At 47.0% G+C, this 114,299-nt stretch overlaps 2 protein-coding genes across 2 annotated transcripts; one reads left to right on the top strand and one right to left on the bottom strand.

Annotated features, from left to right (window-relative positions):
- Positions 1–26,840: 26,840 nt before the first annotated feature.
- LOC143775233 (MOB kinase activator 1A) lies at positions 26,841–92,140 on the bottom strand. The gene is made up of 6 exons (XM_077263113.1): positions 91,936–92,140; positions 90,909–91,075; positions 81,795–81,888; positions 53,714–53,847; positions 30,547–30,710; positions 26,841–27,757 (listed from the first exon to the last, which is right to left on the bottom strand). Exons 1-6 carry the CDS (start codon positions 91,947–91,949, stop codon positions 27,680–27,682), a joined length of 651 nt encoding a protein of 216 aa, XP_077119228.1. The 5' UTR covers positions 91,950–92,140; the 3' UTR covers positions 26,841–27,679.
- Positions 92,141–99,614: 7,474 nt separating this feature from the next.
- On the top strand, positions 99,615–108,364 carry LOC143774878 (uncharacterized). Its single transcript, XM_077262655.1, has 4 exons — positions 99,615–100,274; positions 100,352–100,508; positions 100,619–100,796; positions 108,251–108,364. The coding sequence occupies exons 1-4, from the start codon at positions 100,160–100,162 to the stop codon at positions 108,362–108,364; spliced, it is 564 nt and encodes a 187-aa protein (XP_077118770.1). The 5' UTR covers positions 99,615–100,159.
- Positions 108,365–114,299: the final 5,935 nt, after the last annotated feature.

Below are 114,299 nucleotides of genomic sequence, written 5' to 3'. Positions count from 1 at the left end.
AGTTTTACAGTACCGTTTCTCACACCAAAGCCGGATGGTTCACTAAGAACTATCTTCAACTTAAAATCCCTAAATCAATATATCCAAGTAGAAAAATTCAAAATGGAGACGTTAAAAACTACAGTAAAACTACTATATCCAGGCTGTTACATGGCAGTCATAGGCCTCACAGATGCCTACTATCATGTTCCCATTTGTGTAGAACATCAACAATTTTTAAGGTTGGTAGTAGAAATAAATCAAGTTCACACTCATCTACAGTACCAGTGTCTCCCTTTTGGGGTATCGGTAGCCCCCCGAATTTTTACAAAAATTATCTCAGAGATAGCATCGTTGGTTAGGAAGGAAAACATCTTATTAGTACCCTATCTAGACAATTTTCTCCTTATAGCAGACAGCCAGGAAGACTGCATAGAGGCAGTCACAAATGTATGGAACCTACTGTCCAAACTAGGATGGTTAATAAATTTAAAAAAATAAAAATGATTCCAGTCCAGATACAGGAATTCAGCTGAACTCAATCAAACAAGTTTGTGTCCTTCCGAACAGGAAAATCGAAGCCACAAAACAAAAAATAAAACAAACTCAATCGGCCCGGTCCATCTCGATAAGAGAAGCCATGTCCCTTCTAGGGATGTTGACAGCCACAATTCCAGCGGTTCAATGGGCTCAACTGCATTCAAGAGAGTTACAATGGCAAATCCTGACCGAACAGGCAAAGAACCCCTACAATTTAAATGGGAAAATCGCCCTATGGCCACAAGTTCAGGACTCTTTAAATTGGTGGCTAAAATTAGAGAATTTAAAAAAGGGGGTGCCATGGTCGATCCCCAATCCGGTTTATATATATATAAACTGATGGGGATATGTAACTATATCAAGTGACAGCCTATAAGAATAGATGTAATGTGCATAAAAATTGAACTAATGAAGCGGTTACCTTGCACACTCTGTAAACAAACTGAGGAGAGAGGTGCCGCCCCCATCTTTTATCTCCTCTGCAGGTTTCCTGTTCCTGGGGCTGGAACCATCTCTCATGTATAGGTGCTGTCATAGATCTGGAAAATCAAATTACCGGTAAGTAATTATCATTTTTCCTGTGCATCCGCCCTACTCTGGAACTTTCTAGTCCCACAAAGACTCTCACGTATCGTGGAAACCTTCAAAAGAAACATGAAGCCCTACCTCTTCCAACAAGCATAAAACCTGCAGTAACCCTCGTTCCACCATACCGCTGCACGACCAGCTCTATCCTCACCTACTGTATCCTCACCCATCCCTTGTAGATTGTGAGCCTTCGCGGACAGGGTCCTCTCTCCTCCTGTACCAGTCGGTGTCTTGTTTTGTTCAAGATTATTGAACTTGTTTTTTGTTATGTATACCCATCCTCACATGTAAAGCGCCATGGAATAAATGGCGCTTTAATAATAAGTAATAATACAGCCCAGAGAAAGTCTCAATAATTTCTGGTGCAGAGTTTACAGGACCCCAAAGCATTATGTAGGATAGGCCTTAGAGGAGATGATGTTTGTCCAAGATGCAGGGAGGTAGGATTGGACCTAATGGATATGTTTTGATCTTGTCCCAAATTGATTGAGCTGTGGGAAAATTTAGTAGGTAGGTAGGTCAGGATCCAATTCAGTTGTCCTTAACTAAAACATTTTACCATGCCAGGAAAAACATAGTCAAACACTGGTTAGCAAATGATCCTCCCTTGATAGATGAAATAATATGATGAATATATGAAATAATATGACTAAAATATGATATGATGACTAATATGATGACTAAATAATATGATGATGACTAAACAATGCTGATGGAAAAGAAGGAACTGTATATATGAAAAGGGGAGCAATGGATACATTTGGTAAACAATGATGTAACTTGATTAGATGTCCTGGGTGGTTTCCGAGGAGTTGGTGAAGGATGCATTGTTTAACTTACTAATACTATAATAACTGAATTAGTGTTGGGTTGCATACCAGAAAGTTAGGGATGAATTGTTGGAATTTGGGTGTGGAGAATAGTGGTGTGGTCTCAGTTTAAGATTTTTTTTTTAATGGGAAAATGTAAAGGTTTGTTTGTAATGCACATGTATATAATGTAATATAACAGTTTCGTGTTTGTTTTTTTTTCCAAATGAATGCCGTTAACCTTGATGAACAGTTTAAATAAAACGTAAAATGATGTATCAAGCCCATTGTGTTGAATTTCGTGAAACCGCTTGTTATATTTCAACCAGAGGTCCAACCGAAATTGGCACGCTATGTAAAATGTAAAGAGAACAAGAATCCAATGATTTGGAAATCCCTTCCTTAGTTATTTTATTCACATGCGAACATAGATCACAGATCAGAAGATGAACGTTGGATATTTCTCCATTGCATTTGAAAATATAAACTATTTTAGAAATTACTGGCAGAAACACATCAAAAAAATAAGTTGTACCCGGGCCATGTCTACCAGTGTGCAGCATCTCCTCCTCTTTTACAAGTCTATAAATGTCCGGAAAGCGAGGAGACAATTTCTGGAGTTTGGGAGAAATGCTGTCCCATTCTTGTCTGATGTAGGGTCCCAGCTGCTCATCAGTCTTGGGTCTTAGCCGGATTTTCTGTTTCATAATGTACTAAATGTAATTGGTGAAAGGTCTGGACTACAGACGGCCAGCTCATCACCCAAACGCTTCTTCTGCGGAGCCAGTCTGTCGTGATAGATGCAGTATGTGGTTTAGCATTGTCTTGCTGAAATATGGAAAGTCTGGCCTTCTCTGAAATTGCCGTTGTCTGGATGGGAACATAGGTTGTTCTAACACCTCTATATAATGCTTAGCATTGAAAGAGCCTTTCAAGATGTGGAGGCTACCAGAGATGCTATCCTCAAGGCTGCACGTAATAAATATCCTGTAACAGTCCAAAAATATCCTTTTTCCCAGATTATGCCATTAATGTCTCAAAACGGAGGGCTCAATTTCTGGACATAAACCGTTGCCTATGCAACTTACAAATCCCCTTCTCCATGGTCTATCCGGCAAGGCTCAGAGTGGTAGCTCTGGGTGAGTCTTTGATCATGTGAAAGATGCACTTCACTGGCTAGATGTGAATGAGCATAGACTACGCCGCAGCTCGCAACGTAATCTGGGAACGTAATCGGGGAATTTACAACTCCAAATTGTTTCCAGTAAAGCTCAAACGTGTGTAAGCTGCTCATGCCATAGGCAATAATGCAGCCCCGTATCATCAGACATGTAGGCAACTAAACTGTGTGCTGACAAGCTGGATGGTTCCTCTGCTCGTAAGTCTGCCAGACATTGCGTCCGTGCGTTCCATAAAGAATTGCACACTTTACTTTATTTGCAACAGAACCGTTTCAATTTTGCCTTAATCCGTTACAAATGAGAAATGGCTCAGAGAAGACGGCAGCATTTCTGGATTAGGTGGATATATGGCTTCTTTTTTGTATGATAGAGTTTTAACTTGCATTTATGGATTGCATGGTAAACTGTGTTCACAATCAGTGATTGCTGAAAGTATCCCTGAGGCCATGCTGTGATTTGCAGAACCAAATCATGTCTGTTTTTAATGCAGTTCCGCCTGAGGGTCCATGGATCACAAGCATCCAATATTGACCATTTGCCTTGTCCCGTGTGCACATGGATTCCTCCAGAATCTCTGAACCTTTTGATGATATTATGTCTTGTACATGGTGAGTTATTCAAAGTATTCACAATTTCACATTGAGAAACATTTTTCTGACATTGTTCCACAATTTTTAAATTCCACTTGTTCACATGTTGGTGAACCTCTGACCATCTTTGCTTCTGAGAGGCTCCGCCTCTCTAACTTGCTCCTTTTATAGTCATGTGACTTAGTTGAAAGTTGACCCGCTGTAACAACTCTGCTGGCATCACGGCATGGCCTCGCATTTCTCACACTATCTTACCCACTGCTCCAGGCCATGATGTGGTTTCTGTTTCTTGTCAGCTCCATGTTCTGTGTCTCTGCTCTCTGCATGCTTCATGGTTCTGTGTATAGAGGGGCGGCGCCTGAACTCTCTGGTTCTTATAGGAATCAGGTGCATCTGTCCAATCTGTTCCTGACCAATTGCCAGGAGACCTCCAGTATTTAGTTCAGCTCCACCCAGTGGTCTGGGCCTGTGCAATGTGTTAGCTCAGTTAGTGTCTTGCTTCTGAGTTTGCCTGGCCTTTCTCTGAGTTACTCCCTCTCTGGAGGATTTTCTGTGTTATTTCCTTGGTCTTGTTGTCCGCCCACCAGGAGGCAGTATATCCTGGTCCCAGTGTCTTTGTCCTTGTGTCTTGTTCCATTGCCTTGTCTTCACTTAGTCTTACCTCGGTCTCCTAGTCTTTGGCTTCCTTCCCTGTTATCTTTCCTTGTATTCTCAGTCTGCTTATGCAGCGCCCCAGAGTCCTGGTCGTTGCAGTAGCATGGTTCAGCCACTAAGGGGGGCCATGCTGCGTTCGATGGCACGGAAGGAGTTCTCTGAGCAGGTATCACAGTCACCAATACATTTCACAGCTGGGCCTCCGGGGGGAGCTAAGGGTGCTATTCATTAGGCCACTCCCCACCATAGTGGGTAAACTGGGGGTCAGGCAGGAAGTTAGAGAGAACGCTGACGGGATTGAACGGAGCAACACCTGGTGGCAGAGGGTGTTGTGAAGGGAGAGACTGTAGGGTCTCTGCCAGGGGTGGGATCCTGGCAGAGGCTTGGCATGGAAAGAACGTAAAGGGACCGTGCCTGCTCAGCATAGCGGCGGTGCCCAAGGAAGGACTAAGAAGCGAGATAGATTGTGCTGAGTGAGAAACGAAATCAAGCGAAAGGAGATACCAGTGAGGGTTGTGCTGAAAGAGGCAGCACCTTACTGAGGCGCACTACCGGTGGCCGGAACGCCGAGGAGGTAAAGAGTTTCAAGCCATACCTCAGACCTACGGCAGGGCAGTTAGCTTGAGGCGGACTGTCTCACGCATCACCCAGGAAGGCAAAGGGGGGTACCAACAGGAGAGGGGCGCAGATAGAGTCCCGGAAGATCTCCGAGCCTCCCCGTCATACGGGTGCGTTCCTACCATAGTATCTGGAGGGACGAGGAAGATCATTGCGAATTAAGTTGTTGTGAGGGAACACGAGAAACAGACACAACAGTTGTGGGGTACTTTCCGTAAGCACAGCAGGGAAGGACTGCAACACATAGCGCTAGAAGGAAGGCACCGATTTCCACCTGCAAGGAGAGCTCTGGAAGTGCCATTGGACCGGCCGGACTTGCGCAGCCTGGTGAGCCGTATTCCGGACTGAGGACCCAGAGAGCTTCAGTAAAGAGGTAAAGAGACTGCAACCTGGTGTCCTCGTTATTTACCGCGACCTGCACCCCACAACTGCACCGCTACAACATCACTTATTGCACCGGACGTCCCCCACTGACGGACAGGGCCACGGACCGGGTCTAGCCACCGTGACAACCCCAGGACTGAGACCTAGAGGCCCGGCTCCGGGTACCCCTCGGCCCTGCGGCGGTGTGGGGGCGCTCCAACTTGGCGTCACGAACAGGATCTACTTAAGCCTGAAGAATCAGGTCATGTGTGCCTAGAGACTGCGATTTACTGTACTTGAACCGTACTTTATTGAAAAGACTGTGTTGTGCCATTTGCCGCCAAAATCCGCCGCCATTGCAGCGCTGAGGAGAGCGCAGGAGAAGAAGAAGGGCGTGGAAGTGGGCGTGAACAAGCTGAAGAGCGCGAAAGACAATGGCCGCCCAGTCTAAATATCTCAGCCCCTTGAGGACGTGTCCGTCAGCAGCCGAGATCCGCCTCTTGATCCTCAATGGTGGGCAGAGACAGAGAAAACGAAACCGCCCACGAAGGAGAGAGCGGGAAAAGGACCAGGAAGAAGAAGTGAGCGACATGGAGGACGCCATGGCGAGCCGCCCGGAGCCGGAGCGTGGGGTCGGAGCAGAGGACTCCCCCAGCCACCCGGAGGGGCACCGCAACCAGGCCTCCACCGCTGATGCTGAATTCCTGCAGGCCGGAGTGGACGAGCTCAGCGACCGACCCCGGCGGACGCAGCTGAGCACTGAGGCCGGGTGGAAGAAGGCCATCATCAGGAGCCTCACCAGACATCCGTCGGCAGCCTCATCTGGCCCGGAGCAGGGAAGAAGTTCCAGCGCTTTGAAGCCGGAAAGCGGGACACTGCAAGCAGAGATGACAACGCCGCAGCGTGAGGCCCTGCAGCCAGCGTTCCAGACCCCAGCGGAGGCAGAGCAGACCAGCACCGGAGGAACCGCATCTGAAGCAGGTATGAAGGACGACCCTGCCCTGATGACTGACACCACTCCCGTGACTGCTGGTGCCACAGCTGCTGACCCCGTTCCAGTGACTGATCTTGCAGCAGCCTCTACCTCTGCTGCAACAAATGCCCCTACTCAAGCTGCGCAGACCTCCATCGCTGCGCATGATTTAACCATACATGAAAGACGGATTAACGGCGTTTGTCCAGCACTGGGTGTAACCCTGGACCTCACTTTTCCCAGGCCGAGAAGGGTTAAGTGCCAGGTGCAGCCCTGGAAGCCGTCCAACTAAGCCTCGGAAACCTGAAACTGTAAATAGTTAACTGTTTATTTCCTTGCTGTTTTGCTGCTAAAACCCGTCCTGGGTTAACTCTTAAAGGGATCCCTTTGTTTACCCGGGATCCCTATTGCTTTTTATTTTTTGCTTTCACTTTCATTTTTGCTTTTTGTTCCACAATGTTATAAAAACTGCTGAATCATGAACAGTGCATGATTTGAACTTTCTTGTAAATAGTTTGCACCTTCTTAAAGGTGCTTCCTACTGGTTTTGTTTAAAGACATTTTGCGAAGATACCATTCCGGAGCCTTTGCATGGACTGGTAGGCTGAGAAGAAGAGCTACCTCAGAAAGACTTGATCTCCTCTTAAAGGGGAGGTTAGAATTGAACTTGAAAGTGATACTGTTTTAGAACAGTAATGTCGAGATAATGCTTTGAAGAAAATGTAACTGTTTTTCATGGAAAAGTTATGTGTGTTTAATTTGTTTAAAATGTGAAACCTAGATAATGTTCTTTGAAGAGAAAGATGCAGAAAGCCCGTAGGGGTAGATGTAGAGTTCCGTTTAACTGAAAGTAAAGAAGTAATAACGAAGGTGAGGATAGAAGGTAAACCCTGCGTCCCCATAGAAAGTTAGTTCGTTACTAAGGACAGAAAGTAGACCCGTAGGGGTTAGTGAGTGAGTCCTTATAGGAGCCAAGCAGAGTGTGCTCCATGCTCTCAAATTGAAAGGAATGTTATGTCTATACCATGTATAGTAGAGAAAGGCAGTAGGCCCTGGCTGAACAGGGCGGTCCTGTAAAAGAAAGGAGAGGCAGTAGGTCTGGTGCCATAGGGACAGGCGGTCCTGCAGGTTCAAAGTAGGAGAATGTGAAGTTACCTTGCCCTGTAATGTGATTATAGGAAGGCCTTTGATAAACTAAGAGTGTATGTTTCTTAAAGGCAATGTTAATTTATTGTTCCAGCATTTGCACTTAGTAGAATACCCGGTTGGGTAATGAGAGTTAATTGTAGCCTGTTGCTATGATATTTGATTATGTTTTGTAACGTTAAAAGTGTCCTCACCTCTCATAAAGGGAAGCACCTCTCATAAAGGGAAGCCTACTTAAGTATACTTATTGTTATTTGCACTCAACAAAATTGTATGTCTTTTTGCTAACCTGTATTGTTGTTTTTCTTCCCAGTCCCGGAGTACTGTGTTTAACCAGGGGGGAGTGCAGCGCCCCAGAGTCCTGGTCGTTGCAGTAGCATGGTTCAGCCACTAAGGGGGGCCATGCTGCGTTCGATGGCACGGAAGGAGTTCTCTGAGCAGGTATCACAGTCACCAATACATTTCACAGCTGGGCCTCCGGGGGGAGCTAAGGGTGCTATTCATTAGGCCACTCCCCACCATAGTGGGTAAACTGGGGGTCAGGCAGGAAGTTAGAGAGAACGCTGACGGGATTGAACGGAGCAACACCTGGTGGCAGAGGGTGTTGTGAAGGGAGAGACTGTAGGGTCTCTGCCAGGGGTGGGATCCTGGCAGAGGCTTGGCATGGAAAGAACGTAAAGGGACCGTGCCTGCTCAGCATAGCGGCGGTGCCCAAGGAAGGACTAAGAAGCGAGATAGATTGTGCTGAGTGAGAAACGAAATCAAGCGAAAGGAGATACCAGTGAGGGTTGTGCTGAAAGAGGCAGCACCTTACTGAGGCGCACTACCGGTGGCCGGAACGCCGAGGAGGTAAAGAGTTTCAAGCCATACCTCAGACCTACGGCAGGGCAGTTAGCTTGAGGCGGACTGTCTCACGCATCACCCAGGAAGGCAAAGGGGGGTACCAACAGGAGAGGGGCGCAGATAGAGTCCCGGAAGATCTCCGAGCCTCCCCGTCATACGGGTGCGTTCCTACCATAGTATCTGGAGGGACGAGGAAGATCATTGCGAATTAAGTTGTTGTGAGGGAACACGAGAAACAGACACAACAGTTGTGGGGTACTTTCCGTAAGCACAGCAGGGAAGGACTGCAACACATAGCGCTAGAAGGAAGGCACCGATTTCCACCTGCAAGGAGAGCTCTGGAAGTGCCATTGGACCGGCCGGACTTGCGCAGCCTGGTGAGCCGTATTCCGGACTGAGGACCCAGAGAGCTTCAGTAAAGAGGTAAAGAGACTGCAACCTGGTGTCCTCGTTATTTACCGCGACCTGCACCCCACAACTGCACCGCTACAACATCACTTATTGCACCGGACGTCCCCCACTGACGGACAGGGCCACGGACCGGGTCTAGCCACCGTGACAACCCCAGGACTGAGACCTAGAGGCCCGGCTCCGGGTACCCCTCGGCCCTGCGGCGGTGTGGGGGCGCTCCACTTACACTCCGCACTCTTGCAGCTCTGCCTGCTCTGAACCTTTGTGACTTTACCTCTGCTCAGCTTTGCTGCAGAAACCTCTCCCGCAGCTCCTCTCCGCTCTTTGCGGTTCTACCTGGCTCCGCTCTTTGCGGTTCTACCTGGCTCCGCTCTTTGCGGTTCTACCTGGCTCCGCTCTTTGCGGTTCTACCTGGCTCCGCTCCTTGCGGTTCTACCTGGCTCCGCTCCTTGCGGTTCTACCTGGCTCCGCTCCTTGCGGTTCTACCTGGCTCCGCTCTTTGCGGTTCTACTTCTCCTGCACTTGGCTCCGCCGCCAGCTCTTGGCTCCACCTCCTGCCTGTCTGCACTTGGCTCCGCCTCCAGCTCTTGGCTCCGCCTCCTGCCTGTTTGCACTTGGCTCCGCCTCCAGCTCTTGGCTCCGCCTCCTGCGGTTTTGCACTTGGCTCCGCCTCCTGCTCTTGGCTCCGCCTCCTGCACTTCTGTTCTTGCCTCTAGCTCCTGTGCTTTCGCTCTGCATCCGCTCTTGCGGTCTTTTTCTACTTATTCCTAAGTCCTCGTGTCTGAACAGGTTCTTACCCGTTCTACATACCTGCCTGCAGACCGGTCCCTACCGGTTCTTCCAGTGTGCCAGTCTTGTCCACTAGTCCTGCCAGAGAGCCAGCCGTGCCTGCCTACCTGAGAGCCAGCCGTGCCCGCCTGCCTGACAGTGTTCCTGTTGTACCCGTCTGCCTGCCTATGTGCCAGCCGTGCCCGCTTGCTTGTCTATGTTCCGTTCCCCGGTGGGATCAGCAGCCACAACCAGACTCCACCCTGGAGTGGTACCTGGTAGCTCCCTATTGCACAAGTCTGAACTTACCATTAGAGGCTCCAGCGAACACCTAGGAAGCTACTTAGTTACGCCCCTTCCAGGGAAGTTTGGTCTGTGGTCCAGTGGGGCCACTCCCCCGCACGCCCGCGCCAACCAGTCTGGGCGCGAGCATGACAGTTTGCACAGGCCATGGCCTCCGCTGTATCCCATGTCCTACCGCTCGCAGAGCATGATGAACTTTTTTCCTGCCCGTATGAGCAACCTGATAAATTTGTTCCACCAAGGGTGGTTCAGATTGAAGAGACCTCTGACCCAATTATAGTCTCTAATGCTCTCTTCAAGCAACTTCAGGCCTATGAGGAGGAGCACTACCCAGCTGACCCACCTAGGTTCTATGGGAATCCTGAAGAATGCCAGGGGTTCCTGAAACAGTGCTTACGCTACATCCTGCAGAATGCAGCCTGTTTTCCCTCTGACTGGGTCAAGGTGGGTTACATCATGTCTTACCTGGCCGAAGATGCTCTAATATGGATAACTCCCCTCTGGGAAGCAGGGGATCCTATTGTCATGAACCTAGGGGCCTTCCTGGTGGCCTTCCGTAGAGTCTTTGACAAGCCTTGTCCTGCTACTCCTGTGAAGTCTTCCCCATCTAGATCCGAGAGGCGCTCCAGACGACCGAAACCCGTGAAGAAACCCCCACGTCAAGCCATGACCGTCTGTGACCCTCGAGTTCCTCTACCCGTTAATGCAGCTACCCGTGTGAAGCCTAAGAAGGTTGATGAGAGTGGGCTGGCGAAGCAGCAGCCTGAAATCAGCCATAAGAAGGGCATACAATGTCGCTGCTGTTGTGAGGAACACCTGGATGGCCTCTGTCCAGGGGATCTAAAGCTAAAAAACCTCGGGCCAGTAAGAGAGACTGCCCTTGGTGAGAATAACTCCCTTCCGCTAAAGTCTGTGTCTGTTCCAGTGCCATCTGGGAGCTTTGGTGTGTTTAATCCGCCTGTCATACAGAGTCGGTGTATGGTCTCCGTTCTATAGCTCCAGAACCCGGTGTGGCCGTTGCCTGATAATGGCCGAGCCCTGCTAAAGAGCAGTCTAGTCCTGCAAGGACAACTACAGCTCCAAGTTGGAGCTTTATACACGAAGAAGTTTGTTTTCCGTATGCTGTCTGTTATGCCCATGGGTCATTCTGAGCCAAGGACTCTACCACCCATTCTGGTCAAGGGTTCCAGTAAAGTGCTTCGTTTGAACTTACCCAGTCTTGAGAACTGTCTGGTTCCCATGCGTCAAAAACACTCAGCAGTGTCATCTTCTTCAGCTGGTCTGCTAGTCGACGAGTCAAGGTGTGCTGACGTCACCGAAGATGGGGAAACGGTGACGATGTCTCCACACATCTCCAGCGACTATACCAGTAAACACTTAGTCGACGAGTCAAGGTGTGCTGACGTCACCGAAGATGGGGAAACGGTGACAATGTCTCCACACATCTCCAGCGACTATACCAGTAAACACTTAGTAGTCGAGTCAAGGTGTGCTAATGTCACCGAACATGGGGAGGCGGTGACTATCTCTCCACACATCTCCAACGACTATACCTGTAATCCGTTCCTAGGAACATCCCCGCCGCTTGGACGATTTCTTCTGGATAACGGGCACAAGATGGTTCCTATGTTTTTACCTTTTGCGTCCTTGTGGCCGGCTGGTGAAGATTTCAAAACAGAAGTTTGTTCACCTCAATTTTTCTCTGACCCGGTGGAGCTGATGCTCTCCACACTCATCTCTAATGACTTTTCCTATGTTCAGTATCCAGGAACTTCTCTGCTACCTGTTGGGCTAAAGTTGAACCCCGTGGGAGGGTTTCCAGTTTCCAAGTGTCTGGCTGGTGAAGATGTTAAGTCGGTAGCTTTCAAGTCCCTGCTTCTTGTCTACCCTGAGGAAATGGTCCAGTTCATTGAGAAAGCTAACCCCATTGGGTACAATGAGACTTTGCTATCCAAGCTTTCTGATGAAGCTAACCCTGCAGAGCACAAAGAGACTTTGCTTTCTGAGATTCCTGGTGGCCCGCCTGCCGCCTTCTACCCTGAAGATGTCATGTTGGCCTGGACTATGTGTGCTCCCATCCTTCTTCTACAAGTTATTCTGGCGGGCTTGAAGAAGAGGGGCCGTAAAGGGGGGGGGGGTACTGTAACAACTCTGCTGGCATCACGGCATGGCCTCGCATTTCTCACACTATCTTACCCACTGCTCCAGGCCATGATGTGGTTTCTGTTTCTTGCCAGCTCCATGTTCTGTGTCTCTGCTCTCTGCATGCTTCATGGTTCTGTGTATAGAAGGGCGGCACCTGAACTCTCTGGTTCTTATAGGAATCAGGTGCATCTGTCCAATCTGTTCCTGACCAATTGCCAGGAGACATCCAGTATTTAGTTCAGCTCCACCCAGTGGTCTGGGCCTGTGCAATGTGTTAGCTCAGTTAGTGTCTTGCTTCTGAGTTTGCCTGGCCTTTCTCTGAGTTACTCCCTCTCTGGAGGATTTTCTGTGTTATTTCCTTGGTCTTGTTGTCCGCCCACCAGGAGGCAGTATATCCTGGTCCCAGTGTCTTTGTCCTTGTGTCTTGTTCCATTGCCTTGTCTGCACTTAGTCTTACCTCGGTCTCCTAGTCTTTGGCTTCCTTCCCTGTTATCTTTCCTTGTATTCTCAGTCTGCTTACACTCCGCACTCTTGCAGCTCTGCCTGCTCTGAACCTTTGTGACTTTACCTCTGTTCAGCTTTGCTGCAGAAACCTCTCCCGCAGCTCCTCTCCGCTCTTTGCGGTTCTACCTAGCTCCGCTCTTTGCGGTTCTACCTGGCTCCGCTCCTTGCGGTTCTACCTGGCTCCGCTCCTTGCGGTTCTACCTGGCTCCGCTCCTTGCGGTTCTACCTGGCTCCGCTCCTTGCGGTTCTACCTGGCTCCGCTCCTTGCGGTTCTACCTGGCTCCGCTCCTTGCGGTTCTACCTGGCTCCGCTCCTTGCAGTTCTACCTGGCTCCGCTCCTTGCGGTTCTACCTGGCTCCGCTCCTTGCGGTTCTACCTGGCTCCGCTCCTTGCGGTTCTACCTGGCTCCGCTCCTTGCGGTTCTACCTGGCTCCGCTCCTTGCGGTTCTACTTCTCCTGCACTTGGCTCCGCCGCCAGCTCTTGGCTCCGCCTCCTGCCTGTCTGCACTTGGCTCCGCCTCCAGCTCTTGGCTCCGCCTCCTGCGGTTTTGCACTTGGCTCCGCCTCCTGCTCTTGGCTCCACCTCCTGCACTTCTGTTCTTGCCTCTAGCTCCTGTGCTTTCGCTCTGCATCCGCTCTTGCGGTCTTTTTCTACTTATTCCTAAGTCCTCGTGTCTGAACAGGTTCTTACCCGTTCTACATACCTGCCTGCAGACCGGTCCCTACCGGTTCTTCCAGTGTGCCAGTCTTGTCCACCAGTCCTGCCAGAGAGCCAGCCGTGCCCGCCTGCCTGACAGTGTTCCTGTTGTACCCGTCTGCCTGCCTATGTGCCAGCCGTGCCCGCTTGCTTGTCTATGTTCCGTTCCCCGGTGGGATCAGCAGCCACAACCAGACTCCACCCTGGAGTGGTACCTGGTAGCTCCCTATTGCACAAGTCTGAACTTACCATTAGAGGCTCCAGCGAACACCTAGGAAGCTACTTAGTTACGCCCCTTCCAAGGAAGTTTGGTCTGTGGTCCAGTGGGGCCACTCCCCCGCACGCCCGCGCCAACCAGTCTGGGCGCGAGCATGACACCCGCCAGTAGTTCTTCATTAGTACCATTTACTTTTCCAGCCTTTTATTAACCCCGTGTCCCAACTTGTTGCTGACATCAATTTCTAAATGAGTTGGATATTTTTTAGTTTCATTTGAAAAAAACAAACAACAACTTATCATTTACCTTCCAATTTGTGTTCTATGTTCTGTTGTGAATAACATAGGGCTATAGATTTGGAAAATCAGTGCATTCTTGCCTTTTTTTACATTTTAGACAGCGTACACACTTAAATGGAACTGGGCTTGTATTATAGCCTGCATGTAGGCACTGACAGGATACATTATATGTGAGGTACGGTAATTTATTATTCACAAATGAGCTCTGTAAAGTTTACCATGTTCTTCAGTAGAGCTGAATTGCTGAGGTAGCCACGTGTATATGCAGGATCAAGCATAGTGGCAGCAGAACCTTACATATGTACCTTGTAATAGAAGTCAGCCAGCTTGTCATACCCGTGACTGACCACCAGATGGACCCATTTGCTGTTTGCACATTCTGCTCCCTGGTGCTGTCTCCCTGTGCCCGCTGTGATTACTGGGGGGAGTGGTGTTTCACATTAGCTGGGTCATATCACTGTGCACTGTTGGGTAATAGCACAATGTGAAGCGTGTTCCAGAACATGAATTTTATGGAAAATGCATTTATTTACTAGGACAGACATGGCAGAGTTATCACACAGCGGATATTTATCACCTATGCACTTGGGTCTGTACTGCTAAGACCCACATTGACTACCAGAAAAGCAGTCCCGAGACCTTTGTTTTTCCTCCCTGTGAAAATGGATGGAGCAGTGGTGAATCATGTGCGATGGTCACCCATGATTGATGGGTCCTGTTCTGACAAGTGCATGATTCCTGCCAATCATCCTTGTTGGTATATCACAGGGGTGGACATATAATTGGTGCCGCATGTGAAGCCACACAGAGGTCAATTTCCACCTCTAAAGTAGCTTCAGCCCCAGACACATAAAGGGATGCACCATAATGAGCTATTGGACTACAAAGGGCCCATAAACTGTCCTTGCACGTTGGCCCTCTTCTGTGTCCGCCACTGGGGATTTGCACACACCTGATGTGGAAGCGAGTGGTTCTGCACAACCCCATAAGTTACCGATCACTATAGTACTTGCCTAATGTTGAATAATGCAGAGAGAATTATTTTTTTATTGCAATGCTCAATGTAGAAAATATATCTGTAACAGGGTTAACTTGTACCTGCTGTCGCCAAGCAAAGCCAGTACCTAAGTTACAACCCAACTGAGGCGTCATTACCAGGACATTCCATCTCTGCCTTCCACGGCTGCTCCTAGGTCCCGGCCACCAGGGATGGGTCACGGAAACAGCAGAGCTCAACTGCAGCACACCTCCTGTAATTCCCAGAGACATGAATGGGAGTCACACCAACAGCACAGCGCACTACGCTGTTTCCATAACTCCCATTTATTTCTAACCATAGTATGGCAGTTTTTTTTGTTTTTTAACCCCACTTCTGGTAACCATAACCTTGGAGCTGGAATTCCAATCTCGGCCATTGAAAGCAGAAATGGGAATAACCCTCTGAGGCCATGGGCCCACATTGTGGATTAGTGTGCAGATTTTTCCGCACCGTTTTTGCAAAATCCGCAGGTTAAACGCACTGCCTTTTACCCGCGGATTTCCTGTGTTTTTTGTGCGTATTCCACCTGCGGATTCCTATTGAGGGGCAGGTGTTAATTACTGCGAAATCTGCACAAAGAATTGACATGCTGCGGAAAATACAACGCTGCGTTTCCGCGTGATATTTTCCGCTGCATGTGCACTGCAGAATTGGTTTTCCATAGGTTTACATGGTACTGTACAACGCATGGAAAACAGCTGCAGATCCGCAGCCAAATCCGCAACATGTGCATATACCCTAAAGGGAATCGGTCACCTTTTGAGTTATTAATACATCTGAAATTAGTCCTACCTGTATGCCTCCTGGATGATGCTGCGTTCAGTAAAAATAATCTTTTATAGCTTCGATCTTCCAGGCTATGGGACGTACGCTGCCCAGAAGATAAGACTGCCTCCATTCTTCATCATACAAGACCTCTCCTCCCCTTCTCTTCAGTTTCCTTGTATGCCATGTGAGCAGCAGGAAATCCCTCGCCTGCGCATTACGCCTGCCGTCACTCCTCTGCACTGTTCCGCCCATCTGTGGGCACTGTATTCAACTTTGATGTGCTCTGGCGCCAGAGAGTTTATGTAACTTCAGGTCCCAGTAATCTCCGGAAAGGTGAATTGCCCACAATGCATAGGAGTGACGGTAGACAGAATGCATTGGAGACGTTGCTCACAGATTCTCTGGGGGAGTGGTACTCAGATTCCCTGGGGGAGTGGTACTCAGATTCTCTGGGGCCGTGGTACTCAGATTCTCTGGGGCCGTGGTACTCAGATTCTCTGGGGCCGTGGTACTCAGATTCTCTGGGGGTGCTTATGGACTGCCCATCATTATTATCCAGCAAGTAACTCCCCCTTAATAAAGATCATAAAATTTAGCCCCAAACAAAAGGGACAGTATCTCTGAAACCATATACTATATAAAAATGAAAAAAAAAAGTTTCAGGGGGGATAAAATAAAGAGTAATAGCGGGCCACTTTTTATCTGCTGACAGGTCCTCTCAAAATCACCTCTTTTTGGTAGTTTTCCGAGTGTCTGCTTTGTTGTTTTTAACCACTGTTGGGTTTTGGTGCTATTTCCATTGTTTTTCTACTGCATTGAACAATGAAGAAACTATTCTGAAGGGAAACCACTCAGATGTCCAGGCGTCCGAAGTCTTCCCATTGAGGCTATGTGCACACGTTGCGGATTTTGCTGCGGATCCGCAGCGGATTTGACGCTGCGGATCCGCAGCAGTTTTCCATGCGGTGTACACTACAATGTTAACCAATGGAAAACAAAATCCGCAGTGCACACGCTGCGGAAAATCCCGCGCGGAAACGCTGCGGAAAAAAAGAAGTAGCACGTCACTTCTTTCTGCGGATTCCGCAGCAGTTTTCAACCTGCACCAATAGGAAAGTGCAGTTGAAAACCCGCAGAGGAATCCGCAGAAGAAACTGCGTGAAAACCGCAGCAAAATCCGCAACGTGTGCACATACCCTGACTTGTAAAGTATAGAGTGTCTTCTGAGCGCAAGATGCTTGAAGATTGGTCACTTCTTTTAACCACTTGATGTCTTTGGAATCCTGAAGCAGTTAAAAGATGATCAAAAAGCATGAATAGAAGATTTCTATGGAAAAAAAAAAAAAAACTCACTGATCTTATGATCATTATTTTAAGCCAATTATGAGATTTTTTTTCAGGCACGAATCCAACTGAGGAAAAGACTTCAAGGCAAAAAAAACCAACTCCAGCAACACCTCAGTAAGGGAATGCCAATGGGTTTTCCTTTTAGAAGGTAGATCCAGAAGACGTGTTACTTTCCTCAGTGCACGTGATAAGATGAATCAGAAGTCACTTGGAAGACATTGCCACACAAATGCCTAATCACTAGTTACACCTAACATATCAAACACAGGTAAAAACTAATCCCCATCTAGGCACAATAGTATTGGACAGGACGTTCACTGTGGATTAGGATGACATCAGTTTATGACCTGTGCTGCATTGTTAGAATTGATCAAATACAGTTTCAGAATAAGGAAATCCCAAAAATAAAACCTTCAATAACTAAACTGCCTTGGGTGCACTCCCTGACCTCTGTTATTGAAGACACACAGTTGGGCAGCCATCAGCTTCCTCTCCTAAATACGCCATCTCTGGCCGAGCGTGCATGTGTTATCTATAGGGAGAGTGGTGCAACCACTGCCAGGAAGCTTATACCTCGAGCAATGACATTTAACAAGTCTGATTACACTGGTCAACACACAAAAAAATCATCAGCAAAGGTAATAGGTCTGTTTTATGGAGTTTGATGTGCCGATTCCAAAAATATGCCTAGTTTTACTCTATCACATAAAGTTTCTGAGATAGAAGTATTTTTGTTATTATGTTATTTCTGCATTTTCATTGTCTGTGGTTTTTCCTATATTATTCCCATTTCTTTGCTTGTCTTAGTTAATTGTGAATTTTCTTACAGGGACAACATCAGTAAGGCTATGTGCACACGTAAGAAAAGAGGTGCAGAATTTTCTGCACAAAATCAGCAGCTCCTGGCAGAATCCGCAGCCGCGGAATTGCTGCGGATTTTGTGCGGTTCTTATGCGGAATTGCTGCGGATTTTGTGCAGATTTTTAACATGGAGGGGTGCAGAAACGCTGCAGATCCACACAAAAGTAGTGACATGCACTTCTTTGAAATCCGCAGCAATTCCGCACAACTTTTTTTCCCCATTAACTAACATTGTACTGTACATCACAGTGCGGATCTGCAGCGTTTCTGCGCGGTAAAATCCGCTGCAGATCCGCAGCAAAACCGCACCGTGTGCACATACCCTAAAAGTTTTATGGGAAGGAGTATTGACAGCGCAGTCAGCCAATGACTACTTCTCGGAAAGTCACATGTTATGGGGACGAGCTAACTGATGAGGCGGTAAGATTTGAGTCAGTCAGAAAGAGATGGTGATGGCAGCAAGGACTGGTATGTGAGACTCTGACAGGAGACAGGCCTCTACAGGGATCTGAGCTCTGCCACAGGGAGATAGAATGGAAGGCAGCGGACAGCCACCATTTTGAGAGGATTTTCACTGCATTTCTGGGAGGACAAGTTGCCTCAGAGGGAAGAAAACAGTTCAGCCACTGAGGTGTAACTGAGTGAGGGTCTCCACAGAGAGAGAACATGACAGCAGCCAATATCATACTGAGAAACTGCCTGTCTGCAAATGTTCATCTGTAAGGAATAGGCTGACCCATTTACCTCACAACTGTATATACTGTGGTTATCTACCAGATTACCTCCAGTAAAATCAGTTCTAAATACAAGCTGCCTCTGTCATCTCTGGGGAAATATCTACATATAGTTGGTCGGCTCATCACAATTTTTTTTTTATAGTTTGTCACCACCATTGAACTGAACTTACTCTACTGTTTGATCTGATTTAAAGGAGAAAAATGCCCTGACAGTGTATCAATCATCCAAACAGATTCTGCTATGTGTGTGGTTATTTTACACCAAAAGGCCAAGTACCTTCAATCACTCATGATAATAAAAAGACGTACCAGATGTGTCCACATGGTGATCAAGACAAAAGCTGGGCCCCTCATGTGATATGCTCAAGTTGTTCAAATGGTGTTTGTGACTGGTTGAATATGAGGAAAGTGGTTATGTCATTTGCTGTTTCCATGATTTGGAGAGAACCCAAAAATCATAGTGATGACTGCTACTTTTGTTTTGTCAAACTGAAAAGCTTTTCTACAAAGGACAAGCATAAGATTAATTACCCTGAACTTGAATCTGCGATTAGGACAGTTCCACATGACGGTACCTTGCCAGTTCATGTACCACCATTGTCTGGATTGGATGAAAGTGAAGTAGAATATGAAGACTGTGGAGCTGAAGCTACTGGCGAAGACATGGAGACCTCAAGTCAAGATGAGTATGTACCTGATGGAGCAGCCAGAACGCTTTACTCAATATGAATTAAAGGATCTCATCAGAGACCTTTCATTGTCAAAACAAAGCTAAACTTCTTGCATCTAGGTTGAAACAAAAGTGTGTTATTACCGAAATAGAAGTAACACTAACATTATTTCACCTATCAGCTGAGCGGTGAGCAGGAGCAGCAAATTAATACTCCACTTAAGCAGCGACAAACATGGTTTCCTCAGCGCTGAGCGCTGGATTCCTGCAGCAGCTGGGGATATCTGTGTGTCTGGGGCAGGAGGCAGCAGCAGGGACCAGGGGAGAGGAGATCGCTGCATACCTGCCTGGGCTGGACGCTGAGTGCTGTGCACAAGGAGGACCTGTGTGATGTCAGAAGTGGGCGGGCTGGAGCATCACATGGCAGCTCAGAGCCCTCCCTCTTCTTGACATCATCACAGGTCCTTCAGACTCCCCACTAGAATCTGCAGGCTTCCTCTTATAACCTGTGCTGTGGAAAAGCAACAAGAGGGAGGGCTCTGTGTGCAGTCATGGGATGCTTTTACCTTACCACAGTGGCTGGCTGCCACAATTAAGAGGTTAGTCTTTACAAAACACAATAAAGCACTCTGCCACTACTTTGGTGAACTATAACTCCCAGCATGTCATAGGATCTGCAGGACATGCTGGGAGTTATAGTTCTCCCATGGGATTTTAAAGCAGCACTCCAGTGTTATATTGAAAGCACCACTCAGCACTGCAAGATAAGCCCTGTGCCCCCATTCTTATACTCGCCCTCCAGCGTCTTCATATAGTCCTTTACAGACACCACGCTGGTCCTGCAGCTTCCAACATAATAACATACTATTATATATAACACCACATATAATAGTATGTTATTTATGTTATTAAATATTTTACCACATTTTTTTTTGCTTCAAATATTTTTTTCCCTATTTTCCACCTCTAAAACCTGGGTGCGCCTTATAGTCCGGTGCGTCTTATAGTCCGAAAAATACGGTAAGTGATGAACAAGGCGAGCTGTTTCACCATGACATTAAACTAATGGAACACCGCTACCAGGGTTTTTGGAATGACTCAATGATGGCAGATTACTGCTGGATGTTATATAGGGACAACACTGAAAAAGCGCATCAATGACAGTCTAATGTCAAGCACTTATTTCTGCTCATATTTTGGTTTCTATTTTGCATGTGAAATTATTTTGGTTCAATTAAAACTGTTTTGTAAGGTGAATCATTTTTTTCTGATATGTAGATTACGGTTTTCTTAATGTCGCCAGCATATTTCCTATACCTTATAATAATGATGCTGCTCCATGGAAACTACCGTATACGTGCTGCAGAAACACCAAGGTTACTTACTGGTAGCCGTTTTTTCCGGAACCCATGACGGCACACCTGAGAGAGGGGATCCGCCTAGTCAGGACAGGAAACCCTACTGAAAATAAAAGGGCGGTACCTCTCTGTCGCTTCAGTTGGTTTTCAGAGCATGAGAGGCCCCCCTGGTTAGTACACATGGCAATCCAACACCACATTATATTAACTAAACACACCCAAAACAATAGTGCACACCGAAGGGGTGATAAAGGGGGGGAATATACGGGTGCCGTCATGGGTTCCGGAAAAACCGGCTACCAGTAAGTAACCTTGGTGTTTTCCCTTCCCCCATGACGGCACACCTGAGAGAATTTTGTAGAATGAAACCTTAGGGAGGGACCACCGCTTGTAGCACCCTTCTACCAAAGGTTAGGTCAGCAGAGGAAGAAAGATCTAGCCGGTAGTGTTTGAAAAAAGTTGAGGGTGAGGACCAGGTAACGGCCTTGCAAATTTGATCAATTGATACCTCAGCCTTTTCTGCCCAGGAGGTAGCCACGGCTCTGGTGGAGTGAGCCTTGATGCCTTCAGGAACCGGAGTGCCACCCGCAGAGTAGGATAAACTAATGGCCTCCCTGATCCATCTAGCAATGGTACTTTTAGCTACCCCGCACCCTCTTTTGCTACCCTGAAAGGCTACGAATAGGGTTTGGTCTTTCCTCCACTGACTAGTCATAGATATGTATTGTAACATAGATCTTCTCACATCTAACATGTGGAACTTTTGTTCCCCTGGATTCTTAGGATTATTACAGAATGATGGTAAAGTAATCTCTTGACTCTTATGGAACTTTTGAACCACCTTGGGGAGATAAGCCGGGTCTGGTCTTAGAACAATCATGTCATCAAAAACCTGAGTATAAGGAGGGCATATTGACAAGGCCTGTAAGTCACTTACCCTACGTGCCGATGTTAAGGCTACTAGTAGAACTGTTAAGGGTAAGTAACTTAGGTGACAACTCCAGCAAAGGCTCAAAGGGCTGTTTAGTCAGGGCTTCTAAGACCAAGTTTAGTTCCCAAGGAGGGATTTTTGGAATAATGACCGGCCGAGATCTACTACAAGATTTTATGAATCGTGAAACCCATCTATTTGAGGCAAGATTACAGTTATACAGGGCCCCCAAGGCTGAAACCTGAACTTTAAGGGTGCTGGTTGCTAACCCAAGATGTAATCCTGCTTGCAGAAACTCTAGGATAGGACCTACTGGAGCCACCTCCCCCAAAGGTTCACCCAGGAATTCAAGACATTTTTTCCAATGTCCTACCATAGATCCTAGAGGTTATGGGTTTTCTGCTTTTCAACAGGGTGGAGATTAACCCTGGTGAGAATCCTTGGCGACTTAGTAATGCCCTCTCAAATTCCAGGCTGCGAGATGGAAGCCCTTCATCTGAGAGTGGGTTACTGGGCCCTGGGTTAGCAGGTCCGGAACCTCTGGCAGAATCCATGGGTCTGTTACCGACATCTGCCTTAGAAGGGAGAACCATGGTCTCCTTGGCCAAAAAGGAGCTATGAAGATGACTTTTGCCTGATCCTCTCTGATCTTCCGGATCACAGCTGGAATCATCACTATCGGGGGGAACGCGCAGGCCAGAGAAAACTTCCAGGGTATCAGTAGGGCATCTACTGCGAAGGGATGTTCTCCTGGATTCAAGGAGCAGAACTTTCTGACTTTTCTGTTGTGAGAGTTGGCAAACAAGTCTATCTCTGGTGTGCCCCAGGCTTGGACTATTTGTTGAAATATCTGGGGGTTTAAGGACCATTCCCCCTGCCTTAAGCCTCTGCGACTCAGGAAGTCCGCTTGAGTGTTTTCTATGCCTTTGATGTGCAACGCCGACAGAGATGACAGGTGTTGTTCTACTAGTTGAAAGAGAAGATTTGATGCATTCATGAGGCCTTTGGATCTCGTCCCCCCCTGATGATTGACATACGCCACCACTGCTCGATTGTCCGTCAGGATTCGAGTATGGCAACCCCGAAGTAAAGGAAGAAAGTGTCTTAGGGATTTCTCCACTGCCCATAGCTCTTTTTCGTTTGACCCATAGTTTTTCTCTCGTATGGACCAGGTTCCTTGTACAGAGTGAGACCTCAGGTGAGCCCCCCAACCTGTACCGCTTGCGTCGGTCGTGATGATGTCTATGACCGGATTTTTCCACCGGACCCCCATTGTCAGGTGGTTTTTCACCGTCCACCAAACTAGGGAATCCCTTACGCCCAGAGAGAGACATAGATTTCCTTCTAAATGCCCTCTTAACAGTTTTTGAGCTGAGAGAACTTCCCACTGTAGTTGTCTTAAGTGGAATTGTGCCCATCCTACCGCCGGAATACACGATGTTAACAAGCCTAGTAGGGACATCGCCTTTCTCAGAGTCATTGTTGGCTGGCGTATTGCTGTACTGGCCAGGTTTATTATTTTGTCTACTTTGTTCTCTGGAAGGAGGCAGAGCTGACGTTCGGAGTCCAGTATTAACCCCAGGAAGGACTGTAATTTTACTGGCAGTAGTCTTGACTTGGGGATATTTATTAACCAGCCCAACTCCACTAGAGTTGATGTTACTACTGATACTTGATGAGAGCAGTGGGACTCTGACCTTCCTATTATAAGGAAATCGTCCAGATATGGGACGATGACTACATCCCGGGACCGGAGGTACGACATTACTTCCACCATTACCTTGATTGAAAACCCTGGGAGCTGTAGACAGACCGAACGGAAGGGCTGTGTATTGATAATGTTTTACCTGATTCTGAACATAGAGAGCTACATTCAAGTATTTCTGATATTCCGGATGTATTGGTATATGGCAATATGCATCCTTCAAGTCTATTACTGCCATGAAGCAGTGTTGGAAAAGAAGTTTTATGGTCGTATTTATAGACTCCATCTTGAAAGAATAGTTCTCTATAGATTGGTTGAGTTTTCTTAGGTTTATAATAGTTCTCCAAGAACCATCCGGTTTTTGGATTAAGAAGAGGGGGGAGTAAAACCCGTCTCCTTCCTCCCGAACCGGGACCTCCTGAAGAACCTTTTTGTGGATAAGTCCCAAGACTTCGGTTTCTAGGGCAGATTGTTCCTGCTGGGACTTTCTTCGGGGAGTTATTATAAAGTTTCGTCTGGGTGGACAGATGAATTTTATTTTGAGGCCGTCTCTGATAATATTTATGACCCAGGTACTGGGGGAGATATTTACCCAGGCCGGAAAGAGGGAGAGTCTTCCTCCCACTTCTGGCATAGTGTCATTGGGGGGATTTTTTTGCCGATGTAGAGGGCCCTTTAAACATATAGCCCGATCCTCTCTTATCCCTAAAGTCCCAGTTTTTTCTCTCCCCTGGGGGGCGACCTCTATTATATCTTCTCCTCCGAAAAAAAGGTTTTTTGGAATCTTTAGGGATATTGGGAAAGACTTTCTTTTTATCTCCTGCATGTTCCAGGATCTCTTCAAGTTTTTTCCCAAAGAGAAGTTGGCTGTCACATGGAATGGAGCACAGCTTGTGTTTAGATGGCAAATCCCCCGGACAACCTTTGAGCCAAAGGGCTCATCTTGCCGCATTAGACAAGCTCGCTGCTCTGGCGGTTAGTCTTGCGGAATCCGCAGAAGAGTCTGCTAAAAAGGCCGCTGCTCCTTGCACTAAGGATATATTGGCAAGGATGTCGGTTCTGGGTACTTTGTCCCTTAGCTGATCCTCTATCTGCTGTAGCCAGACCATTAGAGCACGAGCCGTACATGTTCCAGCAATCGCTGGCTTCAGGCCCCCCGCTGAGGCTTCCCAGATATGCCTCAGAAAACCATCTGCTTTTTTATCAAGCGGGTCTCTAAGAACACCCGAGTCTTCTAATGGAAGGGATGATCTTTTTAGACATTTGGCTACTGCTCCGTCAATTTTTGGGACCTTTTCCCAGGGTTCAGAGTCTTTATCCTCAAAGGGATATCTCCTTTTGGATGAAGAGGGTAAAGAACCCATCTTTTCAGGTCTTTTCCACTCTCTCAATTAATGTTTTTATTTTTGTATTAACCGGAAACGTGCGTTTCCTCCTCTCTTCTAAGCCACCAAACATGACATCTTCTAGTGACCTAGGTGTCTTCTCCTCTTTAAGACCCATTGCAGACCTAACTGCTTTGACTAATTTGTCCATGTCCTCAGTTGGAAAGCATGGACGACCTCCCGAATCACTGTCCGAGGAGGAACCTGAAGAGTGGACCGAGGCCGGGGAAGTAGAGGGAGATCGGGATGTTTTATGACTCCCCTGTCTCTGAGAGGCATCCGACTCTGTAGACGCCTTACGGGTTCTCCCTCTCGGTTCGTTAAGGGCCAATTTCAAGGAGTCTTTTATTTCAGCCTGTATTATGGCTTTAAGGCTAGTGGCGAAATTAGGGGTCTCCTCTTGTATCGTCTTACTAATGCAGTTAGCACAGAGATCCTTCTTATACTGAACTGCAAGCGGGTCTTTACAAAGGGCACACTCTCGGTTCTTTGTTTTACCGCTAGCTTTCCTGGACCCCTAGTGATCAAAACAGAGAAAATGGACCCTGTTACCATAAGGGATACATTCACGTAAGATCACTCACCACCGCCGACAATCAAGGGTACCGATTTTGGAGGCTGGACAGATGCACGTGAAGCGTCCCTCCTGGACGTCGACGAATCTTGCCGGACGGAACGGCCACTGTTCCTACCACTTGAGCGGCTGCTCCTGGTATGCTGGTGGCTCGGCAAGGCATCTGGTGAGAGCTCCTGCTGCTGTGAAGGCGGCTGCTGCTGCTGCTCCTGTTGTCCCACTTCCATCGTGAAGTTTAGAACATGAGCGCGTCTTCTGTGGTCCAGCACCCTTTTATGGGGGGACCACTGCACTCCCCGCCTCCTCCGGTGCACAATGGTGGCCCTCCCCTCTGGCGCGCCGCCGGAGTCCTTTTCCCACCGGCCGGCGTTTCTTCATGGGCGCCGCCATCTTGGATCCGGCGTCTGCTCCTGACGTCACATGGGCACGCCCATTCCCAGCGTGCCTGGCGTGTGACGTCAGACGAGCGACCCGGAAGCGGCCGCCGCGCCTGGACGCCGGCAGAGAGGGGAGAGCGGCGTGGCAGCCATGGAAGCAACCCAGTTCTGCAACCATGCTGCACAACGCCCGCAGCGACCCGGGGGACCTGCGGACGGCGCATCCAGGACCCGAACCTCCGACGCACAGGCGCTGCCTGTTCTTCCACGCCGGGACGGGACCTGGGTAAGTCGAACCGCCGTGTTCAGCACAAGGGTCCCTGTCAGGACAGGAAACCCAACTGAAGCGACAGAGGTACCGCCCTTTTATTTTCAGTAGGGTTTCCTGTCCTGACTGGGCGGATCCCCTCTCTCAGGTGTGCCGTCATGGGGGAAGGGAAAAAACTATACATATTTTTAAAATCCGGACAAAGATCATTCAGAAAAAGTACAAAGTCACCTGCAATGATTACAAAAAATATTTTTTGCAGACCTGTGTAATGAAAAAACTTCTTTAAAATGAGCCTTAGACTGACCACGACTAATCGATCTATAGACCGTGGATATCTCCACACACTGATGTATAGACTTTCTACTGAGCCCGCACTCAGTGTGCACTTACCCAGGCGTTACAGGGAAGCCATCAATAGAATATTAACTACTGTTTAAATCCGATTTTTGTTTTAAATGTTTTTTCAAAAAATATTTGCAATTTTTTTATATCAAAATCTCAATTAAAAAAATAGTAATCTTGCAATTTTCACAGTGGCCACTGGAGCTTTTTTAGGCTCATATTTCCTGTCTCTTTCAGGAGGAATCTTTAGCAGGTTCATTATCCGCAGAGGTAGGATTACAAATGAAAGGTAACCCTTATAGATGGCTGGTAGCACAGGATCCACCAATCACAACAGGTGATGCTGCCACTCCCTTCACAATCAACCTTTGCACACGCTCATTAGATGCTTCAATACAAGAGCGGGTACGAGTCTATTGTATTGTGGCTAATGTTTGTGAAACAGGAGTCTAAAAAATATATCCATAGTGCAGTTATAAATGTAAATCCTGAATTCTGATTAAAAAAAAACTGTGACAAGTAAAAAAAACAAAAAAAAACAAAAACACATTTAATACAAAAACCTAAGTTATTTTCTGATTATATATGCCCCAAACCAGACCTGCAGGGTCTTTTGTCCGATCAGTGAGGAGATATATATATATATATATATATATAACAAAAACAAACTAAATGAAAGTTACACTTTAAGATATGTCACTACTTAAATACTCATTTATGTGAAAGGTTGACACAATTTGCATTTATGGGATAAAGCCTGAGCTGTATTGTTAGATGTGACGCTCCTCCTGAAAACGTTACTGCCTCAAGGGCTATGAAAAATGCAAATTCATACCGTGTGCCACACTCCTTGCATTGATCGGACTTTTATTTTTCATTTCATAAAACAGAAGACAAGTTACGGTAACTTCATTTCAGAAAACCAACGCTGTCATTTTAAAAAAATAGATTTCATTGTAGGAAGTTAAAACTTGTTCCAAAATTAGGAATATTAGACTTGTATTCAATACAACGTCCGCTCATCACATCTAAATCTTATAAAAATGCAAGTCAGATAAAAAACAAATCAAGTGGCAGAAAGACAAAAAAAAAAAAAAAAAGTAGACCCCCACCTCCCCCTTCTATATAATCCTTGGGACTTTACTGCCCAAGTCTGAATCTATTGTGGGATCCACTCAAAAGCAGTAACCTATTCATGACTAAAAGACAAAAAAATATATATATAAAAAAAAAAAAAGTTTGTTGTACATGAAAAGCCTCCGACAGAGTATAAATTGTACATAGAGCGACAGCAGAATAGTAACGCGGAAAGTATACAGTGGTATAGAAAGGCCACGTCTGTTGGATGACTTGCAGCAACAGACCATAAAATTTAAAAAAACATGGTGGGGATTAAGATCTCCTCGCACCCTAACAGAAAACCAGCAGATGTGCGGAGACGCTGCCGTCTACTTCACATCTAGTGGAGTGTTCCTTTAAAGAATCTTTATAAAAGTTCATATAAAAATAACGCAAGGCAATCTCTATGTAAAAGACGACTTCCAGTGGCGATGGCGGCCTCCTCTGGGAATTCAGTGGTAATCGGTTTCCTTCAGGTAGCTAATGGTTATATGAAAGGCTTACAGCTGCTATGTACTGTGCGCAGAGGAGACCAAGTCTCACAGGAAGACCACCCTTCTCTGAGATTTATCTGTCTTTGGACCCCAGTTTTTCAATCAGTTCCTGGAGGGGGGCCAGCTCTCGGCGGTCAATCAGGTTGAATTCCTGCATGAGAAAAATGACAAGAAACAAATGAGCAACAAGCATCCACCAACCGGACACTGGTAATCTGACATGGGGACATTTTATCCCCACACAGGTGGCCTCGCTCGCTCCCATTTAGCCCACATCCCCACACAGGTGGCTGCGCCCACTCCCATTTAGTCCATATCCCCACACAGGTGGCCTCACTCGCTCCCATTTAGTCCACATCCCCACACAGGTGGCCTCACTCGCTCCCATTTAGTCCACATGCCCACGCGGGTGGCTGCGCCCACTCCCATTTAGTCCACATCCCCACACAGGTGGCCTCGCTCGTTCCCATTTAGTCCATATCCCCACACAGGTGGCCTCGCTCGCTCCCATTTAGTCCACATGCCCACGCGGGTGGCTGCGCCCGCTCCCATTTAGTCCATATCCCCACACAGGTGGCCTCGCTCGCTCCCATTTAGTCCACATGCCCACGCGGGTGGCTGCGCCCGCTCCCATTTAGTCCATATCCCCACACAGGTGGCCTCGCTCGCTCCCATTTAGTCCACATGCCCACGCGGGTGGCTGCGCCCGCTCCCATTTAGTCCATATCCCCACGCAGGTGGCCTCGCTCGCTCCCATTTAGTCCACATGCCCACGCGGGTGGCTGCGCCCGCTCCCATTTAGTTCATATCCCCACACAGGTGGCCTCACTCGCTCCCATTTAGCCCACATCCCCAAGCGGGTGGTCTCGCTCGCCTCATGACTCCTTACTACCAAGAGATAAATCTCTCCTGATGAACCCGGTTGGGGGAAACACGTTGACAGTTTGCTTCCTTCATCTAAGGAGTTTTATTATCATGAATTCCAGCCGCCTGCATGCAGTGCCACATTGCAGCAGATAAGTACAGCTTATTTTTGGGGACTTAAGGCCCCGTCTCACATAGCGAGATCGCTAGCGAGATCGCTGCTGAGTCACAAGTTTTGTGACGCAACAGCGACCTCCATAGCGATCTCGCTATGTGTGACACGTACCAGCGATCAGGCCCCTGCTGCGAGATCGCTGGTCGTGTCGGAATGGCCTGGACCTTTTTTTGGTCGTTGAGGTCCCGCTGACATTGCTGAATCGGTGTGTGTGACACCGATCCAGCGATGTCTTCACTGGTAACCAGGGTAAACATCGGGTTACTAAGCGCAGGGCCGCGCTTAGTAACCCGATGTTTACCCTGGTTACCAGCGTAAATGTAAAAAAAAAACAAACAGTACATACTCGCCTTCTGATGTCCGTCAGGTCCCTTGCCGTCTGCTTCCTGCTCTCACTGACTGCCGGCCGTACAGTGAGAAGTGAGAGCACAGCAGTGACGTCACCGCTGCGCTCTGCTCTCAGTGTACGGCGGCTCAGTCAGAGCAGGAAGCAGACGGCAAGGGACCTGACGGACATCAGAAGGCGAGTATGTACTGTTTGTTTTTTTTTTACATTTACGCTGGTAACCAGGGTAAACATCGGGTTACTAAGCGCGGCCCTGCGCTTAGTAACCCGATGTTTACCCTGGTTACCCGGGTGCTGCAGGGGTACTTCGGCATCGTTGAAGACAGTTTCAACGATGCCGAAGTCGTTCCCCTGATCGTTGGTCGCTGGGGAGAGCTGTCTGTGTGACAGCTCCCCAGCGACCACACAGCGACTTACCAACGATCACGGCCAGGTCATATCGCTGGTCGTGATCGTTGGTAAATCGCTTAGTGAGACGGGGCCCTTACTCTTTTTGTGCCCTTAGTATATTATCTAACACTCTGCAGGACTGTGGTGTGCAATCACATGTGTAGCAACATTAATTTATCAGTGCCATGCAGTGTGGTATTATATATATCTGCTGAATACTTACGAGAGTCATTTTGTGTCAGCACCCATTTAATCCTTGTTTAATACAGTAGGTGGGGATTTCTAAGTGCTGCCATGGTACCTAGATACCTTTAAACCCTGAATGTATTTGTTATGAGTGGCTAAGGGTGATTGGACTGTCTCTTGTTTACATACATATATCCTACCTTTTGTTAATTATAATATATATTTTGTATGCTTGTAACAAATCAGCAATATATCATATAGTCATCACAGGCCATCTGTTTCTGACTTTCAGTCCTATAGGGTTTCATAGGAGCTAAGGGGCAGCCATCGCACGAGTGGGGGCGCCAACCTCTGCACCCTGGTAGGCGCTCAGATAGAGGTGGTATCTAGGGACAGGTCACTCATTTCTACACATCGGCTGAGTGAGTTTGTTGTTATCTCTCAGCCTAGTTTCATTGAGGCATTCCCAGCGAGGGGGACCAATTTTTGGGATTTTTTTACCTGTGTGTATAATATTAAAATTTAACCATTAATAGGGGTTTACAACATGTGAACATTCCCGAATTAGAGGTGAAGGTGTTGGGAAAGTCTATTGCATGATTTTTACAAAGGCATTGGCAATCATATGGGATAAACAATGAAGTCATCAGCTGCTCTCTGGGGGCCTAAATTACCTGGGCAAATACGGAGATGTCAGCATGGGGTGTAGACTTTATACAGTAATGCATGACATTAGGATTCACCCCAACCACTGATAACACTGCCAGAGGGGATATGCTGGTGAGAATATACTTCTGTGGGAGTGTGCATGCAAGGAATATATTTTTTTTTAACCAGGAATAGTCATCATGGTCGCCCTCATAGTGAAGGATTGGAGGTGCCCTTCAGAAAACCCTCACATAACACAATACACCACATTTCCACAGCAATCTATGAGCGACCATAAAGGAGGTTCTCACAGGAACACCTGAGCTCTCACCTGTACGAAGAAGATGAAATGTTTAAATGAAGTGTTGAGATGTGCTTCCTCCTGTAGCTGCATAACAGAGTCAAAGTGCTGGTGGTAGATGTGGGCGTACACCCGGAACAGACGCTTCAGTATGGTCTTGGCCACAGACATGAAGTTCTTGGGAAAAGGGACACCTGAGGAATCAGAAAGACTTTAGCATAACTGCATGACATGGTCGTAAAACACATGAAAGGATAGATTTTATCTGGCACCGCACACTCCCTGTGAACATGCAGACTGTAATATGGCAGGTGCGGTGCGTTCTACAGACTTTTTTTTCTGTATTTCCAGTCACATCTGAACTCGGCGATATCGGAGAGTTCCGCCAACTTTAGTCTACTGTGTATGGGGGACTTCATTGTACTTGATCTTTCATTATAAGGGATACACAAGTATTGTTTTGGCCACATAGATGATGTGATCAGCCAACAAACGTACCTTTGCTCATCCACTTAATCGCAGCCCTGATTACAGGGGCCAACGACTGCTTGGCTGATAAATGGCCCGTGTAAAACAGGCCTTACCGTCACAATGTTATTACATTCAATTTACTAATACATGGAGCCCTATCAGCTAATTGGGCTAGAGAGGGACTTTGGCTGACAGGGCTAGCCTGCGACCCAACAAGAACTGTACATTTCTTACCAAACACTGGACTCAGCAGGAAAGTGGAGAAGGGCTGCGGTTACCTAAAAGGAGCTGTCCAGAATGGTCTTATCAAATAGCAGAAAATGTGATAAAATAATTAGGCGCGGTTCAGATGGGTATTGAAAAATGTGTATAGCACTCTGTATTTCCATTTTTTCAGACCATATATCAGAGTGATCTGTTTTTGACTTTTTTTTTTATATTCACAGCTATTAAAAAAAAAAAATGTAAAAAAAGCACAATTCAATTTATGGTAATCTTTACAATAGATCCGATAGAAACACATGGAATATGTACAGTCTTACATTCAGTCCATGTGCAAACAATAGTGCTGACCTGACAGAGGTTGTTCACTACCAAGACAACCCCTTTTCATATCCCACACTTGGCCCTGATAAACTAAAAAACAGCTTCTTCTCGCATCCCGCGCCGGCACTGTTCCCGCGGTGCTGACACTTCTCCTCCCCGGGGCTCTTGTGCGGTTGTATAACGTGACTCCGGCACCCCAATCAGCGCTGGAGTCATGGTCTCCGCCTTCTGACAAACTGAAGAGGAAGTGAGATCAGCTGCAGCCCGGACTTCCTCTTCATGGTCAATTTGTCCGAAGGCGGAGACCATGACGCCAGCGCTGATTGGGAACTGCAGTCACACGTCACAACCACCCGGGAGTAGAGTATAAGCTTTTTTATTTTATCGGGGCCAAGCTAGGGGTATGACAAGGAGTGGTCCAAGTAGTGACAACTTCTTGAACCAACATTGGTCACTGTTGTCTGTTTTGAATGCACAGAATCCCCTAAAAAATGGTCATCTGACTGCGGCCATATTTGCTTGGTAAATCCCCGAATACTCAAGTAGTCCCCTGGTATTTGTCAATGGTCCTCATGACATGTGGACCACCCAGCGATCGGCTGCTTTCTTCTTCTGCACCTTAGTGACAATGCCAGGCTTTGCGAACTGTTCCGCAGTGTTTTTACATGCCAACTGAGTGGAAGCGCTGTTGAGGTTGGTGGGTAGTCGTTCTGGTCATTTTATTGCATCCCCGCTTTATCATTTTTTTTTTTTTGCACTAATACTGACCATAAAATATAGTAATTGAGGTTCCCAATGTCCATGGTAATCTATTACACAGGAGTACAGCACGCCGTCCACAACCATTCAATATAGTGTCATAGGTTAAAAAAAAAGGTCTTGGAACATCAAGTTCAACCTTCGTCCAATTATATATATTTTTTGTCACTAAATTATCTATAGCAATTAGATCAAATCTCTCCATTCTTTTGCTTAAATCGATCTGCGATCAATCCTGTGGATGATGGGGCTGATTTTACGTAATGTGCACAGTTGATCACCTTTCAGCTATGTACTAATCCATCAGTACAATCCTGGAGTTCACTTCTGATGGACAGTAATCCGGGATCTTGTGTGAAGTCTTGAGTGTCGAGTTTAGCCATTATATACAGAAAAATTACCTAGGAGGGAAGACAATTCCTGTACTCATAAGTGATCATAAGTAGCGAGGGTAGAGATAACTTCTTCTTGGCACAAACTTTTGTCCTCATGAAAGTTTTGCATGGTTCAGCTATTGGTGAAAGTCAAAGAGGAACAAGCAGTCCGCTGAGTAGTGGGCCCCTTCAGCTGTGTTTTTGGCCCTGCTCATCTTCCAGAGAGGCTGGGTTAGAGGCCTATGGATCTACAGAACCTATACAAGCCGGTAGACCACACTGCTCACGCCTCAGAGGAGAGTGGAGAAAAGCTGATCACAGCTGAAAGGACACAGCGCTTAGCGGCGTTCTTAACTTTTGTTCTAGTGACTGCGAATGTCTAAAGACCAGGGACTCCCAATTAAGATTTTGGACATATCACTAGAGATTTTCTGGTTTTACGTATATACAGCTTAGTGACCATGCCCAATTTTTCTAATCTGATGGTTCACTGTACGTGGTAATAAGTGGAAGGTTTCAACACATTCCAATGATTCGAGTGTTTTACCGTGACACATTGTACTTTATGTTAATGGAACATTTACTTATTTTTTGTGTGAAAATATCTGAAATTGGACATAATTCAATGTTGAATGTTTTCACCCTTTAAGGTCACAGCCAATTTTTGATTGTGAGTTTTTATTTTTTCCTCTCCTTTTTCAAATAACCATAACCTTTCAATGAGGCCTTATTTTGTATGGGACGGGTTGTAGTTTTGAATGACACCATTCATTTTATCATATAGAGTAGAGGAAAATGGCATTAAAATGTCAAGTGTCGGGATATGGTAAATGTACAGTAATTTCACCATTGTTTTTTTTTTTTTTTCTTTTTTTTTGGAGGGGGGTGTTATTTTTAGGACATTAAATTGTGCATTCAAAATTACCAGAAAACATTTGGACTGTGTGTACAAGTTGCGTTTTTTTTCACTATAAAAATGCTATAAAAACACGCATACATATGCATTCCATCATTTAGAATGCATTCTGCAATTTTTGTGCACATGATGCGTTTTTTTTTTCCCGCGAAAAAAAAACGCATCGCGGTAAAAAAAACCAGCATGTTCATTAATTTTGCGTTTTTTTCCGTTATTCATGCTATATAATGCATTGGGAAAGCTCCGGAAAAAAACGCGCAAAAAATGCATGCGGTTTTCTTGCAGAAAATGTGCTGTTTTCTTCAGGAATTTTCGGCAATAAATTCTTAAGTGTGCACATACCCTACATACATACATAAGCTACTGGACAATACTCTGTACTCCTCCTTCTAGACCTGTCCTCTGCTTTCGACACAGTTGACCACTGCCTCCTACTACAGATCCTCTCCTCCTTTGGCATCAAAGACCTCGCCCTATCCTGGATCGCCTCGTACCTTTCCAACCGCACATTCAGCGTCTCCCACTCCCACACTACCTCCTCATCCCACCCTCTCTGTTGGAGTCCCCCAAGGCTCTGTTCTAGGACCCCTACTCTTCTCAATCTATACACTTGGCTTAGGACAACTCAAAGTCCCATGGATTCCAGTACCACCTCTATGCTGATGACACTCAGATCTACCTCTCTGGCCCAGACGTCACCGCTCTGCTGTCCAGAATACCAGAGTGCCTATCAGCCATATCTTCCTTCTCCTCTCGCTTCCTCAAACTCAATGTGGACAAATCTGAACTCATCTTTCCTCCATCCCACAAATCTTCCTTACCTGACCTATCTATCGCAATCAATGACATCATGCTTTCCCCCGTACCCGAAGTCCGCTGCCTCGGAGTAACCTTCGACTCCGCCCTGTCCTTCAAACCGCACATCCAAGCTCTTTCCACCTCCTGTCGCCTCCAGCTCAAAAATCTCTCCAGAATCCGTCCCTTCCTCAACCCTCAATCTACTAAAATGCTTGTGCATGCCCTCATCTCCCGCCTTGACTACTGCAACATCCTTTTCTGCTGCCTCCCTGCTAACACCCTTGCACCTCTCCAGTCCATCCTTAACTCTGCTGCCCGACTAATCCATCTCTCTCCTCGATACTCCTCCGCTTCCCCCCTCTGCAAATCTCTTCACTGGCTCCCATTCCCTCAGCGTATCCAGTACAAATTACTAATACTGACCTACAAAGCCATCCAGAACCTGTCTCCTCCATATATCTCTGAACTAATCTCCCGATATCTTCCCTCACGTAATCTCCGGTCCTCCCAAGACCTCCTTCTCTCCTCCACACTTATCCGCTCCTCATCCAATCGCCTCCAAGACTTCTCCCGAATATCCCCCATCCTCTGGAACTCTCTGCCCCAACATGTCCGACTATCAACCACAGTCGGATCCTTCAGACGGAACCTGAAAACTCATCTCTTCAGGAAAGCCTACAGCCTGCACTGACACCGCTGCCGCCTATGCTGGACACATAGCAAGAGAGCAATCACTGGAGAAGGACATCATGGTCAGAAGAATAGAAGGAACAAGGCAAAGACAGAAGATCAGCAACTGGATGGCTTGATACTATCAAGATAACAGCGGAGAAGACCCTGGTGGACCTATCTAGGCTGCACAAGATCAATCTTCCTACAGAGCACTCAAGCACCAAGTTGCCATGGCTTGAGAGCAAAGTGGTTAATAATTATAGTAATCTACTCTATTTTCAAGGGACAATATGACGTACCCCAAATTTTGGGAAGGAAAATAGGGGGAAAAAAGTTTTGTTTTTTTTATGAAACTGGGTGGTGGGTCTTATAGTCCATTTTTACGGTAGCTTACCACGGGTGGGGTGTGACTGCAAAGTTATGAATCTCCCCAGTGCACGCGCTGTGGGGATTAGCCAGTTTCAGACCTGTGACCAGAGGGTATGCATGAGTTATACATACCATCTGGCCAGTGGGCGCAGCCTCGCTCTCCATACATTTGTATGGAGGAAAGCTATTCTCACTAGTCGGCCACATCCACTGGCCGTCTGAGTCACTGGTCAGGCGCAGTCTTGGCTCAATACAAGTGTATGAAGTGGGGCCGCACCCACTGGTCGGGGGTATGGATAACTCATACATACCCTCCGTTCCATGGTCTGAAACTGGTTAAACCGTGCAGCGCACAGTGCATGCGCTGGGGGATTCACAAGTCTGCAAGGGGTTAAAAATAAACTTCTAAAAAAAATGTCTATTTTTTAAAGCATTCTTTCTTTGCAGAATTTTTCTTTCACACATGACATAGGATAGCAGTAATCTCACACTGCAGGGTTCTAGTCTATTGTGTTACACAGCTTTAGCCAATTTATCCTGCCTCTTAATTGCGACAACAGGGAGAAACTTATTACAAGCAGGAGGCAGAAGAGAAACTAAAGCAGCATCTCACTGAATACACTGGAGGATCTGGATCAACATGTTAGGGCATGTTAGGTTAGGCTATGGGTTGAACTAGATGGACAAAGTCTTTCTTCAACCTTAATAACTATGTTACTATCTGCACACATACAGAACTATAGAAATGCAGAATGACCCAGGGGACCTGTGACTAATCATTGTAAGCATTAAGAACATCACTGCTCCATTATAAGAAGCAGAAATTACATTTTCAGCACAACTATGTTTAGAGAACATATGGAGGAAAAACATCACAGGAAGTTAAGAGATTGACCTCCTGTCTACACAAAACTGGGCTCTCAATGTCTAACATTGTTATAATAAAAATTGTTTTAAGGTTGCTATATGTGGGATCGCTTCTTTTTTCCACATTGACAGTTATGTGGGAATGGTAGTATTACAAAACTGGGCTCGTCATACTGGACATCACATCACAGCTGCCCATAATAAAGCGAGTCGGGATGAAACCGATTACTCACCTACAATATTGCAGGTAGATTGGAATTACTCAAGATTACCTATAGCACTTTATTCATGACCCCATGTCCCCAAAAAAGTGGCAGCAGTGTACTGTGAAAGCACAGACATACCAGAAAACACAGTGAATGAGCAAAACTAGTATAAAAGTAATTTGACTTTATCTAGAGACTAGGCTGCATCTTTAGTTTCATGTACACACTGGTGTGACTCAACTTCCTATTGGGAACCACAAGCAAATTACGAAATTAGACATTTTTATAAGAAAACACGGGTTTAGCTTCTGCCGCTGTCAGCTGGCGCTGGAAAACTAATTTAACATGAAGTTCCAGTTTAGAGTAACTTTAAATAACACTAGGAAATTGGTTGTAACGCAAGCCCCCAAGTGTCAGAACCACTCCCCTATGAGCAGCATAGTAAATCATAGCCCATATATACAAGTCTGAATGATTACACGTGGAGGCACAGACCTCAGGAGAAATAACCAATGTATATTTACCTGGAATACAGAATTTATAAAACAACATTATCTAAATTGGCTTTTTATGATATTTTTGGGTATTTAATTTTTTGTATGTGACCAACTACCCCTTTAAAAATAAGTTCTCATTAGCCACCAGAGAATGCAGAATAGCAGCTCATTTGTTCACTTTGCTGTTTAGACTTTAGCAGGATCACCAGAGGATATATGCAAAAGATTAATGTTGAAAGATAACTATTGATAACCTTTTTTTGTATTGCTGTGTTCCAGGTCTTCATTGTTACAAGAATCATTGTCTTTAAGCCATGGATGGAGATTACCCTCACCCAGCTTGTTGCTACTTGCACAAGAATGAAGACAAGGAGTAGGGCAGACTTTTACATCATCTGCAGTCTACACCTAGGAAACTTTCAGGTCGGGCAAACCTGAGTCATCCATGTACGAGAAGAATGAGGTACTGAAGCAGCTGGAGAAGGGCTGAGGCTACGTCATACCCTTATACCCATGTAAGAACACATGGCAAACATTAGCCTAGAGGGTCCATCAGTCAGAGGCCAATGGTGTCCTACAGAAGATAAAGGTCATGGAATGGCGCACTAGACTATGCCAAGTCCATAAGTAGGAAACCGACATCTGTCGATTAGATACCACATCAGCCCATGGGTGGTGGGTCACAGTCCGGCACCCGGTCAGTCACAGCAGTTGTAAAAAAAACGACCATGGCATCAAAATAGGGTCCCACCTTGAAGTACGATATCAAAAGATTTGGTACTCAAAGGACTTGTTGATTATCGCCAGTTAAATGGATTGCTGATGGAGAGAATAGGACGAGGAAAAGACAGAGGCGCCAGTGGATCAGCGAATACAAGCCTACAGCCTGCAGTGATCCTGAACCTACTGAACCGCCGCACAACCAGCTCTGCCCTCTCCTAGTGTATCATCACCCATCCCCTGCAGACTGAGCCCTCGCGGGCAGGGTCCTCCCTCCTTATGTACCCGTATGCCTTGTTTTTTGCTCATGTTTAATGTATTTGTCTATATTTGCCCCGTATTTCACATGTAAAGCGCCATGGAATAAATGGCGCTATAAAAATGAATAATAATAATAATAATAATAATAATAATCCCTGATACGGAGACAAGGGACTTACAGATGTGCTTCCTCCATAACAGATTTCCACTGATCCACTAGCAAAACTGATCCAAAAGATAAAGGGAATCTGACAACAGGTTTTTACTACTCCACCTGAGAGCAGCATGATATAATTATTTTACTCACTTATGGAGCGCCATTAATGCCACAGCGCTTTACACACATCATCATCACTGTCCCCGATGGGGCTCACAATCTAAATTCCCTACCAGTATGTCTTCGGAGTGTGGGAGGAAACCGGAGAACCTGGAGGAAACCCACGCAAACACGGAGAGAACATACAAACTCCTTGCAGATGTTGTCCTTTGTGGGATTTGAACCCAGGACTCCAGCGCTGCAAGGCTGCACTGCTAATCCCCCGATTCCAGCATGGTATCACTTAGGCTACTTTCACACTAGCGTCGTGCACTGCACGTCGCTATGCATCGTTTTGTAGAAAAAACGCATCCTGCAAAAGTGCTTGCAGGATGCGTTTTTTCTCCATTGACTAGCATTAGCGACGCATTGCCACACGTTGCATGTAACGTTTTTTGGTGCGTCGTGTCCAGCATTTCCGACCGCGCATGCGCTGCCGGTACTCCGCCTCCCCGCATCTCACAATGGGGCAGCAGATGTGTTGAAAAACAGCATCCGCTGCCCCCGTTGTGCGGCGCTTCCACAGTATGCGTCGGTGCGCCGTAACGTCGCATTGCAATGTGCAGTGCACAACGCTAATGTGAAAGTAGCCTAACTGGGCTGATTGCTGCAGTTTTCATACAATAACTTCTCTGCTGCAAAGAAAGTCTTAGTTACTCACCGGTTAACGGTGTTTTTCGGAGTCCATGACAGCACTACGGAGAGAGGGGATCCGCCCTTCAGGAACAGGAAACCTACAGATACATAAGGGCGGCACCTCTCCCACGCATCAGTTGGTTTACAGAGCACAAGAGGACCACCAAGGTTAATAGCATACATAATAAACAATGATACAAATAACTAACTATTCACTACCCGTGAATTATATAAATAAAGGAAGAGGTGCACACCCAGAACTTAAGAAGACGGGAGGGTATGTACAGGTGCTGTCATGGACTCCGAAAAACACCGTTAACCGGTGAGTAACTAAGACTTTATCGGTCGTCCATGACAGCACTACGGAGAGAATTACAGAGAGTAACTAACTAGGGAGGGACTACAGCTTGCAGCACCCTTACACCAAACGAAAGGTAAGAAGAGGCACCCAAGTTCAATCTATAATGGTTATAGAATGTGTGTGGAGAAGACCAAGTAGTAGCCTTACAAATTTGGTCGATCGACACCTCCAATCTTTCCGCCCACGAAGCCGCCATAGCTCTAGTGGAATGCGCTTTCAGACCTTCAGGCGCCGGCTTGCCCTTTGAGATGTATGCCAGCGAGATAGCCTCCCTGATCCATCTAGCTAAAGTAGATTTTGATGCCCTGTGACCCTTCCTACTACCCTGATAGGACACGAATAGGGCGTTATCTATCTTCCAGGGATCAGTTACTGCCTGCCAGATATTCCAGGATACATCTTTTTACATCTAAAGTGTGTAGCTTCCTTTCCTTATCGTTAGTAGGATTGGGGAGGAAGGATGGAAGAACTATTTCCTGTGTTCTGTGGAACCTGGACACTACTTTAGGAAGATATGCTGGATCAGGGGATAGTATCACTCTATCATCCCTAAGCTGCATGTAAGGGGGAACCCTGGATAATGCTTGGATGTCGCCTATCCTACGCGCCGATGTTAGGGCCACCAGGAAGGCTACTTTAAGTGATACATTTTTAATAGAGGCTGATGCAATTAGCTCAAATGGGGCCTCTGTCATGGCTGAGAGGACTAGGTTCAGGTCCCATGGCATGACCCTATTCTTCACCATTGGCCTGGACCGTTTTGTCGCTCTGATTAATCTGCTGACCCAGTGATTCTCAGCAATGTTGCAGCCAAAGAGGGCCCCTAAGGCTGATACCTGCACTTTAAGTGTATTTGGGGATAACCCCATATCTAACCCTTTCTGTAAGAATTCTAAAATCTGGTCTATTGGTATTGACTGACCAGCTATTACCCCCGAGTTTTGAAGGAACCTCTTCCAGATCCTAACATAAATCTTTGTGGTGATTATTTTTCTGCTCTTCAGTAGAGTGTTAATGAGGCCCGGAGAGAACCCCCTATCCTTTAACAGCGCCCGCTCAAAATCCACGCCGTCAGATGAAGGCCAACCGCCCGAGGATGGTAGACTGGGCCCTGGGACAGGAGATCCGGGATGTCTGGCAAGACCCATGGGTCGGATATCGACATAGCCCTCAGGCATGGAAACCACGTCCTTCTGGGCCAGAAGGGGGCAATTATTATCACTGTGGCTTTGTCCTTCCTGATTTTCCTCACCACCAGAGGAAGTAGAGACAGGGGAGGAAAGGCGTAGGCTAGCCTGAAGTTCCAGTCTATGAGGAGGGCGTCTACTGACAGAGGATTTTCTCTGGGGTTGAGAGAGCAGAATTGTGCCACTTTCCTGTTTTCTTTTGTGGCAAACAGGTCTATTTCTGGTTGACCCCATCTTTCCACGATGAGGTTGAAGATGGAGTCGTTCAGGGACCACTCCCCCTGCCTCAATGTGTTGCGGCTTAAGAAATCCGCTGTAGTGTTTTCTGCCCCTCTTATGTGAAGAGCCGTCAATGAGAGAAGATGTTGCTCTGCTAGATGGAATAGACGATCTGCTACGCACATTAGGGATTTGGAACGAGTCCCGCCTTGGTGATTTATGTATGCCACGGCGACCCGATTGTCCGAGAATACCCGCACGTGGTGGCCCTGTAGATAGACAAGGAGTGATTTAACTGCCTGTTCCACAGCCGTTAACTCCTTTAGGTTGGAAGACATTTCTATCTGATCCTGATCCCAAAGCCCCTGGATCAATGTATCCCCCATGTGAGCCCCCCATCCAGAAGGGCTAGCGTCCGAGGTGACTATACGAGTTACATTATATTCCCAGGGGACCCCTGTGGACAGGTTCTCTTGGACTAGCCACCGTCCGAGGGATATAATAGCGTCTTGGGATAGGGTCATCAGGCTCTCCAGACATCCCCCCAACCTTTTTTGTTGTAACAGCACCTCGCCCTGAAGTATCCTCGTATGATACTGGGCCCATCGGACCGCTGGAATACAGGACGAGAGAGAGCCCAACAGAGACATGGCTCTTCTAAGGGACATGGTGGGGTTTTTAGAGGCATTCAGCACCTGAAGGTGCAGGCGATCAATTTTCTCTTGAGGCAAACGGCATTCCTGAACCTGGGAATCCAGGGTCAGGCCTAAAATTCGCTGCACCGTCATGGGCTGTAAGCGTGATTTTTTGACATTTAGCATCCACCCCAGACGCTCCAGAGCAGACATCACTTTATGTAACTGTTCCAGACAGTGATCCGCCGTTTTACCTACGATAAGGAGATCGTCCAGGTAGGGGATTATTAGAATGTTGGACTCATGCAAGTGAGCCATAACCTCCGCCATAACTTTGGTAAACACTCGAGGGGCGACCGATATACCAAAGGGGAGGGCCCTATACTGGAAGTGTCTGATTACCCCATCCAACCTTACCGCCACCCTCAGGTATCGTTGATGACCTGCATAAATGGGGATATGGTAATAGGCGTCCTTCAAATCCAATACTACCATAAAGCAGTTTTTAAACAGCAGCTTTATTGCGGTGTTAATAGTTTCCATCTTAAATGATTGGACGGTCAGGAAATTATTAAGAGCCCTAAGGTTAATAATTGTTCTGAAGGAGCCATCAGGTTTACTTATTAGAAATAGAGGAGAGTAGAATCCTCTACCCTGTTCTCCTTCCGGAACCTCTGACAGGACATTCTTACTGAGCAGGTCGTGAACTTCTGCTTCCAGGGCCGCCTGTTCTGCTGGAGAGGACCTGAGTGGGGTAACTCTGAAGAAGTTCTGAGGGATGGAGGAGAACTCTAGCCGCAGACCCGTAGCTATTAACCCCAAAATCCAATCACTACTGGAGATTTTGGACCAGGCCGGGTAGAAGGCAGATAGTCTACCTCCCACCGGGGCGACTAGTCATTGGGGTGGTTTTTTGACCTCACGGGATGGCTCCTGACGTCCTCCACCTCCAAACATAAATCCAGTACCTTTCTTCTTTTTCTCATCCCATCTGCTCTGGTCTCTGGCTGGTCTCCTCCGAAAGAATCTTTTCCCTGTGAAGGGACGCCTGTAAGAGGTAGCTGGTAGATTGGGAAACTTTTTCTTCTCGTCTCCAGCTTTCTCCAGCAGTTCGTCTAGGACTGGACCAAACAGGTATTCCCCTTCGCATGGGATAGAGCACAGACGGGATCTGGATTGAAGGTCACCTGGCCAACATTTCAGCCATAGGGCCCTGCGTGCTGCGTTTGATAGTCCGGCCGCCCTAGCCGCCATTCTTGCCGAATCCGCAGATGCGTCCGCGAGAAAGGCAGCGGCATTCTGAATTGTTGGCAGGAATTTCAACATAGAGTCTCTGGAAACACCGCCTTCCAACTTAGACCCTAGCTGATCCAGCCAGACCATCATCGATCTGGCTGCACATGTCGCCGCTACAGCAGGTCTCAGGGCACCCGCCGACATCTCCCATGTCCCTTTAAGGAATGAGTCAGCCTTCTTATCGAGAGGGTCCTTTAGGGAAGCCATGTCGTCGAAGGGGATAGATGATTTTTTAGACGCCTTAGACACCGCTGCGTCCAATTTCGGCGCCTTATCCCATGTATTCACCATGGGGTCCTCAAAGGGATATCTGCGTTTAAAGGCAGGTGGAAAAGAGCCTTTCTTCTCCGTTTTTTTCCATTCCCTTTTGATGAGGTTCTGGACCTTGTCATTGAGCGGAAAAGACCTACGTTTTTTAGGGTCTAGACCGCCAAACATTAGGTCCTGTGTAGAGAGTTCTGGCCTTTCATCAGCCACCCCCATGGTGGATCTAACTGACTTAATAAGTTTGTCCATTTGGTCCAATGGGAAACAGAACTAGTTAGACTCCTCTTCCGAAGAGGACGCTGAGGAGACAGAGGCGTCTGACTCATTCTCCCTACTAGGGCCAGCGGACAACTCCGACTCTGAGGCGCTAGGCTCCCTTCTTCTTTTTGAAGACTCCCCCCCGGGACAGGGATTTCAGGGAATCTTTCACCTCCTTCCTGATAATCTCCCTAAGGCTTGATGTGAAATCAGGAGACTCTTCCGCCACCTATGGGAGCGGAGAAAAAGGCTATGTAATTTATCTGGCGCTACCGCTATCAGTGTTCCCATCAATTTATTTCCTACCGTCTGCCGTACACACGACTGACAAAGTCTCTTAGGGTAGGCGTCTGGCAAAGGGCAAGCGCATAGCGCGCACTCCTTGTTTTTTGATTTACCAGCGCTTTTTTTCCCCTACGGAAATAAACATAGGAAAAGACTGCATCAGGGTACATTCACGAAGATCTCTTACCCAGGCAGTAGCGGTAGGTACCGGATTACTGGGGGGTCGGTCCAGATCCTTCTGTTTAGATCTGCGACTGGTCTGGTTACTGCGTCCGCGGGTCTTCAGCTGGGGGTTCGCATGGGACTTCTCCGAGGATCCATCCTGCTCCTGCAGACCGACGGCAGCTTCCGGCTCATCCATAGCTGCAGATGGGCTCACAAGCAGTGCTGCAGCATTCTGTTTGGCTATAAATAGCCCTCCCCCGGATCCGGAATCAGTGCAGGTGTGTGGCCAAATCCACCCCCCCGACTTGCAGGTGACTGCTCCACCCCCCCCTGCACCCAAACGCCCCCCCCCCCCGCCCCCGCCGCATGCAGGACAGCGGCGTTTTTAGAAAAAAACCGGCCGGCGTTTGACTTCCGGTTTTGGCCCCGCCCCTGCGTGTCACTTCCGGTTTCGGGCAGAACGCTCAGAAACGTGCCCGGAAGCCGGGGAACGGTGCCGCCGGACCATCCAGCCGCCCCCCCGCTACGCCACCGCCGCTTCCACGGCCGCAGCCCAGCGGTGACCGCGGCAGAGGCCGGCGTCCGACCCCCAGCTCCGGTCCCGAATCAAAAGGAGCACACAGGACGCCGCGCTGCACCGCACCGACGGGGATCAGAGTGGGGAAGACCGAGGCCCAGGGGGGAGAGCGGACCCCGGGGGGGGGGACATACTCACCTGCTGACCACTGGGGATGGACCTCCTCCGGATGTCGCTCCACACTGCACCGCTCACTGTCGTGGAGCCCTACCCGGACCCACCGTGGCGCTTCCAGGGACCCGCACTGCCCGAGGTAGGAGACCCCCTCGCTACCTGGGTCGGACAGCCGGCCTGGGTATTGATAGGAGAAACGAAGTCGTATCTGCAGGGAATCCTGTCCTCCAGGAACAGGAAACCAACTGATGCGTGGCAGAGGTGCCGCCCTTATGTATCTGTAGGTTTCCTGTTCCTGAAGGGCGGATCCCCTCTCTCCGTAGTGCTGTCATGGACGACCGATAAACAAATTCTCTCAATGCTGAACTCTGTATAACCCCACCCACAGCACTGATTAGCAGCTGTGTACACTGTGCATAGGCAGAAAGCCAATTATCAGTAGTGGGCAGCAGTTGGGCTACCTGGTAGCAAGTCATGTAGCCCTAATGACAATTTCCTGCTGATGAAACTGATTACATAAAGCCTACAATAAGCAGCTCATTAAGGGACATCGCTGCAACCAGGGTATCTACACCTACTGTGTGCCGCTCTCAGATTGTGTGTTAACAACCTGGTGATAGATTCCCTTTAATAGGGAGTGTGTATATAAAATGTGTGGATTGCAGTGAAAAATAAACCACCACATGTATCATTTACTTGCCAAGTTTCCTCTCATATAGCCTTGGTTGTAAGGACCTTTACTTGGTACATACAGTAATAGGTTAGTAAAGCAATGTGAACAAAGCCTAACATGTTACATAAAATGCATCTGATCCTGACTTAGAGAGATTGTCCACTACTAGGACTACCCTTCTTAAACTAAATGTTCTGCCCCAATAAAATAATAAAGCCTGTACTCACCTCCCATGCCAGCATCATTCCAGGGGTGTCGGCACTCTCGGTCCCGGGGCTGTGATGCGGTGGAATGACATGTGATGTCCGGCGCCCAATCAGCGCTGGCGTCACTGTCTCCACCTTTGGACAAACTGAACATGGAGAGGAAGTCCGGGCTGCAGCTGACCCCTGGCTACTTCATGTTCAGTTTGTAGGAAGGCGGAGACAGTGACGCCAGCGCTGATTGGGCGCCGGACATCACGTCATTCCACCGCATCACAGCCCCAGGGAGAGTGGGAGCGGCACAGACACCGGGGGAGCGGCACAGACACCGGGGGAGCGGCACAGACACCGGGGGAGCGGCACAGACACCGGAGGTTGGGTATAGCCTATATTATTTTATCAGCTCTGAACATTTAGTTTAAGAATCACATGTTCTGTCAGAAGTACAGAAGTGACTGAGGAGAGGGGAGTGGTGACCACATTGTCATGGGAGTGATCCTGTGCCACAGTTTTAGGCTGCTATCACACTAGCAGTATTTTACATCAGTATTTCTCAGCCAAAACCAGGAGTGGGTGATAAATGCAGAAGTGGTGCATATGTTTCTATTATACTTTTGCCTTAATTGTTCCACTCCTGGTTTTGGCTACAAATACTGACGTAAAATACTGACCAAATACTACTAGTGTGACGGCAGCCTTATACTGAATATATCACTTCAGTCTCCATCAGATTGGGAGAAAGGATTTTTATTCGCCTGCAAACTGTTGCTTGCTCTGTTCCAGAAAAAAATACAAAATAATATCCTCATGATGTGAACTCATTCCCCATCACAATTACACGGCATTTTTCCATCCGTCCCCGATACATGTTGGCGCTGTGAACTTATATGGTGGAAATACGGTAAAAGATTAAACCATTTTGGGAAAATGTACTCTCAAATCTTCAATTACTGGGGTAGGGTTGAGAATTGTCCTCACATCGCTCTTCTAACTATTTTACCTTCCTCAAAAAGCTGTCAAAAGAGATACGCTTTCGATTGACGGCTTCTCGTGCAGCGATTCCACGTTGTTGGAAATAGTCTCCAATACCTACTACAGCAGAATGGTGTAAAGAAATGATTAATATTCGCAGAATGGAAGGACTTTCTGCTGAATGCCCTGGAACTTCTGACAAATGTAGGAGAATTTGGATCTTGTTTCAGAATTTATCGGAGTTTCATTAAGTATTTCTTTTGTTATAGAAGCACACTGAAATTTTCATCTGCTTAATTATAGTTAAAGCTTCAATAATAGAAATGTTACTCCTATATATTTCTTCCATAAAAGAGAATTATCTTACTGTTGGATGATGGTCTTCTATGACAACGTTATATTGCAATATGTCTGTTATACCTGTATTTGTTCAACTTTAATAAAAAGATTGCCCATAAATGTATCACTTATAGTAAGGAGGCCTGTGATGATCACACTATCCTCAGTGGGCGCCATCCATTAGAGTGGGCACATCTCCCACTTCTGCAACTACATTTTTAGATTGCAGAGTATGGAAATAATCAAATCAATGTGGATGTAATTTACCACTGTCAGAAATGTATAGCGACATTCAAGGTATTAACAGCAGCAACCTGAGCTTAGCTGCTACCAGAGGACGGCTGCATAACACGGATGCTTCCATCTGCTGGGCACGGTGTGGAGTGAGCTCCTGAGCCCGAGCCAGACATGCGTCACACATTGTACGGTGGATTTTGGGAAGGGGTTAAAACCATCTGCCATATTCTGCAAACAGAAGCACTGTCCCAGTCTCCCTTTTTACAATGGCCACATTGCACAGCAACCACCATTGAGTGTAACAGCAGCAGCTGGCACCTGTCGTGCCCATTTGGGTGCTGATCTTTGTTGTGCACAGATCACAATGTGGTGTCGGGTGGCCGCATGTCCACAACTGTAACAGCCGGCTGATACCAGAGACAGCGTGTGACTCGTATGAGCAAAGGTCGCACATGAGACGGTGGATGTAAAAGAGGAACCAGAATAGATGGCATCCTCACTTCTCGCCATGGGACGATTTTCTTCCACACTAGAATAGCAGCTGCTCCACAAACTGGGTGTGTGTATATTACATTTATAATAATATATACGGTATATACTCGAGTATAAGCTGACCCGAGTATAAGCCGACCCCCCTAATTTTGCCACAAAAAACTGGGAAAACTTAATGACTCGAGTATAAGCCTAGGGTGGAAAATGCAGCAGCTACCGGTTAATGTAAAAAATACAAATAGATACCAATAAAAGTAAAATTAATTGAGATATCAGTAGGTTAAGTGTTTTTGAATATCCATATTGAATCAGGAGCCCCATATAATGCTCCATACAGTTCATGATGGGCCCCATAAGATGCTTCATATTAAAATATACCCCATATAATGCTGCACAAAGGTTAATAATGGCCCCATAAGATGCTCCATAGAAACATTTGCCCCATACAATGCTGCATAAAGGTTGATGGCCCCATAAGATGCTCCACACATTATGGCCCCATGAGATGCTCCATACATTATGGCCCCATACGATGCTCCATACATTATGGCCCCATGAGATGCTCCACACATTATGGCCCCATGAGATGCTCCACACATTATGGCCCCATGAGATGCTCCACACATTATGGCCCCATGAGATGCTCCACACATTATGGCCCCATGAGATGCTCCACACATTATGCCCCATAAGATGCTCCACACATTATGCCCCATAAGATGCTCCTCATATATGCCCCATAAGATGCTCCATACATTTGCCCCATTTGCTGTTGCTGCAATTAAAAAAAAAAAAAAAAATCACATACTCACCTCTCTTCGCTCAGGCCCCCGGCACTTGCTATAGTCACCTTCCACGTTCCATCGCTGCGCGCTGCTGTCTTCCATCCTCTGCACTGACTGTTCAGGCAGAGGGCGGCGCGCACACTAATCGCGTCATCGCGCCCTCTGACCTGTACAGTCACAGCCAGAGGACGGAAGACAGAGCAGTGTGCAGCGAGGGAACGAGGAAGGTGACTATCGCGCAATGTTCACCTCCCCTGATATACTCACCTGCTCCCGGCGCGGTCCCCTGGCAGCGTCTCACTGTCAGATGATCTCCGGGAGCCGGCGGCATCTTCCTGTGTTCAGCGGTCACGTACCGCTCATTAGAATAATGAATATGCGTGCATATTCATTACTTTAATGAGCGGTACCACGTGACCGCTGAACACAGGAAGCGCTGCCCGGAGACCATGGGACATGCAGGGACAGTGCCAGGAGCAGGTAAGTATATCACAGCCGCCGCTCCCCCTCGCCGACACTGACTCGAATATAAGCCGAGAGGATCACTTTCAGCCCAAAAAAGTGGGCTGAAAATCTCGGCTTATACTCGAGTATATACGGTATATATATATATATATACACATACACACACACACACACACAAAAGTGTATGTCCTGTCCAACTCATGGATGGCTTCCCGGGAATGTGGTGCTCCATGTACAAGGAGTAGAGATCTGCTATTATAAGCAGGGCTGTTCAGTAGGTAAGCAAAATCTCTGACTCCTCCATTTCCATGACACAGACTCCATAGCCCTGCTTATAAGACCAAGTCTACAATAACTGATTATCCGCACAATGCTGCAATAATCGCAGGAAGCGTTACAAGCCTGGGACATGCAGAGGACAACGCCAAGAAACAGCGGGCGTACGGCACACACCAAATCAGCTGGCCATACACATCAGTTACAAGAGGAATCAGGGGTGCACTGCTATCACAAATAAATCATCATATAAATTGCGAAAATGGGGTGCAGCACCTAGTCTGTATCGGATATGTACGAAAGAGATGAGAAAAAAAAAAAAAAAGACTAGACTAATAATGGTGTGCACATCCACATGGTAAAATATACCGTGTATACTCGAGTATAAGCCGAGATTTTCAGCCCATTCTTTTTGGGCTGAAAGTCCCCCTCTCGGCTTATACTCGAGTCATACCCAGGGGTCGGCAGGGGAGGGGGGGCTGTCTAATTATACTCACCTGCTCCTGGCGCGGTCCCTGCAGGTCCCTGACTGCCCGGCGCCCCAGCTTCTTCCTGTAGTGAGCGGTCACATGGTACCGCTCATTACAGTAATGAATATGCGACTCAACCTCCCATAGGGGTGGAGCCGCATATTCATTACTGTAATGAGCGGTAACGGTGACAGCTCAGTACAGGAAGAAGCTGCGGCGCCGGGGAACCAGGGACTGCACCGCGCCAGGAGCAGGTGAATATAACGGGGAGGGGAGCGCTGCGCGATATTCACCTGCTCCCCGCTCCGGACGCCGCTCCGTCTTCAGCGTCTTCTGCAATGACGCTCAGGTCAGAGGGCGCGGTGACATGGTTAGTGCGCACCCTCTGCCTGAGCGTCAGTGCAGAAGATGCTGAAGACGGAGCAGCGCCGAACGAGGAGCGGGTGAATATTGAAAGTTCCGGGGGCCTGAGCGACGAGAGGTGAGTATGTGATTTTTTTTTTTATTGCAGCAACAGCAAAAGGGGCAAGTGTCTGTATGGAGCATCTTATGGGGCATAATTAACGTTTGTGCAGCACTATATGAAGCAAGTATCTGTATGGGGCCATAATCAACGTTTGTGCAGCACTATATGGGGCAAATATCTTTATGGAGCATCTTATGGGGCCATAACGTTTGTGCAGCACTATATGGGGCAAATATCTTTATGGAGCATCTTAGGCTTCTTTCACACTTCAGTTGTTTGGCGTCAGTCACTTCCGACATAGTGACGGATCGACGGATCCGTCACAATTGTTGAGAAAACGGTTCCAACGGATCCATTTTTTTTTACGGATCCGTTACTTGGGGGTTGTCTGGGAAAAGTATCTACTTTTTGGAGCATGCGCAATTGAAAAAGCGGATTGGGGCGACGGATCCGCCGAAATGACGGATCTGTCGCCCATAGGCTGCCATTCTATGGAATGACGGACGCGACGGATCCGCCGCGAACCGTCATTTCGGCGTTGACAAAAAACGCTTCAATGTCCGTCTATGTCTAGACAACGTCCGCCAAATCTCGATGGATCAGTCGCATGACGGATGGAACGGACGACCATCCGTCACAATCCATCGCCAATGCAAGTCTATGGGAAAATAACGGATCCGCCAAAAAAAAATGACGGATCCGTTATTTGAGGAAACTGGCGGTTTTAGACTGACGCCAAACAACTGAAGTGTGAAAGAGGCCTTATGGGGCCATAACGTTTGTGCAGCATTATATGGGGCAAATGTCTGTATGGAGCATCTTATTGGGCCATAACGTTTGTGCAGCACTATATGGAGCAAATATCTTTATGGAGCTTCTTAAGGGGCCATAATTAACGTTTGTGCAGCATTATATGGGGCAAGTGTCTGTATGGAGCATCTTATGGGGCCATAATCAACATTTGTGCAGCATTATATTGGGCAAATATATCTATGGAGCATCTTATGGGGCCATTATTAACCTTTATCCAGGATTATATGGGGCATATTTTAATATGGAGCATCTTATGGGGCCATCATAAACTTTATGGAGCATTATATGGGGCTCCTGATTCAATATGGATATTCAAAAACACTTAACCTACTGATGTCTCAATTAATTTTACTTTTATTGGTATCTATTTTTACTTTTGACATTTACCGGTAGCTGCTGCATTTCCTACCCTAGGATTATACTCGAATCATTAAGTTTTCCCAGTTTTTTGCGGCAAAATTAGGGGGGGTCGGCTTATACTCGAATATATACGGTAAGAAAAAAACCTTTATTGCACCTCAAGACAAAACAATATTTAAAAACATGTGAAAAACATAACATGACCAATAAACCATCACCCCCCAAAAAACTAGGCCAATTAGGCATAGAGTGGAACAAATGAAATAATCAATACCCATCAGACACCTCTCTCCAGGCACTCTGCCAATGTGTTATTGGTAGAAAGAGGGGAGTGCGCTGCCAATAGACCCCTCTGGCAGCGTCTTATCTCCCAGAGAACAGAAGACCACTCCTAATGTCCCATGGAGGGAGGCTCCGTGCAGATTAGATAAATGGTGAGATCGGACAGCTTTAGTTCAAAGGCCTCCAGGCAGACTAGAACAAAGTAGTGTGAAATTGCCGATATCGGCCAATAGTCTAATGTGCACAGGGCCTCCTGGCTCTTCACCAACAGATTAGGGAAGGTTCCAACCTGCCAGATTTCCAATGGCCGATCTATTTGTTTTCCAGCACATAAACCGCTAACCAAGGAGCCTGGTGTGGGAGAGTAGGAGGAGATGGCTGCCGACCAAACGACCTAATGTGTGGAAACCTTTAGAATAGGGCAACATAAAAGGGCAGTGTGCCCGACTGTTTACAGGTACTTAATATAAAGTCTGATGCTTCCTTCCTAATCTTCAGCACCGCTGGGGTCTCGTTTACACCCCCACCCACCCAGAGTGATGGCAGGACCATTATTGCTTTATTATGGGGCATGTCGGCAAAAGTAGCCATGCTTGACCATTCAGGCCTCCTCCTGAGGTAGGTCTGCACGCGGAGACGTTATTGTGCCTCACAATGCAGGATTAAGCCATCGTACAGGCCGTGCTTGGGCTCTTGCAGTTTTTCCTTCCCATTACAGAACATTTTTGCACACCCAGGGCTGGTCTAAGAAGGATCACCACCCGACGGCAGCCTGAAGGTTTGGCCTTGTATCATTATTAGAAAGAAGTCACTGAAAATCAGCTTTTAGCCAACATCAGGGGTCTCCGTCTAGCTACACAGCCTGGATTTATGGTTATGGCCCATGAGTTGGTTCACATGGAGTCTACACGGAGCAGGGCTACACGTGTGAAGATTGGGAAGTGTTACCTATTAATGATCACAACGTACTGTACAATTATCAGTAGAGGACAGACGACGGCAAATGGGGAAGTGTGGACCACGCCAAGAGATCAGTATAATAAACCTACAATGATTAACTGTGGGAAGATGGATGGCACCTGGCTTTTGCGACAACCTGGCACTATAAACAGTCATAAAATACAGATAAGTAGCCAGAATGGGGAAAGCCAATCGATCTGTGCATCAGGCCTTGGGAACATGACGGAGTCATGGATTTTAAAGCCAAATCTCAAGCAAAAATAAAAATTTCGCCCCAAATGTTTAATTTACCAGTTAGGTGTCAATGCAGATGTCCTCCCTGTGGTAGGATTATGTGCACTGAGCAATGCGCACCCCAAGAAAGAAACTGTCCGACACCCAACAAGTAGAATTTCATCACAGGCCGCGTGCAGAGTGTATGGCGTTGGGTAAGGAGCGGAGCCTGATCCTTAACCGGCAGACGCCGACTGTATGGCACTGTCAGCATCAGCCTGTAACAGCAGTGACCGGAGCTAGCTCTGACTGCTGCTGTTTAGCAACTTAATGCAGCGGTCAATCAACTACAGCGGTATGTACTGCCATGGAGAGCCGGCTCCCATTGTGATCACTGTAATGGGATTGTGGGCAGCTCATTATTCACCATGACAATGAGGAGCCCACTGCAGCCCCCCACTACCTGTCACTGCCATCCTCGCACTCCTACGATGCCCAGCGGCAGGCTTGGCTCTATTAGAGAATGTCAGTTACACCATGTACTAAAACACTGCGATTGCAGTAGATAGTAAAAGGGGTACAACGACTGCAGATTCAGCTCGCCTATGGGAGCTAAGAAGAAAAAAAAAAAAAAAGTCTAATTTTTTTTTACCAAAATATAAAAGTTTGCAAAGTTCAGAATTTTTCTACATCAATCAAACATACCTGCGTTACTAGGTCATGTTTACAGCACAATGAATGACGAAAATACAAACAAAACAGCAGAATTCTGGATTGTTTTTAACCATTTCACTGCATTTAATTATTTACTCTCATTTTTCAGTACATCATATCGTAAAATAAATCGAGTCATTTCAAACTACAACTCATCCCACAATTAATAAGCCGTCATACCACTAGGATGTTGGGAAAGTAAAGCAATCGCTCAGGAAAGAAGGAGAAAATAAAAACAAAAACGGAAAGTCAACTCCTTACTAAATAGTGCTTCCTATAAGGGGTTATCGGAGCATGCTCGGGTGCTAACCTGGTGACTTCGGCTTGCTCGATAAATATGTTTGAGCCCCAGCAGCTGCATGGCTCGTGACTGTTCGACAACCTCAACATGTGCATGGATCCCAGCATGTACTGCAGCTGTCGAACAGCCACGAAAAATACAGGTGAGGGGACATGAACATAGTATTCGAGCCCGCCGAAGTCACTGATCGCACACAGCGAGTACTAGGCGGGCGACACAGGGCGTCCGGCAACCCTGCATGAAGTGACTTGTGTACGTGCCAACCCAATAACCCAACACAGTGGGCACACCGCTGGTGGCATGGGTGACCGTCACATATCGCAACAGAAGGTTATGAAGCTAAACTTACACTCATTACTTAGATCTTACAGCAATCACATCCTGGTGACTCCAGAATCACTTACCGATCTTGGAGGGAAATAGAGTTTCATCATCCAGTTGGTCTTGAACCCAGGTCATCAGATAATCAATATACTTGGGAGCAGAACACTTGATGGGCTTTTTTATGTTTGTGCCATCTGCCCAGTGATATTCATACCTGCAAAATATCAAGAACAGCCCATGACTCCACTCTATTGCAACAGCACCTGTTTCCTTAGCATAAACCTAGTCCAAGCAGTCTAAAGATGAGCGACCGTCACCACAATGGTGCTCAGTGAATGATTAGATTTGGTGTCTAGTGAGACAAAGGCCCCAAGTCACCAGCTTATTGGCACAAAAACATTAGTTAGTTGCATAAAAATGTTGCAACTTTTGCTACTTTAACGTTGGTCCATTGGGGGCATATAGCTCCTGCTCAACCATCAGTCTAACTTGTACTAATTAAGATCGGCGCTGTACGGTAAAAAAAAAAAAAAAAAAAAAAGTTAGCCATTAGAAAACAAACCAAATAAAAATGTGGGTCATTTCTGCCAGAATTCTATCTTAAGAGCAAAAATTCTGACGCATTTGTATTAGAAAATTTGCTCCCATGTCTCAAAATCACATTAAGATGCTCATAGGTAGATCATAACTAGTATGCAGGGCTGTGGAGTCGCTAAGTAAAACCTTCGACTCCTCCATTTCCCAGACTCCCGACCCCACAGCACTGGTCACTACTGAGCATGTACATAAAGTGCAGCACAGATTCATCTCAGCTACGATCCCACAGCACTGGTCACTACTGAGCATGTACATAAAGTGCAGCACAGATTCAGCTCATCTATGACCCCACAGCACTGGTCACTACTGAGCATGTACACAAAGTGCAGCACAGATTCATCTCAGCTACGACCCCACAGCACTGGTCACTACTGAGCATGTACATAAAGTGCAGCACAGATTCATCTAATCTAGCCACAACTGCGGTGCAGCGCAGAAGGTGAGCTGATAATCTGGAACAATACGGGGGGGGGGGGGGCGCGGTGTGTGCCCTGGAAGATTGGGCCCTTCGCCCCTCTGCCATATAAACACTTCTCCTGCCGGCGCCATAACTTTAGAGGGATTAACCCCCTCCCTGCGGAGACTGTAGATCTGCACTGTCAGACAAAGCCTGGGTGCACATCAAACTGCTGCCTGTCTACTTATCAAAGCTGCTCCTCCAGTGGTCTCTCTGGGATCCTGCATTTAACTCTGCTGTGTCTGAAATTTGAGAGCGGAACATCTGCGTGTATAACTGTAATTAACCAGTGGAGCCCTTTTTGCTGCCTGCCATGCATCACTCCAAATGAGCAGGGGCTGCTGACAAACTAAAGAAGTATGCCAGGGATGATCCCCCTGATAATGTATGCACTCTCAGAAATAACCCTGCACAGGTCCAGCGCAAAAATCGTCTCTCTGATAGTAATGAGGAGGGAGAACAGGATGAACTGACTCAAACAGGCATCCGAACAATTAATGCAGGCTATATCCCTCACTAGATCATCTCTCACGGAAAAAATAGAGGATGTGCATACTGAAGTGAGTCGTTTGCGGCATGATATGCAAGCTATGAGAGGGCGTATTTCAGAGGTTGAAACAAGAGTGTCTCATATCGAGGACACCATTACCCCTATGGAGGCTAAACTGACAAAAGCCGCTGGCTCTGTAAACGCCTGGAAACAAAAGGCGGATGATTTGGAGAACAGGCTTCGCCGCAATAATATTCAAATTATCGGTCTGCCGGAGCGTTCGGAGAATCAGCAACCCGAACAATTTCTGGAAGACTGGCTTAAGACCTCCCTGGGGGATGTATTCTCCGCAACATTCGCAGTGGAGAGGGCCCATAGGGTCACAACAAGACCTCTTCCCCCTGGAACCCTGCCTCGACCTTTCCTGGCACGTCTCCTCAATTGTAGGGACAGAGATGCTGTTCTTCGTTTGGCGCGGCAGAAGTGCCCTATTAAATTCAACAATGCTACCATATCGATTTTCCCGGATTTCTCCATGGAACTCCAAAAGCAGCGGGCACGGTTCATGGACATCAAGAAGCAACTTAGAGATAAGAATATTATCTACTCCATGCTCTATCCAGCCCGGCTCCGCATTGTCCATGATGGTTCCTCTATATTCTTTTCAGACCTGGCGGAGGTAGCCAAATGGTTGCGGTCTCGCAGGGCTTCTAATGTGAAAGACTCCTAATTTGTGCCTTTGTCTAATGGCAATATAAATGGAGCTCCTTATGTTAGGTGCTGAGGTTATCAACAATACCGGACGCTGGATTCAGTGAGGGTATCCCCTTCTATATTTGACTGCAGGAGTATAGGACCTTACTCCTCCATTGTTCAAGTTTTTGTTTAGTTTGGTTTTCTATACCAGTTTTGATTGTTTGATGTACATAGTCGCTGCCAATACTATCTTTGCACTCTGTGTGATGTTTCTGAGCCTAACCCGAGTTGTGCTGCACATTATTCTTTCTTTCTTTCACATATAAACATGGGGTCTGAGATTATACAGTATGTATGACATGGAATATACGAGGTATTAAGACTCCCCGGAAGAAAATCAAGGTATTTTCCCAGATTAGGCGTTACCGCCCTCATGTTGTGGCACTGGTGGAGACGCATTTGACTAGAGATACGGCTCGACGTACACAAAAACCGTGGGTACAGTGGTCTCTTCATGAGTTTCATACCAGCTACTCAAGAGGGGTCTCCCTGCTAATACACAGGGACGTTAGATGGGAGGCCAGAGAGGCACGGCGAGATCCTGAGGGTCGCTTTGTCTTTGTGCATGCATTCATCAATTCGCGTGAATATGTGATATTAATGTGTCTATAACCCCCCCCCCCCCCTGCTAACATGTCAGTCCTCCGTATGGCAATGGGTTTTTCCCTAAATTATCCTGATGCTAATGTTATCTGTATGGATGATTTTAATTTAGTTATGGATAATTCCCTAGATAGATTGAGACTGGATGACAATATCTGGGGAGCCCTCACCTCAGCCCCCTTCCCAATTGGCGCTGTTTATGGGTGGTAACGGGTGGCTGGACCTATGGAGAATGAGTCACCCTGAGGCTAGGGGATATACTTGCCACTCGTCTACTAAGCGATCTCTATCCCGTATAGACTATATATTTGGGTCTAGTGGCTTGGCATTGGGGGTGGATAGCGTTGAACATGACAATAGGGGGATTTCAGATCACAGTCCGGTTATTCTTAAACTTAAATATGGTCAATCCAATAATAATAACATATCCTGGAAATTGAACACTTTCTGGTTGAAATTAATAGATTCCAGTGACAGGACGGTCGACCAGTTAAACTGTTTCATTTCAACTCATCCGGAACCCCAAAATCTTGGCCTGTTCTGGGATACCCTAAAGGCATATTTAAGGGGATGCTTGTCCTCCACAATCTCTTATATCAAAAGGATAATGGCGAGGGAGGATGACGAGATAGAGCAGCAATTGAAAAACTCGGAAGCCGCATATATAGCTAATCAAGCTAGCGGTAACAGGGTTGAATGGCTTACTTCCCAGAGGTTGTATACTCAGCACGCAGACGTTAAGTCAAAACGCAAATTATTTTTTACCCGTCAATCCTACTTTGAACTGGGGAATCAGGCCAGCACGCTTCTGGCTTTTTTAGTACGCCAACATAATGCCTCTAATACAATACTGCAGATTCGTGCACCGGATGGCTCATTAGTATCTTCCACTGATGGGATACTTCGGTGTTTTCATGATTACTATAAATCATTATATGAATCTAGTAGTGGTCTTGATGTTTCTGAATGTTTAGATTACTTATTGGATATAGTGTTTCCCTCATTAACCCCAACCCAGCGGGCCTTTATGGATGCAGAGTTTACTTTGGAGGAAGTAGAACACGCTATAGCGGATATGGCTACTGGGAAGGCCCCGGGACCTGATGGGTTTCCTATTGAGTTGTATAGGAAATATCGAGATAAGCTGGCATCACTTTTATTGAAGGTACTTAAAGGAATATGGGAGGGAGGGTCTATACCCAAAACATTTTATGATGCAAACATTATTGTGCTTAGGAAAGAGGGGAAGGACCCTTTGGACTGTGGATCGTATCGACCCATATCTCTAGTAAACGTAGATTATAAAATTTTTACTTGCTACTAGGCTGAATACGATTATACTGGACCTTATACATCCAGACCAAACGGGTTTTATGCCTGGAAAAAGTACTTCCATCAATATCAAGCGGGTTCAGTCAGTCATTCAATGCAGTTCTCTAGAACCAGATAATTGGGCACTGGCATCGCTGGACGCGGCTAAGGCTTTTGATTCTCTTGAGTGGCCCTTTCTCTCTGCATGTTTGCGGAAATACGGTTTTGGGGATAAATTTCTGAGAGGGATAGATATATTATATACGAAACCCAGGGCACGTATGGTTGTGAATAATTCTATTTCTGAGCCTTTTTCCTTACACAGGGGAACTCGCCAGGGATGTCCTCTATCCTCGGCTCTATTTGCCTTAGCGATAGAGGCTTTGGCAATACGTATACGATCTTCCATTAATATTAAGGGCATACATATCGCGGATTGAGTGGACATTATTGGTCTTTACGCTGATGATATGGTGATATTCATGGATAAGACACAGGAAACGCTGTCGCAAGTAATAACGACTATAGATAAATTTAGTAAATTTTCCGGTCTTTATATAAACTGGGATAAATCTGCTCTGATGCCTCTCTCTCATACCCCAATATCATGTCTTGAAACTCTCTCGCCGCTGCCCATTGTCTCTAACTTTAAATATTTAGGTATCCACATGTCTCAGTATAGTCGGTTGGATTTGCAACTTAATATTTACCCATTATTGGATCTGGTCAAATCTAAATTTGCAACCTGGGACAAACTCCCACTCTCTGTTGCCGGTCGTATTAATCTAATCAAAATGATATTACTCCCCAAGTTAAGTTATTGCTTTCAACATAGTGCTGTGCCAATACCTAAATCCCTCTTTGCAACTTTAAACTCCTTAATTACGTCCTTTATATGGGGAAAGGCTAGGCCTAAACTTAAGCTATCTGCTCTGCAGAGACCGAAGCGGGGGGGGGGGGGGGGGCGGCGGCTCTGCCGGACTTTTACCTATATTATCTCGCCGGGCAAGCCAAGGTGATAAATAAATGGATGCCCAATAGTTTTTTACCTAACTCTGAGAGCCATCTGCTACACTCTGATTGTCCATTGGGGTTTCTGGAGCTAGAGAAAGTCAATGCCCCTTGGTTGTTACCTTTACTCCGGCTGGCACGCTTAATATAGAGACAAATTAAAAAGGTCACTAAATTTGTAGATATAGTAGCTGAAATGCCACTGTGGAATAATAGTTATTTTCCGGGATTGCTGAATCACCCATCCGCGGATTTTTGGATTTCATATGGTGTTCTCTCGGTGGGTAATGTACATAACCAGGGGGTCTTCATATCCTTTGAACAAATACAAAACACTTATAACATACCGAGATCAATTCTTCCGTTATCTACAGCTAAGATCAGCTTTCCAATCGCACATGCGGAATGTGGGTGCAGGTCAAGCTATTTCATCCTTACCCTTAATAGGAATTCTCAATTCGCAAGGTCCCCAAGGACTTATTTCTTCTTTATATACTTATCTGTTATCCACAGGTATGCGGCCTACTATAAATTCTATTAAAGGGAAATGGGAGGGACTTCTTCCTGATGTACTGGGAGAAGAATGGGAAGATATTCTGGAATCTCCATCTAAAGTCTCCCCATCAATTAATAATAGGATGACCCAGTTATATATTATATACCAGTCCTATCTGACTCCAACTCGTCTTTTTAAAATGGGTCGCCTCCACTCATCAGATTGTTTAAGGTGTCACTCAAGTGGTGCAGATTTCATTCATATGATTTGGAAGTGTCCTGTTCTTCATTATTGGAAAGAGGTGACGACACTATTAACATCTTTACTGTCGATTCCTGTTCCACTTGAGCCACTGACCTGCCTATTTGGGGTGTGGGATGCGGAAACCTGGGACCATTATACTGGAATCTTTTTACGCGAGGCACTCTTCATGGCACGGAAGGTGGTAGCGTTACGGTGGATGGGTGGTTCTAGCCCATCTCTTAGAGCGTGGGTTGACTTGGTGAACTCAATTATCCCGTATGAACGAACACTGTACCAGAACAGAGGATGTCCAGGCAAATTTGAGAAAATCTGGGGTAGATGGAACTCCTCCTATCTAATATATAAAGCTGAATGTGTGTATGTCCGGGATTGGCATCTGAACCGTCGCAGCTACAGCCACAAAATTTTGCACAGTCACACGTCTGGACCCCGAGAGCGTCAAAGCTATGTTGTGAGGTGAAATTTTAACCCCGCGCTTTCCAATTCACCAAACAATTTTGCCCTTATCTACATAATGGGGAAAAAATGAAAGGAAAAGTGTTGGAGGCAAATTAACAGCTGCCAGATGTGAACAAGGGGGACTTAAAGAATGAGAGCGATGGCGCCAAAGAGTATATACTGTACAGTTGCTAAGGTGGGGCCCCGACATGGGATAATCACCACACCACCACGGGGATATGAACACACACACAAAATGCGCCACACACTACCACGTGCCCGAACACATATACCACCCTCAGCGCACATTTCACCACACATACACCAACCTCGCCACATAAAAGTAGAAACACAAAAGTCGCCGCTCAAAACTCGCCACACGTGCAAAACTCACCTCATGGAAAACTCGCCACACGCAAAACTTGCACACGCGGAAAAATTGCCACATGCACAAAAGTTGCAACACATGCAACAGTTGCCTCACACAAAACTTGAACATACTCAAAAGGCACCACACATAAAACTCGCCACGCGCAAAACCTGCTGCACACAACTTGCTACACTAACCTGTCACATGCAACTCGACACAAAAAGTTGCTACACGCATGTCGCCACACAAAACTCAACACACAACTTGACACACGAAACTCGCCCTAAAACACACACAAGTCTGGTATTATCCTTCAAAAATAAAAATCTGATTAATAAGCAGACAAACTACAAGAGCAACAAATGTACCATATAGGAATCTGGCAGCTGTCAGTCACATGACCTGTCTATTATGTGTATGTGTGAGCTAATATATACTGCCAGTGGGAGGGCTTCCTGTTGGCTGGGGATTTATCAGGCTGCCAATTTAGCTTACAAATACTGAGGTAAAAATACTGACCAAATAACGTGTGAATGAGGTCTAATACAGGAGGAGATGACATACAGATATATACTATATACAGGAGGAGATGACACACAGGTATATACTATATAGAGATGACGACATACAGGTACATAATACATACAGCAGGAGATGACATACAGGTATATACTATATACAGGAGCAGATTACCTACAGGTATATAGTATATACAGGAGGAGATGACATACAGGTATATGCTATGTATAGGAGGAGATGACATACAGGTATATACTATATACAGGAGGAGATGACATACAGGTATATACTATATACAGGGGACATGACAGCAGGTATATATTATATACAGGAGATTATTATTATTATTATTGTTTATTTATATAGCACCATTAATTCCATGGTGCTGTACATGAGAAGGGGTTACATCAAAATACAAATATCACTTACAGTAAACAAAACTAACAATGACAGACTGGTACAGCGGGAAGAGGACCCTGCCCTTGCGGGCTTACAATCTACAGGATTGTGGGGAAGGAGACAGTAGGTCAAGGGTTGCAGTAGCTCCAGTGGTGTTGAGGTGGCCGTGTAGTCTTTACAGGCTGTAAGCTTCTTTGAAGAGATGGGTTTTCAGGTTTCTTTTGAAGGATCCAAATGTAGTGGATAACCAGATTTGTTGGGGCACTGAATTCCAGAGGATGGGTGATATTCGGGAGAAGTCTTGGATGCGATTGGGTGAGGAGCGAATAAGCGTGGAGGAAAGGAGGAGGTCTTGGGAGGACCGGAGATTACGTGAGGGAAGATATTGAGAGATTAGTGTGGAAATATACGGAGGAGAAAGATTATGGATGGCTTTGTAGGTCAGTGTTAGTAATTTAAACTGGATACGCTGAGAAATTGGGAGCCAGTGAAGGGATTTGCAAAGAGGGGAAGCAGGAGTGTAGCGAGGAGAGAGATTAATTAGACGGGCAGCAGAGTTAAGGATGGACTGGAGGGGTGCGAGAGTGTTAGAAGGTAGGCCACAGAGGAGTATGTTGCAGTAGTCGAGGCGGGAGATGATTAGGGCATGCACGAGCATTTTGGTAGAGTGTGGGTTGAGGAAAGGACGGATTCTGGAAATATTTTTGAGCTGGAGGCGACAGGAGGTGGCGAGAGCTTGGATGTGCGGTTTGAAGGACAGGGCAGAGTCAAGGGTTACTCCGAGGCAGCGGATTTTGGGGACAGGGGAAAGTGTGATTTCATTTATTTTGATAGATAGGTCAGGTAGGCAAGATATGCGAGAGTGAGGAAAGATAATTAGTTCAGATTTGTCCACATTGAGCTTGAGGAAGCGAGAGGAGAAGAAGGAGGATATGGCTGATAGACACTTTGGGATTCTGGAGATGACATACAGGTGTATACTATATATAAGGGAGATGACAAACATGTATATACTGAGGTGAAAATGAGAGGTGTGAGGTGAAAATGAAAAGGTGTGAATGCAAAATGAGAGGAGTGAGGGAAAATAGTGGAGTGATCGGAAATTGACAGATGTGAGGTCGAAATGACAAGTGTTAGGGGGGAATGAGAGGAGTGAGGGGGAAAATAAGAGGAGTGAGGGAGAAAATGAGAGATGTGAGGGGGAAAATGAGAGGCGTGATGGGAAAATAAGAGCACTATAACTAACCACAGATATTTACTATGCCCAGGCAACGCTGGGCTCTTCAGCTAGTAATACTATATAATCCATAATAATTTAATTTAATACTTGTACAAGAAGGTTTCGGGGGCATTACCTCAAGGGTGAAATTTATCCGGAATTTCCTTTCTGCTTTTTTTTTTTGCGGCGAACTATCAGTAGTTAATGTAGTTAATGTTATATAATAGGTGTTTTACAAGGCATTAGTGATTGACATACACCATTTGTTATCCTTGCAATATTTCTGATGTGATGAAGCAATCTAATTATTCGTACTTCATGCTCTAATTCTTTGAACCAAATATTTTTATTGTTATTATGCATAAGAAAGACAATAAAATCCATTCAAATAACAGGGTACATTTGTGTTTTTGATTTAAAAGAAACAACCCCTCCCTCCCCCCCACCCCTCTGGAAGACCAACTCCCACCATACAATACACCTAAAAAGAAGGGAATAAATATCACATACATATTCCACTATTAGCATCATTTTACCACAATTTCTCAGTCGTTCCCATCTAGCCATGGCTGCCATAACTTTTGAAAAAAACCCATCTTATTCCTCTTATTATATATGCTTTTTTCGAGATGGACAATATGATTCACCTGCGCAATAAATTCTCGTCTAGTAGGAGGTTCCTCCCTTATCCAATACCTTGCAATCACCTTTCGTGCAATGAATAATAATCTAGCTATAGCCATTTTAGTAGTTTCATCAGTCATGATTTCCTCCACATACCCAAGTACACAAACCACCGGATCCCTGGGAATCGAGCACCCATATATCACCCCTATCTGGTTCAGCACCACAACCCAGTATGCAAATAGTCTGGGACAAAGCCACAGCATGTGCAGTATACCTGCCTGAGACTGAGCACCGAGGGCACCCAGAATCACCTCTCAACCCGGCTTTAAACAGCATATCAGGTGTCCTATAAGCCCTATTTACCATATACAGTTGCGACAATCTCCCAGGTTCACTCATCGACAGCCTGGGTATGTATTCCAATATAGATTCCCACCTATCGTCGTCTATTTGCCCCAATTCGGCCTCCCACTTCTCTCTGGCCTTAATCGGGTAATCTATTAGAAAGGTGTGTAGTAAATCACCATATATTCCGGATATTGCCCCCTTTGTACCGTTGTTATTTAATATAAAGTCCAGCATTAAATCTATCTGAATCTTTATAGGTCCTCTCCTTTTTTGCGCCTGAAAAGCGTGTTGAACCCGTCTATACTGATATACCTGTAACCCTGGGAACTGAAATTCCTGCTGCAGCCTATCATAAGATTTAAGATTCCCCTCATGAATCAACTGACCTATCAACCAAATATCTTTCTCCCTCCACTCTCCCATTCCTTCCATTTGATTGAATTCTTGAAAAGAGGGGTTATCCCAAATAGGTGAAAACTCTGTGAATCTCGTAACTCCCCTTATTCGTTTAAGCTTCTGCTAAACCTTATGAATTAAATTTATAGTGTGAAGACAAGTTCCAGATTTCCCAAATATTCCTGCTTCTAGACCTTGGGATAAGGGCCAAACACCAATAATGTATTCCAGACTGCTATGACTTTGACCCCTCTCAAGCCCTTTCCCCCATCCCCTAAGATGTTGGCTCTGCGCAGACAAAAAATATAACCAGGGATTAGGCAGGGCAAGTCCCCCCTCATCTTTCGGTCTCTGTAGTATCTCCTGCCTAATTCTCGGACTCCTCCCTCCCCATACAAGTTCTCCAAATAATGTTCTTAATCTACGGAATTTAGTTAGTGGGATCCATACCGGAGAATTATGCAAAATATACAAACCCTGTGGCATCACAACCATCTTAACCCCTTAATCCCGTATGACGTACTATCCCGTCAAGGTGACCTGGGACTTAATTCCCGGTGACGGGATAGTACGTCATACGCGATCGGCCGCGCTCACGGGGGGAGTGCGGCCGATCGCGGCCGGGTGTCAGCTGCCTATCGCAGCTGACATCCGGCACTATGTGCCAGGAGCGGTCACGGACCGCCCCCGGCACATTAACCCCCGGCACACCGCGATCAAACATGATCGCAGTGTACCGGCGGTATAGGGAAGCATCGCGCAGGGATGGGGCTCCCTGCGGGCTTCCCTGAGACCCCCGGAGCAACGCGATGTGATCGCGTTGCTGCAAGGGTCTCCTACCTCCTTCCTCCCTGCAGGTCCCGGATCCAAGATGGCCGCGGCATCCGGGTCCTGCAGGGAAGGAGGTGGCTTACCGAGTGCCTGCTAAATGCAGACGCTGGTAAGCCTGCAGCCCTGTCAGTGAGATCGGTGATCTGATAGAGTGCTGTGCACACTATCAGATCATCGATCTGTGATGTCCCCCCCTGGGACAAAGTAAAAAAAAAAATTTTCCACATGTGTAAAACAAAATAAAAAAAAATTTCCTAAATAAATAAAAAAATATATATATTATTCCCATAAATACATTTCTTTATCTAAATAAAAAAAACAAAACAATAAAAGTACACATATTTAGTATCGCCGCGTCCGTAACGACCCAACCTATAAAACTGCCCCACTAGTTAACCCCTTCAGTAAACACTAAGAAAAAAAAAAAAAAAACGAGGCAAAAAACAACGCTTTATTACCATACCGCCGAACAAAAAGTGGAATAACACGCGATCAAAAAGACTGATATAATCATGGTACCGCTGAAAACGTCATCTTGTCCCGCAAAAAACAAGCCGCCAAACAGCATCATCAGCAAAAAAATAAAAAAAAGTTATAGTCCTGAGAAAGCGATACCAAAATAATTATTTTTTCTATAAAATAGCTTTTATCGTATAAAAGCGCCAAAACATAAAAAAAAACGATATAAATGAGGTATCACTGTAATCGTACTGACCCGAAGAATAAAACTGCTTTATCAATTTTACCAAACGTGGAACGGTATAAATGCCTCTCCCAAAAGAAATTCATGAATAGCAGGTTTTTGGTCATTCTGCCTCACAAAAATCGGAATAAAGTGATCAAAAATGGTCACGTGTCCGAAAATGTTACCAATAAAAACGTCAACTCGTCCCGCAAAGAACAAGACCTCACATGACTCTGTGGAGCAAAATGTGGAAAAATTATAGGTCTCAAAATGTGGAGACGCAAAAACTTTTTTGCTATAAAAAGCGTCTTTTAGTGTGTGACAGCTGCCAATCATAAAAATACGCTATAAAAAACGCTATAAAAGTAAATCAAACCCTCCTTCATCACCCGCTTAGTTAGGGAAAAATAATAAAAATTAAAAAAAATGTATTTATTTCCATTTTCCCATTAGGGCTAGGGTTAGGGTTAGGGCTAGAGTTAGGGTTAGGGCTAGGGTTCGGGTTGGGGCTAAAGTTAGGGTTGGGGCTAAAGTTAGGGTTAGAATTACATTTACGGTTTGGATTAGAATTATGGGTGTGTCAGGGCTAGGGGTGTGGTTAGGGTTACCGTTGGGATTAGGGTTAGGGGTGTGTTTGGGTTAGGGTTTCAGGTAGAATTGGGGAGTTTCCACTGTTTAGGCACATCAGGGGCTCTCCAAACGCGACATGGCGTCCAATCTCAATTCCAGCCAATTCTGCGTTGAAAAAGTAAAACAGTGCTCCTTCCCTTCCGAGCTCTCCCGTGCGCCCAAAAAGGGGTTAACCCCAACATATGGGTTATCAGCGTACTCGGGACAAATTGAACAACAACTTCTGGGGTCCAAGTTCTCTTGTTATCCTTGGGAAAATTAAAAATTTGGGGGGCTAAAAATCATTTTTGAGAGAAAAAAAAAGAGGTTTTATTTTCACGGCTCTGCGTTATAAACTGTAGTGAAACACTTGGGGGTTCAAAGTTCTCACAACACATCTAGATAAGTTCCTTGGGGGGTCTAGTTTCCAATATGGGGTCACTTGTGGGGGGTTTGTACTGTTTGGGTACATCAGGGGCTCTGCAAATGCAACGTGACGGCTGCAGACCAATCCATTTAAGTCTGCATTCCAAATGGCGCTCCTTCCCTTCCGAGCTCTGTCATGCGCCCAAACAGTGGTTCCCCCCCACATATGGGGTATCAGCGTACTCAGGACAAATTGGACAACAAATTTTGGGGTCCAATTTATTGTTACCCTTGTGAAAATACAAAACTGGGGGCTAAAAAATCATTTTTGTGAAAAAAAAATATATATATATTTTCACAGCTCTGCGTTATAATCTGTAGTGAAACACTTGGGGGTTCAAAGCTCTCAAAACACATCTAGATAAGTTCCTTAGGGGGTCTACTTTCCAAAATGGTGTCACTTGTAGGGGGTTTCAGTGTTTAGGCACATCAGGGGCTCTCCAATCGCAACATGGCGTCTCATCTCAATTCCAGTCAATTTTGCATTGAAAAGTCAAATGGCGCTCCTTCCCTTTCAAGCTCTGCTATGCGCCCAAACAATGGTTTACATCCACATATGGGGTATCAGCGTACTCAGGACAAATTGCACAACATATTTTGGGGTCCAATTTCTTCTCTTACACTTGGGAAAATAAAAAATTGGGGGCGAAAAGATAATTTTTGTGTAAAAATATGATTTTTTATTTTTACGGCTCTGCATTATAAACTTCTGTGAAGCACTTGGTGGGTCAAAGTGCTCACCACACATCTAGATAAGATCCTTAGGGGGTCTACTTTCCAAAATGGTGTCACTTGTAGGGGGTTTCAGTGTTTAGGCACATCAGGGGCTCTCCAAACGCCACATGGCGTCTCATCTCAATTCCAGTCAATTTTGCATTGAAAAGTCAAATGGCGCTCCTTCCCTTTCAAGCTCTGCTATGCGCCCAAACAATGGTTTACACCCACATATGGGGTATCAGCGTACTCAGGACAAATTGTACAACAACTTTGGGGGTCCATTTTCTCCTGTTACCCTTTGTAAAATAAAACAAATTGGAGCTGAAATAAATTGTGTGTGAAAAAAAGTTAAATGTTCATTTTTATTTAAACATTCCAAAAATTCCTGTGAAACACCTGAAGGGTTAATAAACTTCTTGAATGTGGTTTTGAGCACCTTGAGAGGTGCAGTTTTTAGAATGGTGTCACACTTGGGTATTTTCTATCATATAGACCCCTCAAAATGACTTCAAATGAGATGTGGTCCCTAAAAAAAAATGGTGTTGTAAAAATGAGAAATTGCTGGTCAACTTTTAACCCTTATAACTCCGTCACAAAAAAAAATTTTGGTTCCAAAATTGCGCTGATGTAAAGTAGACATGTGGGAAATGTTACTTATTAAGTATTTTGCGTGACATATGTCTGTGATTTAAGGGCATAAAAATTCAAAGTTGGAAAATTGCAAAATTTTCAAAATTTTCGCCAAATTTCCGTTTTTTTCACAAATAAACGCAAGTTATATCGAATAAATTTTACCACTAACATGAAGTACAATATGTCACGAGAAAACAATGTCAGAATCGCCAAGATCCGTCAAAGCGTTCCAGAGTTATAACCTCATAAAGGGACAGTGGTCAGAATTGTAAAAATTGGCCCGGTCATTAACGTGCAAACCACCCTCGGGGCTTAAGGGGTTAAGGAGATTTACTCTACCCACTACTGACAGATGCAACTTATTCCAAGCCAAGACCTTGGCTCGTAGTTTGGACAATATTGGCTCAAGATTAAGCTCCTCAAATTTTGTCAAAGGGAGGGATACCTGGATCCCTAAATATTTAAATTGTGAGATCACCCTTAATTCTGTACTTTCCTCCACCTCCCTCGTACAATCCACTTCCCTATCCACCTGCAAAACACTTGATTTATCCCAGTTAATAACCAATCCTGAAATTTGTCCGAATCCTTCAATTATTGAAATTACATTTTTTAAAGGTTCCCCAGGCCCCTCTAGAAAAAGCAAAATGTCGTCGGCATACAGAGCAATTTTTTCCTCCTTCTTCCCATATACAAACCCCTTTACTGTCTGTGACCCTCTAATAGCCGCTGCCAGAGGCTCCACAGCCAGAGCAAACAGCAACGGGGACAACGGACACCCCTGCCTCGTACCCCGAAACAGTTGAAAGCCTCCAGAAACTGCATTATTCACCCTGATTTTAGCCACTGGAGAGGAGTATAGAAGTCTCACCCACGAGATAAAAACTGGTCCAAACCCGCAGCGACTCAGCACCGACCACAGGAATTGCCATTCTATACTATCGAAGGCCTTATGTGCATCGAGGGAAACCACTACCCTCCTACCAGCATTCTCTGCCGGGATCTGCATATTAAGAAATAGCCTCCTCAAGTTGATGGCAGTAGATTTATTAGGCATTAAGCCCGATTGGTCCGAATGAACCACCTTTTCTATCACCCTGGTCAGTCTGTTCGCCAGGGCCTTGGCCAAGATCTTAACATCAGTTGTTAAAAGTGATATCGGTCTATACGACTCCGGTAACCGTGGGTTTTTTTCGGGCTTAGGAATGACCACAATAATGGCCTCCCTCATGGAAGTAGGCAATATTCCCCTCTCCAGTGACTCCTCAAATACCCCCAGCAATTTAGGCAGCAGCTCCTCAGAAAGAGTTCTATAGGTCTCAACAGGGATGCCATCAGCCCCCGGAGCTTTCCCCCCCGCCATGGACCCCAAGGCACCCCCTCCAGCTCCTCCACCGTAAGCGGCATATCTAACCAATCTCTATCCCCAACTTCTAGGCTGGGTAAATTTGCCTCATCAAGAAATCTGTCAATTTCTCCCTGTCTGTGCCCCGTTTGTGATGTATACAATCTGCTATAGAATCCCTTAAAACCTTCCAAGATTTGGACCCCCTGTGTTACAATATTACCACTCTCCAATTCTAAGGCATATACGTGTGATGAATCCCTCTGTGCAGATGTTATCACTGATAGCAGGTGGCCCACCTTCTCTCCTTCCGCGTAAAAGGCCTCTTTTTGGAAAGCCCTCTTCCTCTCAGCTCTGTGTAAGTGCAATTTGTTCACCTCCTCCTGAGCCGCCTTCATACGGTTCATGTTGTCCTGTGTACGCGAATTACTCAGTGCAGCCTCCGCCGCCCCCAATTCTTCAAATATCACTTTGTCAGCGTCCCTTGTTTGTGTTTTATGCCTAGATATCTCTTTGGATAATATTCCCCTCAAATAAGCTTTCATGGTGTCCCAAACCACATGTTTCGCTGCACTACCATCATTAAATGTAAAGAATTCCTTTATTTCTTCCCCAATCTTTCCCATATCAAGAATTTGGAACCAGAAGGGATTAATCTTCCACCCCAATTTAGCCATCTCCCCAAGGCCTTCAATTTGCAATGATACTACCAATGGGCTGTGATCCGACACTACTCTGGGCATATAATCCACCTCCTGTACCAGCCTATCCATTGCTTCATTACCCAGGGCCATATCAATACGGGATAAAGTGCCATACGTCGCCGAATAACAGGAGAAACAGTATGTATCAGTATTACGCACCCTCCACAAGTCCTTCCATGCCACTTCTCTCAAATAACTGCCGAATGCTGTTAAACTCCCCTCCTTCTTCAACATAGCATGCTGCCCCTTATCCCAGTGATCATTAATAATATTGTTAACATCTCCAATTATGAGCAATGGGACTCCTCCCCACCTACCAGATATGTTGAGGATTTCCTGTAATTTTTTCCCCGAGTACGGTGGAGGAATATACACTGACACGACACATATCAGTCTAGCGATCACCCTACACACAAGGAATACATATTGTCCATCATTATCTATTACCACCTCTACCTCCTCGAATGGTACGCTTGTATGCACAAGGATTGACACCCCTAGCATAAGCTGAGAATGTCGCATGGTATGCCTTCCTCACCCATCTCTTATTCAATATACCGTTTTTTTCTTTAACTAAATGAGTTTCTTGAAGGCACACCAGCGAGGGTCTCTGCTTCAAAATATATTGCAATATAGCCTTACGTCTTGTATCATTCGAAAGACCCCTAATGTTCCAGCTCAAAATTTTGACCCTATCTCCCATCATTTTGCATAATAGTAAAATTTCCCCTCTTCCCTCCATTGGTCTCCCTTGTCCCTCTAAACTGGTCCCCCCTACCCAGAATTCCCCCCTCAACCTTCATCATTACAAAGTAAACCTTGCCCTTACCCTTCCCTTCCCTCAATAACTTCCCTCCCCAGAACTTTATAACAATCAACTTATAGTCTCCTTCTCCCTCTCTGTATGAGAAAGGGGAACGTGCTGTCGCAGTCTCTACAGTGGCTCAAAAGCCGACACCAACCTCCAATAGGTTAACACTCTCCTACTGTCGTTCCTCCCCCCGCCCTATATAAACAGAATATAGAAACAGTTGCGCCGCCGAACACAACTTTAACACACAGGAACCAGACATCAGGCTCCTCTAGTAATATTTCAGAATCAACCAACAGTTCAACTTTCTTCTCTTCCCCCAAAACCATCGCAATAGCCAGAAGTCCACATCTGATCCTCCTCAGCGGGTCTTTTCTGCTCCAATACGTTTCGCATTTAAATCCAGCCAATGAGACACCTCCTCAGGATTTTGAAAAAAGTGGACCTTTACCATGGCCTCCACACGTAGTTTAGCTGGATACAGCATAGAGTAGGCCAGACCCAGTTCACGCAAGCGTCTTTTAGCCTCTCCGAACTTCATCCTGAGCTTTTGTACAACTGTGGAATAGTCAGGGTATAAAGATATTCGGTTGCCGTCAATAGTTGGTTCCTCCATATTTCTGGCTTTTCTTAGCAGAATATCCCGGTCTCTGTAATTTAGGATTTTGGCTAGAAAGGTCCGTGGGGCGGAGCCAGGGGGCAGAGGTCTGGTCGGCACCCGGTGGGCTCTTTCGACCGCAAAAAGTTTTGTGAGACTGTCCCCTCCAATCTTAGTTTTCAGCCATGTCTCAATAAAGTCAGTGGGGTTATTTCCTTCTGCCTTTTCAGGCACGCCAATAATTCTCAAATTGTTCCTGCGCGAACGATTCTCCAAATAATCAGTTTTAAACTCTAACTCCGCAATGCGCTGGATATATTTTTTCTCTCTTTTTGCCATTTCAGCTATCTGATCTTCTGCACCTCCCACACGTTCCTCCAGAATTTCCACTCTCCCCTCCATTTTGTGCATAGCTGAATGAAAAGAGGCAACTTCCCCCTTCAGATCGTCTACCTGGACAGTTAGGGTTGTTAAAGTGGACTTGCAAAACAACACTGCAGAAAATATGTCTTTCAGGGTCGGGTCCCCGGCCCCATCACCACTCACAGACCCCATTTGTGCAGCAGAGTCCTGGGTCTGCTCAGCTACTGCATTGAAAGGATCAGACCTTTTGTCTGTTACCATACTACTTGTTATGGGGGATCCACTCCCTATCTCCTCTGCCTGTGCCCCGGATCTCACATCCCTCCGCTCCCCTGAGTCTCTCTCTTCTGTTACCTTTCCACCAGCTTCTTGTACAAGCCGCTCTGAGTTTTCCACCCTGGCAAACTGCTCCAGCCGGGCGATCACCTCCAGTCTTCTCTGATAGGCAGCATCTGCCTTCGCCACCTCTTCTGCAGCGCTGTCGGCGCCATCTTGTGAGCGCGTGCTGCCCGCCATCCCGGGCTCTTTCTGCCGTCTGCGTGTCATCTTGCTGATTTCCCCCACAGCGCGGGCAGGTCCCTCCGCTCCTCGGGGACTCAGAAGCTCCTTCCAAAGGTATTTGGCGTTCGGCGGCGCCACTAATAGTGCAGGATCACCTGTCGGGCGTTAGGAGAGGTCCGGCACACGTCCGCTCACATCTCCTGCTCTCATGCTCTAATTCTTAATGATGGACACGAATGCAAATGTGTGTATTATTCGATTTATTCTGAAATTAATAAACGAATTAAAAAAAAAAAAAAAAAAAAAAGAAGTGCAGCACAGATTCATCTCAGCTACGACCCCACAGCACTGGTCACTACTGAGCATGTACACAAAGTGCAACAGATTCATCTCAACTAAGAGCCCAGATCCTTAGATCATGAACAGAACAGACATTTATAGGACATTTCATAACTTTCCCAAATTATTATGAAAACATTTACATCACATCCTGCACTGAACTACTGAACCCAATTTATAAGATATATATTTGGAGTCAGTCCATTTTATACCAACTGACTCCACCAAAATGGACAAGGACTCCACAGCCCTGCTAGTAAGGCTGTTATTAGAAGGTTTTTTTTTGGGAGCATTAGTAACCAAGCGGTTTTATCAGTGCAGTGGATCCAATGGTTATCCATTTCACAATAAGTGTGGAATCAATTTTTCTCATATTCCAAAAAAAAAAAAAAAAAAAAAAAAATATATAAATAAAAGTTTGTCAAAGTTTTGATAGTGATTAAAGGAACCTGTTCGATTCAGACAGCCCAAACCAAAGGCAGCATGAATCAGTGACTGGCGGCACAACCGCAGTCATAAGTCTCCCTCCATCTACACACATGGGAGAGACTGATGAATCAACTAAGGCTACTTTCACACTAGCGTCGTACGACGCACGTCGCAATGCGTTGTTTTGGAGAAAAAACGCATCCTGCAAAGTTGCCCGCAGGATGCGTTTTTTCTCCATAGGCTTGCATTAGCGACGCATTGCCACATGTCACATCCGTCGTGCGACGGATGCGTCGTGTTTTGGCAAACCGTCAGCACAAAAAAAAAAGTTACATGTAACTTTTTTTGTGCGTCGTATCCGTCATTTCTGACCGCGCATGCACGGCCAGAACTCCGCCCCCTCCTTCCCGGACATTACAATGGGGCAGCGGATGCGTTGAAAAACTGTATCCGCTGCCCCCGTTGTGCTTCTATTTCACAGCATGCGTCGGTAAGTCGGCCCGACGCACTGCGACAAGCCGACGCTAGTGTGAAAGTAGCCTAAAGCAGAGAGCCAACTAGTCTAGTCTCTCTATAGCCCCCGGGCAGCTTGTCAAAAGGCATTACTGAAACACCAGGGTGCTTTAGAGACCAATAAACCTGACAGCAACCACACAGCCAGGTTCTGATTCACACTGCTCGTGGTTTGGGAAACATCTATCCAATGACAGAGTTCCTTTAAATGGAAAAAAAACACCGACATCAACAGGATGATAATAAAATGGGTACAGGGCCGTGCAGAATAGATGTGTGCCACAGCCAGAAGCTATATTCTAGTCAGGGACTGGAGTACATTTCTGGTTTAATTTACGACACTAAAGGGGCATCCACGCTGATGAATTTGCAGGCAGGTTTCACCACGCTGCATTGAAGCGCCAGTCCTTTTTGGGGAGCTGGCCATGAAGGGTGTAAAACACCACAAGTCGATACATTTTTTAGGAACTTGAAGATGCGCAAAAGTTTTGCTACGTCTCAAGGCGTTTTATGACAGAAAACTAGCAAAATCACCCTAACAACATATGACGCACAGTTATATCACATGCCAGCACCCTGACTTTGATGTGGGGTCAGAAACCAAGTGCGCATCCTTGCCTGCAGGAGATGTCTGTGATATTCAGCCATCATCTGTCTAACAGCTGCGCGTCAATCTGTGACCTGTCATGAGGGATGTGATGTCCTAACTGCCTATTGCCATGTCTGTAGGGTGTTGATGGTGTGCTGAAGATCCCCATGTCTGCCATGACTGGGGTAAACCCGCATTGCTAAAAAGTTCCATCAAACTATACATTTAATTAACCTAATCAGTAAACAGCGTAATGAGAAAAAGATTAAGGCGATGTGCACACGTCAGGATTTCTTGCAGAAATTTCCTGAGCAAAACCGGACATTTTCTGCAAGAAATTCGCATGCGTTTTTTTCTGCGGATTTTATGCGTTTTTTCCAGAGATTTCCCAATGCAGTAATATAGAGGGAAATCCGCAAAATTAAATGAACATGCTGCGTTTCTTACCGCGATGCGTTTTTTTAGCAGAAAAAAACGCATCGTGTGCACAAAAATTGCGGAATGCATTCTAAATGATGGGATGCATATGCATGCGTTTTTTATAGCGAAAACAAAAAACACGAAAAATCCGCAACGTGTGCACACAGCATAATGAGAGAATTACAGTATTCGTCCGCAACAAAAGTGCAAAAATAGAATTATTCTTACCGTTAATTCGGTTTCTAGGAACCTTCCACGACGGCATATGGAGGTTGCCTCTTTGCCCTAATGGGGAACAGGAAATGGAGAGGTTAAAAGGCCCTCCCACCTCCCTCTCACCAGTGACTTATAACTGAAAACCATAGCACCGGTTTACCTTGAATCCCAGATTTAAATCCAGGAGTATAGGGAGGGAACTAGCGCCGTCGTGGAAGGTTCCTAGAAACCGAATTAACGGTAAGAATAATTCTATTTCTCTAGTCACCTTCCACGACGGCATATGGAGGAATACCAACTGATTGGCGCTAGGGAGGGACAACGGCCTGGAGTACTTTCCGGCCGAAGGCTAAATCCTTGTTGGGCATTACATCCAATCTGTAATGCCTGGAGAAAGTATGCAATGAAGACCATGTGGCTGCCCTGCAGATTTGCTCCGCTGATGCACCTGCTCTTTCTGCCCAGGAGACTGAGGTTGATCTAGTCGAATGAGCCTTGATTCCCACTGGAGGAGTTTTGTCTTGAGCAAGGTATGCTTCCGCTATTGCTTTCTTTATCCAGTTGGCAATAGTACTTTTGGCTACCTTTTTTCCCTTATTTTGTCCTGATGGATGGATAAATAGGTTGTGGTCAATTCTGTAAGAACTGGTTTGTTCTAAGTAAAACAATACAGTGCGCCTGACATCCAGCATATGGAATCTCTCTTCTTTGGAATTTGCAGGATTTTGGCAAAAAGAAGGTAGAATAATTTCCTGGGAGCGGTGGAAGTCCGATACGACCTTTGGAAGAAAGGAAGGGTCTAGGCGCAGTACTATAGAGTCATCTCGAATGGTTAGGTATGGTTCTCTTATTGAGAGAGCTTGTAATTCTCCCACCCTCCTTGCTGATGTAATAGCCACTAGAAAAATTGTTTTGTAGATTAGGTTTTTCTGGGAGCAGGAGGATAATGGTTCGAAGGGGGGACCTGTGAGCCCCTGTAATACTAGGTTGAGATCCCACAGTGGTACTGTTATTTGCTTCTTAGGGTTCATTCTGGAAGCTGATATCATGAATCTCTTGATCCAGCGATGATTTGCCAGATCCTGATCAAATATTGAACTGAGGGCGGACACCTGGACTTTTAAGGTGCTAGGCCTGAGGCCTATTTCTAAGCCCTTTTGCAAAAAGTCTAGAATTTTTGAAATATTCGGGTTGAAGGGATCCGGCACCTCAGGAAGACAGAAGGATGAGAATTTCTTCCAGATTTTATTATATATTGCAATGGTTACAGGTTTCCTAGATTTTTGAAGTGTGGAAACCACTGCTTCTGATAGTCCTCTGGCTCTTAATATTTGGGCTTCAGTAGCCATGCCGCCAGATTCCACTTGTGGGCATCTAGGAGATGGATTGGTCCTTGAGAAAGAAGGTCTTCTTCTATCGGAAAGTGGAGCGGCCCATCCACCTGAAGGTCCACTATCAGGTTGTACCAACTCCTCTTGGGCCACAGTGGAGCTACCAATATGGTAGGCGTTTGTTCTTCTCGCACTTTCTGTAAGACTTTCGCCAGTATTGGGATTGGTGGAAACGCATAAGCCAGTCGGAAATTCCACTTCTGGACCAGTGCATCCACTCCTTTGGAGCCGTCCCTGGGGTTCAGAGAGAAGAATGCTTCGACTTTCGCATTTCGGCTGGATGCAAAGAGGTCGATTTCTGGGAGACCCCATTTGTTCACCAGCATCTCGAAGCTTCGGTTGCTCAGGCACCATTCCCCCGGATGTATGTCTTGGCGACTTAGATAGTCTGCCTGAATGTTGGACGAGCCTTTCAGGTGAACCGCTGTCAGAGATAAGAGATGTCTTTCTGCCCAGGAGCATATCCGGGCAGATATATTCTTCAGGGAATTGTTTTTTGAACTGCCCTGATGTCTGATGTGGGCCACCGTGGTCACATTGTCCGAATATATCCGAACGTGATGTCCCTTGATCAGATGACCTCCTACTAGTAGGGCTTCTTCTACAGCTTTTAGCTCTCTGTAGTTGGAAGATTTCTTGCTTGTTGACTGGTCCCAGAGACCTTGGAAAGGGGTGTGATTTATCATGGCCCCCCAGCCTCTCTGGCTGGCGTCCGTTGTTACTGTGGTCAGTGGGACTTGCGTCCAGCTGACCCCTTTTTGTAGATTTTTTGGGGACATCCACCAAGCCAGGGAGGCCTTGACACGACCTGGTGTGTACAACCTCTTGTTTAAAGAATTGGGATGACCGTCCCAATTCTGCAAGATATGTGCCTGAAGAATTCTGGAATGGGCTTGGGCCCATGGTACCGATTGAATGCAGGCTGTCATCGAGCCCACAAGAGACATGCCTACTCTGACTGTAGGGGATCTGGTGTCCCTGAACGTTTTGACCTTTGATAAAAGGGTTTGACGGTGTTCCACTGGGAGGAAGGACATTTGTTTTGCCGAGTCCAGGAGAACTCCCAGGAATTTCCTGCATTTGGAGGGTCGTAGGTGAGATTTTTCCAGATTCGGCACCCATCCAAGAGATGTCAGGATTTCGAGAGTCTTGGATACATGGGACTCCAGGGCCTGTTTGGAAGGAGCTATTATCAGAAGGTCGTCTAGGTACGGTACTATACAGACGCCTTGCTTCCGGATAAAGGAGACTACCTCCCCCATTATTTTGGAAAATACTCTTGGAGCCGAGGAAATTCCAAATGGGAGGACGTTGAATTGATAGTGCTCTATCAGACGCCCTCTCTGTACAGCGAATTTGAGGTATTGGCGATGTCTTTGGTGAATAGGGATGTGAAAGTAGGCATCTTTCAGATCGAGAGTGGCCATGAAGTAGTGTGGACCTATCAAGGGGATGGCATTCTTCACTGATTCCATCTTGAATCTTCGGTACTTTATATGCCGATTGAGATTCTTTAGATTTATAATGACCCGGGACTCGCCCGATGGCTTGGGAACCAGGAATAAGCGAGAGTAGTGGCCGTGATCCCTCTCCGATTCCGGTATCTGGGATATCGCACCTGACATCTTTAGGGCTCTGAGACCGGACGCCAATTTTGACTGATCTTTCAGGGAGGGTAGGGAGGTGACTTTTAGACCCCGTGGGGGGGAGGAAATGAATTCTATTAGGAGACCCTCTTTGATGATATTGAGGATCCAGGGGCAAGAGGTGATGTTTTGCCACTGGGAGTAAAAATTTGAAAGTCTCCCCCCCACTGGATCGAAGTCACCGTTTCTCCTGTTGAGACTGCTGCTGCTGTTGCTGAGGGATGAGGATGTTTCTCCCCCCTCCCTTCGGGTAACTCCACCTCCCGGACTTGCCTTTCCCTCTCTGAGAGGTTTGGGACTGAAAGGGACGAAAAAACTTCTTTTTGGGAGTTTTTTGTTCTGGGAGGGCTTTCTTTTTATCGGTTGCTTTCTCCAAGATGTCATCAAGAGAAGGCCCGAAGACGTAGTTACCTTTAAATGGTATGGCGCATAACTTGGCTTTGGAGGTGATATCACCAGACCACATTTTTAACCACAGCGCCCTTCTGGCCGAGTTAGTCTGTACTAACGACCTTGCAGCAATTCTGATCGTTTCCATGGAAGAATCTGCTAGGAAACCCGTGGCTCTAAGGAGACTAGGAAGGGAGTCTAACAACTCAGCTCTTGAAGTGCCCTGGGATATGTGAGACTCCAGTTCACCTATCCAGCGGAATAGAGCTCTAGCCACGCATGTTGATGCGATATTAGCTTTGAGGGCTACCGAGGAGGTCTCCCATGATTTTTTTAATAGACTCTCTATCTTCCTGTCCATCGGATCCTTTAATTGTGACGAGTCCTCAAATGGAAGAGCCGTTCTTTTAGCCACTCTTGCCACCTGAGAGTCAACTTTAGGGACATCCCATTTGGTCATTTCGCCTTCTAAGGGGAATCTACGCTTCATCTCGGATGGAGTACTGAGGCGCTTTTCAGGTAATTCCCACTCTTGGTCAATCATATCGGAAATATTCTGGTGGATTGGAAACCCCACCCGTTTACCCTTAGTTATGCCACCAAACATCTGGTCCTGTATGGACTGGGGTTCTGGTTCCTCCTCCAGCCCCATAGTACTGCGTACTGCGGCTACTAAGTCCTCAATCCAGTCAGAAGAAAAGAGATATTTTCTGGCCTCAGATGTAATAGAGGATGCAGATTCCTCCTGACGACCTGAGGATGAGGCATAAGAGAGGTCTGACTCAGATTCAGAATCCTCTTCCTGGATCTTCCTTTTTTTGGCTGGAGAGTGCGGAGGGGGTGGCGGAGGGGGTGGAGGGGTAAAGGCTGCTAGGGAGGATTGCACCTCTTGCTTGACCAGGGATCGGATTTCCTCTAGTAAAGAAGGTTGCTCTGCCCTGACAACTTTGTCAGTACAGGTCCTGCAGAGTTTTTTCTCCCATGAAGGTGGCAGCTTAATGGTACAGATGGCACACTTCTTTTTAACAGTAGTTTTGGGGGTAGACCTTTCTCCCTGCAATGAGAGGGGAGAGAGAGAGTGACCAAGGATACCCCAAAGTTACTACCTAAGGACCCCTGTCCCTGCGGCACTTACTGTGGCAGGGGCAGCGCTGGGCTCTGCAAGCGCAGGGCAGGTACCGCTCTCCATGACAGGAACAGTCTTACCTGCGACGTTTTCTGGCAGGTTTTATACACGGTGGAATGCACCTGCCCCCAGCGATCACCTCTTCCCCTCCATAGTCCAGCGTGGAGGATGCCGTCCTGCACGAGACACCGCCGGCGGAAGTGCCTCCAGGGAGCGCAGAAAGGACCGGAAGTGACGCGCGCGATCACTTCCGGGTTGCCAGCAGCGTGTGTGGAGGGGAAGGAGACCGGAGAGCTCCAGGAGGACTCCGGTCAGAAACACTAGCCTGCTTTGCCCTCACGGGGGCGCGGGAAGGCTAGGCACAGGTCCCGAGGACACCGCAGCGCGGCGCGACGGGAGCAGCATAGGAGGGGAGGTAAGATACGACCCCATGCTGCCCGGTTACACACAAGCCGACGCTTGTAAGATGCAGCAGTCACCGGCCACCACTGCATATGAAGTAAACCTCTCCTGTCCCATGGGGAACAGGAAAAGACACTGGTGAGAGGGAGGTGGGAGGGCCTTTTAACCTCTCCATTTCCTGTTCCCCATTAGGGCAAAGAGGCAACCTCCATATGCCGTCGTGGAAGGTGACTAGAGAAAAAAAATGTAATAAGAAGCAAGCAGAACATTGTATTTACCACAAAATCATCTGTTTATGGCACACACACACAAAAAAAAAAACGAGCCATCACACAGCCACGACAGAAAATTGAAAACGTTATAGCTCTCAGAAACTATCTACGAACAAGAATTCGAAGAAAAAAAAAAAAAAAAAAAAAAAGCATGTTTGGTATTGCTGTAATCATTCTGACCTGGAGAATCATTTTCAGGCTATTTTTACAATATAATGAACACTGTACTGTAGATAGAAAAATCCAAAAAACAACTACAGAATTGTGCTTTTTTCGCTATTTTTGGGCACTTGGAATTTTATTTCCACTTTCCATTACATTACATTATTGTGCAATGTACATGTCAGTGTGTGCAGTGCGTGCACACACACACACACTGGAGAGAGCGCGCGCACACAGTCAGTATGTACAGGGGCAGAGTGTGAGTGCGTGCACACACACACTGGAGAGAGGGCACGCACACAGTCAGTATGTACAGGGGCAGAGTGTGAGTGCGTACACACACACACACACACTGGAGAGAGCGCGCACAGTCAGTATGCACAGGGGCAGAGGGTGAGTGCGTACACACTGGAGAGAGCGCGCACACAGTCAGTATGTAAAGGGGCAGAGAGTGCGTACACACACTGGAGAGAGGGCGCGCACACAGTTAGTATGTACAGGGGCAGAGTGTGAGTGCGTGCGTACACACACTGGAGAGAGCGCGCGCACACAGTATGTACAGGGGCAGAGTGAGTGCGTGCACACACGCTGGAGAGAGGGCACGCACACAGTTAGTATGTACAGGGGCAGAGTGAGTGCGTGCGTACACACACACACACACACACTGAAGAGAGCGCGCGCACACAGTATGTACAGGGGCAGAGAGTGCGTGCACACACGCTGGAAAGAGCGCGCGCGTGCAGTCAGTATGTACAGGGGCAGAGAGTGAGTGCGTACACACTGGAGAGAGCGCGCACACAGTCAGTATGTACAGGGGCAGAGAGAGTGCGCGCGCGCGCACACACACTGGAGAGAGAGCGCGCACAGTCAGTATGTACAGGGGCAGAGATTTTAAATGGCTCAGTCGCCAATATGAAAATCTAAGTACATTAATTTGCGTTTTGTTGGTGGCAGACACCCCTGATGCTTTCTCAGCGCACATGGACTCCATAGGTTTAACTGTATATGATCCGGCCCCTAGTCCGGGGCAGAGCCGGCCCCTAGTCCGGGGCAGAGCATCTCAGGCTCATGAATTAGTTTAATGGATCCCTGAGACATCTCCAGCGCAGGACAATAAACTGAAGCTGTCGTTATCAGCACTGTTAAGGCACGGACTAACCATCACCGCTATCTGTGCATTCTCCACATGCCATCTAATACCGTCATGTAACCGGGAGGAGAGCAGAGGAAACTGATGTGACTCATCCAAGATCAGCTGGAGAACACATCACACCGAGGAAGGACCCAAGAACAGCAGATAAGGCTTTAATTATAGGAATTTTCCAGCCAAACTATTTTTTTTTGTAACTACACAGACTTGTAGAAATCAGAAAATGAACCTTGTTTACCCCGCTACGTCAGTGCTGCCAGGGACGCAGCCCTAATGTTACAATATGCCATGATCAGGTGTCAGGGATCATATCTACACACAAGCAGCATTTGCAGATTTTTTTGCAACAAAAATCATAATGGCAGGAATTATGCTGCATAAATAAAATATGGCTTTTTTTTATATGCGTTTAATTGTGACAAACATGCATGCAAAATAATAGCCAAAACACCATGTGAACAAGCCCTAAAGTTAGCCATAGAGTCAGACTGGTGTCCAATAACAGACTGGAAACCCCCACGATAACAATGATCACACTACAATCCCACAGCCGGCCTAGTCTTGTGTTCCCATGGTAACAGCAGGGACATACCTGGGCCCGGCAGACATCACGGAGCAGCTGATCTCGGTGCAGAATTCAGTGATGGTCCCGTACAGCATGTTAATCTGATTGAAGAAATCAACGGCTGAAGAGAAAGAAAAAGAAAAAAATAATCTTCACACCAACCTATGCCCGCCACAGCAGAACCAAGAGCTGATCCTTCTGCATTTCCAAATACTCGGGGACACCATAGTAGATTTGCCCCCTGGCTGAATACAGACCTCACAGATGACCGTCCGCTCCAGGCCTGGTCTATACACAGAGCACAGCCGTGCATTACCTGTAATGATTGCTGACGACTCCAGCAGCCAATCACACACAGACTTTGCAGCTTTCTCGTTTAGTTTGGTTCTATGGTGACTGACCACAATACAGATCGCAAGAGTGTGACCCACAAGGTACCGCTGCCAGGACCAAAAAGTCAGAAAAAGTCAGAATCATTTAGATTGTGTGCTACTTGTTAATGGTGGTCCCGTGTGGGTTGCAATGTGACCTCATTCACTCACTTGCCCTACGCCGCGATGTAGCAGAGGCATATAGTGATCTATGGTCAAATGACAAGTGTCACGCCAAAGGCGCTATCTCTACAAAATCAAAAGCATATGGACACCTTAGGGGACTTTGTTTTTACTTAAATGCATGTATTTGGGATGCCCAAAAAAATCATTATTGCTTTTGTTTCTGAAAACCTAATGCACAGATTCCCTTCCTATAGCCTCTGTAAATATTGCAGGCTACTGATATATGACCACATCTAAGTCTACCTCAACTATGATGTGGTCATAAAAGAGCTCAGCAAGAGACAGGTAAAGGGTTACAATTCTCTGCTGGAACGAGTTCACTGACAGATTCTCAGCTACCTCATTCTGCAATAAACAATGCAATACAAGATAAACTGAGCAATATTTTAATGAAAATGAATTGCGTAAGTTAATTTTAGCCCAAAACGTAAAAAAATTAAATATATAAAAAATAAAAATGTCGCTGATGCTATCAATATTGTTTAAGATCAAAATATCTGCACTCCAGGGTAATATACACTCACTGGCCACTTTATTAGGTACACCTGTCCAACTTCTTGTTAACACTTAATTTCTAATCAGCCAATCACATGGCGGCAACTCAGTGCATTTAGGCATGTAGACATGGTCAAGACAATCTCCTGCAGTTCAAACCGAGCATCAGTATGGGGAAGAAAGGTGATTTGAGTGCCTTTGAACGTGGCATGGTTGTTGGTGCCAGAAGGGCTGGTCTGAGTATTTCAGAAACTGCTGATCTACTGGGATTTTCACGCACAACCATCTCTAGGGTTTACAGAGAATGGTCCGAAAAAGAAAAAAAATCCAGTGAGCGGCAGTTCTGTGGGCGGAAATGCCTTGTTGATGCCAGAGGTCAGAGGAGAATGGGCAGACTGGTTCGAGCTGATAGAAAGGCAACAGTGACTCAAATCGCCACCCGTTACAACCAAGGTAGGCCTAAGAGCATCTCTGAACGCACAGTGCGTCGAACTTTGAGGCAGATGGGCTACAGCAGCAGAAGACCACACCGGGTACCACTCCTTTCAGCTAAGAACAGGAAACTGAGGCTACAATTTGTACAAGCTCATCGAAATTGGACAGTAGAAGATTGGAAAAACGTTGCTTGGTCTGATGAGTCTCGATTTCTGCTGCGACATTCGGATGGTAGGGTCAGAATTTGGCGTAAACAACATGAAAGCATGGATCCATCCTGCCTTGTATGGAGCATCTTTGGGATGTGCAGCCGACAAATCTGCGGCAACTGTGTGATGCCATCATGTCAATATGGACCAAAATCTCTGAGGAATGCTTCCAGCACCTTGTTGAATCTATGCCACGAAGAATTGAGGCAGTTCTGAAGGCAAAAGGGGGTCCAACCCGTTACTAGCATGGTGTACCTAATAAAGTGGCCGGTGAGTGTAGAATTGTATCAGTGTCCAGGAGCGGCCATGTGCCAGAGTCATCAATCTAAGGTGTAGACGAGAAGACTGGATGTACAGCGCCTCCCTGAGGCATAAAGCACCGTGTAACAGTTTCCTTTATGAGCCACAGAGACACCGAGACATGGGGGGCTGCATTCTGCACAGGAGGCTCACCCCGCCGCTCTGCCATCAGGATGTGTAGTTTCTGGCCTCACACTCAGTGAGTGAGGTATACAACAGCACACTAAGTGTGAGTGATCCCAGGAAAAAAAATAAATAAAAAAATCTATATTAAAGCAACCTGAAGATCATATTCTCACATCTCATTGCAGCACGATGCAGAGGATTTGATGCCATTTTGCAAACTGCAGCAATTTTTGTGGTAACCATGGCACTAAACAATGATTTGGCCACTCGGGGTGACTAACACTGGCTCTGGCACCCCGGGGTCCACCGCCCACATAGTCAGCGCTGAGCACACTGCTGGCCCGATATGTCAGCCTGTCATGCGTAACAAAGAGCCGAGACACACCGACGTAATGCTGCCACACCAATGGTTACTATAGAAACCGCATGACATCACTGGAACTTCCATCACCTCCGCCTCGCCTACATTCACAATCTACATGGGTCAGAAAAAAAATAAAATAGAAAAAAAAATTATATATATATATATATATATATATATATATATATATATATATATATATATATATATATATATATATATATATATATATATATACACACACACACACACAATTTGGACCTCCTCGCTCTCAGAGTACCGGTTTTCCTAGTGAAGGTAGTGTCACAGGCAATGCTCCCTGGGAAAAAAATTATGCAAATTATCAGTGCAGTGAGCACAACTCTGGAAGAGTGTCTCCAGGTTTGGCTGAAACCTCTAGTCACGTCTCAGGGCTCTTGGAAACAGACTTAGGCTGGGTGCACACAATCAGGATTTTTCGCTATACAAACGCGATAAAACCGCGAAAAAAACCCGCATACATTAAGCATCCTATTTTTTGTGCACGTGTTGCGGTTTTTTTCAGCGGCGGAATCGCATTCTGGAAAAAAAAAAGCGGCACATTCATTCTTTGTGCGGAATCACGGGGATTCCGCACACACAGGAATGCATTGATCCGCTTACTTTCCGCATGTGGCTATACCAACCATGCTGGAAGTAAGCGGATCATGTGCGGTTGGTACCCAGGGTGGAGGAGAGGAGACTTCTCCAGGCCCTGGGAACCATATAATTGTTAAAAAAAAAAAAAAAAATTAAAATAATAAATCGTGATATTCTCACCTCCCGGCGTCCCCCACAGCCCAGCTCCTCGCGATGCTCCCGTTCCCAGTGATGCTTTGTGGCAATGACCTGTGATGACATGGGTCTCACGAAACCGCTACGTCATCTGGGGTCATGCCGCAAAGCATTACTGGGACCGGAGCATTGCGATGAGCGGGAAGGCTGCGGGGGCTGCCGGAAGGTGAGAATCACGATTTATTATTTTTAACATTATATCTTTTTACTATTGATGCTGCATAGGCAGCATCAATAGTAAAAAGTTGGTCACACTTGTCAAACACTATGTTTGACTAGTGTGACCAACCTGTCAGTTTTCCAAGCGATGCTACAGCTCGCTTGGAAAACGCTAGCATTCTGCAAGCTAATTACGTTTGTAAAACGCTAGTGTTCCGCATGCGTTTTTCCCGAGGCAGGGAGTTCCGGAATAGCCGAGGAAATTTCCGAGGCAATTCCGGACGTGTGCATATAGCCTTACAGGACAGCTGCCTATAGGTGGCACTACTGAGAGCTTCCAGCCTTCTGGAGGGAAGCCAATCTGCCAACCTTCCCTTACATAAGACCACCGGTGACAAACTCAGCGGAACACAAAAAGGGAAATATTTCCTGGTCACAAAGGGGAGGAAAGAATTCTTCAGTAATGAAAAGGTTAAAGGGAAGTCGGACCCTGGACCTGACACCAGCGCCCACTAAAACTACAACTTTCCTCAAGTGAAGCAAGGACACAGACAGCAGCAAATAGTGAGGGGCTTCTATGGGAATTCAGGGGGGGGACTTTTTGGCCCCCTTTTCCATTAGCCTAATAAGACCAGCTTGATACGAGTAGGAGTCACACGGACATGTACTAATGGGGACAATGCAGTATACTGGGAGTGTGGGTGTCACCTAACATACAGAAAACCTGCCATGTGTCCCAGAGCGGGGGAGCACAGCAGACAGTGCGGTGGGAAAGTACTCTGTGCAACCCGGACTGTTATTCCTGCTCCCGGCACAACTGACAGCTATGTAAGCAGGCAGCCGTACACAGGAAGGCTGCCATTACTGATCAGGACCGCCAACTGGACTCCGAAGCCCTGAATGAGCAAGGGCTTCAATACACAAATACAATTTATACTGAAATTATCACAAAACTACTGTATGTATAAATCTGCTCAGCTCCTTCTGCTCTATAACAAACTGCCCTGCAAACTGGACTACACGAACAGCTTTAATGTACAAGAGCAGCCCACCTTAGGCCATGTTCACACTTTGCGGTTTTTACCGCGGAACCGCCGCGATTTTGATGCTGCGGGTCCGCAGCAGTTTCCATAGCGTTTACATTAACATGTAAACCCTATGGAAACCGCAAACCGCAGTGCACATGCTGCGGGAAAAACCGCGCAGAAACGCAGCGGTTTACAACCCGCAGCATGTCACTTCTTTGTGCAGAATCGCTGCGATTCTGCACCCATAGGAATGCATTGAACCGCTTACTTCCCGCATGGGGCTGTGCCCACGTTGCGGGAAGTAAGCGGATAATGTGCGGGTGGTACCCGGGGTGGAGGAGAGGAGACTCTCCTCCAGGCCCTGGGAACCATAAAATAGTGTAAAAAAAAAAGAATTAAAATAAAAAATGAAGCTATACTCACCTCTCAGCGCTGCCCGCGGCCGTCCGGTCTCAGTTGCTGTGCCGAACAGGACCTGTGGTGACGTCGCGGTCACATGACCGTGATGACGCCGCGGTCACATGACCGTGACGTCACGAAGGTCCTTGTCGGCACAGCCGCTTGCAGCGCCGGGGAGATCGCGACGTCAGAGGGTGAGCATAGCCAATTTTTATTATTTTTTACATTACTATTGATGCTGCATATTGCTGCATATGCAGCATCAATAGTACAGCAGTAATCCCGCAGCGGAAACCGCGGAACAAACCGCGATAAATCTGCAGGGATAACCACAGCGGTTTTGCCCTGCAGATTTTCAATTCCGCTGCGGGATTAACCCGCAGAGGAACCCGCAGCGTGTGAACATGGCCTTAATCATGGCAGACACTCTAGCTTTGCCCCTTCATTACATTAGGTGCCATAAAGTGTCATATTTCTGAGAAATCATCTGTCATTTCCAGCCTAGGACCATATAGCACACGGGAGCAGCAAACCTCCTATGACAAAAAAGAGAACACCGGAGCAGTGCTTTAATTTCACCCTTGGTGTGGTACCTCTAATGTGTTCCCTGCCTGTAGTGAAATACTCACAGCAGCCGTCTTCCAACTATTCCAGGCGCCAGTCCGACCCCGCTCCGCCATCTTGTGACTGGCCAGAAGTCATCAGTAACGGTCACAGGCTCTCAGTGTGAGTCTATGGGAGCCAGAACTGACCTCCGGGTCACCCAGCAAACACTGGAGCGGCCCGCCAGCTCACAACTAGCAGAACAGGACCGACGTGGCGCTGAGAACAGAAGACTGCGGCTGCTAACTATAATACTAGGGGCAGGGATATTAGATTAGTGACAACTCTAGCTGTGAAGTTAAAAAAAAAAAAAAAAAAGCCAAATTGTGCTTTAAAGGTAATCAGTCACGTGAAAAATCGCTATTAACTTGGAGATATGGGGTTAATCTGCAGGTTAATAGTGTTCGGATCCTGCCCGGAGACAGATTTAAATAAAAATGAGGGCCGCCCAGGTCACGCCATCTCCTCTGCTGCCAACCAGCCCTGTCATCTAAAGCGCAGGGTTAACAGAAAGCACAAAACACGGCAGGATCCGCAGGACAGACACCACCGGCGTCCCAACAGATTGCACGCACATTCTGTCATTTTGTGCACATAGCCTAATGCATTTCTATAGGTACATGGTGCAAAAGGTCCAATATTACTGGTTGTCAGACATCACCTTTCCATACAAATATAGAAGGCATCGCACACAACACTGCTGACCACACACTCAGGGGGGCGCTGTCTTCTGTGGTCATATAGCAGAAGACAGAACATGTTGCTGCAGGCATTCCTTCCTGCCTTATGGCCAGAGGCAAGCGGCACAAGACTTATACTACCCTGATTAGTTCTATGTAAAGATGAGAGGATAAAGTGGCAGGACTCTGGTCTAGCAGTCACATAAGTACCCGTCTCTGCAGGATGGGAGCCTGGAGTACATCTCCCTACCTTACAGCATCCACACACAACAGGCCAGCTGACAAAAGAGGAGCCGGTAAGGTAGGAGGAGGTTCTCAGTCCTGGGCCACACAATACTGACCTGGCTGCTGGATCAGGGTCCTGCAAATGTATCATTCATTCATTGTAGTTATATGGTTAAAGGGATTGTCCACTACTACAGCAACCCCTTCTGAATCTCAAGGTTTGGTGGCAATAAAATAAAAAAGCCTATACTCCCCTCACGTTCCACCTATATCAACACTGGTGTTTCCGGGTCTCCTGTGCCATTGTTGTGACTCATGGTGCCCAATCAGCGCTGGCGTCATTGTCGCCGCAGCCTGGACTTCCTGTCAAGGTTTGATTTGTTCGAAGGCAGAGACTAATGCCAGAGCTGATTGGCGCTGGGCACTATGTGTCACAACAACACAGAAGCAGGGGAAGGTAAGTGCCCACACTTCTGGAATGGAGAATATACATGTTGTTAGTTTATCAGGGACAAGTGTGGAAAATGAGAAGGGGTTGTCCTAGTAGTGGACAACTTCTTTAAGACTTAAACCTCTTCGTGACGGAGCTAATTTTGACCTTAAAGGGAACCTGTCAGCAGGATTGTGCACAGTAACCTACAGACAGTGTCAGGCTGGCGTCATACTGATTACAATGATACCTTGGTTGATGAAATCCGTCTTGTGGTTATTGTTTAATCTTTATTTTCAGATTTGAGTTAATGATAAAATAGGGGGCAGGTCAGTGGCCTGTCAGCAATCTGCATTATGAATATCTAATCAGAGCACCACATGAAGACCTACATCTCCACAGGCCGCCCCAGAGCAGGAGAATCTCATTAACTGAAAATAAAGATTAAACAACAACCACAAGACGGATTTCATCAACCAAGGTATCATTGTAATCAGTATAACAGCGCCGACCTGACACTGTGTGTAGGTTACTCAGTACAATCCTGCTGACAGGTTCCCTTTAACGACTGGGCCAAAGTTTTGAAATCTGACCACTGTCACTTTACGAGGTAATAAATCTGGAACCCTTTAATGGTTGATTCGGAGATTTTCTTTGTTTCTTGACACGTTAGTGCTAAAATTTGGTCACTATGATTTGCACATATTTATGAAAATTTGACTAATAATTAGAAAATGTTTGTAATTTTCAAACTTTACATTCTTATGCCCTTAAATCAAAAAGATGTATCACATAACAGGAGAAAATGGACCGCAAAATTTGTTGTGCAATTACTCCTGAGCACGCCAATACTCCATATGTGGGGGATAACTACTGTTTAGGTACACAGCATGGCTCGGAAGGGACGCAGCACTGTTAGACTTTTTGAACGCAAAAACAGCTGGAATCGATAGTGGACTTCATATCCCATATGGAGAGCCCCTGATGTGCCTAAACAGTGGGAACCCCCCACAAGTGACCCCATTTTGGAAATTAGACCCGTCAAGGATTTTAACCCAAAGATCCTACACATAATTCAATAACATTAGGTCATTGTATTGAATATGTGGTCATTAGGTTTCAGTGCTCGCTACTCAAATTTGCATGGGGTGCTGCGGTAGGCACCCAATATCATGTCAGAAGAGGGAGAAATGATGTAATAGCTGGCACACTTCACGTTATTATTCATTGAATAATAGCAATTATGTGAAAGGGGACCGGAAAAACCATCCCTGATCCTGTTCTGCATGGTCGGCAGCTGAAACCCCAGAGATCTTCAGACACTGGGCGATGCTATAACCTTATTCCAAATTACAGTTTTAAAACGACAATGAGGCAATAAGGCACCTTAAGGGTACGTTCACACAGGACTTTTTTGCTGCTTTTTTTTGCTGCTTTTTTTTTATGCTAATTTTCAGCTGCTTTTTACAGTACCAGTAAAGCCTATGAGATTTCAGAAATCTCATGCACACACGTTGGTTTTTTGTTTGATCAGTTTTTTCTGCTTTGCTGCTTTTTTTGTACATAGGGCATGTCACTTCTTTCAGCGTTTTTGCTGCGTTTTTGCAGAGTTTTTTCACCCATTGACTTGAATGGGTGATGAAAAAAACGCATGTAGCATTATTTGCTGCGTTTTTTGTGCAGAAAATCATGGCCAGCAGGAAGGGATCTCACAGCCAAGAGCTTAGGGGTGTGGTTAGTGAGGTGTGCAGAGCCATTGTGAGCCATTGTGAGGTGTGAAGAGCCATTGTGAGGTGTGAAGAGCCATTGTGAGCCATTGTGAGGTGTGAAGAGCCATTGTGAGGTGTCCTGATTGTGATCTATTGTGAGGGAGTTCCTGGTAGTAAGGTGTGAAGAGCCATTGTGAGGTGTCGTAGCAGCTGAAAATTGGCATAAAAAAAGCAGCAAAAATCTGCAGCAAAAAAGTCCTGTGTGAACGTACCCAAAAAACGCACCAAAAACGCACCAAAAAAACGCACCTAAATTAGCATAAAAAAAAGCAGCAAAAAAGTCCTGTGTGAACGTACCCTAACAGCCACCGTTTTAATGTGCATCAGTGCTTGTTAAGGGGTTAATGGTGGGGCAAAACTGAAACACTGTTATCGCAGTGCCAACAACGTTAGGACCCCACACACCTGCCCAGTGAGCGGAGCAGGATAACCCCATATATCCGAGATGTTAACGCAGACGAAGAAACCGGAAGCCAAAGAGCAGTGGCCTCCTCTAGAGGTAAAGCACCAGCAGCGGCCTCCTGCCCGGTCCCGGCTGTGCCGCATACTCACTGTTCACAGCGATCCATTCATTCAGGTCCTCTCCTTCTGGTAACATGACCGCCTGCCGCAGGTTCCCGCTGCCCAGAGTGGCCTCCGCATGCTTCAGGAGCTCGTACTGATGAGAGCCTTCTGGGATGTTCTTCTTGGGCTTGAAGGTTTTTGAAGATCGATTACCACTAAGGAACGGAATGAACCGACGTTATATGAGGTCGATAATGTGTGAGGAGAGGACAATCGGAAAGATAGATGGCGCTGGTCTGGAGCCCCGGCGCAGGAGTGCCATTCTCGCCCCATCCCCCGCCACCAGCCCGTGCGGAGCCCTCCTCTCCACCAGCCCGTGCGGGGCCCTCCTCCCCACCAGCCCCTGCGGGGCCCTCCCCACCAGCCCCTGCGGAGCCCTCCCCTCCTCCCCACCAGCCCCTGCGGAGCCCTACTCTCCTCCCCTCCAGCCCTCCTCTCCTCCCCCCAGCGGAGCCCTCCCCTCCTCCCCACCAGCCCCTGCGGAGCCCTACTCTCCTCCCCTCCAGCCCCTGCGGAGCCCTCCTCTCCTCCCCCCCAGCCCCTGCGGAGCCCTCCTCTCCTCCCCTCCAGCCCCTGCGGAGCCCTCCTCTCCTCCCCTCCAGCCCCTGCGGAGCCCTCCTCTCCTCCCCTCCAGCCCCTGCGGAGCCCTCCTCTCCTCCCCTCCAGCCCCTGCGGAGCCCTCCTCTCCTCCCCTCCAGCCCCTGCGGAGCCCTCCTCTCCTCCCGTCCAGCCCCTGCGGAGCCCTCCTCTCCTCCCGCCCCTGCAGAGCCCTCCTCTCTAACATGCAGCAGCGCTCGCACAGATAACAGAAGTCCATAGAGAATGACAGCCATGACTTGTACATGGCGGGGATATGAGGCATAGCGCCCCCCCGCTGCACATAGCACAGCTGCACCCCAGGAGGGGACACTGCAGGCCTGACAGCGGGGCCTCCCCTCACTTCCCCTTTCTGAGTGCAGCACGCCGTCCCCGCAGCCTCCTTCCCTCCTCCCGTCCCCGGGCGCCCGCCACTTACAAGAGGAAGCTCATGATGCCGGGGAAGGAGACAGAGATCTCCGCCCCGCTCCACTACGGCCGCGTCTCGCTGTCTGACGGGGACGACACTAACGAACACCGAGGACGAGGAAGCGTCTTCCGGCCGAGCCCGCCCAGAACCTAAATCTCGCGGGAAGTGCGATAGAGAGAACGCCCTCTCCCCAATAGTACACGCCCATGTCACTAGTAGTGCCGGCCCCTACGCTTGTTAGAGACCAGCGATTGGCTGGGCGATGCGTCAGTCTGTCACACTGGGCGGAGTCTCAGTGTGTGAGGGAAGGCGCTGGCGCAGACACACACAGAGCAGCGACCCCAGGGTGATGGCGGTGACCGACCGCACAGGAAGCGCGGAGTCCTGCTGGGGTATTACACCGAGGTCGCGCTCCAGGGTGTGACCGACGCCTATATGAGGGCTCACGTCACACACAGCGTATAGTGTGCGCGGTATATGGAGCACGGGAGTCGCCGGCTGTGGTGAGCAGCGCTGGCGGGAGATTGGTCCCTGTAGGACTCCCATGGACTCGTCCTCATCCCCACAGCACTGCCGGTGCCGGCCCCGGAGAGCGCAACCAGCCAGGATAGACTATGGATAAGGCTGCCGTCACACTAGCAGTATGTAGTCAGTATTTTACATCAGTATTTGTAAGCCAAAACCAGGAGTGGAACAATCAGAGGAAAAGTATAAGGGTCCCTTTCCACTTGCGAGGAAAACGGACGCGTGCAATCCGATAAAAAATCGGATTGCACTCGGACCAATGTTAGTTAATAGGTGTCTTTTGATTTGCGATTTTTTTCTCAGCCGAAATCGGACTGAGAAAAATCTGGATCGGCTGAGAAAAAAATCGCAGCATGCTGCGTATTGCTGCGATTCTCGGACGAGACTCGCCAATGCAAGTCAATGGGTGCGAGAAAAAAATCGCACAGCACTCGCACCATGCGAGTTCTGTCCGATTTTTACGCACCGGTGACCTTTGAAAAGCCGGTAATTCAGCGCGGTGTACAGTAAAATCACACTGACAGGTTAGAATAGACTAGATATATACACATAGAATGTGTCTATATACATATATATATGTCAGTGAGACATCTATATATGTATATTTATATTTAATGCAGCACTAGATAGCATTAAAGCCGCTAATTCAATTGCCGGCTTCTCATTTCTCCTGCACAAACCCGACAGGATATGAGACATGGTTACATACAGTAAACCATCTCATATCCCCCTTTTTTTTGCATATTCCACATTACTAATGTTAGTAGCGTGTATGTGCAAAATTTCAGCGCTGTAGCTGCTGAAATAAAGGGTTAAATGGCGGAAAAAATTGGCGTGGGCTCCCGCGCAATTTTCTCCGCCAGAGTGGTAAAGCCAGTGACTGAGGGCAGATATTAATAGCCAGGAGAGGGTCCATGGTTATTGGCCCCCCCGTGGCTACAAACATCTGCCCCCAGCCACCCCAGAAAAGGCACATCTGGAAGATGCGCCTATTCTGGCACTTGGCCACTCTCTTCCCACTCCCTGTAGCGGTGGGATATGGGGTAATGAAGGGTTAATGCCACCTTGCTATTGGAAGGTGACATTAAGCCAGATTAATAATGGAGAGGCGTCAATTATTACACCTATCCATTATTAATCCAATTGTTGGAAAGGGTTAAAAAACACACACACACATGATTAAAAAGTATTTTAATGAAATAAACACAGCGGTTGTTTTAATAATTTATTGCTCTCTCATTCCATTTTCATACCCTCGCTTGGCAAAACAATAAACACACAAGATACATACCCTCTCTGATGAACTGTCACGTCCCACGAAGTAATCCATCTGAAGGGGTTAACTAATATTACAGGCAGAGCTGCGATAATCCACTCGCTCGTACCTGTAATCCCCGGGTGCTGAAAGGAAAGCAGTGATCTGTACTTACATTCAGTCGCGGTGATGCGCCCCTGCTGGATGTTCTCATGAACTGCAGCCTGGGAACTTTTTCCCACGCTCCAGGTCATATGAGGACATCCACCAGGGGGCGCATCACCGCGATTGAAGGTAACTATAGGTCATTGACCTACATTTCCTTCAGTCGCGTTGATGCGCCCCCTGGTGGATGTCCTCATATGACCTGGAGCGTGGGAAAAAGTTCCCAGGCTGCAGTTCATGAGAACATCCAGCAGGGGCGCATCACCGCGACTGAATGTAAGTACAGATCACTGCTTTCCTTTCAGCACCCGGGGGATTACAGGTACGAGCGAGTGGATTATCGCAGCTCTGCCTGTAATATTAGTTAACCCCTTCAGATGGATTACATCGTTGGACCTGACAGTACATCAGAAGGTATGTATCTTGTGTGTTTATTGTTTTGCCAAGCGAGGGTATGAAAATGGAATGAGAGAGCAATAAATTATTAAAACAACCGCTGTGTTTATTTCATTAAAATACTTTTTAATCACGTGTGTGTGTTTTTTAACCCTTTCAAACAATTGGATTAATAATGGATAGGTGTAATAATTGACGCCTCTCCATTATTAATCTGGCTTAATGTCACCTTCCAATAGCAAGGTGGCATTAACCCTTCATTACCCCATATCCCACCGCTACAGGGAGTGGGAAGAGAGTGGCCAAGTGCCAGAATAGGCGCATCTTCCAGATGTGCCTTTTCTGGGGTGGCTGGGGGCAGATGTTTGTAGCCAGGGGGGGCCAATAACCATGGACCCTCTCCTGGCTATTAATATCTGCCCTCAGTCACTGGCTTTACCACTCTGGCGGAGAAAATTGCGCGGGAGCCCACGCCAATTTTTCCCGCCATTTAACCCTTTATTTTAGCAGCTACAGCGGCCAAATTTTGCACATACACACTACTAACATTAGTAGTGTGGAATATGCAAAAAAAATGGGGATATGAGAAGGTTTACTGTATGTAAACCATGTCTCATATCCTGTCGGGTTTGTGAAGGAGAAGGAAAAAGCCGGCAATTGAATTAGAGGCTTTTATGCTATCTAGCGCTGCATTAAATATAAATATACATATATAGGTGTCTCACTGACATGTATATATGTATATATACACATTCTATGTGCATATATCTACTCTATTCTAACCTGTCAGTGTGATTTTACTGTACACAGCGCTGAATTGCCGGCTTTTCAAAGGACACTGGTGCGTAAAAATCGGACAGCAATACGGATGTCATACTGATGTCATACGGATGGTGCGATTAAAAAATCGCATGGCACTCGCATAACACTCGCATGACACTCGCATGACAATCGCATACGTTCCATCCGTTTTTTCGGTCCAGATTACGGACCGTTTTTTATCTCGCAAGTGGAAAGGGACCCTAATAGAGACACTTCACCACTTCTGTATTTATCACCCACTCCTGGTTTTGGCTGAGAAATACTGATGTAAAATACTGACCAAATACTGATAGTGTGACGGCAGCCTGAGGGGCCCCACTATCAACCGGAGGACACAACCCCCCTAGACCCTTCCGTCGGTACGGGGCCGACACAAACCGCCGGCCCGACGTACTAACGGACGTTGTGCTACCTTCACCCTAGTGTCGTTTTGCCTACGTCGCAATGCGTCGTTTAGGAGAAAAAAATGCATCCTGCAAAGTCTGCAGGATGCGTTTTTTTTCCCCATAGACTTACATTAGCGACGCATTGCGATGTATGGCGGACGACGGATGCGTCGTGTTTTGGCGGACTGTCGGCACAAAAAATGTTCCATGTAACTTTTTTTGTGCGTCGCATCCGCCATTTTTGACCGCGCATGCGCGTCCTAAACTCCGCCCCCTCCTCCCCGGACTGCAGAATGGGCAGCGGATGCATTGTAAAACTGTACCTGCTGCCCACGTCTTGCAGTTATTTCACAGCTTCCGTTGGTACGACGCATTTCGACGGGCCCGTACCGACGGAAATGTGAAAGTAGCCTAACTTAGCGCCCTCCTGCAGTACACAGACCCTAACCCAGCACCCTCCTGTATATAGACCCCAACCCAGCACCCTCCTGTACACAGAACCTAACCCAGCGCCCTCCTGTACACAGAACCTAACCCAGCGCCCTCCTGTACACAGACCCTAACCCAGCACTCCCCTGTACACAGACCCTAACCCAGCACCCTCCTGTACACAGACCCTAACCCAGCACCCTCCTGTACACAGACCCTAACCCAGCACCCTCCTGTACACAGACCCTAACCCAGCACCCTCCTGTATACAGACCCTAACCCACGGCTTTTCAGATGGTGTACATACTTTGGCGCGAGCTGTGCAGACATTGATGTAATGATCAGTCAGACCACAGTAGAAACATGCCCCGGTCCCACAGCGAACCGCAGGAACCTAGTCTGAGAAGAGACTCCCACCTGCATGGGTTCATCCGTGTGCACCAGTGTGTCCTCCCTAGAAAGAACAACAGGGGAAGATTCAGTGTATGTCTCTCCCTGAGGTGTTTACCCACCTGTACAGCAAGGGCCATAGCTGTTTCCAACAACCCAGGAGCAGCATACTGCAGCAGAAGATCCTGAGGCCTAGCTGACAGACCATGACAGAATTGGCTCCTAAGGGCAGGGTCGTTCCCTGCGTGTCAGTGGCCTATCTCCTAAACTCTGAGCAGTACTCCTCAGCTGGGCCCCCTGCTTGATTTTACGGAGTCTAGACTCAGCCATCAGGATCCCCATACACCAGCGCCAATGCAGCAAAAAACTCGTCCATCAACCGCAAAGATGGTGAATCGGTCAGCAGGGAGAAGGCTCAGGACTGGGGATCACCCTTGAGAAGGGAGATCTCCACACACTGCTCCTCACTCCCTGAAGAACGAGGGCGGAGCCTGAAATATAGCTTACAGGCTTCCTTAAAAACCAAAAATGTATCTCTCCCTCCAAAGAACCTGTCCAGGAGAGATATCTTGGGTTCCGGTTGAGCCAAGACATGAGCCGAGACCATGAACCCAGACACCTGTTGAACCACTTGAAACCTCAGCACCGTTAAGGCCTCTTTCACACTTCTGTCTTTTCTCTCCTGTTGAAATCCGTCGAGGTTTGAAAAAACAGGATCCTGCAAATTTTTCAGCAGGATCCTGTTTTTTCCCATAGACTTGTATTGGCGACGTATTGTGACGGATGGCCATCCATTTCATCCGTCGTGCACTGGATCCGTCGGAAAATAGCGGTCCGTCGGGTGGAGAAAACATTCAGAGGAACGTTTTTTCTGCACATCTGAAAATCGCTCAGCGACGAGTCCTGCGCTGTCCGTCGTCGGCTATAATGGAAGCCTATGGACGCAGGATCCATCGCTGACCGTCAAACACAGGAATCCAGCGATGTATCCCGTTTTTCCACTCTGAGCATGCTCGGAAGGATTTTCAAGTCCGGGAAAAGGTCTCTCTCTCATCACCCGCTGAGGACTACAGTGGAAGTTGCCCAAATGAGGGATACATTTGCTGCTTACTTTGTTTCGGATATTGGACGTGTAGCATGGCAAGACATAATGGTTTAAGCCACTAATAAGATAAATAAAATAAAATGTACCTGAGATGTTTGCTGACTTTAATTACTAAACACCTTGACTGTAACACCCATTAATACTTCACTCAACAATACACACGTTTAAATAAAGAGATAAAGAAAACACAGGGAGTCAGAGATTGTGAAAAAAAATAATTTTTATTAACAAAAATTTTAAAAAGTTTAAAATAAATAACAATCAGTGTCATGTACACTCTGGGATCTTCACTGGAGGACATGTTGGAAAAACACCTGATTACTTACCGGTAATGCTCTTTTATAGAGCCACGACATCCACCCCTTAGGAACAGGAAACCCTATGGAGAGAATAAAAGGGGCGGCCCCCTCGCTCCCACAGTTGGGTTACAGAGAATGAGAGGAACCGCCTACCAGTATTAGTAGGCAATCCAATATTATTTATTTCTAAGTTAACATAAATATAGCTAACTACAAGAACCATCCACCCTTATCAGTGCTCCTATGAAAAAATAACTATTAGGGAGGGAAGTGAAGGGGTGCTGTCGTGGCTCTATAAAAGAGCATTACCGGTAAGTAATCTAGTGTTTTCTCTTCGCCACGACAGCACCCAATTGAGAGACTTACAGAGATAGTCATTTGGGAGGGATCACCGTGTTAAGAACTGATCTACCGAACGACAAGTCAGATGAGGAAGACAAGTCCAATCTATAGTGAGTATAGAAAGTAGTAGAAGACCAGGTTGCGGCCTTACATATCAGTTCTATTGGAACCTCCGCTCTTTCAGCCCAGGATGAAGACATCGCCCAGGTAGAGTGTGCCTTTACAGTCTCAGGCGGGTTCTCCCCTTTTGCTGAATAGGCCAGGCAAATTGCGTCCCGAATCCATCGAGATAACGTGTTCTTCATGACACTAGAACCTTTCTTATGGCCCTGGAAGGAAACGAGAGCCCTGCTCTTCCTCCAGGGGCTAGTTCTGTCTAGGTAAGCTATTATGGCCCTTCTGACATCTAATGTATGGTATCTCCTCTTCCTGATTTGTGGGGTTACTATAGAAGGAAGGAAGATTTCTTGGGATCTGTGGAATTTGGTCCCTACTTTAGGTAAGAAGGGTCTGTTTTTAAAACAATCCTATCCTGGAATATCGACAGAAAAGGAGGATCTACCGATAATGCCTGAATATCGCCTACTCTTCTGGCTGATACTAAAGCAACAAGAAAAGCTGTTTTAAGGCTGCTTTCACACATCAGGTTTTTTGTTTCAGGCGAATTACGGCTCTTCCGCCCAAAAACGGAATTGAAAACCGGAGAAACCGGATCCGGCTTTTCCCCCGTTGAATATTATTGGCGCCGGATGGCCCAGCGTTCCTTCCGGTTTGATGCCGGATCCGGCGGCGAGTCGATTCCGGCGTCTGGGAAAAACGTCTACTGTAACGTTTTTTGTCTCCGGCAAAAAAGCCGGAAAGGCCGGATCCGGCCTTTCCGGCTTTTTGCAACAATGCATCTCAATGGACGCCGGAAAGTGCCGGATCCTGAAAAAGTCGGATCCGGTGGCCGTATCCGGCTTTTTACACTGAGCATGCTCCAAAAACTATGGTCAGCCCCCTGGACTATATATAAAGCAGGGCCATGAGGCCTTCATCCATTTCCAGCCAAAAAGCAGAAGAGCCAACACCCTGCCACACCCTGCCAAGACGGAAGGAGCCAGAAACCTGCCAGAGAGCCTGCCACAGAGCCGAGAGCCTGCCACAGAGCCGAGAGCGCCTGCCACAGAGCCGAGAGCCTGCCACAGAGCCGAGAGCCTGCCACAGAGCTGAGAGCCTGCCACAGCCTGCCACAGCTGAGAGCCTGCCACAGAGCCGAGAGCCTGCCACAGAGCTGAGAGCCTGCCACAGCTTGCCACAGAGCGGAGAGCCTGCCACAGAGCTGAGAGCCTGCCACAGAGCCGAGAGCCTGCCACAGAGCCGAGAGCCTGCCACAGAGCCGAGAGCCTGCCACAGAGCCGAGAGCCTGCCACAGAGCCGAGAGCCTGCCACAGAGCTGAGAGCCAGCCACACAGCTGAGAGCCATGTCTTCGGGGAGCCCTCCTCATCGTCGTCAACGCACAGAGGTAAATATGAACATAAGTTCTCTTGCTCCAACGTTGTTGAGTGTGTGAGTGTGTATCTATAATGTATTTTTTAATCTTTCATCGTAGGAAGCTGATTCCCCAGTAGAAGAGGTGCTCTCCGAAGAAGAGGGAAGGGGTGGAGAAACACACGGAGAGGGCTCACAATTGGTATGTATCTGTCATGTATTGCGGAAACGCACCCTACACTACACACAAAACATAACACAAGATACAACAAAACACATAGAAACTGATACTTTCAAACCTCACAACACATACAAAACATATAGATCACATGGCACACAACACATAGAATGGCTACCAATAAGCACATAATTTTTTTCATTTTGCTTCTAGAGTTCGGAATCTGGTGCCCAAGCAAGAGGTCCTTCCAGTGGCTCCCAGGGTCATCGGTGTAATTCTCGTGGCGGCCGGCGTCGTGTAGGTTTTTTATTTTTGGGGGGAGGTTAGCAATGTTTCAAATTTGGTGTTAATTTTCTTTCCCCCTTTTCAAACAGGTTTCACGGCGTGCTCAAGATTCGGACGGTGAGGAGGTCGGCCTTGATATTGACCTCCTCATCGATCTTGTCAGAGACAGGGAGCCGTTGTGGAACATGGGTGACCGCCGCCATGCTGATCTCTCAGTGACCCGTCGACTCTGGGAGCAAATCTGCCGCGAACTGATACCGAGGTGGGAGGACCTTGATGATCGGGCCCAGATTAAAGAACGTAAGTATCTTCAGTTCAGTTTTGGTGATGCATTCCAAAATGATGTTTCTAAACAATTGTCTTTCTCCTTTAAACAGGTGAGCGGATTGTGAAAAGGTGGCGGTCGATCAGGGATCGCTTTAAGAAGGAGTTCAACAAAGAGATGCGGGCCCCGAGTGGATCTGGAGGACGCAGGAGCACGTACAAATATGCAAGGGCCCTGTCGTTCCTCAGGTCAACGATGGTCACCCGAAGGTAAATATTACCCACCACATGTTTTACATGTCTAAACCTCTTTTGCTCTTTCAGCCAGGTCCATGCAATGACAGTATACTAATATTTTGTTTTTCACTTTTCTTCCACAGAACCGTCGGGAGCACTCGGGAGCCTGCAGCACAGTTGAACCCTTCTGGGGCGATCCCTCAGGAGGCCGCCACAGAGGGACACTTTGACAGTGAGGAACCCTCTGCACCTTCCCACTCTGCACCTTCCCACTCTGCTGATCCCTCTGTTCCATCCACGAGTGCTGGAGCATCCTGGCCGGTTCCATTGCATGTAGCTGCTGGTGAGGACATATCGTTTCCTGTACCCCACCCCTCTGCTGCAGCCACCTCTAGTACACCTGTAGCATCGGGGCGGTTTCGGCAGAGGGGTCAGGTACATAGTTATGCTCCCGAGTTCTTGCACCTGAACGCATCGTTCCAGAACTGTCTGAAAGTTTTGTCCAAGCAAATGGCTGCAGGTTTCAATTTCATCAATAAAAGTATACTCGAGATGCATACACTTCTGGTAACGATGCGTTCAGAGGCAAGACAGTCACCGAACAACACTTTTTTCCAGTCGGTACCTGAGCAAATAGAGACACTATCTGCTTCTCAGCAGATGCAAGTAATGGAATCCTGCCAGTCCACTCTAGCGCTCATTGCCTCAAGAGCAGATACTCTTGCCACCCATGCTTCAACTGCCCCCCCTTCCTCCACTGTCCATCACTACAGCCACTACCATCCTCCTGACCCGTACCGCCAACCAGACCGTGACCCATCCCACCAACATCACCCACATCGTGCCCGTGCCCCGTCCCAAAATACACAACACTTCCAGCGTTTCCGTGCCCCTTCCCACCCCTCACAATACCAGCCTCACACCCATGCCCCTCCCCACCAGTCACGCTACCAACCTCACGCCCGTGCCCCTTTCCACCCATATGATGATCCCGACCCTTACAACTTCCCATCTACTTCATCCTCGCCTCCTCTCCCTGCCCACTTCCAACAGCCTCTATCACCCTCTTCCCAACCCTCTTCTCCACCCATCACTCCTTCTGCCTCCCAATCCTCCCAAAACATAACCTACACCCCTCCATCCTACCAAATTCCTAACCCCAATCCCACTTTCCTGTCCACCCGCTCAATTGCTTTCTCCACTCCTTCACCACTACCTATTGATCCTTCCCCACCACCAACCCATTCCTCTCTGCACACTCCCACTGTCGAAGTGTCCCTATCCGACAGCCCCTCCAACAGTATCTCCACCCCGACGTATGAAAACCTTTAGTTACCTGTATGTTTTTTTGGTTGTTTAATAATGTTAATAAAACTTTTTGGTTTAAAACTCTCTTGTATTTATTCATTAGGGACAATTACAATTACACTTTTGTTAAACAAGGTTTATTGGTAACAGATAAAGTACTTTGAGTACAACCCAAACAGATGCACATTTTTTTTTAAAAATTAAAAACAAACAGGTACCCAACATTGCTAAAAGGTAAACCAAAAGAGGTACACAACATGGGTAAAAGGTAAAAAACAAACAGGTACCCAACATTGCTAAAAGGTAAAAACCAAACTGGTACACAACATGGGTAAAGGTAAAAACAACAGGTACACAACATGGGTAAAGGACAGTTATTACTAGGTACATACAAAGTGTTTAAACTCTCTCATCCTGCCAGTGTACTCTTCCTTGGGGTGAAATGAAATATTCTGCAAAGTGATCCCGTATTCTGGAAACTGTGGCAGAACTTCTGTATGTCTGGTTGCTATAATCCGCCAAGGTGGTTTCGGAAGAGTGGTCCTCAATGGAAAGCTGTTCCTTGGATATAACATAATTGTGTAGGACAACACACGCTTTCACCACCTCATCCACAGTGTCTGTCTTCAAGTTAATGGATGTCAATAGAACTCTCCATTTGGCAGTTAGGATCCCAAACGCACACTCCACCATTCTCCTTGCACGTGTGAGTCTGTAGTTGAAAATTCTTTTAGTATTGGTTAAACCACGGCTGGAGTAGGGTTTCAAAAGATGCTCGGAAAGCTGAAAAGCTTCATCCCCAATACATACAAATGGCATTGGTGGCTCAGAGGTTTGAGGAAGTGGTCTTGGGGGGGGGGGAAATTGAAAGGTTTGTCCATATAAATGCCGCCCCATAGAAGACAGTTTGAAAACTTGCGAATCATTAGAATGGCCATACGCCCCAATGTCCACCGCTACAAATTTATAATCCGCATCAGCAATGGCCATCAACACTATGGAAAAGTACTTCTTGTAGTTGAAATACTGAGATCCAGAACCAGCCGGTTTCACGATACGGATGTGTTTCCCGTCCACCGCACCCAAGCAATTGGGAAACTGGCACACTTCCAGGAATCTGTCATCTACTTCCAACCATGTCTGCATTGTGGGATGTGGAATGTATTCTTCATGCAGAGAGTCCCACAGTGCACGGCAAGTGTGCCTCACTATTCCTGATATGGTTGAAATGCCCAGTCTGAACTGAAAATGTAATGAAGACAGGGATTCACCAGTTGCTAGGAATCTGTGAACAAAAGCAAGGCAGAAATTACTGCAAATTCAAAATATCAATCAATGAAAGTGCCCTACAAGAGTAGATACAAAAAGAATGCTTACCGAAGAGTGACCATCAGACGCTCAGCCGGGGTTATGGAGAATCGGCAATAGGTATCACTCCTTCTTATCAGATGTTCAACCCGCTCCACCAATATATCAAAGTTCTCCGCTTTCACTCGAACATAGCTGAAAAACTTGTCAGGGTCACCTCGAAGCTCCATATACAAAGTGGAAAAGACTCCCCGGGTCATTCTCTGTGCCGTGATGGGGTGGATCTGTGGCGCCCCCACCGCCGCAGGGCAGAGGAGTACCCGGTACCGGGCCTCTGAGTCTCTGTTCTGGGGTTGTCACGGTGGCTAGGCCCGATCCGTGACCCTGCTGAGGGGCGCCCAAATAAAGGAATGACAGTTCGGTGTGTGGTGCAGGACGCAATCAATCACAAGGACACAGGGATGCAGTCTCTTTACCTCTTCACTGAAGGTCTCAGGGTCCTCAGTCCTGGGTATGGTTAACCGGGCTGCGCAAGTCCGGCCGGTCTGATGGCACCTCCAGAGTTCCCTTTGCAGGTGGAAATCTGTGCCTACCTGCTAGCGCTTGTGTGTTGTGGTCCTCCCCTGCTGTGCTTACGGGATAGTCCCCACAACTGTTGTGTCTGTTTCTCGTGTTCCCTCACAACTCGGTTCTGATGATGTTCTTCTCCGTCCCTCCCTGATGCCTTGGTTGGGACGCACCCGTATGACGGGTAGGCTCGGAGCTCTTCCGGGACCCTAGAGTCGCCCCTCTCCTAGTGTGCCCCCTATGTCTTCGTAGGTGATTTAGGTGAGACAGCCCGCCTGTAACTGACTGTCCTGCCGTAGGTTTGAAGTATTGCCTGGAGCTCTATACTTCCTCGGCGTTCCGGCCACCGGTTAATTGCGCCTCAGTAGGATGTTGCCTCGTTCTAACAGCACGACTCCTACTGGTATTTCTCCTTGTTGCGTTGATCTCGTTTCTCACTCAGCACAATAAATCTCGCTTCTTGTCCTTTCTTAGGGCACCGCCGCTATGAAGTGCAGGCACGATCCCGTAACGTTCTCTCTCGTTGCCAGGCCTCTGTCAGGATCCCACCCCTGACAGGGACCCTACCGAATCTTCCCCTGCAACACCCTCTGCCACAAGGTGTTGCCTGGTTCCAACCCAGTCAGCTTTCTTTCTAACTTCCTGCCTAACCCCCAGTTTTACCAAAGTGTGAGGAGTGGCCTAGTGAATAGTACCCTTAGCTCCCCCTGGAGGCCAGACTGTGAAATGTATTGGTGTATGTGATACCTGGTCAGATGAATTCCTTCAGTGCCATCAGACGTACCATAGCCCCCCTTAGTGGCGGAGCAACAGTACTGCAACGACCAGGACTCTGGGGCGCTGCAGATCCACAAACGGCGTCGTCGCAGACGCATGACACGCTGTCTCTCTCGCTCTTTCTCAATAACAATTGCTTTCAATCGATTCGCCTCTGTGATGAAATCCATGTTATTCTGCAGAATCTTTGCAATAATGCCGTCCATCTTGCTCTGTATCTTGCTCCTCTCCAACTCGTCACAGATGTGGGAACACTGTATATATAGTTTTACGCCGGCCAATCAGCCTAATCACCGCCTTTCAGGGGGCGTTTTTAAAAGCCGGATCCGTAAAAAAACGGAAATAAAACCGGACGAAACGGATGGCAACCGGATGAGACGGATCCGGTTTTTCGCCGGATCCATTGTCCGGATCCGGCGAAAAACCAGATCCGTCTCATCCGGTTGCCATCCGGTTTCCTGAAAAAAAAACGGATCCGGTGATGCGGCGCGACGCCGAAAACGGCATCCGGCAAAAAACCTGATGTGTGAAAGCAGCCTAAGAGAAACATTTTATATGGGCCGAGTGTATTGGCTCGAATGGTTCCCCTGTTAGGGCCTCTAGAACTAGATTAAAGGGAACCTGTCACCCCCAAAATCGCTGGTGAGGTAAGCTCACCGGCATCAGGGGCTTATCTACAGCATTCTGTAATGCTGTAGATAAGCCGCCGATATTACCTGAAAGAGGAGAAAAAGACGTTAGATTATACTCACCCAGGGGCGGTCCCGCTGCGGTCCGGTCGGATGGGTGTCTCCGGTCCGCTCCGGCGCCTCCCATCTTCGTTCCATGATGTCCTCTTCGGGTCTTTACGCCGCGGCTCCGGCGCAGGCATACTTTGTCTGCCCTGTTGAGGACAGAGCAAAGTACTGCAGTGCGCAGGCGCCGGGCCTCTCTGATTGGATTAATAATGGATAGGTGTCATAATTGACGCCTCTCCATTATTAATCTGGCTTAATGTCACCTTACAATAGCAAGGTGGCATTAACCCTTCATTACCCCATAGCCCACCGCTACAGGGAGTGGGAAGAGAGTGGCCAAGTGCCAGAATAGGCGCATCTTCCAGATGTGCCTTTTCTGGGGTGGCTGGGGGCAGATGTTTTTAGCCACGGGGGGGCAATAACCATGGACCCTCTCTAGGCTATTAATATCTGCCCTCAGTCACTGGCTTTACCATTCTGGCGGAGAAAATTGGCCGGGAGCCCACGCCAATTTTTTCCGCCATTTAACCCTTTATTTTAGCAGCTACAGCGCCCAAATTTTGCACATACACACTACTAACATTAGTAGTGTGGAATATGCAAAAAAAAAAGGGGATATGAGATGGTTTACTGTATGTCAACCATGTCTCATATCCTGTCGGGTTTGTGCAGGAGAAATGAAAAGCCGGCAATTGAATTACCGGCTTTTCACAGATATCGCGCTGAATGAAATCTAAATACAGAATATATACACTCACCGGCCACTTTATTAGGTACACCATGCTAGTAACGGGTTGGACCCCTTTTGCCTTCAGAACTGCCTCAATTCTTCGTGGCATAGATTCAACAAGGTGCTGGAAGCATTCCTCAGAGATTTTGGTCCATATTGACATGATGGCATCACACAGTTGCCGCAGATTTGTCGGCTGCACATCCCAAAGATGCTCCATACAAGGCAGGATGGATCCATGCTTTCATGTTGTTTACGCCAAATTCTGACCCTACCATCCGAATGTCGCAGCAGAAATCGAGACTCATCAGACCAAGCAACGTTTTTCCAATCTTCTACTGTCCAATTTCGATGAGCTTGTACAAATTGTAGCCTCAGTTTCCTGTTCTTAGCTGAAAGGAGTGGTACCCGGTGTGGTCTTCTGCTGCTGTAGCCCATCTGCCTCAAAGTTCGACGCACTGTGCGTTCAGAGATGCTCTTAGGCCTACCTTGGTTGTAACGGGTGGCGATTTGAGTCACTGTTGCCTTTCTATCAGCTCGAACCAGTCTGCCCATTCTCCTCTGACCTCTGGCATCAACAAGGCATTTCCGCCCACAGAACTGCCGCTCACTGGATTTTTTTTCTTTTTCGGACCATTCTCTGTAAACCCTAGAGATGGTTGTGCGTGAAAATCCCAGTAGATCAGCAGTTTCTGAAATACTCAGACCAGCCCTTCTGGCACCAACAACCATGCCACGTTCAAAGGCACTCAAATCACCTTTCTTCCCCATACTGATGCTCGGTTTGAACTGCAGGAGATTGTCTTGACCATGTCTACATGCCTAAATGCACTGAGTTGCCGCCATGTGATTGGCTGATTAGAAATTAAGTGTTAACAAGAAGTTGGACAGGTGTACCTAATAAAGTGGCCGGTGAGTGTATATATGTGTCTCAATGACATATACACTCGCCGGCCACTTTATTAGGTACACCATGCTAGTAACGGGTTGGACCCCTTTTGCCTTCAGAACTGCCTCAATTCTTCGTGGCATAGATTCAACAAGGTGCTGGAAGCATTCCTCAGAGATTTTGGTCCATATTGACATGATGGCATCACACAGTTGCCGCAGATTTGTCGGCTGCACATCCCAAAGATGCTCCATACAAGGCAGGATGGATCCATGCTTTCATGTTGTTTACGCCAAATTCTGACCCTACCATCCGAATGTCGCAGCAGAAATCGAGACTCATCAGACCAAGCAACGTTTTTCCAATCTTCTACTGTCCAATTTCGATGAGCTTGTACAAATTGTAGCCTCAGTTTCCTGTTCTTAGCTGAAAGGAGTGGTACCCGGTGTGGTCTTCTGCTGCTGTAGCCCATCTGCCTCAAAGTTCGACGCACTGTGCGTTCAGAGATGCTCTTAGGCCTACCTTGGTTGTAACGGGTGGCGATTTGAGTCACTGTTGCCTTTCTATCAGCTCGAACCAGTCTGCCCATTCTCCTCTGACCTCTGGCAGCAACAAGGCATTTCCGCCCACAGAACTGCCGCTCACTGGATTTTTTTTCTTTTTCGGACCATTCTCTGTAAACCCTAGAGATGGTTGTGCGTGAAAATCCCAGTAGATCAGCAGTTTCTGAAATACTCAGACCAGCCCTTCTGGCACCAACAACCATGCCACTTTCAAAGGCACTCAAATCACCTTTCTTCCCCATACTGATGCTCGGTTTGAACTGCAGGAGATTGTCTTGACCATGTCTACATGCCTAAATGCACTGAGTTGCCGCCATGTGATTGGCTGATTAGAAATTAAGTGTTAACAAGAAGTTGGACAGGTGTACCTAATACAGTGGCCAGTGAGTGTATATATATATATATATATATATATATATATATATATATATATATATATACTGTATATATGTTTTCCCGAACATTTGAGCACATAAATCCATTAGATGTCGGTTTTGCAAGCCTGCGCGAAAATGTCGCAGTACGGATGCCATACGGATTACATACGGAGGATGCCATGCGCAAAATATGCTGACACACCCTGACTACGGATCAATATTTTGGGAACATTTCTCCGTATTACGGCCGTAGTACGGACGTATAATACGTGGCGTATTGTCTTACGCCAAGTGTGACGCCGGCCTAATAGTTGCCTTTCAAACACCAGGCTGTCAACCGTAGGCCCTTCACATGAGGGTGGTTGAAGGGACCCTGGGAAAGAAGGTCCTGAGTCTCTGGAAGGATCCATGGATCCGCAACAGACATGGCTCTGAGGCAGGAAAACCATGGCCTCTTGGGCCAGAATGGCGCTATTAGGATTATGTTCGCTTTGTCTTCCCTTATCTTCCTGATTACAGTCGGAAGGAGTATTAATGGAGGAAAGGCATAAGCTCGCCGGAATGTCCATGGAACTTGGAGAGCATCTAGAATATCGGGGTTGTCGGAGAGGAACAATGAAGCGAACCTTTTGACTTGTCTGTTGTCTCTTGTTGCAAACAGGTCTATGTCGGGAGTGCCCCACTTCCTGGCTATCATCATGAAGATACGCCGACTGAGTACCCACTCTCCTTGATGGAGAGTGTGACGGCTGAGGAAATCTGCCATTGAATTGTCCACTCCTCTGACATGTAGTGCTGACAAAGACAGTAGATGTACAGTATCTCGGCCATAGATAGGATATCGTCTGTTATAGACATGAGAGTTCCTGATCTCGTTCCTCCTTGATGATTTATATATGCAACAGATGTCATGTTGTCTGAAAGTATCCTTGTGTGGGTTCCGTGTAACTGCGGAAGGAATTTACATATGGCATGATAAACTGCTTTTAGTTCCCTTTCATTAGATGAATCTTTTGACTCACTAATGCTATGTTCACATTTGCGTTGTGCGCCGCAGCGTCGGGCGCTGCAGCGTCGCCGCATGCGTCATGCGCCCCTATATTTAACATGGGGGCGCATGGATATGCGTTGCGTTTTGGAACGCATGTGTCCTTTTTGGCGCAAGCGGCATGGCGCAGAGGACGCAGCATGATGCATTTTTTTTGCGTTCAAAAATAGAACGCATGCGTCGCAAAACGCAGCGTTGTGCATGCGTTGTTCCTGCGTTGTTCCTGCGTTGTGCGTTGCATAGCCGACGCTGCGGCGCACAACGCAAATGTGAACGTAGCGTAACAGACCATTGGCCTTGAACTAACTGGTCTTCCAGATGTGCAGTAGGACTGGCGTCAGTAAAAATTATTTTTTAAGGTTTAATCACCCAAGGGACTCCACCGACCAGATGGTCCGGTTATAACCAACAGTAGAGGGACTCTATCACATTTAATGGGAGGTATAAATGACTACTTAAATGGCCTTGTAATTTTTCTTCCTCCTGTAAAATTGTGTACTGTAACCGCCTAGTGTGGAATTGAGCCCATGGAACCGCCGGAATACATGATATAAAGGAACCTAAAAGGGACATACCTTCTCTAAGGGAGATTACCGGGATATTAATCACCGATTGTACTTTCTTTTTTATTATTGACTGGATTCTGGAAGGAAGCATCTCTGACGTTCAGAGTCTAGAATAAGACCAAGGAATGTTTGACGGGTTGTTGGAGATAATCTGTTTTTTTCCCAGTTAATCAACCATCCCATTTCCTGTAGGGATGAGATCGTATTAGATAGGCGCTGTTCACATTGTGAAGGGGAGTTTCCTACCACCAGAAGGTCATCTAAATATGGAACTATGAGGGTATCTTTTAATCTTAAAAACGACATTACTTCCGACATTAATTTAGTAAAGACTCTGGGAGCTATTGACAGTCCAAAGGGCATTGCTGTGTATTGAAAATGACGTATTTGCCCATTGATCATGATTGCCACACGCACATGCTGCTGGTGTTCAATATAAATTGGTAGATGGTAATATGCATCTTTTAGGTCAAGGACTGCCATAAAACACCCAGGGAACAGAAGTTTTACTGTGGACCTGATCGACTCCATCTTGAAGGTTTGGTTTTCCAGAAAGAAATTCAGTTTTTTAAGATTTATTATAGTCCGGCTTTGGGATCAAACATCAAGGGGAGTAAAAACCTTTTCCCCTCTGATGAAACGGGACTTCAACTAATACATTTTTGGATAGGAGATTAAAGGGAACCTGTCACCCCGTTTTTTCAGTATGAGCTAAAAATACCGTTAAATAGGGCCTGAGCTGTGTGTTACAATAGTGTATTTTGTGTACCCTGATAACCCACCTATGCTGCCGAAATACCTTACCAAAGTCGCCATTTTCGCCTGTCAATCCAGGTGGTCTGGTCAAAGGGGCGTGGTGACATCGCTGTTTCTTCCCCCAGATCTTGCTTATTTTTCCGTTGGTGGCATAGTGGTTTGCGCATGCCCAACTGGCGAATGCACATCACAGGTGAAGATAAAGAGCGCGATCTGCGCTATTTCCGTGGTGATCGGTGGGGGCGGACATCTTCCTGAGGCTGCGCGTGCACAGATGGAGCGCTCTGCTGCCCGGGGCAGTTCGCATCTCGGCTTCAGAAAAATGGCCCCCGCGATCTCCATCTGCGCACGTGCGGCATCCCGCGGCCATTTTCCTGAAGCCCCGGGCAGCAGAGCACTCCATCTGCGCATGCGCGGCCTCAGGAAGATGGCCGCCCCCACCGATCACCAGGGAAATAGCGCAGATCGCGCTCTTTATCTTCACCTGTGATGTGGATTCGCCAGTTGGGCATGCGCAAACCACTACGCCACCAACGGAAAAATAAGCAAGATCTGGGGGAAGAAACAGCGATGTCACCACGCCCCTTTGACCAGACCACCTGGATTGACAGGCGAAAACGGCGACTTTGGTAACGTATTTCGGCAGCATAGGTGGGTTATCAGGGTACACAAAATACACTATTGTAACACACAGCTCAGGCCCTATTTAACGGTATTTTTAGCTCATACTGAAAAAACGGGGTGACAGGTTCCCTTTAATTATTTCCTGTTCCAAAAATTGTTGTTGAGATTGAGACTTTAAAGAAGTCAATAGGAATGAGTCCGGAGGGACTCGGGCAAATTTTAATTTTAAGCCTGAATTTACGAGGCTAGTTGCCCAAGAGTTGGATGTTACTGCACGCCATTGTGTGGCGAAAAAAGACAATCTGCCACCTACTGGCAGATCTGTGCTAACGCAGTTTGTCTTCCATTTTAAATGGACGTTTCCCGAAAAAAGAGCCTCTTTGTTTGCTATCCTTATTGGCCCAGCGGTCTTGGTTTTTAAAATCCCTTCTTTTATTAAAGATGGGCTTCCGGAACGCTCTCCTATAGGATGGAAAATAGTTATTAGGGAATCCCTTTTTTCTTTCACCCGCCTTGGTTAGAATCTCATCTAACTTTGTACCAAAAAGGTACTCACCCTGGCAAGGAAGGCTACATAATTTAGTTTTTGTTTGGGAGTCTCCTTTCCAACCCTTTAGCCACAGGGCCCGACGAGCCGCATTAGTTAGGCCTGCTGATTTGGCAGCCAACCTGATAGAGTCAGCAGATGAGTCCGCTAAAAATGCTGTAGCGCCTCTGATTAGGGGTTAGGAAGAGATCAACTTTTCTCTAGACAGGCCCCCTTTTAGACCTTCCTCCAGGTCATTAAGCCAGACTAACATGGACCTTGCCGTACATGTAGCCGATATAGCCGGTCTGAGTGCCCCAGTACATGATTCCCATGCTCGTTTTAACAGAGAGTCGGCCTTACGATCTAGGGGGTCTTGTAAGGAACCAGAGTCTTCCACAGGCAGTAAGGATTTCTTGGACGTGGATGCCACTGCCGCATCTACCTTCGGGGCTTTGGCCCACGCAGACATGTCCTCGTCTTTAAAGGGATAACGCCTCTTTGATGACGATGGTAATCCCTTCTGCCCCTGACTCTCCCATTCTTTTTTGACTAACTCTTTGATTGGTGATATTACGGGAAAAGTAGGTCTTTTCTTTTCTGACAATCCTGCGAACATTATATCTTGTTGTGTGTTAGGGTCTTTACTGTCTTTAATACCCATGGTGTTACATACCGATCTGACAAGATTATCTATACTCTCTGTTGGAAAACACGTATCTTGCTCCCCTTCCGAGGAAATATATTCTAGGGAGACATCCGTATCTTCCTTATCAGTAGAATGATCTGATCTTGGAGAATTATACTTCCTGCTTTTAGTTTCAGGAATACTTTCTGAACTACGGAATGCTCGTAACTCGTCCCTGATCATCTGTCTGATGTCATCAGATCTTACAGAGGCTTCCTCACGTAAGGTGTTTTCAATACAGACATAACACATTTTCTTTGCATAATTATCCGGGAGGGGCTGGGTACATAAAGCACATTGTTTGTGCTTTGATTTTTTCGGATCTCTTTGCCTAGGGGATGCATAGGGAAAAGAGGGCAATAATCAGCTTAATAGGGTGGGATATACACTCACCCCAGTGAAGCAGATGAATCATGTACCGGCCGAAGAGGAGGAGATGATGGCACAGGCTGGGATGAGGATCGGTCAGATCTCTTATCCTTAGCGCTCCTTGTGGAGGATCTGCGTCCGCTGCAAGGTATTTTAGCTGTGACTTCTACTGAAGGCACCGCTGAGTCCTGAGGAGATGTCTCAATGTTTGGATGCCGGGGGATCAGCGCCGGCGTCCTTTAACGCTGGGGGCCACCATCTTCTTCCTGTTGAACCCGGAAGTCATCACCACTTCCGGGTCTCGGCCATCTTGGATTACCTGCGCATCTGCCCGGCGCCACCTCTCCCCTTCTCTCCCCCCCCCCCCCCCCCCGGAAGCTTTCATTTCACTTCCGTGGGAGTAATTTGCAGGCTGCATGCTCGCGCGTACCGCCGAAAGCGGTGTCGCGCCCCCTGGAGCGTTCTCACCCGCCGCAGGCCCGCTGATGCGTCCTCCCGTGAGCCAGGCGACTCCCCGATCCTGGGCTCACGGTGCCTGCCAGCAGAGGGGGAAACTGAGCCCAGGACCCCCGACGCTGCTTCCAGCACTGGAGCCCTTGCCGTCCTCTCAGGTAAACCGCGCAGGCGGCGACCAGGCTAGGTATCCTCTTCTCCATGGGTTCCCTTAGGAACAGGAAACCAACTGTGGGAGCGAGGGGGACCGCCCCTTTTATTCTCTCCATAGGGTTTCCTGTTCCTAAGGGGTGGATCCCCTCTCTCAAGTGGGTGCTGTCATGGCGAAGAGAAAAAATTATTTACACAATGGACACCAATACTTACATTACAGGCAGGAATCCAACAGCACAGCAGGACTTGCTCATTCTGAAGTACACATGTGTAGCGCCCCCACTGCCGCAGGGCCGAGGGGTACCCGGTACCAGGCCTCTGAGTCTCTGCTCTGGGGTTGTCACGGCGGCTAGGCCCCGGTCCGTGACCCTGCCGTGGGGCGCACCGTGTAATAGGTACAACGGATGATGATAGAGGTGCAGTTGTGGGGTGCAGGTCGCGGTAAATAATGAGGACACCAGGTTGCAGTCTCTTTACCTCTTTACTGAAGGTTTTAAGAGTCCTCAGTCCGGAGCGCTGTCAACAGGGCTGTCAGAGACCGGCCGGTCTAAAGGCACATCAGGAGTTCTCTTTACAGGTGGGAATCAGTGTCTACCTTCTAGCGCTGTGTGTTGTAGTCCTTCCCTGCTGAGCTCCCGGGGTAGTCCTCACAACTGCTTCTGTCTGTCTCTGATGTTCATTCTCTCCGTCCCCCAGATGATATGGTAGGACGCACCCGTATGACGGGGTAGGCCTGGAGTTCTTCCGGGACCCTAGAGTCGCCCCTCTCCCACAGCTGCCTCCGTTGTCTGCTTAGGTGTTAAGTGAGACAGCCAACCTATAATTGGCTGCCCTGCCGTGGTTTGCAGTAGTACTTAAAGTCTCTTACTTGCTCGGCGTTCCGGCCACCGACTGTTTGCGCCTCAGAAGGATGTTGCCTCGGTCTAACAGCACGACTCCTTCTGGTCCTAATTCCTCTTTACTGTATTCCCGTTGTGCACTGGTTAGTTCTGCTCTGAGGAGTCTGCCAGGATCCCATCCCTGACAGGTCCTCTCACTAGCTCTTCCCAGCTACTTCTCCCTGTCTTCCTGTCCAACCCCCAGTTTTACCAGAGTGTGAGGAGTGGCCTACTAGATAGGACCACCCCCCCTGGTGGCCGGAGTGTGAAGTGTAGTGAGGTGTTACCTGATCAGAGAAACTCCTTTAGTGCAATCAGACGTACCATAGCTCCCCATAGTGGCGGAGCCACAGTACTGCAACGACCAGGACTCTGGGGCGCTGCACTCCCCCCCGGTTAAATCCAGTACTCCGGGACTGGAAAAACAAGAACAACAATACATGTTAGCAGGAAACACACAAAATTTTGAAATAGCATAAACAATTAAACATAACAGTGCTTCCCTTT

This window comes from Ranitomeya variabilis, chromosome 5 (assembly GCF_051348905.1).
Source record: "Ranitomeya variabilis isolate aRanVar5 chromosome 5, aRanVar5.hap1, whole genome shotgun sequence".
NCBI classification, from domain to species: domain Eukaryota; kingdom Metazoa; phylum Chordata; class Amphibia; order Anura; family Dendrobatidae; genus Ranitomeya; species Ranitomeya variabilis.
The sequence above is the reverse complement of the archived record's forward strand: the minus strand, read 5'-3'. Positions and strand labels throughout refer to the sequence as shown.

What these genes read in the sequence shown, in the direction of transcription:
- LOC143775233 (XM_077263113.1), bottom strand. An exon ending in TGAATGGATCGCTGTGAACA is followed by an intron (nt 81,889 to 90,908) that starts GTGAGTATGCGG and finishes CTTTCTCTTCAG; the next exon opens with CCGTTGATTTCTTCAATCAG. An exon ending in ATTTCATCTTCTTCGTACAG is followed by an intron (nt 27,758 to 30,546) that starts GTGAGAGCTCAG and finishes TTTCTCATGCAG; the next exon opens with GAATTCAACCTGATTGACCG.
- LOC143774878 (XM_077262655.1), top strand. Translation starts at nt 100,160, where the DNA reads ATGGGTGACCGCCGCCATGCTGATCTCTCAGTGACCCGTCGACTCTGG. An exon ending in TCAACGATGGTCACCCGAAG is followed by an intron (nt 100,509 to 100,618) that starts GTAAATATTACC and finishes TTTCTTCCACAG; the next exon opens with AACCGTCGGGAGCACTCGGG. An exon ending in GTGCTGGAGCATCCTGGCCG is followed by an intron (nt 100,797 to 108,250) that starts GTTCCATTGCAT and finishes TCCTGATTACAG; the next exon opens with TCGGAAGGAGTATTAATGGA.